Source organism: Cyclopterus lumpus, chromosome 24 (genome assembly GCF_009769545.1).
Source record: "Cyclopterus lumpus isolate fCycLum1 chromosome 24, fCycLum1.pri, whole genome shotgun sequence".
NCBI lineage: Eukaryota > Metazoa > Chordata > Actinopteri > Perciformes > Cyclopteridae > Cyclopterus > Cyclopterus lumpus.
Genome location: NC_046989.1, coordinates 5,042,689 through 5,186,520, shown reverse-complemented (window position 1 = coordinate 5,186,520; position 143,832 = coordinate 5,042,689). Strand labels below are relative to the sequence as shown.

Sequence of the window (143,832 nt, the reverse complement as noted above, 5' to 3'; positions counted from 1 at the left end):
TTTCCTTCTCAGCAAGTTGTCGCCAATTTGCAAATGTCAGGAATAGTCAATATTAACAGTCAGGAAAAGTTTGTTTTTCTTTAAATATGCCTCATCGCCTCTCATCGCAATGTTCCTGTCAGTTAATGTTGACGTGTTTCAACTGTGTCCTCATTCTGCTGAACTCCAACTCATATAGTAATGTTGGCACGAGAGTCGAAACAGTTCATTTCAGGTGCTCTTCAAGGTCAGGTGAGTAAAAAAAAAAAAAAAAGAAGAAAAAAAAAAAGGGGAGTAACAATAATAAAGCAATAGATGAAAGAAAAAAAGATGGGGCATGGCAGCAATTACAAAAACAATCTAACAACAATTACAGGCACCCGTAAAAAAAACCCAGTAAAAACATCCTGGAAACATCAGATCACATTTTAATCTGTTCCCATGAAGTTGCACGAGTGACTCAGATGTGAGACTTAAATTACACTCTTAACGTCAGACAGCATTTAGGCCGACCCGATATTCAGATAGCGAAGGGAGGGAGCTGCTTCAGATGACTTTGAATTACCGGTTGATAAAAAGGTTGCGTAAAAAAGCACATGAACAAACACAGAATGTACTCGCGGAGAGGTTGTTGATAAGGATGGAAGTTCAGAAGGGGACAGCGAAGCAGCACAAGCACAAACATGCACTGAAACACGTGCGCACACACTAACCTCGAAAGGGAAATAATCAGGAAATCCAGTAAATCATATGGTCACAGGGGAAGAATCAAAACACTTGCGCAACAGCTGTTTTTGTTCGAAAAAAGCACACACACTTCATCTTTACTTTACACACACACACGCACGCACAAACCGATGCATTCCAGGTCACGTTGCGTGTCATGGCACACACAGGTTGGCGCCGTTTCAGAACGGAAATCCAGGGCACCGAGGGGCACGCTGCTTTTACTATTCCCCTGGTGATGAACAAGATTCACCTCAGATGAACTGGGTGTTTTTGTTGCGTCATCCTCTGAAATGCAAGCGTTCCGATTTCACGTCGTTAAGCTCCACTGCGTACGAACGTCGGAAGTGACTTGTGTCGCCGGACAGTGCTCGTTAAAGTGGGCGGTGGCGCTTTCTTCACCCCCACCCCACCCCCGCGTATGAATGGCACCATTGAGTTCAAGTCAGAAAACACCAGCACTGACTCATCTACCTCCTTTTCATGTTTATGAGCATTTTTGTTCCCTGAGATCTGCAAATGAATGACGGCGGACATATGATTGGCAAAGGTCCAAAAGGCAGGAGAAATGCCACACCCCGATCATAAACCCCCCCCCCTAATCATATATCATGTTGCTTTTATAGCTGGTGGAACGTTGCAAGAAAGCAATCGTTTTCTACCTCATATAGCGGGGACTCGGGTATCAAGCTTTTTAATGGTTGGTGTTCTTTTGTCGTTGTTTGACGCGTTTGAAATGTTTGTTATTTAATCATTGGCCACGCGTAGAAACAGAGAGTGCGTGTTCTTGATTCCCACAATAAATTAACTAAAAATGTTAAACATTTAAACGTACTTGATACACAATATATACATTACACCTTACAATTTGAAGAAAAAAATGTGTACAGTTTTTGTCACGGAGCAGGAACTGTTGAGGAGGACGCAGAGTAGATCAATTATTTTCAAAAGGGAAAAATCCTGGAAACAAATAACTCCTCCGAAGAGGGATGAACGAGAAAATGCTAAACAAAACAGGAAGCCTACAAAAATCCTCTCTCGGCGAGAGAAGGAGAAAATAATAATCTATAACTAGGTTCGGCCTAGACAAAACTGAGACCTGGACTTGACCATGACATAAGGCGTGTGTGCAGGAACCTGGAAGTCACAAAACAAACATGGAGACAGGACAAAAACCCAACTTGACATACAGGTGTGACAGTTTTATGACAATATAATGGAGGATTTTTTTTTTAGATATTCTTTTTTTAATTTCAATGTCAAAACCAAAATGGCAGCGCCCACAAACATGGAATTTTACCTTTTTTTAAAAAAAAATTAATTAATTTGCTGACGGCTGAGTTTCGGGCGAGACGTTGAGAATTGTTGTTGCTATTAACTTAATCATATATTTGTTTTGCTTTCTTATCAGCCATTATTTGATTCAATTTGATCCAAAGGAAAAGCAGTATAGCAATCTAGCTAACGTTACTTTCAAAATGTGAACACCCACACGGCGAAAGAAAGACCCACTCAAAAGAAACACCAAATGCTGTTGAGAGTTTCTTGAGAAATCTTCGGTGGAAACTGTTCGTTCTCATTAAAAAATATAGTTTAATTGTTTGAGCCTTTTGAATAACGACCGGATTGATAGTACGCTTCTGGGAGCAGCCGTGGGGAAAACACCGGGTTAAACTAGCTACCTTCCAGATGTCTTTGTGGACGGGCCTTGAATCGTCCCGTCACATCCGTCGCTCTATAGTTGTGAAGGACTGGCTGGCAATCACACTGGATTGTCAATATGAAGACTAGAGAGGCCCTCGACGGCCACTTCCACGTCTCTCTCCCGTCAGCTTTCTGTCTGGAGGACTTGAGAGAAGATGGAAAGTGTCAACCATTCCCCAGAAGAGACTGTCGCTCCGCCTCGAGGCCGCGACGAGATTCTTTCCATCCCGAACGGTGACCCCGTGAGGACAAGGAAGCACACCGAAATATCCTTGTCTTAAAATATTTACCCGGGCCAACTGGTGTCAGTGGGTCAAGCCCTTTCATTTAGCATTTGTTAATGGGAGGAAATGTAGCCGGTCAATTCAGAGAACGGTGGTTTCAAATGAGACCTCTTGATCACTGTCCTCCTGTATTCAAGGTGCTAATCCTGGCAGCATTACGTATTTATAGCGCTGTGCGGGCAGGATTGTCTACATCTATTTCTGCAGCCTTGACCCGGCTATTAAACTTGACAGTGTACTTACGTGTCCCGATGAATTTAAGTTACCCAAAGAAGCTTCAAGTCAGAAGTTCTTTACTGTGTTTTATACATTTGGCATTGTGCTCCGAGACTTAAAATCTGTGACAACCCCGCTCCCAATATCTATTTATATTGGCCTACTTTCAGATTGTACCGTATGTATTTAGCTGCACACTTAGAACCAATAGAGATGTTGTTCCCGGCTTCGCGGATCTTCGTATACGGGGCGGGCGGTCGTGTCCCAGCTGTGTGGTCTTCTCTGGGTTAGGGTTACATATTAACAGTTCGCCGTGTGACAAGAGGCGATGGTGTTCGTTAAGCGCTCGTAAAAAAAAAAAAAAGTAAAAAAACATCACACTGCTCATTATTCCCAAGAGTGTAAAGTTTAAAATGTAACAACTGGACTAGTTTCAGGCGAATGAATGACCCGAAAACACACGCAAATGTAAGAGTGAGACCTACCGTATAGTCGTTGCTTCACACCTTGAAGTTGAATATATTGGTGTTGTTTATAGAGCTTATTAAAAAACCGATGCAACAATCAACAACAAAAATCTTTTTCCGTCACGGTCCTCGATCTAAAAGATGGTTAAGATGCAGGGGGTCTACTTAATTGCCTGGGAACTGTCACACATTCAACCATCTGTTCAAAACACTAATAACGAAGAACGATGGAATAAGCCATAATTGCCCCTTCTTGTGACATTTGATGCTGTAAAACCCAGAAAAATAGATAAAGAAGTAGTTTTTGACCCACTTTCCTGAGGCTGACTGAAGTACTTAAACAGCATGTCGTATAAAACATCCCACAAAACCTTGGTCCTAGCTTTAGAGATGCTGTTTATCTACGACCCCGACTCTTTTATTTCCCTTGTATCATTCGGTTTACGCCGTCTTCAGTCATCCTCTCCCCGTTGCTGGAAGCTAATTTAACACCCGTGTTATGTAAGAAGCCCAAATGAGTGAATCTGTCCAGCAGTTTAATCAGTGCTCATAAATAACTACAAATCGAGCCTCGTCGTTGTGCGGCTTCAAGCTGCTTTGCATATGGAGTGTGTGTATGTGTGTGTGTGTGTGTGTGCAGTCCTCACGTTCTCAACGCACTCTACAGGCAGACGAAATACACCACTGCAGCCGGCGCTTTGGAAATTTCCCTCAGATAAGATCTTGAGGTTGAGAGCTACAACTGTCTGTCTGCCCCACGGCGGGCTAATACCTAATCCTCGTTTCATTGAGACAAACATGAACCCGATCATTTATTTCCCCGCAACACTGATGAGTAAATCCTTTCTTTGAAAACAGCTGCTCGGCCTTGTTTCTTGCCGATGACGCGTTGCCTTCAGCAGACACTCTCTGAAATGTGATAACGTGTGTCACACGACGTGTGGAAACACACGGGGCCCTCCGGCCCAACGCAGACCGCAGCAGTGAGGTTGCAGTCGGTAGCCAACGCGTCTTAATGAAAATACAGCAACATACAGATCTGGGTGAACCTCCAATATAATGCCATGAAAAAAGTAGTACACGTTCATGTTTCATGGTTATATAACTGCCTTAAAGGTACGTTGTGGAGTTTTTAACCACCTAATATACTCACTTGCCGCTGTAATTGAGTGCAATACTTTATTGAGAGGTTTAACAATAGACCTTTAAAGAGAGGTGACCTCATGATCATTAAATCAGTGGAGAGGAGGCAGATGGTGAAGCCGCTCGGTTGGATGCAGACCGCGTAGCTCTCCGGGTCCTTCTGGGTTTGAGTCGTGCTCTCGAGGCCTCCGTCCTCGTGCCTCCTTTTATTTCCCGTCCGCCGGGGCTTTCAAAGAAGAATATCAATATCCTGTTGGCTTCAAGAGATGTTGGTAGAATGCTCCGTTGGACACCGTACATAGGAAACCTTCTCAAACCCCTCCCGTGACATGTAATCCTTTCTTTCCTGTTGATCATCCGTTCAGTATGTCCCACACACAAGAATAAATAAATGTGCCGCTTGTGCGAGGCGCTTTCAAATCTACGGGGACGTGCGGTTGCACGGCCAAGGACACCATCCGTGTTGCAGAGAAACTTAAACACACACACACACACACATACAGTATAGATATATCTATAGATATAGATATATCTATATATATATACTGTATGGTGTTACTGTTGTTGAAAGCAAGTAATTAGAATTCAAAAACATGGCTACACCGTTGTGAGGTCCCCTCTCTCTCTCGCCTCTCACTCTCCCCCCTCCCTCTATCTCTCTCTCTCTCGCTACCTCTCCCTCTATCTCCCTCTATCTCCCTCACTCTCTCCCCCCTTCTCTCTCTTTTTCTCTCTCCCTCTCTCTCTCTCCCCCCCTCTCTATCTCTCTCTCCCTCGCTCTCTATCTCTCTCCCTCTCTCGCTCTCTCTCTCCCCATCTCCCTCCCTCTCTCCCTCTCTCTCTCCCCCCCTCACTATCTCTCTCTCCCTCCCCCCCTCGCTCTCTATCTCGATCCCTCTCTCTTTCCCTCCCCTCCCTCCCTCTCTCTCTGGGGGCTTTAGACTCGCTGCTCTTTCATCCTCAGAAATAAATGAATTTAAAAACTTTATTGCATAACAGAGAGCGGAGAGGTATACATCTCCATGGTAACCGCAGTATAAACACCCTCCGGCTGGATGTGGTAACCGAAGCTGTTCAGCATTCAGCCCTCCTCCTCACATTTCGTGCACATCTAAAGAGGGGGGGGGGGGGGTCCGGGGCACCCGATGACCACACGGAACGCGTTCAGTTCAGATTTTATGATGAAAACAATTGAAATCCATAAAGGGAGACACACAGTGTTCTATGTAAATTAGCACCTGAAGTGACTCTCTTTGCTTTTAGCACAATATGAACAAACCAGTACATCGTGTTCCTGAAAGCACAAGCGAGCCGATTGGAGAAAGCAAATAGTCAAATAGCCGACAACCGATTCCAACTCGGAAAAGAAATAAAGAAAGAAATAAAGAAACCCCCAGGACGTGTTTTTGAGATCAGGAAACAAGAGGTGAAAACTTAAGTAATGGAAAAGAACGGTCACACTATAACAAAGTATTTGATAAATCAGAACTTTGCAACAAACATAACATTAGTCCAAACATTTTAAGTGTTTCTTTTTTTAATTTTTTTTTATCAATAATTACCAATAAATTTGTTCAAATGGTCATTTTAGCATTTTTAGCAGCATTTTTATTATTTCTCAAAGAAAGCATCATTTTAACAGTATTACTGTGTTTTCCCATCATGTCGGTGATATAATATATAGTTAATAAATATTAACATTTAATATATATTTAATATATTATAATATAACAGCCATAAATTACCTTACACACCGGGCCAATGTACACAGCATTTCAATACTATTTTTTGTATAATTGTAATTTGATCCCTTAGGATTCCTTCTGTACTTATATTCCAATAGATAACACGTGATTGCACTCACACTATTATATATTTTTAGCGCGGCCTCGACAGCACGCCGCCCTGCATGTCCGTGCACATACCTTTGACACCTGGATGTACTCTATGGTAATATGTCCTCAGCCCAGAAATAGCCGGCGGCGATAAAAAACAAAAAGAGGCCCCTTATATTTATTTATGTGTCAGATATTTCTGTGCTCTTAAAACTAATTATAGACGGTGAAACGTAAATAAACCAAAAATCCTGGAACGGTTTTCATTCAAGTAAGACGTTGTGTAGGTCTGGCCGAGACGCCTCAAAACACGACGCGTTCAGACTAAACGAGCTTTAGAGAGAAATAAAACTACATTTAACCAATTAAATTAAAATGTAGCACCTTATCCCATGTGATCAGACACAGGAATCAGAATGTTTTTCCGCAATGACCTTGTCCCTTGTTCACGTGGGTCAGGGTCAGGTGGCGATGCCTCGTGCACAACGTGAAGCCAATCATTCAGTCGAGAACGTGTGCGTGCTTATTGGAACTATTAATCTCCCGTGTGCTCGTGTCACGTAGGTTGAGACGAAACGACTCCACGTGGCCGTTCTCGTTCCTCCGCGTTCGCCATGACCGCTAGATAACCATTTCTATGTTACTTCGTCGTCCATTACATTTGCAATAAAACTGGTGTGTGTCGTCCATATAATAAATATCACATTAACAATAAATAAATGTAAGTTGTAAGAAGCGATGGTGTCGGTGCTGCAGAAGGTCCTGAGAAGCAGCCTTGGTGCTTGTGGGGTTTGGAGCCGTTGGGACTGGTTCAAGGTTGTTATGGTCACATGATCAACACATCTATACGATGTAAAGTGGGGTGCGTGCTTGAAATATGAATATGTAAAATAAAAGGAAACAAATATAATATGCAGATATATATATAATAATAATATATAAATGTGCACAAATATATGCAGCAGAGAAAACATATACAACAAGATAATAGTACCCACTCTGAACATGTAAATTAAAAATGAATCAAGAATACAGCCGTGTATTTGATGCCCCACTAAGTATCTGTAGCATAATTATATATGTACGAATGCAGATGTACTGATACCAGCTGCAGAGGAGGAACCTTCATTCCCTCTCGCACACTCTGACCTTGAATGAAGTCAGCGGTGACCTTCACTCATACTTCCAGTTGTGATGTCACGCACGTGGGAGCAGCTTCGCATGTTCATCTCACAGCCTCTTAGTCCTGCATAACTATCGCTTTTAATAATTAAATTATGTCAAACTCAACATGGATTTTGTTTATTGGATGTTTTTATGATCATAATAAGACCGTATTATTTAGGGGGGGGAGGGGGGAGAGGCCCCAAGTGGTCTTGTTATAGCTGGCCTTAAAAAAGAGTGAAAGTTTAAATTTTTAAGTTTGAAATATTAAAAATAAAGTGCATCGTTACGTTTTATATAAAACGCAAAGGGGGTTGTGTGTGCGTGTTATCTGTATGTCGGGCGTGTTATTAATATGTGATATTTGGATTAAGATGCTGTGAGAAAGACAAACAACGTGCAATCGATTGGCTACATTACTACCGGGGCGTCTATGTGGAAATCAGCTCCACGCCTTGAAGAAAGTCGTATCAGCTTTTTAAAGTGCAAAGGTTTTTTTTTTTTTTTTTTTTTTAAACTGTACGTCGCTTGTTGTTTATTGACAGGTCAGGTGTTCCATTACATGTCGTTGGAAGTTGCCTCGTAGATAGCAGGTAGCCCCGCGTAGGTTGAGCTGATACTGGATGGGCTGGAAGAAAATAAATATTTTTTTACTCACTAATTTAGAGGAATATGCAGCCTCACATACGTGCAGTTACTACACACTCGAAGGCACACTACATGTGTTATATTTCAGTCTAACAAAGTTTTAACATACACAGGCTCACCATTCACTTCACAGACCGCACAGAAATATACTTCCCTTTTCTAAACAGCGTGTGTTATGATAAGTGAGGCTCCTAAAGCTGGCAAATCCCCAAATCCCCTAAAACGCCATATATGAATTATTATTGTGTCCCAGATGTAGTAAACTATTCGGGACAGACCTATAAATCAGCTCACCCAGAGACGGGGAAATGTAAAGAGAGTACATCTTTTTTTCCCGTATGTCCACTGAACATATTTACGTTTCGTGTAAATCGTATATGTAAATAACATTTTTTTTTTAAATCACACACACTATCCATATGTTGTCCACGCATTCCTGAAGGAGCAGTTGGGCATATGAGGAACTACGTGTTCTCGCCAAGAGTTACATTGGAACATTGATTGTACGATAAACACGAAGCTACAACCGGCCGGCTATCTAGAAAAGGGAGAAAACAAGCCCGGCTCTGTCCAAAGGTAACAAAATATGATGAAAATCCTTCCAGATTATCTGCTCAGTAATCTGTGCACAAAGCCAAATGTGAGCTTTTTTTTCCACAGGGGGGTTATGTGCAAAACTATTTCTCTAACCGAGATCGGTGACAACCTTCGTGGTTGGTTCTCTGTCGACCTTGTGACGACCGGATAAAACCACAATATGCAGACGATGCAACTAGTTCTATTTGTGACCCGTGGAGGTTCTGGTTAGACAGATTGCGTAACCTCTGGACAACAGCCAGGCTCGCTGCTTCCCTCTGTTTCCAGTCTTTAAGATAAGCTAATCTGCTAATGGCTGTGGCTTCATATTTTTACGTACAGACACCAGAGTGGTATGAATCTTCTCATCTAACTCTCGACCACAACAAGTTTATTTTTGCAAACTAACTTTCAGGGTGTCAAGTCGGGTTTCCAATTGTCGAGGGATAAAAGTCAAACTTTTGAGGTTGTCAAGGAATTTGTTTCAGTTGTTGGGTAAAGTTTGAGTCGTTCTTTCAGCAACTATTGGCGATGTTTTTCTGTCTGGAGACGAAGACATTCGCTCTTCGTGGGAACATCTGAGCATACACAAAGGGGAGAAACAGCTGATAAGTCACGTGGGTTAAATGTTCAGAATGTATTCCATACTTTTCAATAGCACGTCAACCTTTTGTGCAAAAAAAAGTCACCTCAAGCAACAAAGAAGAAAAAGAAATCGACTCTATCGTACAAGTTTTCTAACGGGATACAATGTGTGAATGGGAACACGACTTATGTGTCTAGTGTGGCGTAACACGTACAGCATGTGGGCTGAAAAACCAGGGCAAGGCCACTCACGCTGGAACCAATCTACACCCACATCACATTCATATACCTCCATAACGCACTAAAGACTGTCTCGGGGGAAGTCCAAATCAAAATCACATTAGTGGCCCTGACAGGAAATCTCTGTGCTGCGACATTTTTGAGAATAGTCTTTTCACGGCATCATCATATCAGACCTCAGCTGACACACGTTGTCCCCGCTCTGTCCACTAAAGCTTTCCGTGGTGTTTCTAGCCTGGAAAACGGACTGATGAACCTGCAGCGTGGGACGCGTTGTAATAAACGTATATACACCTGAGTTTCCGGCCCGCTGACTCTTTATCAATATGACAGATTACTCATTTTCCGGGGGTCTAAATGACCGCGTGATGCGATAAAGAAATGAAGCCGCCCCTCTCTATAAAGTCGTGCAGTTTGGTGTGTCAGCGCTGCTCTCGTGGGACAAAAGGACGCTGGTGAACCGAGGTGATGTGTCAGTGTGCGTCGAAGGCTCCACGCAGCCACAGCGGCCTGGATGGATTAGACCGAGAGGGACTACGTGACGGTTGCTTAGTAACTACAAACCTGCTCAAATGCTCGACTAACACAAGGGACGAGGGCTGCATTTCAACCATGAATATAGTCAAAAGTGCTTTTTGTTGCAACCTCACCTCACCTTGAACGACAAACGCCGCGATGTCAACGCAAACAGCACTAAAACTGTGTGTGTGTGCGTGTGTGTGTGTGTAATGTAAGTAACCATGTGTCTATGTGTGTTTACTTGTACTTTGTATATTTTTGATGACCAATATTTTGAGACTAATCAACGATACGAAAATGCAAACATTTTTCTTGACAGTTGCAACACTTTTCCAATAGAATATTTGAATGTATTTGTGCAGGCAGAGGAACAACCACCGGGGCTTTTATTGTGAAAGGTAAGAACGCAAGGAGCGTCGCGGTTGAAAGGAAGGGTCCAGTCTTGGATCGGACTACGGAGCTCCGTGTTGTTCTATAAATATAAACGGTGTACATGCTGTGTACTGTGTCCGCTCGCCACCACTTGATTGGTTGATAGCGCCCTCGTTTTCGTAGACAGTTTTGAGGGTCCTCGCTTCTTCAAAAGTCTTTTTGAGGGTGCCGACTTTGTTTTAGGCTTTGGGTTATAATTATGTTAGGGTTAGGGGTTAGTGGTTAGGGGGTCAGGCTTTGGTTGTGATGGTTTAGGCTTAGGGGCGAGGGAATGCATTATGCCCACGAGAGTCCTCACAAAGATACAATTACAGGGATGTGTGTGTACGTGTGCGTGTGCGTGTGTGTGTGTGTGTGTTTGTGTGTTTTCAATGCCTCTCCAGTGGCCAGGGTTTTAATAGTGGTTCGGCTGGATCCATGCCACGCCTGGTGCTTTGCTGCAGGGCTCTGTCCGGGGCTGTTTTTCCTATTCTGGGATGTCCTGGTTTGACCCAGCGCTCCCATGCCAAGACCCAGGCTGTGTCTAATGAAAGTGAGGTTCCAGCAGTTTGTTTCGGGGAAAAAAAAAACATTCTCTGAGAGAGAGAAATAAAAAATGAAACAGAATCAAGGCTCGGGCTGCCAGTGTTTCTTCATTAATTAAGACATGCTTGTCAAGCCGGCGGTCGAGGATGTGAAAAGTAGCAGTAGCTGTGGGATTGTGGTTGCAGACTAGGAGGTTGAAAGAGAAAGAGGTATTTACACCATGAAAAAAAAGGCTTTTATGAGGTTTTTTCTAGGAAAAACAGACTTATTTTCTCGAAAATAATGTGGTAACAGTGATCGGGAAGAAAAAAAAACACTAAAAAGGAAGACATGTTTATCTTGGTTTTTTGGTCTGGGTTTGTTTGTTCTATTTCTTAAGCTGATTAAACTGCCTGAGAGGTTCCTCAAAGCTTAAATTGACCTGGTATGAGAGGATGAAGCACTTTAAGGGCGCCAGCATAATCAAGGCTGTGAAGGTAAACCAGCGCCTGTGTGTGTGTGTGTGTGTGTGTGTGTGTGTGTGTGTGTGTGTGTGTGTCTTGAGTGTCTTGAGTTAATGAGCTTAAAGAAGCTCCGGCGACGTGTTTCCACGGTGACCTCTTGTCACGCGAAAGGTCCCTAATGATTCTGGGAAAAATTTTGAAACTCAACCCAAGTAACCGACACCGGCCAGGAGTCACACAAAGCTCTTTTTCTTCCTGCAGCCTCGGTGTAAACAACCAAAAGACGGCAGTGGTCTAATCCAGATCACAGCGGGCAGTTTTAACAGACTCAAATTCACGGGAGCCACTTGATTAAAGTTTCTCCCTCGCGGGCCCCCCGAGCATCGGGCCTGCTCTTTGTACTCGCCGGGTGGCGTTTCTTACTTCTTACACACCTTTCGGCCGGCGATTTCAACGACCTTCAATGGAAGGTCACACCAGTCGTATGATGTGACATCGGATAAGAAGACCGTTCCGAGTTAATCCGTCGGGCTCGCTTTTTCTTTTTTTTTAATTTTCTATTTTGCAATTCCGTGTGTTACGCCATTGCGTCGCCATCTCCGAGGAAACTCACCGTGTCCCGTGATGAATACCAAGGCCTGATTCGTTCTTAAACTCGCTGTTTAAACTGTTTCACGTTATCATCCCGGGATGAGAGGAACGATGACCGGGGGAGACAAAAAAACATCCGTTTTTTGTTTTTTTTGTCATCGCCATCAGTCCGATCGCGTCTTCGCCGCCGGAAGGGGAGCGCTTCATGATGGAGTCACATCCATTTCATTTAGAAAACGTTCTTGTTTTTTCCATTTCTTCCCGACCCCTGTTCATCGTGACCAAATGCAGTTTTCAATTCTCTTTTTTTATTTTCTATTTCTTCTATTTATTTATTTTTCTTGCAAGCTCAGGTACAAAGTTCTCATTTTCAGACGTCAGAGTTCTTTTTGTTCCGCCCTCGTCACAGGACAACCGTCAAACCAATCGGGCCGTGACTAATTAATGACATAATGAAGAAAATCTAATGCATTTCATTCAGGAGAGTGCCCTTTTTATTACCCACTTGCTTATTTTTTATTTTTTTTGGTTATGTTTAGAGGCGAATCCAATGGGCTGGTTGTAAAAACACATGGGACCGAATGGACCGACAAGTTCTCACGGCTAATGACAAGCCGGAGACTTTATAAAAGCTAAAGTAAAAAGCACGCTTTCGCCGTGTTCGCTTTGGAAATCCAACAACGGAAACAGCCCCGACATCACAGCGTATTATGTGTGAAACACATGGAGCTAACGTCGTGATTACACATCTCTCTTTAAAAAGTACGGCCGGTTAATGGCCGTTTCGAGGTGGATGGCGCCCCGGCATCCCCACTGCTTTATCTACAAAAACAAAAAAACAACTTTGCGCTCGCAGATGTGTGCGTAAAAAAAAAAGAAAGAAGCCGAGACACGTGTGCGTGTGTAGCTGTTGCACATCTGGCTTGTGACGGACTTCTCTCTCAGTCGGGTTTTTTCTTTTCGCAAAATAAAAAAAAAAAAGCATAATTCTTATCTTCTCGCAGGTTTTTGGCTCTCGGTTCTGGATCTGGTCCCGGTGACATCACTAAAGAGACGTCGGGACGGTGGGTGAGACAGGTTTTATTAAACCAACCCTCGGGGTGAGACCAGTCGTTGTGGAGGAGAAAGCAGCGTTTGTTGCTAAACTGTTTGCAGACCGACCTCCTGGTTCGACTCCGGGCCGCTGAATCATCGTCTGGTGGTTTTTCTTGCCCCGGATGACTTTGGTGGTCACGCCGTCTGCAGATCTCAACACTTTTAAGTTTCGGTGTTTTTATAACCACGTTGGAATCGTCATCTTTTTGTTTCATCTCTCCCGAGCGCGCTGACGACTCATCGTCATGAATCTCACTTTGTGTACGAAGGAGTAAGGAATCACGCAAGAGTGACCCTCTCATGTTATGTAAGCTACTTAGCGTAGCTTAGCACAATGACTAGGAACAAGGGGAAACTGCTAGCGTGGCTCCGTCCTAAGATAACAGAATCTGCATATAAAACAAACACATTTTATTATTTATTTTGTTTTTTATTCATATAAAACCGTAGTGTAAAGTGTGAATGAAGGGGTGGGGGTTGTGCCGGATCAAATTCCTCGACTCTCCGCTGGTTGCGGATATTGTCTCACTGAAATTCAAGCACAAATGAACACATTAACTAAAACAACACAAATAAGGACGAAATGAGCTAAAGAAAGAAAGAAAGAGACATTTACAAAAGATGCTTTTAAAGAGTGGACAAATATCTCGTTATTAGGACAGAGATCTAAGACTCTTTAATTTAATTTAGCCATGACACCTACCTGTAAATGGCCCCCGGCTCTTCCAACACCTTAATTTGAGTCACTTTGATTGGACACCTGCACAAGAAAAATCAAATACAACCTTCCATAAATGTTGAAATGATGCTCATTATTGTTTAGATTTTGAAAGAGGGGGTGCTGAGAAGATGAGATTGAGGATAACATAAAAGTTTAAGACGACGATAACAATAAGCGGCATATTCAACGCAGAGTGGATAATGAAATATAAACAGGTTGCTGGAAACGATAAAAGGGGCCTTTGAGTGCGCCGCAGAAAATAAGTCCATTTCTTTACAAAGAATGGTGATAAGAAAACTTAAATGTACTGAATATCTTTTGACTTTTTATTTTTATTTGACTGCCTTTCCGTTCCTCCCAAGGCGTCCAGGGGGCCCTCCGGCAGATCCGCGAATGAGTCATCGTCACCCGGCCTTCGCAGTGCGCATGAGTCCAGCGCCGCCTAGTGGTCACGGAGGCTCCTGCGCACATTACGGAGAGATCTTGAATCCACAGGATTTCTTTTTCTCTCTTCCTGACTTTTAACAACCGACCGGTGCGTTCAGCCACAGCCAATTAAAACTCACCCAAGTGTCTCCCAATCAACACCCACCCTGCTGTCATGTATCGATCACATGTCTCTCTCCCTCCGGTTCTTTGAACCCCAGAGGGAGGTAATCCCCACCATGTGAGTGGGCGGGGTGCGGGTACCAGAGGCGTGTTTTTTTTTGTTTTTTTTGTCTTCTTTTTTTTTTTGTCTTCTTTTTTCTTTTAAACCCCCCCATTATTCAAATGCTGCTGTACCTATAAAAAGAGTGCCCGCGTGCGTCAGATAGTTTTCTCCAATGGGTAAAGGGGACTAAGGACTTGTTGTCTCTCTCTCTCTCTCTCGCCGGCCCCCGCAGTCCGCATCCCATCGGCAGGGGAAGAGATGATGCCCGACTCCGCGAGTGCGCTGAAGCACGCAGCCCTGTGCCTGATGCTGCTGCCCCGCTTCCTCCTGGCCGCCGTCATGCTGTGGTTCCTGGATTTCTTGTGCATTAGGAAAAAAGTGCTGTTGAAAATGGGAGAGCGGCAGGACGGCCAGGACGACCCGCCGGTGTGCGTCTCGGACTCCAATAAGATGTTCACCTTGGAGTCCCTCAGGGCCGTGTGGTACGGACAGAAATTGGACTTTCTCAAATCGGCGCACCTCGGGCGCGCGGCTCCCAACACCGCGGTGATGCTGGTCCAGGAGCGGCGGCAGGTCCAGATCCTGGACTGCATGCAAGGGAAGAGACCGCTCATCCTTAACTTCGGCAGCTGCTCCTGACCGCCGTTCATGACGCGGCTCACGGCGTTCCAGCGCGTCGTGAGCCGGTACGCGGACATTGCGGACTTTGTGGTCGTGTACATCGAGGAGGCGCATCCGTCGGACGGCTGGGTGAGCTCGGACGCGCCGTATCAGATCCCCAAGCACCGCTGCTTGGAGGACCGGCTCACCGCCGCGCGGCTGATGCTCGCCGAGGTGCCCGGCAGCAACGTGGTGGTGGATAATATGGACAACTCGTCCAACGCCGCGTACGGAGCCTACTTTGAGAGACTTTACGTGGTGAGGGACGAGAGGGTGGTGTACCAGGGGGGCAGGGGTCCGGAGGGGTACCGGATATCCGAGCTTACCAACTGGCTGGAGCAATACAGGGACGAGCTGGCGCATTCCCAAACAGCGGTGCTCCATGTGTAGTGAAAGATGCTGAACCGCCTGCTGCTCGTGCCCGCTCCGCTTCTTCGGTGTCCAGCTCCCAGTGCAACACGTTCAGATGCTGCTATCAAAGCCTCCGCACGTGGCACGTTGTGTTGTTTGTTCTCGCGTAAAGATATTCAGGACTCTTTGACAAATAGCCTCTAAAGTCACGTGCAAGCCTAAATGTATAGGCCGGTGTGTTGTGCTTGTCTTGACTTTAATTGATTGATTGCTTTTTTTTTTTTTTTTTTTGTATGGGAAAAAGTCTTGAATCAGGTGAAACTGGATTCAATTAGCAATCACTCTATTTTTATACAATACTGGCGTGCGTGTGTGTGTGTGTGTGTGTGTGCGTGCGTGTGTGTGTGTGTGCGTGCGTGCGTGCGTGCGTTCCAGGCTGACGTCTCACTCTGGTGTTTCTGTGAAGTTCGGTTTTTAAAAGGCGACGCCAGAAAACCGACACTGATGTTTCCGACACCGGGAGCGGGTCCCACGTCAGCGGGGACGCCTTCCTCCACGAGCGACTGCCAAAACCATGTTATTGTCATGTTGAAAACGATGTATACTGAACAAAATTGTTTTTTTTAAAAAAATAAAACATCAGATCACTCTTGAATGGTTTGCACTGTTGACTTGTGGAGCAAAACGAGATCGTATTTATTTTATTGTTGTTGTTGATTGCTTGTTTAATAAGATGCACTTTGCAAACTATACGACACCTTCTGTTTCCACTGCCACTTGATTAGTCGCACCGTCTGATGACGTCACACCTGCTGGATGTTTACAGGCAGAATATGTCGTCGTATTATTGTTTATGGGGGGGGGTATTTTTTTCTATAATCAACCCTATTCGGGTGAAAGTGATCCCTTCTTAGCGCACCGTAGTAATATACAGCGGAGTGATTAATTAACCCACTTTGCCAAGAAACGTGTAATAATATAGAGCCTGAAGAAAAACGTTTCATGACGTGTAGTTAATCAGAACAATTATCTGGCAACCAAGAAAGCCAAAGGTCAGCAGAAGAAGGATTTCACCGTCAACAGAAGAAGAAAAAAACCTGGATCATGTCCGGAGGGTTTCACTCTCTCAAAGAGCAGATTAAAGTTTATTTTATTTATTTTTTTAAAGTCCTTTTTGAGCAAATATTTATTTTACGTTACCGTTATTTTACGCCGCGACAGAATATACGTGCATCAGAATCAAAGCGTTGAGCGAGAGGAGGCACCTCTCACCATCGCTGCAATCTGTGTCCTCCCCTCCTATACACAGATGTATACACACACACACACACACACACACACACAGGAATGCAGATATAGTTAGGATTAGAGAGCTTTGTGAGATTACTGGGGATCTCCCGTAGCCGTGAACGAGGGATGCTGAGTGGGCGTCGGCGCCCCCTACGGCCAGGTGTTGGAAGCACGCGCCGTTTATAACAAAAGAGCTTCACCTCCTTTTTTTTCTCTTTTCATTTTTGTTATTTTTGGATGAAGTGTTTTTGGCAAATGCCGCTTTAAAAACAACAACTTTGTATTAGCCCATCGCATTTCGTTCCGCGGCATGTTTCCTGGTGAGTGACAGGTGATATTTATCTAACGCTAGCTATAAAACGGCCGTACTGTTCCCGCTAACAGCCCTGACGAGTGGTCAGCTGACTCCAGATCACGCGGGCAACCTCCAGGTCCGAAAAGGGAAGCCAAAGTTCGGATGCCTTAAACTTGCATTCTCTTGACTGGCCATCAGGGGGCGACTCCTCCGGTTGCAAAAAGAAGTCTACGAGAGAATGGATCTACTTCTCTCTTGATTTATTACCTCGGTAAAACATTGTGGACATGAGTTAATGGCCTCAATCTATAGTTTCAAGTCTTCTTCAATACAAGATGATGAGAGTCAAATAGACCATAAAGCTGGGTATGCTTTAGGGCGGGGCTACCTTGTGATTGACAGCGTTATTTGTGAGTTGTCAGTGTTTTTCTCTTAGAACTTCAACTCTTTCAAAGTGTGTCTTCAGCTCATTAAAGTTACCTTTTTGTGGTCGCCCCCCTAAAAGCCGACTTGTCCGTGTTTGAAGATGCTCAAACCAGCTGACCTTCTTTACACCTCAGCACTCCTTACACCTGAGAAAGTTCCACTCCATAAAATAAGATAATTTATATCAAACCTGCATCCAACAAAACAACGCTGACTCCTCCGGGGAAGAGGAGAAGCTGCGTTTGTGTCTATTTGTGTCTCCTGCATCCTCACAGGGAACTTTGCCAGCTGAAAAAAAAAAAAAACTCTGTTCCTTCAAACTCTCCCCTGAGGAGATCATCTCATCGTTGTCCACAGAAACCTTTAAATGGAATCATTAAAAAAATGGCTCTATTTGAGATATACTGTCTGTGGAAGTTTGCCTGCCGTTTGGTGAACAGTGTTACTTTAATTGACTTAATTCATCATTTTGTTCAAACTGGCCCTGTCGCGTTGACTATTCCATAAAGGATGCACATCATGAATAGGTTACACGTGACGTAAGTATGTCCTTGGCCTCCAGACTGACAGAGAATCAAAGGTTCGTGACTTTTTTGGGGGTTATCAGTCAATCTCAGGTCACCGCTGTCATTTTAAATAAGCTCTCTGGTCACACGTCACTGATTGAACCCCCTTCCCCTTCTTATCGTCGTGTTTGTGCCTGAAGGGCAGGAGTGGTGCAGATAAACTCACAAAACCATACATAATGTGCTGATATATATATATATATATATATATATATATATATATATATATATATATTGTTACTGAGGCAAGTTTTCAGCTGACGAGGCCCTGAGAAGGTTCTCTCTGAGGATGCAGGTAGACGCAAACGCATGCAGAGTCAGCTCCCCCCCCCCTCCTCCTCACCGAAGAGTTGTTTGTAAGATGCACATTTGCGATATAAATTCTCTAATTTCGTGGACTTTCTTGCTTCAGAAGCGTCTCCCGGAAAAAAAAGAGGAAGACTCGTCCTTTGAAATCACCACGCGCCATCTGGTCGGACGCGCTCACTTCCAAAAAAAAAGATGTCTTCCGTCGCCGCTGAGCCGGTCTCGCTAATGAGGTTTTTTTTGCGATGCCAAAAGCGCGTCAGCCTTCAAACACACTTGTCGGTCCATCTCTCCCGGAGCACGAGACCGAGCAAGTGTTTTGCACAAGTGATGAATAAATAATTAACTGGGGGGGGGGGTCTTTCTCCAGCCACGGTTGGACCCCAGAAAGGCGTAGAACACAAATGAGAGGGATTAATATCTGCTGCCTTGCATGATAAACACCTAGCGACACCGCTCATGATTGACAGCTCATTATCTCCTTTCAGATTTTATCTGCACACAAAAAACAATGTTCAAATAGATTATATTTGGGGGGGGGGTTTGTCGCAGGAACTTTCACAGAAATGTGTTGTTGTGTCTTTCAAAAAGAAAAAAACACTTGATTTGAGAAAGATCTTTGGGGGGGGGCGGAAAGTAAGTCTTTTTAAGAGAAACACTTGTTTTAAAAGTGAATATTGTGTGTCTGGGGGAGACGAGGGTGTCCAATCGGGCTGCCGATCAATGAAGAAACACTTGCGTAAGTTGGACCAAAGGTTAAAAAAAACAAATAGCATGCTGCAGGCGGAAGACATAGTTTGGAGTTTGATCAGATAACGTCTCTGTTTGCGTTGGACCACGCGGCCCTCGGGGGAATCTTAAGTTGAGGAGACAGGACTCAAACCTTTGGTTGAAGTGCTCCTTCTCAAAATACACCGGGATTATTAAACGTGTGTTTTTACGTTCTCTTTTTCTTCTCGAAAATTAGTATTTCACTTTGGATAATTCCATTTACAGAGGAAAACAATCGCTTCACCAACACCTTGTTTAATAGCTTGAAATTCACATTTTAACTAATTTGGTCACTAGAAATCAGCTCTCACAAATAAAGCATACTTTTAATCACTTTTTATTGGGTTGATAGCCGTTGCATGAAACAAAATCAATGTAAATGGTATTGGAGGTAGCTTAAAGGGTCTAAAGGGGAAACTTTGACACTCAATGAAGCAGCAATCAATGTTTCAAACGATATTTCCTCCAGACAGACGGGCGCCAGGCAGAAGAAGCAGGGAAAAAAACTCTTTTTTTTGCCTGTTGTATCATAATAATGGGATTTGATTTTGTCTTGGCCGGCAGACAAAAAAACTCTTATCTCAGCGAGACTTTTCCCCCGGTTATAATTAAGTCATTAACTTTTAAACAACTCACTAAACAACAACTCGGAAAAACGCTTAAAAAATGCCGGAGATGAAATGCTCTGGCCACACAGCCATTAATCTTGTACGACCTAATAGTTTAGCATCTTCTATTACAAAAATCCCATTAAATCTTGTGTGGGGGGAGGGTGGAGGGTGGAGGGTGGGGGAGCACCCAAAGGCAGGTAAACAGATGAGGAGGCAGGAGGAGGAATTCATTGACATATTGCTGAGCGGCTGAGAGTCCAAAGGCAGGCAGGTAAAGACAGGTAAAGTAAATCATAAAAGACTGGACTTTATTTTATTCTGTGCAAGTCATTTAATTTAATTTAAATCGTGTGCATTGTCGGATTTATTAACATCGGTACTGCGATTGCAGTTCCACGAGCACACGTCTCGTGGTGGGCTTACACATACGCAACGTTTGCAGTACATGGCAACACAATTATTGATTTACTCTTTCACGGGAATATGGATCTTTCAGATTAGCACGTTAGCACAGATTAGCACGTTTTCCACATTTCATCACGAGTGTGGCGTGCAGCGTGGGCTGACCTCGGCCCGTCGAGGTCACGGTCTTATATAAAATGATCACGATGCAGGTTGAGACAACGTCCAGCTTAACAGGACATGTACAATATTTGTTATAATTATATATATCTTCATATAGCCAATCCCATGACTCCCCATGGAGCTGCAGACTGTTCATATGGTATAGATAGAAAATAAGGCCAGTGTATCCATTAAAATGCATTCAAATGATGAAGAGTGAAGACAGGATTTGGGCTGTTCGTCAGTGACAGGATAATCTTATATTAAATTAACAATAAATAGCATACAGGTGGAAAAAAGAAGAGAAAACAAATGTCATGCAGTGGCTTTACCACATGTATCGAACAAGCTTTAATATAATAAAGTATGAGCCTTGTGAATATTAGTTCCTCGGGGTGAAGTCTAGTGTATCAAAATGTACAGACAATATAACTCGTGAAAACATTGTGTACTAAATATAAATATAATGAACTAGACAATAACACTCAGTTTCATAAACTATGCCCACAGCATAAGCAATAACATTATTATTAAAAGTGAGGGCTCTTTGCCACGGGGGAGTTGACCAGAGATGAGAGTTTGCCGTTATTTGAGTTCAATATAAATTAATATAATCATAATAAATGTATACTCAAATGTACGTTTTTACTATTCCTTCCTTTCTATTATTCAAAAGAGTGCGAGTCAAACCTCAAGCACTGAATGGAAATACAGCATTTATTGTTATTTTATTCATTTGGGGAACGTGACTTTTTCCTTATCGCTCACCTCCAGGTCTTAGACTTGCATTCTCTCTACTGACCAGCAGGGGGCGACTCCTCTGGTTGCAAAAATAAGTCCGGTTGTATAGAAGCCTATGAGGAAATGACTCTAGTTCTCACTTGATTTATTACCTCAGTAAATATTGTAAACATGAGTTTATTTTCTCATTCGCTAGTTTCAGTCTTTTTCAATACAGCACGATGTTCATTTATTAAATTGTTGTCCCATAAAAGTGAGAGTAAAATAGATAATGGAGCTAACAGCTGGCCAGTGTTAAGGAGCTCGTCAACACTAATGGGACGCACCTGGACCTAATGAGCTGCCGTGCTCTCGTGTCACACACAAAGCTACCACTACTATACTTGTGAGGACATTGTACTGACTTACAGAGAGGCTAATGCTAACCTTAACCAGAACTATAACCGCGTCATATTTAATGCCATTCTAATCCAATGAATATCGATTGTACGGGAACACACATTTTTGTATGTGGGAGTTGAGCCTCCACGTGCAATGATTGGAGCAGATTCCAGCCACGACGTGGTGAACACAGAGGAGCAGTGGACAGATTTCCACATGCTGCTCGGGGGGGCGTGGGGGGGCATTGACTACACAGCAAAGCAAGTAGGTGGTATTCCACACGTCAGAGGTGCAGAGACATGCGTCACGCAGGGGGCTTCACTGTGGCTGAAGAAGGGGGGGGGGGGGGGGGGGGCTGCATGTGGAGCTGCACTCGACAGGCCTCCTCCTGACTGACATCTCGAGGTATTCATCCGAGATAACGAATACCTCACAATGTGTATTTGGCTCAGTGTTTTTGACAGGATGATCATTTAAGGATTCGTCATCCTTATTAAAAGTGCTTCCTGTCAGTGGGGGAGGGGGGGGGGGAGTCAGGTCAGAATGAGAAACGAGTGGGGGAGCGGTGACCGTCTGAAATTTGGCCCGAGGCTTAGTGACTGCGAGCAGCACCCAGTGACCTCTGCATCTGCCAGATCTCCAGATAAATCGCCGTGGCAACCGGGATACAGACGCCATGCTGAGCTGATAGGCAGAGCGACTGGCTGCTAGACGGACACTTTTTTTTTTTTTTTTTTTTTTTCAAAAAGGAAAAAAAGAAACATAACTGAATGATTCATATATGTTTCCATCCCTTCATTATGGTCTGCATCATCTGGCCTCCTGCCGTTTCCTGCCCGTTCTTTACTCATTACTTACCATTCCTCCAAAAGCAGCCGCGTCTCTCCGTCATCTTTATTTTAGTATTTAATTGAATTAATTTCGTATCGGCGTTCGTCATTAATTTAAATTTGCATAGTCTGCTTGATCTTTATATGTTTTATCGGGACCTGATAATTGTTGCACCAATGATGTCTCAGCTGTGCATACACTTCAAATACCCATATGTAGGTTGAAAGTACTAATTACAGATTAATGAGTGGGTGAAAGGCTTCGTGCCAGTCAGGAACACGACAGCGGAATCTATTTAAAACAGTTTATTCACAACTGTTGACCGATTCCTATTTTTAACCACACAACAGGGGTCCGCGGGCACACATAGCTGCACTATTCCTTTAAATCTCTGTCGCCTTCCAGCTGTGCCCAGTGCAGGTGACCGAGGGGGTTTTCATCTGATCAATGGATGCACCGCTTGCATATGAAGAAAGAAAACCAAATACGAATCGCCTATTCTACTTATTTTCTGGATTAGTTGTGCGCACCGATTCTTCTGCAAAGGAACTCGGATACACGCACACACACACACACACACACACACACACACGTGTAAATTGACCCCAAGCTTGTGGCCCATTGTATCCGCCGTCCACCCAGTAAAGTGCTGCTTCTATTGTCCTTGTGAAACAACGTCAAGATGAAAAAGGTCAATCTCAGTGCGTGCGATGGCGTCATCACGTGTTTTTAAGAGGAGCAACACCTCTGCGACGTGCACTCTCTAAGTTGAACCCGCTGGTCTGCCTCTGACCCACGTGCCTCTGACACGATCCATAAAAAAAACGATTCAGTTATCCTCCAGATACAGAAATCCACGCGTCAGTGGAAGGCTCTCAAGCGTGCGGACAGGTGAATTATCTTTTTGCGCAAGCAGCATCTGGGTCACAATCCATATCCTGTCTCCTGACACTTGAGGGTGAACAGCCGGCAGATAATCCTCCCTCCACCACCTACGACTAAATCAATAAAGTACTCTTTTCTTTTGTGTGTTTGTGCGAGGCGACCTATATCAGTGTGTGCACCAAATCAGCGTGAACCCACTTCCAGAGATCGAACGTCTCCATTAGATCCAGCAGAAGAGGCTCCCGTCAGCTCTCTGGTTTTCTGTTATCGAGGACAGAATCGTTTAAAGTGAAGAACCGACTGCAGTTTTCATGCTTTTTCTCAATTCTCTGTGTTTAAAGTGCTGTTGGCTTTTTGCAAGTTACTAACAGCACTCTCTCGGGGATCCAACAGTAGTATCACACCGGCAAGAACATGTCAAGACAGGTGCGAACCATTAGTCCCTGCAGTGGCTGGCCGAAAGATGCCGGGAGTTCCATTCATCAACGCCCTCTGTGCTGCCACGGTAGCATGGTTTTCTGTTAGGGTTTGCTCCCTTTGATTCTATCAAGAATCTGTACCGCAAGGCACTGGTTTTCAAACTATGCATGGCAGGGGCGTCAAACTCCCTGAGGTAACAATGTCATACCCGCATACCACACATTTTCTCATTTACGGTCACAAAAACATATACGTTTACATCCAGCAATGATAATATGGGAGCTCGTGCTGATAACAGGCCCTAGAAATGAGCTTGAAACGGGTCCCGTCTGCAGTGGACACGTGTGCAACTTATTGGGGTTAGATGAGGAGGAATCCCCCACATAAACACGCACAAAATATTCCTGGGAAAACAGTTTTTTTACCGTCGTCACCTGCACAGTAAGTGCAAAACACACGTGTTGTGTTCCCGAATACGAGCCGGTGCTCCGGGTTCGAGACCCGGTGTGCGCTCCGGGTTCGAGACCCGGTGTGCGCTCCGGGTTCGAGACCCCGGTGTGCCCGTGAAACGCCGCTCGGCTCCAGACGGTCAGGCGAGGCCGCCGCGGTATAATCGGACCTCTTCCTGCGTACCTTGTGTAGACTAAGCCTTATGTGTCTGCGTGGCTTCAGAACAATGGGGTTGTCCCCGGCTGCCCCGCATACTGGAAGATATAAAAGGTTTGTTTGTTTGTTTGTTTGTTTGTGTTGGCGGTGGAAGAGCGACTCGGACTGACGGGCCGGGGAGGATTACCGCTGAAGAAGAGGTTACCACAGTTTTATCTCCCAAGTGGACACATGCCTGCGGTGCACGTACACGAGCACAACGTCTTTGGAAAACAGGCCCGACAATGGCGGCTTTTGTTATTTCTGATCAGGCCGACCAGAAGTGGCTTTCAGGGTGAAAACTGCACACATGAGGCAATGATCACCGTCGTCTCCAGATGAGGCCTGAAGGAAGGTTTGCAGTAACATCAAAGGCCCACTTTATATAATATACATACACATATATATATATACACATATATATACACATATGTATATACACACATACATATGTATATATGTATATACATATATATGTATACATATATGTATATACACATATATATACACACATATGTATATACACATATATATATATATATATATATATATGTACACACATATATACAGATAAATACATATATATGTATGTGTATATACATATATATGTATGTATGTATACATATATATGTATATACACATAATTATATAGACATAGATAGATATAGATATATAACTAGATCTATATATATCTATATATCGATATGTAGCATATCGATATCTATATCTAGATATTATATATAAATATATATATTATATATATATAAATATATATATTATATATTATATATATATTTATATATAAATATATATATATAGATATATCTATATATATTATATATAAATATCTATATATATTATATATAAATATTATATAAATATAGATATAGATAATATATATATATATTTTTGAGAGAGATCTATATATATATAGATCTATATATATCTATATATCGATATAGATATATATATATCGATATGTAGCATATCGATATCTAGATATATTATATATAAATATATATATATTATATATATATATAAATATATATATTTATATATAAATAAATATATCTAGATATATATTATATATAAATATTTATATATAATATATCTATATATATTATATATAAATATTATATAAATATAGATATATTTTTGAGAGAGATCTATATATATAGATCTATATATATATATATAAGGATGAAGACAGCCTCCTTAAACCAGTGGTTTCCTTGGTTCAAGGACGTCGACAGCCTCCTTAAACCAGTGGTTTCCTTGGTTCAAGGATGAAGACAGCCTCCTTAAACCAGTGGTCTCCTTGGTTCAAGGACGTCGACAGCCTCCTTAAACCAGTGGTTTCCTTGGTTCAAGGATGAAGACAGCCTCCTTAAACCAGTGGTTTCCTTGGTTCAAGGTAGTCGACAGCCTCCTTAAACCAGTGGTTTCCTTGGTTCAAGGACGTCGATAGCCTCCTTAAACCAGTGGTCTCCTTGGTTCAAGGACGTCGACAGCCTCCTTAAACCAGTGGTCTCCTTGGTTCAAGGACGTCGACAGCCTCCTTAAACCAGTGGTCTCCTTGGTTCAAGGACGTCGACAGCCTCCTTAAACCAGTGGTTTCCTTGGTTCAAGGTAGTCGACAGCCTCCTTAAACCAGTGGTCTCCTTGGTTCAAGGACGTCGACAGCCTCCTTAAACCAGTGGTCTCCTTGGTTCAAGGACGTCGACAGCCTCCTTAAACCAGTGGTTTCCTTGGTTCAAGGTAGTCGACAGCCTCCTTAAACCAGTGGTTTCCTTGGTTCAAGGATGAAGACAGCCTCCTTAAACCAGTGGTCTCCTTGGTTCATCTTCACCATGTTTCGTGTAACTTCTGCAGCTCTTTGGGTAACACCTCTAAACAAAATAATGATGTTTAACAAGACGAGAGGTTTGAAGACGTCAACTTGGGACTATGGGAAACTGTAATTGACATTTAATAAGCCCTACGGATTGACAGACTTCATCACTAGCGTTCCCTGCAAAGAGCAGCGAGTGAGGAGCGAGCAGCCAGACTTACGGGAGGATAAAACAGGTGAGCAAAAAGGTGTTTTGAGAAGGTGCGATTCGCCGCAACCCTCCAGAGGTCCTCGAGCACGCAGCCACGACTGAATGCGAGATTAGCCGTGGACAGACGCGGAGCTGCACGCTCACTCAGTCACGGACGGAAGGATTCGGCCATGTTTATCGTCTCAAAACATATTTTATGAGTCTTTTACTAACTCCATGCTTTCACCAGACCTTTTGTAAGGTAGCCTTCGTCTCCATCGAGTCTTGTGGTGCGAGAACCCCCCGGGGTGGTGTGACGAGCCCCCCCCCACCACACACACACACACAACACTTCAGAGTAAAGTAATGCAGCGCTGAAAGCTTTTCCTGAAATCTGATTGGATGCAGTCACAATGGGGGTCGACGCTCCAGAACTTATGAGCTCTGTTTCCATGGCGATAGGTTCTGACATCTCCTCTCCTGTCGTGACAAGACGTTTTTTGGTTGCAAGGACCAAAGGGGGGGAAGGGGGGGGGGGGGGGGGGGGGGGGGTCAGTCGACGAAGGCCGTCAGAACATCCTGATCACAAAAAAAGAGGAAAGAAATGTCAAGATCGACAACATGGCTGCAGGAAGAAATGAACCCAAGTGACCTCATCACAGAGAGAGAGAGAGAGAGAGAGAGAGAGAGACACTAACCACGGACAGAAAACACTGACGTATTTGGATTTTCAATGAGGTATCATCCAGAAAAATATTTTCTCTTCCATAATTGGGCTCCCATCTGTTCATAATGAGGCAAACTGTTTATTCTTCCTTGTGGGAGACAATCTGAATCCTCGTTAGAGGCGTCATTTAGAGGCGAGGGCCATTAGGCCACAACAGTGGGAGGAGGGGGGGGGGAGGGGGGGGGGCATCAGATAAAATATGCAGCAATTACGCAACAAGTTCAGAGAGGATGCGAATCAGGGCTCCTGCGCTGTGTCGTCATCACTGTCTTTTAACGGCGTTTGTTTTCCTGCATACGAATATGACACCTAAACCGACCTTTTTTTTTTTTTTACTATTTAAACATCGTTATCTTTAAAATAACAAAATATTTCCATTACGTAAAATGTTTCTGCCAAATCACTTGGTCGAGGTCGAGCGGACAGACGGACTTGGTGGAGTTAGTTAGTGGCACGTGTGACTATGGACGGTTTTCAAAAGAAGACGTTAACGAGGTTATTCACCACATATGTATGAGGGAATAACTGGATTATAGTCAAAACAAGTAGAAAGACAACACATCTAAATGATCCACTCAGACATCACTCCTCTGTGTCTTTAGCAAATGGTTATTTACTGCTACATAAATGTTCAATTCAATTCAATTCAGTTTATTTTGTATAGCCCAATATCACACCGATGGACCCTCTGAGACGTGAAGTCACAGCGACTCCGGGGAGGAAGCAGAGTTAATAAGATTCAATGGAGAGATGTAAATTCATCCATAAGGAGAGAGAGAAGAGGAGATAGGTGCTCAGTGTATCCTAAAACATCCCCCAGCAGCCTATAGCAGCATATCAAGGGGCTCGAACAGGGCAAACCTGATTCAGCCCTAACTATAAGCACTATTAAACAGGAAAGTCTTATGTCTACTCTTAAATGAGGTAACTGTGTCTGCCTCCCGGACTGAAAGTGGAAGCTGGTTCCATAAAAGAGGAGCTTGATAATTGAAGGCTCTGGCTCACATCCTAATTATTTGAACTCTATGAACCACAAGTAGCCCCACATTTAGTGAGCGCAGCTCTCTAGTGGGGCAATATGGTACTACAAGCTCCTTAAGATATGATGGTGCATCACCAATCAAGGCCTTGTAGGTGAGGAGAAGAATTTTAAATGTGATTCTTGATTTTACAGGGAGCCAGAGCAGAGCAGCTCATACAGGAGTAACTCTTTTAATTATTATTATGTATAGTATTAAGTAAGGCATGAACTGTTGATCGATGAAGGGTCCCAATTCAACAAAATAAGTGATTTTAAACACAATTAGACATAACACAGCTTATCTATGTCAAATCAATCAGAGAAAAAGTAAGTCATGGGCAAGAAAATATGTTATTTAAAAAAAATAGTAGCAAATTAGCTTTGGAGAAAAAAAATGATTGTCATCATTTGTGTTTAAACTACCAAGTACGCTTCCTAAAACCTTAATGGTAAGGTTCCATTGTGAGGGAGAAATACATAAACACTGTGTTCACACCTTTGTAACATAATTACAGTGCAAGTGAACACCGCAGGCATCAGATATATGTATGATAAGCCTCAGCGATGACTCATCAGGCTGTTACCCATCTGGCCAGCAGGTGGCAGCAGAGGACCACATTTCAATTTTTAAAATTGAAATCCCATTAAACAGATTTCAAACACAATGTATTTTTTAGGATTAGGAGATTTGGTTTCTCGTTCTTATATTAAACTCATATCATTCATATGAATCCTTAAACTAAAAAGTGAATTTGAGTGGTTCCATCTATATTTACACGTTTCTAATAGTTATAAGTTTATAAGTTAAACAACTGAGGGAGCATTTCTCCACCTTTCCTCTGATGTAGAGGCTCATCACCTCAGCAGAAAGGAGCGCCTGGTTGTTTGGTTAGAACCTCTGAGGTGGGTGGTGTTCTCCAAAAGCGCTGTAAGGATGCAAGGAAGGAAGGAAGGAAGGAAGGAAGAACTGAAAAGTCAACCAAACCAGCTAGGATTTAAGTATTTGCTCTGTAATCCAAATCTACTAGTGACTAAACTATATTCTACTTTCTACCTTGAGGTAAAACAAACCTTTGTCCTTAATCAGTTTGGCACAGAATTTCACATTCTAGCAAACTGAGACTTCACTGGTGGAAAGGTATCTCCTGCCTGAGAGTCGACTCATACCAGTATCGATCGATAAGTTGGCAATTCCTTCAACGACCTGTGGGCGGGCTCGACACAGCTCTAACTAATTATCGCCAACTCAGGTGTATAACCAGGTTGGGGCTTGTAGCGTCAGGGAAGACTCCTCGTATGAAGACTCTGAGGATAAAGACATAGGAGTCTGTTGTGGGAGTCAAGACTCTGAGGATAAAGACATAGGAGTCTGTTGTGGGAGTCAAGACTCTGAGGATAAAGACATAGGAGTCTGTTGTGGGAGTCAAGACTCGGAGGATAAAGACAGGAGTCTGTCGTGGGAGTCAAGACTCTGAGGATAAAGACAGGAGTCTGTCGTGGGACTCGGAGGATAAAGACAGGAGTCTGTCGTGGGAGTCAAGACTCGGAGGATAAAGACAGGAGTCTGTCGTGGGAGTCAAGACTCGGAGGATAAAGACAGGAGTCTGTCGTGGGAGTCAAGACTCGGAGGATAAAGACCCAGGAGTCTTTCGTGGGAGTCAAGACTCGGAGGATAAAGACAGGAGTCTTTCGTGGGAGTCAAGACTCGGAGGATAAAGACATAGGAGTCTTTCGTGGGAGTCAAGACTCGGAGGATAAAGACATAGGAGTCTTTCGTGGGAGTCAAGACTCGGAGGATAAAGACATAGGAGTCTTTCGTGGGAGTCAAGACTCGGAGGATAAAGACATAGGAGTCTTTCGTGGGACTCGGAGGATTAAGACAGGAGTCTTTCGTGGGAGTCAAGACTCGGAGGATAAAGCAAGGCAGACTTCATCTCTGGCTTCGCTGTCAAGCAATCGCTGGACTTCCTGGCTCTCACTGAGACTTGGATGACACCAGACAACACATCAACCCCTGCTGCTCTCTCCTTCAGCCACACCCCCAGACCCTCTGGCACAGGTCTACTCATCTCACCCAAATGGAGTTTTGCTCTATACCCGCTTCCATTTACCCCACTGTCTTCTGAATTTCATGCAGCGACGGTTACTCATCCGGTTCAACTATTGTAACTATTGTCGCTTTGGATAAAAGCGTCAGCTAAATGACATGTAATGTAATGTAATGGAAGGAACAGAGACAACTTGAATTTAACCAATGATGACTCACAGATGATCTTTTCTTTCTTTTAGGATGAAAATATAAAACGCACATGTTCTCTTTATTTGCTGTATATAGATAGACGTACACCACTGGAGATTTGGATAAAAGCACACACACAAAAAGCTCAAGTAGAGTCTCAACATGTCTGAAGGTGGAAAAACAAAACAAAAAAAAAATGGAAAAGATGTCGGATTACAAATAGATTAAAAAAAACTATCCAAATTCTACACGGTTCCTAAATGTAAAGAGTCACGTGTTGAACGTCTGTGCCGCACACAAACCAATAACCTGTACATGGGGGGGGGGGTTGGTACAAAATATGAAAACCTACCATTTAATAATAGTTATGACATGAATTAAAAAAGGACATTATATGTACAATATTAGATGAAGCCGTTTAGTACGAGACATATACTAAAAAAAAATCATTCTGTTTAAAAAAAAAAAAATGGAGAGCTCCAAAGAAGCCGATATTAAAGCCATTTCAAGAAGGCCGCCGGCGGGGCTCTCTGCAGAGGACGCCGCTCGTCGAAGGGGTGGAACCCACGGAGACGCCCGTCGGCACCGTTGTTCTCCCGAGACGAACATCAACGGTACGGAGCGGCCGCAGGTATTTATTTACAAATTTGCACATTCAGTCCTGCAGGCAGAAAAGGAAGAATAAAACCAAGAAATCCCCCAGAAGCAGATCAAACAGATGTCCAAACAGGGTAGTAGGTATTTACTGAAGGGGGGGGGGGGGGTTACAGCCAGTGTGCAGGTCTGGGCAGAGGGGGTCAAACAATGGTACGAATCAATGAATGGGACAGTTGGGGGAGGGGGGGGCTTTCCTCTCCTGTGGAGGCCAGCTCTGAACAACCCACTCGGACAGACAGCATCACGGATTTAAAATTCTTTCCTAGTTTGTTTCAGTCGTTTCGGTTTTCTTTTCAAGTTTTATCAGGAAGTGCTTCGTCGCCGAAGTGGCTTTGGGGGGGTGGTGGGGGGGTTATGTCCTCTGTCCTCAGCTTCAACAAGGCATGTGTCGGGAGTCCGAGAGGTGAGCCGAGCACGGACTCCAACGCATCGGGTCTTTTTTCTTCTTCTTTTTGTTGTTGTGGAAACTAAATGGTGCGATTTCTTCTTTTTTTTTTAAAATTCATCCGTCGTTTTACTCGATTCTCGGTTGAGAGCAACTATCCCCTTGAGGCTATAAAAGGCACTGTGAAAAGAAAGGCTCATGTTTGACCCCGTTCAAACCAAAACGTCCCTCGCCTGCGGAGCGCGGTCTAGTCTCGGACAAGTGTTTTATAAACAAAAAGGGTCTTGCTTGAGAAGAGTAGAAAAAGTGATCCCTATCGGCACACGGCTTCGGCCCCCCGTTGGACTTCCCTCTCGTTGGCCTGACATGAACGACAGCGACGTGGACCGAATGCTAATGAACGTCAACGGGAAAACCAAAAATAAACCCCTCAATCCCCTCTCACGTAAAATCAGCCTCTGGGCTGGACTCGTCCCAGGGACCAATCAAAACGGATCTGCACATGTAATAAAACCATCTGACCATTGTTTGAGCCACCGACACACACACACACGCCTGTGTTCACTTATTGCCTACACTAGGAACTAAGATGAAGGAGCTGTGAAAACCTGACCCCGTGACCCCGTCTTGATTAACAGAGCGATCAATGAATCTTCACAGCTAAATGGAATAAACGGAGCAGTTGTACAGACGAGAAAGTGTGTTTTACTCCGAGAAGAGCTCCTAATATACTATGTAGGAAAAAATAAAATATAAACAGCCGTCTAGTTTAAACGTTATGAGAATAATAGTTAATATTAAATATATATAGAAACAACTGACTCATCGACTGATGCAGGTTTTTTTGTTTTTTTTTCCCTCTCAATTGAACAAGGCTCATGTTATTTGTACAAGCACCTGACATCTATAAAGAAGAGGCGAGAAGAGAAGACAGCTCACACACACACACACACACACAGAAAAGAACACCTGAGAGAAATGACCAGTAGGGGGCAGCACAGCACCCCGAAAACACAATGAGTCGAGAGGGACAGGAGAAGAGAAGAAACGAGGGAGGAAGAAGAGAAAAAAACGACACTACGGTCTCTCGGGGTGAAGTTCCATGTCGTGGTCATGGAGGACCGTCCAGCACCACTGACGTTTCTGCTGGGCGACAACCAGGTGGATAAAAGAGGTGTGTGTGTGTGTGTGTGTGTGTGTGGAGGGTTGGTGGGAGTCGAGCACCGTTCGTCCCAAAAAAAGCCGACAAAGGCTTAAACGTGCGGCTTTAGACATTTTTCTGCGTCGGGTGGATCTGGGACCGTTCAGTTCTGTGTTGTTCCGAGCTGGACTGAGATACCAGAGTTCTGTTGGCCTCTGGGGGGGGCGGGGTGGGGGGCTCTGCGGATGCTGCTGCTGGTTTATGATGGATCCAGGGGGGGAGGGGGGGCTTCTTAGTGGCCGTCATGCGTCGTCATTATTTCGTCGGCTCTCCGGTGCAGCTCCAAGGCGTTGACCGTGCAGATGTCCCTGGGGAGCTCCGATTTCCTCCTCATCAACGGGCGCTCTCGGCGCTGATCCTTTTGGACCTGGAGACACAGAGGGATCAGTGGCATTCAGTCAAGTCTGCAGAGGGGAACACAAGAAGTCGGATCTCTACGTCTGAAACATACAATAACTAAATGAATGTCTTTTGAGCAGTGAAGAGCAGATCATTGCGCGCCATGAGCAAGATGCAATATTAAAATATCTAACTTTTAAACTCTGTAATATCCACCGCTGCGCCACACACACCAGTCCTCACCTGTGTGGCTTCCTCCACGACGGCCTTCTTCAGCGCGTTGACGTCGTCTAGCAGCGGCCCGTCCGTCTCCATGTCCATCGGACAACCCGAGCATATCGAGTCGACGTAGACCAGGAACTGTACGGGGGGGGGGGCAGGACGAACGGCATTAAAACACTCATTTTCCCCACATTTATCCATTCTGCAGCAACTCGCCACCGAATATTCTGCTTCAATATTCATATTTCGTTAGCGCTCGGCCTTTTTAAAACGATATTTTCCCCGCGTGCGGTTTCGCTCTCATGCTCGAGAGGCAGGCACTGACGCGCCGTGCTCATTAAAAGAAAGGTCAACTCGTTTAATCCGATTAACCATTTATTGAAATAGTTTGTTCATTCCAAAAAAAAAAAAAAAAAATCTCAATAATAGCTTTAAATGTAAAAAAAAATAAAAAAAATAAAGACATTTGGTACTGACCCAATTACTAGATTAAAAACAGGTTAACGGGGGTTCTTTGCACACCTGTGGGTTTGATTTTGCAAGATTCTCAATCTTCAGCCACGCCTCTTCTCTCTCTTTCCATTTGGCTTTCTCTCTGAGACAAAAACAGAATCATTAGAAACTCAAAAAGAAAGAATTTACTCGATGACGGACCGAGGTCACAAATCCGTTACGTCCAAGTCGTTGTGGTTCACTTACCTGCTCCGTCATTCTTTCCATTTCTAATCATGTTTGTAGGATTTTTATTTTTGAGGGCGTAGAAGCAGCTGCAGCTCGTGACTTACTTGCTCTTCTCTGCCCTGAACTGCTGCGTGCAGTCATCAAACAGCTTCTGGTTCATCTCCATGAAGAGTTTCAGCGCATTGTAGATCAAGCCGTGGATCGTCCTGCAGAAAAAACAAAGAGCCTTTTTAAACGCTATACAAATAAAATGTATTATTATTATTACCACGGGTCTCTTTAGTACTAAAAAAGGGGCATCTTTTTTTAATTTGGACGTAAAAAATGTATATAAACTACTATATTTGAAATGCTTTCACACAGAATGCAAATATTCTGTGTGAAAGTAATTGTTTATGGGGAGCTAGATCGACTCATCTGAGCTTCTGCATCACTAATAAAAAAGAACCAACCAACGGAGTTGTGCGTACACTATATATTTATATGGAGGCTCGTTGGTCCGAACCAAGACGGAAAACTTTGATTGCTCCTTTCAACCTCGATAAAAGGGCAGCGCTGCTTGTGCGAATCTATTCGAACCTTTCATTTGACATAAATGCTGCAACTATCGCACAAATGCGTCGCTGCTAGCTTGAATAGTTTGGAGTATTTCTCGTTTTGGTGTCATTTATTTGTGTGTGAAGGCCTTTAGGATCACGGCAAACGACACTCCGGCAGTGGGACTCGGAGAGGAAAGCCTGCGTAGTGGACTCACTTGTTCCAGTGGGTCTTGGAGTTGCGGTAGAGGGATGGGAACATGATGGGCAGGATCTTGGCGGCGTTGTCACTGATTAGGCTCATGATGTACTCGTTGTTCCAGTAGTACAGCGCTCGCTCTGCCACCTGAGGACGCACAAACAGGTTCATAACAGGGTTAACCGTGTGTCCAGATCAGCTCTGCAATTACAAACTGAACTAAAATCACTTAATGGGCGTCCCGGGATGGATGTCAGACCTGGAAGTGCGGGCTGGACACACACTTGGCCAACTGCCTGAAGAGAGGCTCCATGACTTTGACAAACTCTGAAGGCTCAATGACGTCCAGGATCTCCTCCAGCTCATTGAGGAACATCACCTCTTTTGGACTGTGGGTCTTGGGCCAATACTTTAACAAAGCCATGACCGTCTGAAGACAAGGACAACAGGATTAGTGAAGAAGAAGAAGAACAAGAACAACAACAAGAAGAAGAACAAGAAGAAGAATGCAACTAAGCATAGTAAATATTGGAATATCAAAGACCAGAATTACTGAATGAACTCAAGGACTCCATTGCCAATCACCAATATTACTGACGTCACATTAATAAAAGGGCATCTTACCGGTTCTGTGAGGGTGCTATCCTTCTCTAAGAACTGGACCACACAGTAAGCCAGCTAATGGAGAGATAAAAACATTATTATTCTGAAAATAAGAAGGGGTTGCTTAAGGCAGAGATGAGCCTTAACAAAGTGGTTACCTGTGGGTGATATACACTAAGAGACTTGACTTTGTGCAAAGGCAGCAGAACCTTCAGCAGGAATATCTTATGCTCTTCTTTCAGCGGTAACGCGAACCCATTGATTATGCTGTGAAGAGAAAAGGTGATCATTAGAAAGATAAGAGGGAGGGTTGAACTGGAGACTCTTAAAATGGCGTCCAGACGACAACCCGTCAGCGTCGATATGAATTTAAAATCGTTTTACAACTGAAAACCGTGAATGGAAATGAACCAAAAACAAAAAACTACACCCTGAAGCGTAAACGTGAGAGAAGTTGTATGGATGCACCTCATTAAGGTTTCTTACCTGCCTAATATTTCCAGTAATTCTGCTATTCCATTATGATGTTCAGTCTCATAAATGAACCTTGGAAAAAAAGAAAAAAAAAACACCGCAACATGGTGACAAATCACATTTACACTCCGTTACTTACAAAACGCAGCACAACTCAAAACGACTCACTCACCTATAAAATATGTTATTAATGTGTTTCCTAATGTACGCTCGCAGGCCCAGGAACTTGCCATAGATGCGATGAAGAGTGGTCTTTAAAAAATCTCTTTCTCTGGGGTCTTCACTGTCAAACAGGTCTAAGAGCTGTGCACACAAAAAAAAATGGATTACTGAGAGACAATTACAGATCTTTGAAAAAGAGCGAAAAATACACCCGTGCGTCATGAAAATACACACAATATCAACACACACGCGTATAACGTGTCGCGTTATGCGCTCACCTGCATTACAAACTTCTGGTCAATATACTTTTTGGCTACGTTTGGTTGAAAGTCAGGTGACTCCAAGAACCGCAGGAAGAATTCATAGACGAGCTGCGGGAAGAAGAGACGCGGTTACGACACGCGAAAGATTCATTCACATCAGTCTAGTGAGTGTGTGTGTGTGTGTGTGTGTGTGTGTGTGTGTGTGTGTGTGTGTGTGTGTGTGTGTGTGTGTGTGTGTGTGTGTGTGTGTGTGTGTGTACCTGTAGATGAGGCCACGCAGCCTCGAGCGTGGGCTCATCTTCCTCCGGGTCAAACTCGGCGCCCGTGGGGTTGGATGATGGCGGCAACGTCCTGAACATATTCACAGAAAACTGTGGAGAGAGAGAGAGAAAAAGAAAATGGCAGGTCACTCCGTCAACACATTTATCACAACTAGACACGGATATCAGATTATTTGTACAATGTAACATGTAAACAAATACTAAAATAGATTCACGGGGCAACAGAAGTTAACGTGCAGACCTTTGACCTCCAAAATTCTAAAGCGGTTCATCCTCAAGTCCAAGTGAATAATTGGGCCAAATTTAATAATATTGTTCAGTTGTTTACCATCAGTAAGACATCCCACAATATGACAACAAATAATCAATAGGTCGTTGGGGTTCGTTGACTGCCAAGTGCTAAAGAGGACAACAAGTTTCTTTGTAACAACAATGAACTAAAACAGTGGTACCGCCATGTGATGGAGACGTTGTCAGGTCAACTTATTGCCCAAAAATGTTCCAAGAGAAAGAATTAAATAGAAACATTGCAGATTAAATGTATGTTACTTGAATCCGTCATCGTCGTCGTCATCTGCCTTTAAAACGACTGAAGGACGACGTGTATCGACGGTGGAATTAGGGATGCAAAGGGGCGGAAAGTTTCCACGGGAAAGAGCATATAACAGGGAACTTAAATGTAGTTGAGAACAAGACTATGCACGCCGAGCTCAGCTGGACCCTGAATGCAGCTGGTTGGGAACATTGTCTGCCAGAAACAAACATAACACGTTGTGTTGTTTTTGAACGTCTTTGTCATCAGTGTTGTCTGAACGTTTCAGCCCAATGCCTGGCAAGTGTGAGAGCGCCGAGTTGCGTAGAGGCCAAGAGCGGTATTGCAGACAGATAGAGATTTCAATCATAGCTCGTAACATATTGAAAAAAATAACTGAACTAGTTCATTTTTTTGGAGCTGTGAACTTAGTTCAAAATGTTGAATTATGAACTATGAACTGAACTAGTTCATTTTTTTGGAGCTGTGAACTTAGTTCAAAATGTTGAATTATGAACTGAACTAGTTCATTTTAAAATTTGTGAACTGAACTAGTTCATGTAGAAAGTGAACTTTCCCAACACTGTTTGTCATTACCTAGCATATTGATTACTTGGTAAACTGAAGCCATGTTCATTTTAATACCAAGTTTATTTGTATACAGTAGACTAACTTTTTACAGCAGTGAGGAGGACGTTGATGAGGTCCAGGAAGAAAACATTTAGACCTGAAAGGATTCAGGGAAAAAATAACCACAAAAACAATGTGGGTTGGGGGGGTGGTGATCATAGGGAATACACTTTTTATTCAACGTTCATGTTTTTGTTGTTCGATGAAATAATAAAGTTCTACTCACAAAATGTCAAAAATGTCATTTTTAAAAGTTGTATTATAAATGTTTGCATGCATGTCTGCTTAAAATATTCCCGGAATTTTGCAACCCTAGGTGGAACCCCCCCCCCCCCCGTTTCACTCAAGACAGCACACTTAGACCGTCCCTCCAGAGTGCAGTCGACCACAGGTCAAAACACACTCACAGACCATCGTGTTTATGTTCTCAGCAGAAACAATTTCTTAACCCCCCCCCCAGAGAATGGGACTAATGGAACATCCAAAGTCATGTTATCCAAAGGCCAAATTATTGTTCTAAAGCTTGAACACAGAGGCATCCAACATGTCCGGAAAGAACAAGGCTTTTGGAGGAAATACCGTGTACGGCCTTAACATACGATTCCCCCCCCCCCCCCCCCCCCCCCACCCAAAAAAAGGAGTTAGTCATGTCAATCTCCATACTTTGATGATGAAAGCCATCGTTGGACTTCAAAGAGCCCTTTCCTTTAAGAGGGCATCGGGAGAAAAAGGGGCCTGTCTGGAATAAGAATATATTTTCATGCAGATTTGGAAAGCTCTGATCAAATGAAGGAGGACGTGGGGGGTGGGGGTAGGGGGGGGTGGAGGGGTTCATTTGCACCTTGATCATCGGCAGCTTACCGTGTGGCATTGAGGCTGCGCTTTGAAAAAAATCAAAGGCTTTTGAATTTGGCTCAGCAAAGCAAACCTGGCAACGTGAACACATGCAGGCCACGACCTCAAGAGGAACACATAACACACACACACACACACACACACAAACACACACACACACACACGAGGAGCTCAACGACGGCCATGACCAAATCAACCGGTTCAGACCGGCGCCGGATTTAAAGGTTAGTGACCGCACACGGGTTAACTTTTCATGGCCTATCTTTAGGCACAAAGTGACCACCTTGAGGGGAAGCGACATAAATGGGTCACTTGGTGCCGTATCAACTGGGTTCAAGGAAAAAAAAAAAAGTTAAATTGGGTTTATGCGTCAAAAGATCCTTTTTGGTTCAAACGGAGGTCAGTGATGCTCCCGAGAGTGTAATGACGCTGCGGGGGAGCCAAAAGAAAATGGACTGAAATGAGTCTGAAAACCAGTAAGTGCTGCAGAAACCACAGTACTAACTGCCTCTTATTAAAGATTACTGAATCTTAAAAGATAAGACTTTCACTTATATGAAGATATTACTGAAAATAATTTAAACTCTATATGTTTGAATATAAAATGTAACCAGACAGGTAAAATAAAAATGATCTGACCTAAAGAATGAACTTAGATAAACTTTAACAAAAAAAAACAATAGTCTCATACGCGACTCACTAATCTGAAGCTCACGAGCCGTGCAACAGGAGCTTAAAAACAACGTCCCTCCTGCACAGAAGAGGCCACGTCACGAAAAGGAAATGAAAACACCACATTCTTTGTCGCTTGGCCTCGTTCACAGGAACTTTTAATCCGGAGTTGAATAACGTATTTACCGTTTTACTTCCAGACACTCACCATGTGAACCACCTCCGGGTAGATGGGTTCGGTGATGACGTTCCTGTTGTGGGTGATGTACTCCACCATCTCGCTTATGGCCGCCCGTTTCACTTCCTTCCATTTCAGGTCGCTCAGCGGGTCCGAGAGGAAATCGAAGAGGACGCAGCACTGACGCAGCTTCTGCATGAACAGCTTCTCCTGCTCCGCGGGGGGAACATCTGCGGGGGACAGAAATGGAAGGAAAGCGGTCAACAAGAGTTAACAGATCTGCCATTGTGTGTGTGTGTGTGTGAAGATTTCGGCTTTAAAGGGAACGACTCTTTCCAGATGTTAACACTGGATCTGAGAAGCGGTCCCTCACACCAACACAGACAAAAACATACAGCCCTCACAAAGTTTGCCCGACAACCACCATTCAACCCCTCATCGCCGTGGATAAAGTGTCAGATGCCTGACTAAAGTAATCCAAAACTAGATGAGGTGGGGGGGAAAGGTAAATAGACAGAAGTTGAATATTGAGGGAGAACCCCCATGCATAGCGCTGTAGCGCCTGACCGTCTCTTTTATGGACAATGCAAAAGTGGTCCACGTTAATTGCTTTCCCACATGTGGAGGTATCGACTTGTGTGCTTCGAAGCTTTTGTTCGTTTTGGGAACTCATTGTTCTGCTTCCTCCCCACGAATCCCCTCTCTCTCTCTCTCTCTCTCTCTCTCTCTCTCTGTCAGTGATAACGTGTACAAAAGCTTTAAAAAGGAATACTTCGCCCACAATAGGACCATGTGTATGCATGTCATTTTCAGTACTTTGTGAAGTACTGAGCATACGACTAGATAAATGAGACTGCACGAGTAGTGGGAGCTTGTAAGCTGATGTTTTCACAGTGTTGCCGTTAACCCTGACCTCCATTAACTTCAAAAACATCAAAGGGTTTACTGCGTTTTCTGATTCTCCGCTCACGTGGAGGCGAGTTCTCTCCTAGAAATCAAGGTTACACACACACACACACACACTGAGTTATTGAAGATTTCCTTTGTGAGCTATTCAGGTTCAGTCCAGCTTCATTTTGGTGACATGTACAGACCTCATAAATCAATAATTCTTCTTTTTATTAAAAAGACACCGTCATTCGCTACATCAATGATGCACAGGTTCCAAATCTGCCTCCAGGAATATTGAAATGTACGATCGTTAACTCGCTATTCAAAAACCATCGCACGTTTTTTTTCCGTAGCCGCTACACTCTGTGTCGAACGAGCCGATCTCCATTCCTGCTAGCGTACATTATGAATCAGCAGCAGCAGCTGCAGCAGCCACAGAGGTTCTCATAAATCACCCACATCACTTCTTCTCAACATAATGTGCAATCAAATAAACGTTATTATAGAAGAGAATAACTAATATAATAATTACACAAATGCTGGGTCAAAAAGGTATAATTTGAGCTCATGTTGAGAGGGCAAAATATCACCTTATAAAACCGACCCATGGGGCAGCATTAGTGTTTTCATCACAGCCTGGGATTTATGAGTCAGTCTCGTCTCCCCATTAACAAATCGGCATGTGTACCGTACGTCACCATGGTGACCACAGGCGGAGACAGGACTTTGGACCAGGGGGGTTACAGTTGCTAATCAAATGATGCATGCAGGCCGCAGCCGCTGCTACAGTAGAATCATACGCTGCCGATTTGTTGAGCCCATCAGCTGCGACCAAGCGACTCATAAAACACGGATAATAGCCGGAGGGGGGGGTCAACAGGATACCTGACACCCATCAGTCAACCCGTCTGCAACTCCGAATAAAAAAAAGGTCAAACGGCATTTTTGTGTCATGGAGGCAAAAAAAAAATGTAAACATGGTGGGAATTTGGGTTGGTGTGCAAAAGATGAAGCTAATATCCTTGTGACAAAGAAAAATCACAGAAGACAGTTGAAAGATGCATCCTCAAATCCCCGGCCCCCCAAAAAAAGTATAAAACGAAAAGGTAATTATGCCCTTATTATTCAGCCTCAGACAACAACATACACATATGACTGTAACCTCACATACAGAGTGGTTATGCTAACAGGAAGCATGCACCACCCAATCCTGAGTAACAGCTAACACCAGAACAGACACATGTTCACCGCACACAAACAACCTAATTCTAGGAAACAGGAAAGTGATGCATAACTGGCACATGCATAAATCATTGCTCTACTGAAGGTTTTTGTACATTTAATTACTTGACAGTGGTGAAATAAGTCAATGCTATGAGATCCAGTACTTTAGGTTGTGCACACTCCCACACAGGCTAGAACCGGATCCCGGGACTGGCGGACTCTCCCTAAAACCTCCACGCATCGGGAGTCCCAGAGGCAAAGGTGGTATTCAACGCACGGCTTCCTGTGTGCTGTACCTGTTTATATTTGCTGTACATGTAGAGAACACATTTACAACTACAGACATCGTGGATATTAAGTCACTTGACTTGTTTTTCCGGGCGCACATCAGTCTTCAGGGTTTGCTTGTGCAGAAAGGTACCTTGGAACAAAGTAGTCCGGTTACATCTGGTTACGACACATTTCGACGTCTGTATATCCAGACAGTGTAGAACAGTGACAAGTCTGGAAGCAGCTTTGCGGTAACATCATACTTCATTCCCTCGATCCAAACCGATGGCCACAAACGGGATCTAATCGACCGCATCGAGTGAAAAAAAGGTCAAACAGCTGGCACTCTGCTTCACTCCTGAGCTTTCGGCTACCACATTCCTGGAGAACCCAAGATCTGCTTTACGGTTAAACGCGGCGTTCCTGTGGAGGCACGAGCCAAGCGTATCCTTTTGTTCGGTTTCCAACAAGCTGCAACTTTAAACTGCGGAGCAGCTGCCAAAAATATAACTTTCGGTGTATTACTGTACTATTTTATTTCCCTGCTCCCTCTCTCGCAGATACAATACCTGCAAAAACGTTTAGTACTTTTTTTTTGACATCCATGTCGAAAGTCAAAGAATCAAAATACAAGAACAAATCACCAAAGCGAAGTGTTTTTAAAAAGTCCTTAAGTTTGTTGTTGATCATGTGTTCGTGTTCAAAGTTTAAAAAGGTGCTATTACGGTTTAATTCATCCGTACCGAGCGGTAGGTGCCCGTTACTAATGAGCTGGACCACGGGTCCACCCACGAGCACCTCGTCTCATCATCAACCCCCCCCCCCAGAGTGTGAAGAGGTCTACCAGCTCCTGTTACACAACAGCACTAGGGTTTCTGAACCGGCCTGAAATATTAAAAGACACGCTGTGCCGCTGCAGACTTCACACACGGGCCTCTCTGCATGGATGGGCCACTAACCTTTGCTCATCTGAAGGCTCCAGCGTGCTCACAGGAAACCAGGCTTGGCCACAAATTGCTTCCCGAGGACGCATCTCAAATCCCACAATGTCCTACTGGTGAATATTGAATGAATAACTGATTAATAAACAAATGCTGGACCCATTCTGTGTCAATGCAGACATAGGGCCGACAAATGGGGAAAGGCTTGTGGCTAGTATGGGGCTACGTGCTTTTAAAAGCATCGCGAGGTCATTGTAACACCCACGCAAGTCACAACGTGAAGCAAACATCTCGCCGTTAACGTGCATTAAATAGGCCGCGAGTTAAATGTGCACCGACACGTCGGTTTGTGGAGAAAAGTGGATTAAGAACAATTATATGGTGGACAAAATCTGCCTTGATTTTGTTCCACTAAAACACTCTTTCAGAGACACTGAGCATTGATCTAGTCAGCTCGTGTTTTCACTGGTTGTATGTTTAGACGGTAGCTCAGGAGCCTACATGCACGTGTCTCAGCCCACATCAGAGACTCATCTACACTACAAAAGAGACGCGCACACACACTGACAACAAGCTTTGACCTCACTTCCTATGACATCAGCAGTCCTGATGGGGGGATGGGGGGATGGGAGACTCAAAAGTAGCACTCCTTCTCACTCTCTCGCCTCCCCGACTGAAGCTATGCAATGCCTTGACAAAACCCTTCCTCGTTGACATACAGACCCCCCCCCCACCCACCACCGCTTCCTCTTCCAAAAACACACATGCAACCGACGCCGAGAGGGATAAATGCTCTTGCAGCAACTTTAAGTCATCCGACGCGAATACTTTCTCCTCCCAAATTATTTTTTTTTAAACCATCTCCCCTTGAAAACACAAAAAAAAAACAGCACAGGAAGAAAATCTCCTATCCTCACCTCTAAAATGCATGAGGGCCACGGGCTGGAAAGGCCCGTTGGTGGTCGCTGCATCCAGAACCATCCCACTGGCAGTTCTAGTGCATGCCAACATCGGTGAGCCGAGGCAGGACACCGGGGAGAAGAGGACAGCCCGGGCTAAGGCGAGGAGCCAGCCTCCATTTTAGCACGAACACTCGGAGCAGAAAATGAAGCTCCCCTGCTGCTGGAGGGAACCAGCTAGTTAGTGACGTCACCCCCCACTGCAGCCGCCCGGTTGGCTGGCTGCGATCACATGGGCCGAGCGTCAGTATAAATCAACATGGAGGCATGTGGATTGGCTGGTGGGTCGAGAGGGGAGGGGGAGGGGGGGGGAGGGGAGGGGAGGGGAGGGGAGGGGGGGGGGGAGGGGAGGGGGGGGGAGGGGGGGGGGGGGGGGTGGGAGACACCAGCTCAGCTCAATTTAGTTATCGAGACACGAGAAGGCGGCCAGGAAATACACATTCCTGTCAAACGTGTAGGCCGTTTGTACTCATTCACAGCCCGACAACAAAAAACCAACTGACAAATAGTTCAACAGCACTTTTTCAAAATAAAACCTCTACAAGATCTATCAGCTAGATGTGTGTGTGTGTGTGTGTGTGTGTGTGTGTGTGTGTGTGTGTGTGTGTGTGTGTGTGTGTGTGTGTGTGTGTGTGTGTGAGACAGATGGCTCTCCTGGAGCCTGAGCCCAGGTGTGTGTGAAACAGGAAGACAGGAAGTCTCGATGGAAGCGAGACAGGATGTACATGAGCAGAGAGAATCACTCGGTCTGTCTCAGTAGCTCTGGGGACAAAACCCCTGCGTTGCAACGCTGTGCAGGAAAAGGGCAAATCTACGCAGACAGTTAAAACGCACTTAAACCACACACAAACGACAGCTTTATAGAATCCTGTAACCGGGACTTGACCTTTCTATTAGGTAGAAAGGTCAAGTCATAGTGTGCATCCAACCACTGGACCATCATGACATACTATCACCAATTTGTACTGTGTGTGTGAGGATTGTGAGCACACACACACACACACACACAATATATATATGAACACCCTGCAAAACCCTCCAAAAATAAACATGTATTATTCCTTATAAAAAAAAGCTTGTAATTTACTAAAGTTTGCACATTTAAAAAAGGGGACAGAGAGAAACTACAAATGAAAATGTAATTTGCTGTAAATAGAAAGTCAAATTCAGTCTTTTAAAAAAAAAAAATAATAATAATAATAATAATAATAATTTGTTGGTAATGTATATTTTGTCCAGCAAACAAACGTAGTTGGGAAACTTTACAGAGTTACAGTATAAAGCAGTGTATTTTTAAGTCAAAGACACTACTGTGTCTGTGTCACTTTAAATAAAATGAGCGCACACAAATGCATTATTTGCTGGGTTTTCAGAGGGCACCACGGCGGTTGACCCTGTGGGTCTTTACGTCTGCAACTTGTGCAACTGGGATGTTCCAGAATTGAGTTCTCGACCCGCACATTAGCTGTGCAACAGAACATCAAGTCCCGGCCGATCCTACTGTGTAGTGCTGTATTCCAGACGCGGCAGCAGGCTCTAGTCGGAGTGTATAATGGGCTCTTTCTTGCCTCTCTGCTCCCTGGTCATGAGGCAGACCTCCCCATCAGAAGATCTGTTGTCCTGACCGAGACAACGCTAAACACACACACTTGTTACAGATCCTCTCCGAACGCTCCTTCTGGCACATGCACTCATGAGCTTGAGGTTGTTTTTTTTCGCTGCGTCTGTGCATTTGCGAGAACAGTGAACTTGTGAGGCATCATGAGTCGGGTCCCGGATAGGATGGACTGTACTTTGCTTGCGTTCCAAATTCATAATTTATAGCAGCAGGTCAACCGCAGTCGAGTGGTTTATTTACAGATCTCCTGATTCTTCAATGTCGTGGTTCTCTGTGATAAACGCTTAGGGCTCAAATGTATTTTGGAGATGCAGACATAACAACACAGCTGAGGCTCTTTTAATAAAAACAGGAGCTGAACTTAATGTTGCCCTAAAGCAGCTTCCGATGACGGAAAGTCCCGTCGACTCAAATTGGAAACATCGTGTTCATTGTAGCTACTCTGTGGTAACTTCACATCAAGGCTGAACATATGAAAACCTGCTCAGATTCTCAGCTAAAAATGTTTTGGTATTATTTTTAATCACAAATGGTAAACCAGCGAAATAGGAACACCTGTAGACTGAATATACGCAACAGAAATCACCATAAATGTTAACACTAAAACTAAATATTACTGGAGGTTTGGGTGCAACTTTAAGCCGACAGTGAACTAGTTGCTAAAGTGCTTTCCTCTGTTGGTAAAGCCCATAATGTGGTTGCATTTACACACATTTGATTACAAATTACTTCCACATTTGCATTTCTTTACGTGCTCACGGCTGTTCCTTAAAATATATCGTATGAGAGCAAAATCTCTGCAAACTATTGAGAGCTTCAACAGCTGATCAAATATAGTGAATTATGTTTATGCAGGTTTTTTTTCATGCAAAATGTTTTTTAAAAAAAAGAGGAAGTTGCCGTCATGGAGGTGTTTTTCCTTTACCACTTGCAGGAGTGGTTGAGCCAGGAAACCCTTCCCTGAAACCTGCCTTGCCCTTTGGCATCCTGCTTTAAATATCTGCCCACAATGTTAAAAAAAAAAAAAAAAAAAAAAAAAATTATATATATATATATATATATATATATATATATATATATATATATATATATATATATATAGTTTCTAAAATGTAACCTTGCCGTTTACATTTCATTACATTAAGCATTCTTGCCCAATAGGTTTGACACATAACCAAACACTCTACTCCACTCACGGTCTAAAGTATTGACGACACTACACATTTCAAGAGTAGTGATGTAACTTCTGCAGTAACTGATGTTGCGCAGGGATTGCTTCCTTTAGTTTTCCCTCAAATGAAAACTGTAGAAACTATAATATCGCTTGTTTTTTACGTTGGTTGAGGGCATACGTCAACAGCTGAAGACAGGTTTTGGTGAACCACGGGAAATGTGTCATAATCCTGTCACTTATGGTGCTATAACAACAAGACGGAGACTCGTCTTCTCACGTCCTAAAGGAACCCTGGGCCTTGAATAACCAGCAACCTTAGAACAATCGTAGGAAACTAATCCTTATCGCGTACACCTCGTGATTGTTTAATTTAAAAAGACATTCATATTTTCCTCCAGTAAAAATTTTTTTTAAAAAGGTGTACATTTGCAAGCTAGATGCACAATATTAAATATTCAGTAAATGGTTAAATAATTATTGTAGTTAAAAATAAAACATGTGTCGCACTAAAATATAATACTTTCCCTGTTGTATAATTTATGTTACTGTTAAACTTTAACATAGACAGTATGCCTCTGTCTGCAAAACCGCGACAGCTTAACGGATTAGAATCAGTGGTTTTGTTTGTGTTGCATGGTCAAGATATCAGGGGGGGTTGGGTCATATTACATCCTGACAACTGAAATGTTTGTTCCAGTTAATCAACATGATAGTAACGCAAATACTCGACTGACCAGGAGATGGCGACAAACCCTTGCAGACAGATGCTTCACGGAGAAAAGCACCTGCTTTAAAAACAGGGAACACATACAGAGGCGACAACTGTTGTTGTTGTGTGCTTTTGGCAAGTCTGTTTGGACGTGACGTCGAGAGAAATAAAACGGGCACATTTATCACCTGTTCACAAGCTGCAGGCGGAAAGATTTATCCCAAAAACTTGTTATACTTTGGTGGGGCCTAATAAAACATGCTCTCCATATCAGGTCTTTAAGAAGAAGCATTTGAACTGCTGTGCTACCGAATGTAAACGCGGGGACAGTTAAAAAGTACTCGAGGCTTCTTTCAGGTGAGGGTCGTCAGTCTGGCTTCAACCTCGTATTGCTGCAGGCTGTCGGACTGAAAACTGGGGAATGAAAACAGGCCAAGCAAGAAGCATGTTTGGACAGGACCGAGTGATAACATCTACCAGGCCGCTGTGAGATAATGTTTTGAAGAATGTTATCAAAGTTCCCATGGGGGTGTGGGAAAAGAGTTGCCTTTATCATGAATTAGGCTGCGTTTAGTGGTTTCTTGACACAGGACATGGGTAATGGCTAACCGAGATTAAGGAACAGGTATATTTGGTGGTAGAATCAACTCCATTGTGTATCCATTAATTATAATCTCACCAGACCGACTGGTGAACAAATGGCACACGACAAACACAACAGCTGCTCGTCACCGATGGTAACGCCACTGACCAGCAAAGTCCTCCGAAGAGAGAAATAACATTTGAAAAGCTGCCTTTGCTCGAGTGTGTTGTCGTGAGGCGCTCACTGCAGGTTAGTGACTAGAAAGGTAGAAAAACTAAACGGCACAAATTTTTTTTTAAAATCCAATTACACCACACTGCCCATGCATTGGTGGTTTTCCTCACCGTAATTTCTGAGGACATTTAACTATTTATTGCATCCCACAGAATAACCGACTCCTAGCGGTCAATCTTATTTCCACTCTCATCTGCAAATTCCCAATATTACAAAATGGACATATCTTTGAATTTATTTATTTATTTGCACACGTACTTAGTAACCTTTAATGCACGTACAGCGGTTTGTTTTTAGTACACCGCCAGGTTATATAATGATTGTGCTGGGAGAGGGCAGCGGACAACACTTACTGTGTACTGTGTGTATTCATGCATTCATGCATGCATGCACACACGCACATGCATAGGCAGTATTATGCCCACAGGCCGAACGGTAATGCCCACTCCGCTTTTCCATCTGGTGCTATGCCGGTATCGAGTTTAGATATAAAAAGTAAATGTCAATATACATCTGCAAAGATTTTTTTCAATTTCTCTTCGGCAAAGGGGGGAATATAGAAGGAATAGTATGTCGGCAGATATTGCTGGTCACTGGCAACATCCTAAAACACAAGGACCATGGAATTAAAGCTTTATCTCTGGATTACCACTAAATATAGACGCTTGGGTTAAATCCAGCACAAAGTCCATGCCATGTACGTCCTCTGTTTCCATGTATTGCGTAACCTCATGCTCAGCTTGGTATTACAATGACGGTGAAGCAGCAGGGGATGTTCATAGATGTTTCGGTGTGGAGAGAATATAACAATGTGCGATTGTAAGTTTGCCTGTGTGCACGGCCTGCACTCATCAGTGTCAAGATCACAGGGATTTCTCTCAACCTGCCGGAAGAAAAACTAATTCTGCTTTGTGTATGGCTTCTGGGAGATATCTGGAGTTTTGAATTCAGGTTTCAAAACATTGAAAAGTCATTATTTTTGCCCACAAAATAAAAATAAAAAAGGCAAATGGTCTACAAAATTCACAACCAAGTGACACACACACACACACACAGGAGAAAACCTTTCAGCCCGGAAGAGCAGCTCTACTAGATACACTTGTATGCATTTACATGCATGTGCAACATACGCGATTAGATGTGATTTTCACAGTAAATACCTTTGAAAGCAGGCAGTTTCTGCAGCTCCCTGTTGTTGCTCAAGCTGAAACGAGAGGAGCTCTGCCTCTTGTCCTTTTTGACAGGTGTCTGGGAACCTGGCTGCTTCCCCTTTAGCAGCTGAGTGGTGGGAGGAACATTATTGCTGGCCTTCCTGTTAGAGCTCTGCTGAAATAAGAGAAGAAACAAAACACATCAGTGACACTAACATGACAAGTATAGTACAAAGTGTGAAAGAGGGTGCAAGTACCTCTTTAGGAATCTGACAAAAATATGTGACCGGCTGCCATACACTAGATGGGACATTTTAATTATATACACTATGTCCTCAATTACTTAACAACAGTGTCTTTCATTGTGTAACTAAGACCAGGAACCTGTGACGCTTTACCCAACGCGTGTGCGCGCGCTTGTGTGTGTGTGTGTGTGTCCTCAAACCACCCGGCTGTGTCTCAGACCAATAAAAAGAAGAGGGTTAGTGGGGCTGGATATAATCCTGATGTGGGATCAACTGAATGTGGCAAGTTTCTCACAGCTGGTCTCACCTGCCTGTTGGGATATATTCAACATACACCTGATGGCACAGAGCATACTTCAACAGATGCAACTCCGTGGAGCTGTTTAAGTCTGAGTCACAGGGGAATTATTCAATTCGGTTAAGACCCAGCTAAAGTTGGTCACAGTCGGCAGCACTACAAAACAGAAGCTTAAGAGCTGGGCCAGGAGCAAGCTGTCTAGTAAAGGAGGTAATACAGCTGCGCTGGCCTCTACTAGAAACTAGATTATGTATTCATGTATTACAAAGATGGGAATTAACTCTTCTACTTGTAAGTTAATTAAGCCAAAGTAGAAACATCTATGATTGTGTTTAATTAAATACTTTCCTCACTGATGTGATTGGTACCAAGACAGACAATGAAGCATTGTTATCAATTGTAAAAAGTTCCCTTCAGGTCTCAAACACTTCTGGTTACCAAGCATGTGAGGCAAAAGGGAGGGGCGGTGGGTTATAACAGCAGCTTGCAGCCCAGCAATTAAAAAATTTGACACAACGTCGGGGCAGTGGTTGATCTGCCGCATGGCTGCAGAAACTCAACAGCAACCCTGCCTGCTGCTATTGGTTGGAATTTCCCAGCAAGAGACCGCTAAGAGGCTGAGAAATAAGAATTCAGAAGGTCGACAGTGGGGGAACATGCTTCTCTATCATGCATAACAAATTAGCAATAAGACAAAAGGATAGAAACATTGGACAGTTCAATAAAATATACACATTTGTGTCTGTTAAATGGGATTCAAAATAGGGAGCAGCTAACTGCTTTAAGCCTTATACAGTGCATTTTCATATTACACCAAACTGGACTGTGTATTACATCAGCCACTAAAATACGAACAGGTGGTCAACAGCCTGTACAATATAAATATTAAATGTCTATGAAATAGGAGGACACCACTTTGCTGCACAAACAGATGTCCACTGTCATAACAGCCCAAGTGCATCAAGGTTTCTGAAAAGGCATCCAGTTAATTGCACAACGAAGGAGGTTGAAATACTTCCATAACAGCTCAGTGATGTTTATATGGTGATTGCAGAGGTCGTGGAAGAAGTCTGACGGGTTTTTTTTATTTGTTAACAGATGCCTTTTAGAATAGTGTTTGAACCCCTACTGTGCTCCTCACCCTCATACTATTTGACAAATACAGTCCAGTGTGATGTAATGATTCACACCAGATGACTATGCTATGGCAAGACCAACACAATGTTTGTCATGTGGGCCGAAGCAACCCCTTAAGCTTTTCCAGATGTGACCCAATCCACAAAAGTCAAAGGCCAGTCAGGCCATGACCATTTTGTCATTGTTTATTGTTTTATTATACATGACATAATATTATAATATCTAGATCGGCGCATTAGTTTTTGATACGAGTTTATGACCCAAGGTCGATTCACTTCCGACACACAAATCCCGTACAGTGATTTCCTTTTCAGTTTTGCAGAATTAAAGATGACCTGTCTTTTTATTTTGCCCGTGCAATTTGATCACATTTGTGGTGGATTACAAACTAGTCTCCTTACCACTGATTTCTTTTTGAGAGCCAACAGACAATACACATATGACAATGACTTGCTAGTCTCCATGCAGGTAGTTTACTGATAGCCCCTTTATGCTGCACGTGTCAAGGACAATGGGATCCCACTAGGTGACACATACTGCTCACTGAAATTAATGATTTGCTCATCCTGCCAGCTGTACAGTTCTGATTGGCTTAGTAAGAAATCAGTTTATCCGTCTAATGGATTATGGGTGCTAATAAGTGTGTGGAAGGCATGCATTTACAACACTACAGTCAACGAGTTTACGGCATATTGCAAACAGCAGTAACATTTGGAAAGTATATTTATATTGAATGAAACTGTCATTTTTAAAGCATATTATGACAAGTAAACAGTCTGCAAAGTACAGTAATGGACACTGAAAATGCTGGGGGTTGAGCTTGATGACTAACTGTGTAATTGTCAAGCTATAATATCTGTGCCTTGTGCAAGACAAGGTCCTACTGTCTCCTAGGACATTTCCATAAAGAAGTATCACTGGCTCATCCCTGACGTTACCTCATGCTCTGAATTCTCTTGTCCTCCACTCTTGCCCACTTTACCAGACTTCTGGGACTCCTGGAGAGGAAACATAATAATATTATTTTTTTTGTAAAGGTTTAACGGGGTTAACACACACGTAACAGTTGACGTCGGGTGGACAACATGTGTAAGCAGTCCATCAGTGAAAGCCGCCATGCAACAAAAAAAAAGAGCTAAAAATAGCACGCATGCCCACCCAGTCTGCTTGAACACACTGGCAAGTCTCCTGCTAGCCGGCTAACGTTACTTCAGAGTCACTAGCAAGTCTCACGACCCCGGCTTTCAGCTAACGTTCACGCCATTTAATACTTAACACTTTAAAAACGCAACAAAAAAAAAAAGCATAAAGCATACGCATTCAAAGTACACAACCTTGCGTCTGCATACCGGCGTTTTCTACGCTATAGCAAGGCTAACGTGTCGGTGGAGCAGCGGCTAACTGCTGATGAGTGCCGGTTTGCCGGCCAACTACATTAAATGTCTCTTTTTTTTAAATATATATATGAACGCCGGTTTATCAATAAATAAAACTGCATTTTTAAACTGTCAGCCAGCACTCTCGCTCCTCAAAACTCACCTTGTCTTTCTTCGTTTTGTTCGGCATCGTGCAACCGTCGCCGCCGCCGCCCTTGCTTCCCCTCTCGGATACTCCACAACCAGAAACCTTGACAACTCTCAGGGTTCCGCGAGCCCAAGCGGGTGCAGCCCGTCCTCGCCCCGTGATTGGCTGCCCGTCAAGTCAGCTGACTACGACGTCTCCGCGGGTCAGCGGGAGCGCTCCCCCTGTCGGTGACGGGTAGCCATTACAACAGCACGAGACGGACAGGCTTTTAAATCCTGTCTCTCGATATTTATTTTATTTTGTGACTTTAATATTATTAAAGTCTCAGAAATGAGAGTTTTCTTTGTCATTTGCTGAAGAAAAAGCATGTTTGGCTCATCTATTTCACAAAGTTATATGAACAGCTTGGTCGAGCCTTCTTTTTGCTTGTCGCAGCCATTCTTTGTTGCATTGCTGCCATCTACTGGAAGTGCACGGTCTTTTACAATGTATATTTTGCCCTCTGAATTCATTCATCAATCCCCCCCTCCCTCTCTCCTTATTGTTTTGCCTCTGTCAATATGGTAATAGGCCCATTTCACTTAAGACATATTAACTTGTCAGAGTAGGGAAACGCAGCAAGTGTGATTAATCAGATAAATCCTCAGAAGTGTGCAAGATGCCTCCCGTGAACACTTAAATAGACAGCCATCGTTAGGGGTTATTAGTTACACCTGTGCTTTTCCTCCTATGACTGCCCGATTAGAATGATTTAGTGGGAGACTGTTGGGCAATGGCCTTGAAAGAATGCAGTTCTCCTCCTCTGGAGTTTATTTATTTTTTTATTCAGTTCATGTCGTTCGCAAGATCCATGTCACGTCTAGAAAAAAATTGTATTGTGGTATTTGTTTTATGAGCTACTGGTTCACGTCCTTGAAAACTCTCAACGCAATCGTGTCCGAGGGTTTCCATTAGTCATTTGTTTGAGTCAACCCTGAGATCGCTGCTCAATTCAGAGTGCAAATGCCCCATTTCACGAGCCCTCAGCCCTCTGTCATTTTACCCGAAAGCCTCGAGGACATACAATCATTTCCATTTTGAGTTTCTCGTCTTCCTTCCAGAGATGCGTTGATATGTTTGTTATGAACGTGGCTGTTTTTGTAAATCCCAGACACTCAATGGCAACACGAATCAGCCGCTGTAGTAAGACAGCTACGTCGCATGCCAGTTAGCTTCATGCACACAATGTCACTCAAATGTGCTTTACAAGATTTAACTGAATGTATACATATTTCCTAACTTCCTGTACGCATTGTTTTTCTCCAAAACGTACCAGAACCAGTGAGGTTGAACAAAACATGACTTGTTAACACGGTTAACCTTTATTTTCGGGTCCCACCCATTTGAAATAACAGTGTCAATTCTGATATATTTACAGTTACAGTAAGAACAAAAATAATGTCAATACATACAAAACAAATGCATTGATTAAACCCAAGTTACAAAAAGTGACAACTTAAAAAAGAAAGTTCTAAAGAATTTAAATCTGAACTGCATAACTAACTTTGGTCAAAAAGAGGTTGAGGGTAAGGGTTATCCCAGGCTCATTTACAACATTTAATTTTTAAGTTTTATATATAACGCTACTTCTGAACACCAGCAGGGCGTAGAAACAGGCCTAGTCCACCTCCTCCATCCTGGATGTGTCCTCATCATCTCCTTCAAGCGGGGGCATGTCCTCAATGGGAGCGCAGACGACTTCCTCTGGTGTCAAATCATCTTCATCAATACCTTAAAAAAATAAGGAAAGAAGCCATTATTTATCATTCGTAGCTCATACATGTGCGAGAAGTGTCGATTAAAGATGTCTTGGAAGCTTTACATTGCGTCAATGAACACAGACACTCACCGAGACCCAGCTTGATCATTCTGTAGATGCGATTGGAGTGGGTCTGGGGGTCATCCAGGGTAAACCCTGAAGAGAGCAGGGCGGTCTCGAAGAGCAGGATCACCAGATCCTTCACGGACTTGTCGTTCTTGTCAGCCTCCGCCTTCTGCCGCAGGGTCTCTACGATGGGGTGGTCAGGGTTGATCTCGAGGTGCTTTTTAGCAGCCATGTAGCCCATGGTGGAGTTGTCCCTCAGAGCCTGGGCCTTCATGATCCTCTCCATGTTGGCCGTCCAGCCATAAGTGCTGGTGACGATGCAGCAGGGGGAAGTGACCAGGCGGTTGGAGACTGTGACCTGTGGAGGTAAAATATTGTGAATCCTTTTCTGTCTTAATTGCACGACGGTGATTATACAACATTAAGTTATACAACGCCTCGTGGGTTGTTGTAAAGCCCTTTCACTTCTTGATCTTCTCACCTTCTCCACCTTCTTCTCCAAGATGTCCTTCATGATCTTGCACAGGTTCTCAAACTGAGTCTTCTTCTCCTCCGCCTTCTTCTTCTCTTCCTCGTCCTCGGGCAGCTCCAGGCCTTCCTTGGTCACCGAGACCAGGTTCTTGCCCTCAAATTCCTTCAGCTGCTGGACACAGTACTCGTCGATAGGCTCGACCATGTAAATTACCTCGAGGCCGACTTTGCGAAGGCGCTCCACGAAGGCAGAGTTGGCCACCTGGTCTTTGGTCTCACCTGAAATGCGGGGCAACGTTACCACACATATCTGCAATATCACGTTCATTAACTCAAGTTTGCCTGATTCTAAAAGCCTTCTAATTAAACATGAACAGTTCATAAATGAAGGGCATGCTCACCAGTGATGTAGTAGATGTGTTTCTGGTTGTCCTTCATGCGTGTAACATAGTCCTTCAAGGACACCACCTCATCCCCAGAAGCCGAGGTGTAGTATCGTAGCAGCTCAGACAGCCTCTTCTTGTTTTGAGTATCCTCGTGGATGCCAAGCTGAAAGACGAATGAAACTGCATGTCAGTAACATGCAGTTGAAGGAGAAGTTGCAGTAGATCGGTTTCATTCTGATAAAAATGACATTGCAACATTATAAGAGTAAAAAAAATACAAAGACTAATATTTGGTGCACTGGTATTGGTCTCCCAATGTGTAACCATTGTCTACCCCGAGCGCCTCCATTCAAACAGAACAGAAGATGCCAGTATGGAGCGCTAAGCGAGTCTCAAAGCAGCTTTTCATTAGGACAACATGGCCAAAGGTTCAGACAGATGGCCCGTGAATCAAAGGTCAGCGTATCAAACGGTAATCGTGAACCGCGTGAACACGAGACGAGGACACCTACCTTGATGTTCTTGGAGAACTGCTCGTAGTACTTCTTGTAGTTGTCGGCGTCCTCGGACAGTTCGGTGAAGAGTTCCAGGCACTTCTTGACCAGGTTCTTGCGGATGACTTTCAGGATCTTGCTCTGCTGCAGCATCTCTCTGGAGATGTTTAGAGGCAGATCCTCAGAGTCCACCACACCCTTGACGAAATCTGAATAGAGAAGATAACGACTGCTTAGCCTTCCAAAGATAGACAAACTTCATTTATTATACAACTAAATATCTTAGAAGGAATAGAATGTGAATGATTAGCAATGCGTCACTCGTGCTACTCACTGAGGTACTCGGGGATGAGCTCTTCGCAGTTGTCCATGATGAAGACCCTGCGCACGTACAGCTTGATGTTGTTCTTCTTCTTCTTGTTCTCAAAGAGGTCGAAGGGAGCACGACGAGGCACAAAGAGCAAGGCGCGAAATTCCAGCTGGCCCTCCACTGAGAAATGCTGCGAGAAAGAGGGTTGATCAGGTCAGTCGCGGGGTCAATTTTCATCTACGGACAAAGAAAAGATGAAGAGACCTACCTTGACAGCCAGGTGGTCCTCCCAGTCATTGGTCAGACTCTTGTAGAACTCTCCATACTCATCGTTGGTGATGTCGTCCGGGTTACGGGTCCACAGGGGTTTGGTCTTGTTCAGCTCTTCCTGGTCAATGTACTTCTCCTTGATCTTCTTCTTCTTCTTCTTTTTGTCCGAACATTTGTCGTGGTCGTGCTCCTCGTCCGACCCAACATCCTCAATCTCAGGCTTGTCCTCGTCCTTGTCCTCTTCTTCATCCTTATCCTTGCCCTTCCCCTCCTCCTCCTCCTCGTCGTCACTTACCTCCTTGTCGCGTTCTTTCTCCACCTGAATTTTAAAAAAGGACTCAGTCACTGGCTTTGGTCATTACTTTACTTACGCAGGTTAACTGTTGTGAATTAATTCATCAAACAACTTAAATGAGTACTTACAAACAGGGTGATAGGATAGCCAATGAACTGAGAGTGCTTTTTCACAATCTCCTTGATTCTTTTCTCCTCGATGTATTCTATCTGGTCTTCTTTCAAGTGCAGGACCACCTTGGTGCCACGCCCCATGGGCTCAGCTATGTGGGGGAAAGATGGGTCAGTTAGAGTTCGAGAAAACCCTCCTCCTTCCTCTCGGTATCGCTTTATCAATAAGAATGAATTTTCAAATAGAAACAAAACAACGGCCTTTACATTACTTACAGGTGTCCACTTTCACTGTGAATGAGCCTCCAGCAGAGGATTCCCAGGCGTACTGCTCGTCATCGTTGTGCTTGGTTATCACCGTCACCCTGTCGGCCACGAGGTAGGCCGAGTAGAAACCCACACCGAACTGACCGATCATGGAGATGTCGGCTCCGGCCTGCAGAGCCTCCATGAAGGCCTTGGTGCCAGACTTGGCGATGGTTCCCAGGTTGTTGATCAGGTCGGCCTTGGTCATGCCGATGCCCGTGTCAATCAAGGTTATGGTGCGTTCCTCTTTGTTGGGAATTACTTCGATCTTAAGCTCTTTGCCGTCATCCATCTTGCTGGGGTCAGTGAGACTCTCGTAGCGGATTTTGTCCAGGGCCTGAGAGGGGGAAGGGGGTGGGGGGGGATTTTAAACAATTCCCTCTTAAATTATTCAGGATTTTTGCAGTTCCTTGATCATCAAAATAGTACCATGTGTACAATAACCAGCTCAATAAACATCTCAGACCAACCATGAGATTAGGGAAACAGCTTTAGGCTAATACTATGGCAAACTTACATCCGAGGAGTTGGAGATAAGCTCCCTAAGGAAGACCTCTTTGTTTGAGTAGAAGGTGTTGATGATCAAGGACATCAGCTGAGCGATCTCAGCCTGGAAGGCGAAGGTCTCAGCCTCCTCCTCCATTGGTTGGTCGTGTGATTCCGGCATCTAAGGAGAGGGGACAAATTACTATTTTTAGATGATGCTTATTTCATGGATGACACACATACACACATCCTATAAACTGCCACCATTTGTCTCCCTAAAGCGCAGTGCACCAAAGGCCTGCACAACAATTTTATTTAGATTATAAAACTGGACGCATTGCTGCAAGAAATAATGTTGGACGCTTTCGTATGGCTTAAGCCCGACCCGGTAGTTTCACGTGTTCTCATGTATTCGTTTTGCACTTATGCCGGCATGTTGTGGACCTGTGTGGATCGGCTGCAGGCAGCACAGTGAGTCACTACGCTGTCACACCCACGACAACCACAGCGCTGCCAATCCCCCTCGGGCACCGTGCTGGTAAATAAAGTTAAACCTTCTTATATACGGTTTAACTATAATTACTGCTCCCAGTAGACTGCAAAGAATTCCTCATTTTGTATTCATGCATGTACAATATCAATAATCTGTGCAATAAATACAACCATTCACTCCGATTACTTTTTGTTTACTTATGTCTCTTGTTGTTTCGTTTGCACTGTCCACTATGCGACTGTAATCCTGCAGATTTACCCCGCTGTAGGACAAATAAAAGATTAGCGTATTTTATCTTAATAGAATCGAATCAACACAACCACAAAACTACCACACGCAGTTTAATCAATACCTCCGACACAATCTGAGGTTGCGTATGACACAGCGGTTATGTTAATGAGTACAATTATCCATTACCATTGTCTATCAAAACACTGAGTGGAGGTGTGCATCGGTATGATAGGTTAAGGATGCATAGATGGTGCGGGCAGGTGGTGTGACAGACTGTCCCGGCTCTGCTCAGTGCTCCACCTGACTTTAATCCATCTTTGGCAAATCAGACCTTCGGCGTCTTCTGCCTTTACTCAAATGACATAAACATTTTTATTTTCTGCAAATGCAAATACAAATATATATATGGAGGAGAGTTAAATATATTTAGCAGATTTTTTTAACCAATCTAAATAAGTCTCAAACTAATAGGTAACACAACCCATATCTCAATAGAAAGATAACACTAAATGTTTAGCGACCACCACAGTGCATTTATATCGATTGGTGTCTGGTTGATCAGAGAGACGCGCGTGGCTTGGATTACATATCAGTTAAAGAAATGTCGCCCCCTGTCGGTTCCACGGGTGAACTGCGAGTTTCTAGAAGGTACCAAAGAGGCGAGCAGGACTCTAGCAGTTTCCATGGGAATCGAACTCTCCTCCTCTTGAACCATCCGAGGAGCTCCTGTACTTCTCTGAACTTTGCACGGGGAAAATAATTAAATAAATACAAATCTACGAGTAGTCTCTCGGGTTGAGTACTAAATCTGATTTAGGTTCATGCATTTCTGCACAATACCTGCCCGACAAGGTGCATGTGACCGTTAACAAGACAGCTAAAGGTGATGTGGGCGGGGTAACGTGCAGCTATGTTGGAAGAAAAAAAAAAAAAGTTTTGACGTTAGCCAATAACGCCGACATGCCAGGGAGATTACTTCCGTCACACACCTTGATGCAAAATCCAATTATCTAGGATTATAGTATTGCAATAGGCCGATTGCATGAACTACATTTAATTGACGTTAGCTTACAGTTACACCGAGAATGTTTAAATGAGTGTCGTATTGTAAAATACAGCGGTGACACCGACGTCCAACGGGTAAGCTGCAACAAGATATAAAGACGGAGCTAATATTATGAATATCAAGTGTGTCATGTTGTTGTTTTTTTAAACAGTCGGCATCCCGAAGTACATTTTTGTATCATTATATAAAAAGATATACAATGCATTTACCTTGGTGTAAACCCCCCGGAGAGAGCTGCGTGTCGGTCGGGAGCTGTCGCAGACGAACCCGGCTGGTGGGGTGTTTATTGCTGACCCGTTAGCTGTGCGGCTTTTCTACTGTCGCCGAGCTTTCGAGAAATCCTCGTCCTGAGCCTTCCAGAACCATCTGGAACCCTCCGCGCGACGCAGCTCCGCGAGGCTCGCTGACAGGCCCCCGTGGGCTGTCAATCACGATGCGGCGCGCGCGCCGGGGAAGGCGGGACAACGGGGGAAAGGGGTGGATGAATTCGAATGAACCGAGGCAGTGTGTTTAGTTACTTCACTTGCAGTGTGTGTGTGTGTGTGTGTGTGTGTGTGTGTGTGTGTGTGTGTGTGTGTGTGTGTCCCTTTTCAACCAATATAGGAACCAAACAATTAGTTGGACAAGTAATGGACTTGGTAACTGAGATGGTCATATTTCAGAATATTTTTTTTTATTACAAATTTGAATGCATTTTTATAAAAGAAATGTAGTTATTACAAAAAGAGACATCAAGTCAAATTCAGTGACTTTATATTACTCTTAATGGTTGTCAGTAGTTGTAGATGAGCAGCTTGATAGACAAAGCCACACCGTGGCCGACATTTATACCATTAAATAAGCTGTATTGACTAAGGGTAGTTGTGTCAGAGTGACATGTCTATTTGAAGAAGTAACACAATTACAAAAACAAGAAAGCAGGAAAGAGTCATTCAGTATTTTTAGTCAACTTCCTCCATTCTTGATGTGTCCTCGTCTCCTTCCAAGACTGGCATATCTTCCTCGGCAGGGTGAGTGAGGTCCTCGACTGTAGAATCGTCATCGTCGACGCCTGTGAATGAGATAGCATTTCGTTAGCAAAACCAAAGCCACTTATTAATGGAGGCATATAATTAGCCGACCAATTCCCTGAAAAGTCACCGGTCATGGGGGGAAAAAAGAAAACTTACCAAGACCCAGCTTGATCATTCTGTAGATGCGGTTGGCATGCGTCTGTGGGTCCTCCAGAGTGAATCCTGAAGAGAGCAGGGCGGTCTCGAACAGAAGGATGACCAGGTCTTTCACGGCCTTGTCGTTCTTGTCGGCCTCCGCCTTCACCCTCAAGGTCTCAACGATCGGATGCAGAGGGTTGATCTCGAGGTGCTTCTTGGCCGTCATGTAACCCATGGTGGAGTTGTCCCTCAGGGCCTGAGACTTCATGATCCTCTCCATGTTGGCGGTCCAGCCGTAGGTGCTGGTGACGATGCAGCAGGGGGAAGAGACCAGGCGGTTGGAGACCGTGACCTGTCAATAATAAAATGTTGCATTATTGTCGTGATCAAACAAGAAAATCGGCCGTACTGCAACATTTAGATGGATGGTTTTATTTACCTTTTCAATCTTCTTGTCCAGGATGTCCTTCATGATCTTGCAAATGTTCTCAAATTTGTTTTTGAGCTCCTCCTGCTTCTTCAGGTTGTCCTCGTCCTCGGGCAGCTCCAGGCCTTCCTTGGTCACCGAGACCAGGTTCTTGCCATCATACTCCTTCAGCTGCTGGACACAGTACTCGTCGATGGGCTCGATCATGTAAATGACCTCGAGGCCGGCTTTGCGAAGGCGCTCCACGAAGGCAGAGTTGGCCACCTGGTCTTTGGTCTCACCTGTGGAAGTTAATGTGGAATTCATTGAATCAATACGCTAGTTATCAAATCTGTTTTGAGAAAACTTTGAAGAAAAATCAAAAAAAAAAAGGAGTTGAATTGCTAACCTGTGATGTAGTAGATGTGTTTCTGGTTGTCCTTCATGCGTGAAACATAGTCCTTCAGGGAAACCACCTCATCTCCAGAGGTCGAGGTGAAGTAGCGCAGCATCTCAGACAGCTTCTTCCTGTTCTGAGAGTCTTCATGGATGCCAAGCTGATACAGGAAAATTGTTGCAAATAGTCAACGTTAAACCTCAGATTTATTTTTATCTGAAGGCTAAAGACATCCATTTCAGATGCATCAACCTACCTTGATGTTCTTGGAGAACTGCTCGTAGCACTTCTTGTAGTTTTCCTTGTCCTCGGACAGTTCGGTGAAGAGTTCCAGGCACTTCTTGACCAGGTTCTTGCGGATGACTTTCAGGATCTTGCTCTGCTGCAGCATCTCCCTGGAGATGTTCAGGGGCAGATCCTCAGAGTCCACCACACCCTTGATGAAATCTGAAGAGAGAAGATAACGACTGCTTAGCCTTCCAAAGATAGACAAACCCAATTCATTAAAACAAAATAATCTTAACAATTAGCCTGCATAACATCAAAGCCAGAAATAGTGTGTAAATGTTCGCAATGTGTCACTCACTGAGGTACTCTGGGATGAGCTCATCGCAGTTGTCCATGATGAAGACCCTGCGCACGTACAGCTTGATGTTGTTCTTCTTTTTCTTGTTCTCAAAGAGGTCGAAGGACGCCCTTCTGGGTACGAAGAGCAAGGCACGGAACTCCAGCTGGCCCTCCACTGAGAAATGCTGCGAGAGACAAGAATGAAGGAGGAATTTATTAGCTTGAATCCATGATCAGGTTTGCGAAGAGGTAATTGGATGTTTATCGCCATTAGACTCGGCTTACCTTGACAGCAAGGTGGTCCTCCCAATCGTTGGTCAGACTCTTGTAGAACTCGCCATACTCTTCGTTGGTGATGTCATCAGGGTTACGGGTCCAGATGGGCTTTGTCTTGTTCAGCTCCTGGGCATCGATGTACTTCTCCTTGACCTTCTTCTTCCTCTTGTTCTTGCTCTCCTTTGTGTCCTCGTCTTCGTCGGAGCCCACGTCCTCAATCTTAGGTTTGTCCTTGTCCTCGGCGGCATCCTTCTCGACTTCCTCCTCCTTTTCTCCCTCTTCAAGGTCCACTTCCTTCTCCCTCGTTTTCGCCACCTTGAATATGTGGAAAAAGTGGCGGTTTAGGAATTGGTTTGTCTCAGTGTGTCAATATCATTGATTACCACTAGGTTTGTTCATGGCACTTACATAAAGTGTAATAGGGTAGCCAATGAACTGAGAGTGCTTCTTCACAACTTCCTTGACGCGCTTCTCCTCACAGTATTCCGTCTGATCTTCTTTGAGGTGAAGGATCACTTTGGTGCCTCTGCCGATGGGCTCTCCTAAAAGTAGCAATAAAAAACAACGATGAGCACAGAGCCCCAGCTGCGAGACAAATCATATTAATAATGAGAAATATTGAATATTGTATCACTGTGGGACCTCACCAGTGTCAACTTTGACTGTGAAGGAGCCTCCAGCCGCAGACTGCCAAATGTACTGCTCGTCATCGTTGTGCTTGGTTATCACCGTCACCTTGTCGGCCACGAGGTAGGCCGAGTAGAAACCCACACCGAACTGACCGATCATGGAGATGTCGGCTCCGGCCTGCAGAGCCTCCATGAAGGCCTTGGTGCCAGACTTGGCGATGGTTCCCAGGTTGTTGATCAGGTCGGCCTTGGTCATGCCGATGCCCGTGTCAACCATGGTCAGGGTGCGAGAGAGCTCGTCGGGCCTGATTTCGATCTTCAGGTCCTTGCAGGTCTCAAGTCTGCTGGGGTCTGTCAAGCTCTCATATCGGATTTTGTCCAAGGCCTGTGAGAAAGGGATGAGCTCGTTAACATTGCGATGTTTGCACCCGTGCGAGAGCTGCGTACATTTGCAAACGCAAAAAAGGAAGATGTATGATAAAGTGCTGGTTTGTATTTACATCTGAGGAGTTGGAGATGAGCTCCCTGAGGAAGATCTCTTTGTTTGAGTAGAAGGTGTTGATGATCAGGGACATCAGCTGAGCGATCTCAGCCTGGAAGGCGAAGGTCTCCACTTCGTCCTCCATGACAGTTCCAGCGGCAGGCATCTGAAAGAAAGGACATTATTCTTCATAATTATGCTCCTTGTGCTTAGATATACTAATTTGCTCAGAAATAAAATGTTGGATATCTCAAAACTAATCTCCTGCAGTTACATTTGAAATCCCTTTCGCCACAACGTTTACAAAAAGGCAGCCTCGTGGCATGAGGAGGTTAGCTATTGCAGATGGTAGACGAACACATGTTCCGTCTGTCAATCAGAGGCTTGCCATTTGCTAAATGGGCGGAGTTGGGATGCTTTGCCCAACCCCCTCCCAAAGCCTCCACCATGTGTCACTTAACACCTTTAAGTTTAGGAAGGAACAATTCAAAAATGGAAGACAATCTGGTTTTAACTGTAGAGCAGCAATGTCTTGAGTGAGGCCTTTGCATTCAAAACTAAATGCATCTGTCTCGAAGGACAACATTTCTTCTGTTCCTCATTTGTGTTCATGATTAAAATAGGACCATAACATTTTTTTTTTAAAAAGTTGCCATCTTTGTGATTTCATTGAATTTAAAAACATCAACCCCCTACTATTGCAATGTGTTTGATACTTCTCTGAACAAAAGAAGTAAAACTGCAGTATCCGTTCTTTGTGCCAACCGGTTTGCCTGCTCATCCGCCATTACTTTAACACCCAGGGTCACCCCGCTTGCCATGTGCTTGCACACATGTGTTTTTTCCATTACTATATTTGTGCATTTCTGTCAGTTAGTGGTTTAAAGTTCATGTATTCTAATTAACAGCAAGTATTTGTACCCTTCTGCCCGTACTCCTAGCATTAAAGCCACCAGTTTAATACGATATAATAAAAATGTCCTCTTCAGTCTTACCTTGAATATAATCTTTTCAGATCAGTTGCCTCTTGATGATAGTCTTCAAATGTATCACTGAGCTTGTCTTCTCTTCTTGAAGAGATCCAAGTGTGTGCTGAGCTGCTCCTCCTGTGAGCAGTAACTCTCTTTTGGTGTGTTCAAGTGAATCTATGCAGACCCCACTACACACCGGTGTCTTTTTATACATTGGGGGGAGGGGTTCTGGAACCTTCTGAATGGAAGCTTCCAGAAGATATGTTCACTACGTGAAGGGGGGTGTTGAGGAAAGGCCTGGAGGGTGGGGTGGGGTGGGGTGGTGAGACACCAGAGCCCTAAAGTTTATGTGCCCTTATAGGGCTGCAGAGTCACAAGGAGTGCCTGTCACTCAAATAGAGCACTTTCCTGATAGCTTGTCCAGCTCTTAGGCCCCATACCCCCCCTGTAAGTGTCACAGCTGTGAAGTGATTTTGCTATCAGCTGCTGTCGAGCAGCCACACACAGACATACCACAGGGCTTTCTGTGGACAGCAGGCCCATTTATTATTTTTGGCGTGCAAGATTGGGGTGAATCTCAAAGGTTTCACGGTAGTAAAAAAGGAACAACTTGTGGCCTTTGTCACCAGATTGACTTTGGAAACAGAATCTGCCACCTTAACATGAGTTTGTTGGCAGCAACTGCAATGTAAGCCCTGTCCTGGGCTTTCACATGCATGCATTGTTGCTAATTTTGAAATCTATTGTAAAATGTATTAGGGGGATAATTGAGGGTGAGTTTAAAGGAAATCTTCAAAACACAACTGGTAGGGCAGAGGAGTCAAAAATGTGTAACAAACTAAATCCAGAAAGGGCAAAAACAACAGGACCAGGTACTACAGAAGAACCATAAGGGATACCAACAGGGCACATACAAGAAGAAGACGCAGGAAAAACCACCTACACTGAGACGCACAGGGTTCAAATACACTGATGAGGTGCAGGTGATAGACACAGGAGGATCCAATTAGGGGCGCGACCGACAATCACAAAGGCAGGAAGTGAAGTGAACTGAGCACAAAAGAGGGAGAAAAATTCAAAATAAAGCAGAAAACAAACTAAATAAAACCCAAGACTGTGACAGTCAAAATTAACTTCTTGCACATGGCTTAGGAGGGAATCCAGGGGATGCTCCACAGGGAATAGTAATTCCACATAATTAGGATTAGCAAATTGACAAGACGAGAGACATCCGAGCCTCAAGAGAAAGGAAAAGGTGCAGGCTCACTACACCCCCCCCCCCCCCCCCCCCCCCAAAACATTTCCAATACACCATAAACAATTCAGAAACCAGGTTTTCAAACATGGGACTGTAAACATCATTGCGTAAGATTGAAGACTAGAATGATCTGGTCCAGTGTGGGTGTGAGTTCCCTCAGCTGACCAATGGATGGCAGTATGTTTCATTTGCTACAGATCTGTTGCGTAATCGAAATGTTTCCACACTAGAAGCAGCTCCTGTAACTGAGAAACATGGAGAACTGATGCTATCACATATCCAATATTGTCTGAAGGGGAGAACCAAATTCCCCATATAGGTTAAATAGTTTGCCAGAATAAGATGGTGAGTACACGCATGTGTGAAATGAGCATTGATACAGGAAGGGATGTTCCTGGAATTTAGAGCTGGATGGTGTCGGTGTGTATCCTGGAAATGCTCATAATCAGATATCCTTAATTTAATAATGTATTTACAGCAAAGTCAATCTCAAGTCTGGATCCCGGCTATGAGAACTTTGTGTCTTCTGTGTCTAAATGGATTTCTTTATTTTCAGCAATGGTATTCGAAATGAGTTTTTTCTTTTCTTTTATTCATTCAAATGATGGTTATTTAAAGCATCCTTTTCCCTTGGTAAATAGAAATATCCTACACAATTTCAGTGAATCTTAACATATGAAACAAAAATGTTACTTGCTTTATCTTTTTCAATCCAACTGCGACTTTATATTGGCTTTTGATTCAATCGTATCTGCGTTGGTAACACAATAATATATAATACAATAATTATAATGTATGTTTAACGTTACATGATTACACCTGCTTATATTGTCTGTTATTAGCAGGAAACTGCATTAAAAAGGTGCACGTTGTCAATGAGGTGTATTATTTATGTATAAATAGTCCATTTGGTGCGGGTTACTGGTCTTGAAGCCGTTTTCGACACTTATATGGTCTGTTTATTTTTCTAGGTTTACCTCACATGACTATATACTTCTATACGCATGGCTGCAGGGGCCAACGGCTCTACGCGTGCGCAGTGGGTAACATCCGGGGCTCGGACAAGGATGAACGCCAATTTCCAAGATGGCGGCGGAGGGAGGAGGGAAGGAGATGAACGAAATTAAAACTCAATTCACCACACGAGAAGGTGTCTACAAACTCCTCACGCACTCCGAATACAGCCGCCCGAACAGGGTGCCTTTCAACTCGCAGGGCTCCAACCCGGTCAAGGTCTCCTTCGTCAATGTAAACGACCAGTCCGGCAACGGCGACAGGATCTGTTTCAATGTGGGCCGGGAACTGTACTTTTATATCTACAAAGGCGTGAGAAAGGTAAACAATGTCGACCGCGCGGCGACGAAGCCCCCGCGCGGTCCACGAGCCGCCCGTTGGATTCGGCGTCTTCAGACGTGTCGCGCCCTGGCTGTCAACTCTCTTAGCTTCTGTCATTGAAGTGCGCAGGTTGTCAAGACAAGGCCATGTTGCAGACCTAGCTAAGTTAGGGGGCTAATTAGCATTCTTAGCTAACGTCGCCACAGTTGGATGTTTTTTTTTCTTCAGTTGCCTCGGTGAGACTCGCGTGCGATTCAAAGTCCGAACGTTTTATTTTTTTTCGTGAGCGCTTTATCGGCGTCAAAATTGTGACATATTTTCCAGTGTAGTGGACAACTAGCGGGGGTTGGGGGGTGAGGTTCTGAGGGGGCGGGGGTGAAGCCTCGTCTTGTCATGTCGTAAGAGGTGTTTTGTTTATTCTCGTTCTCCCGAAGCCATATACGGGGTGACAAGTTGTCAACAGTGCTCCACCAGCAGGGTCAACTTCGGCGTTCACGTTGTGTAGTTGCTGTGGGATACCGGCACTGGAGGGGAGGGAGGTGGGGGGGTCGTTTTGTTATTCCGTGATGTAATGATGTGTCCACTCCATTGTCAGGATTTGGGTGTGATGTAATACAATATGATCCTCTTGTTCGGTTGCTTGCACGAAGCCAGCCACGTTGGGGTCTCGTTGAGCAGAGATGGGTGATGTGGTTGTCCCTGAAGCGGCGACGGAATACCCAATCAGCAGCCTTCTCTGTGGGAACTCTGCTGCTATTGATCCAGCCCAGGTGCTCGCAGCACAGTTCGACCATGAGAGTTGTATTTGTTTTCACGTGGACTCAAACCAGCTAAAAGGCAGCGCAAAGAGGGTTTTATTTTGGAATATGCAATCGGCTAATTCACTTTTGCTTTTAAAAGCAGCACCAGTGATATTTTTGATATATTTGTAATAATCTCTAGGGCAACTGCATATAATGCAACAGTTTTTAACCACAATTGGCTACATTTTATTTATAGTACACTAAGACTTTGTATTGATAACATGGTTTGTCAACAACTAGACGTGACATTGAATAATGAGTTTGCAGGATATCTAACGTGTAAGGCATGGCTGCAGCTCTGATAGCATGCAGAAGACTATTATCTGTTGCTGATGAATCATGCTGCCTGATTTGTTAGTGTGGATTATTGAATAAGTTGTCAACATTAGTGGGGCCCACCCAGTTATTACATTAGCTGGGGAAACATTGCTTATCTGTTCTTTCAGCCTGTCTCTTCTTGTGTGTGTATATGTATGTATGTATGTATATATATATATGTGTATGTATGTATGTATGTATATATATATATATATATATATATATATATATATATATATGGATAATGTGTCTTGCCTCTAATTCTAATGTTAGACAGTTGCTTCCCCCAGTGAGTTGTCGTATGTACAGACATCCAGTAGTCTAGACGCAGCTCGTGTTTGATTTAATTGATAAAATATAGTACATTCTTTTAACAAAGTCTTGTATGTGTAAAATATTTTTAGCCAATAGGGGAAGCTTATCGTCACAAGTGTAGCACTTCAAGATCCTTATTTAATTTAAAGCAGCTTCACTTTGAAAAACTTGAAAGCTTTTTAAATGCATCCCCTCAGCTTTCCCTGTGCCTCCCTTTTTTTAATGCATTAAAGTCGACCTCAAGAGCGTTGCAGCAGTAAAACAAAGTCATTTTATATATCATATTTTCACTGGTTCAGTGCCAGATACACTCCTGCTGCCAGTTTAGCAGTTCTGTTCATTAGATCTATATATCATGTTCCTTTTAGACCTACTTCTGGTTTAGCTAATTGTCTCGTCTTCCTTTTTCTTTATTGAAACTAAATACTTTTGATGATTAGGTTCGGTTTTGTAATGATCAATGTCGTTCTGTTAAAGATAATGGGATTAAAACTTGTGTCACATGATATGGGAGAATAGCTAGCTTGTGTGTATACCGTTTTGTCATGTCACGTTTCATTTAAATTGAGTTGTGTTGTCAACAGTTAACCAACAGTATATGGTCTGGCTCGGCTGCTCGTCCTCTCTATTTTTGGATAATGACTCCCCATGTGTCACAATACATCATATACACGCATAACACTTGGCACTTTGTAGACAAAGACAAAGAGTAGGTGGTGGCCCACAATGCTCTGGAGATATTTGTATCCAGCAAATACTGAGAGAGTTGAATTATTATTATTTTTTTAAGTTGTGTCTTTTAAGTTTGATTGGCCCCATTTCTGGCATTCTAATCTGGGGTAAATTGTCCCCTGGTGGTTTGAGATAATCAAATAAAATTTCAATATTTAAATAGATAAGTCAATCTTCAATTTCAATAAATAAATACACTAGGTAATATCTGAAAAATAGTTTAGAAACCCAAGTAATTCGTAGCCAAGTGAGTGTCCTTCACAGCTGTTTGTCCTTTCTAAGCAGTTTCAAAACGGATGAGACTTAAAAACTGTTTCCACTCATTTGTGTGCATTTCTCATTGTTCTAGGCTGCTGATCTTAGTAAGCCCATCGACAAGAGGATATACAAAGGAACGCAGCCCACGTGTCATGACTTCAACCCCATCACGGCCACGGCAGAGAGCGTCTCCCTGCTGGTGGGCTTCTCGGCGGGCCAGGTGCAGCTCATCGACCCGATAAAGAAGGAAACCAGCAAACTCTTCAATGAAGAGGTGGGTTCCTTTCAGCGTCTGGTGTTCTGATGCTGAGGCCAACTAAAAGATATATAGACAACTTAAATCATTGTTATATTTAGTTTCAGTTGTCCACAGTTTGTAAATATTGGAATAACGAGCTGACCATTGTCCTTTTTTCTTTTTTTTTCTCTTCTTTCTCCCTCCAGAGACTTATAGACAAGTCGCGAGTAACGTGTGTACGATGGGTTCCTGGTTCAGAGAGCTTGTTTCTGGTGGCTCACTCCAGTGGCAGCATGTATTTGTACAACGTGGAAAACACCTGCGGCACCACGGCACCTCACTACCAGCTTCTCAAGCAGGGTGAAAACTATGCTGTGCATACCTGCAAGAGCAAGTCGGCTCGCAACCCGCTGCTGCGCTGGACCGTGGGCGAAGGGGCGCTCAATGAGTTCGCCTTCTCCCCGGATGGCAAGTTTCTGGCTTGCGCCAGCCAGGACGGCTTCCTGCGGGTGTTCGGCTTCGACGCGGCGGAGCTCCACGGCACGATGAAGAGCTACTTCGGCGGCTTGCTGTGCGTGTGCTGGAGCCCGGACGGACGGTACATTGTGGCGGGAGGGGAGGACGACCTGGTGACGGTGTGGTCGTTTTCAGACTGCAGAGTGATCGCGCGGGGGCACGGTCACAAGTCGTGGGTGAGCGTGGTGGCATTCGACCACTGTACCACCAGCGTGGAGGACGGTGACCCCCCTGCCGAGTTCAGCGGTAGTGACGAGGAATTCCTCGAGCAGATTCACTTTGGCGTGGGCAGAGACAGAGCGAACAGCGCGCACTCTCGTCTCTCTAAGAGAAACTCGACAGACAGTAGGCCCGTCAGTGTGACCTACAGATTTGGCTCAGTGGGCCAGGACACCCAAATGTGTCTGTGGGACCTAACGGAGGACATTCTTTTCCCTCACCTGCCTCTGTCCCGCACTAGGACTCACACTAATGTTATGAGTGCTACAAGCCCTCCAGCCACTGGACAAACAACAACAACTACTACTGCTACGACAACATCGACGACTACTACTGCTGCTACTGCTCCCGCTACCGCTACTGTACCCGCCACTAATCCCAGTGGCACCAATGGTAAAGACAATACGAGTAATAGCAGTACCAGTGGCAACCCACCTAACTCCCTTTCCAACACCCTGCCTCGGTCCAACAGCTTGCCACACTCTTCCAACCCAACAGGGGCCAGCACCCCCAACAGTCACACAGGCAGCAACAGCAGCAGCAGCACCACCACCACCACCACAGCCGCCTCCACAACCACCACCGCCACCACCACCACCACCACCACCACCACCACCACCACCAAGGCCAACAGCATCATTGACAGCGCTTTCATCGCCACTGGCGTCAGCAAGTTCGCCACCCTGTCGCTGCACGACTCGCGCAAGGAGCGCCACGAGAAGGACCACAAGCGGAACCACAGCATGGGTCACATCAGCAGCAAGAGCAGCGACAAGCTCAACCAGCTCAGCTCGACACGGACGGCAAAAGCGGAAGCCGCTAAGACTCTGGGCACCCTGCTGTGCCCGCGCATGCAGGACGTGCCGCTGCTCGAGCCGCTGGTGTGCAAGAAGATCGCTCACGAGAGACTCACTGTGTTAATCTTCCTTGAGGACTGTCTGGTAACAGCCTGTCAGGAGGGTTTCGTTTGCACATGGGCTAGGCCCGGGAAAGTGGTGAGTGACGGGCCTCTCGAGGACACTGTCATGTGACGCCTCTTGGCTTGCATTGTCTCGAGCGCGGGCGTTTTTTTTTTTTTCTCTCTTCTTCTTCCTCTGCATTCAGAAGCCGTTGTCGCCACTCTGTGCAGCCAAAAAGGTTTTGGTTATTTCACGCGAGATTTACACTTAGGCCCTCCACATTTTGATGGTTAACAGCACATTTTTCTCCATCAGTAAACCTCGTGGCCTCGCTATTCTGCCTCTCTTTTTAATACGTTCGAGTAACACTGTTTGTTATCAATGTGTGTTATCTGTCTCTCCGCAGGGTTTGCTATCATCTCAAAACAACCCAGCCAACTCCCCCAGTGGAACAGTAGTATAGCCCCAGTGCTGGTGCTGCTAATGACAGCTCCATGCAACAGAGACGGGGAAGACCAAGGCCAAGGTCCTGCGGCGCTTCTTCACATACTGTCTCACACGCACACCACACGACCTCCAGTGTTCACCTTCATTCTCATCAGTACCACCATCCCGATGTTACCGCTCATGCTCACACAAGCAACGTTGGCCAAGCCACAGGTTCGAAAAAACTTGACGCCCTGTTGTCTGGGCGTGGAAAAAAAGAAAAAAAAAAGGGTGCTATTGGAAGTAAGATGGCAAGCTTTAAATCGTCCAGGAGGTTTATGGGAGGGATGTTCTCGCTGGCTCGTTGTTCCATCTACGGTCATATCAAGTCGTGTCTAGTCTAAAAATAACAAACTCTAGTACCCAATCCTTTGTGCCTGTAGATCTTTTAAAGACTAGACATGCTGTAAGCATTGTTGTGATGCCTCAACCTGACCTTTTTCTGTGGGTTTAATTCGGAGATCTTTCCCCTATATTTTGTTTCTTCAAATGTATTCACGGAAAACAAAAAGGGAATTAGATGAGGGATTTTTTTTTAAAACATTTTTTGGAGCAGCAGCCACATCTTTCATTGTTTTCACTTCCTGGGCGATCTCTCGTGCAGCTCCAGAACCTGAACACCTGTTCAAGAGAAACTGGAGCCTTTCACTTCCTTTACAAATATTTTAAATCAGTAGTATCACACTTTAAAGTGTATTTGCACAGATCTTTTTTCTTTTTCTTTCACTCTTGTTGCTTTTGGTTCCCCCCACCCCCTCCATTTTGAATTTGTGACTGTGGAAAACAAGCAAAACATTTTGAAGACCGCTTTGGAAGCACTTGGGGGGGGAAAACGGCTTCTTATTGCCCTCTGTCTCAACGCTGGATGCTGCAATCATAGTTTTTTATATATGGAAAAAAAAAATTGTTTGCACTTAGTAGTTTGTTAGAGGAGAATGGCTTTACATTTTTTGGAGTGTGTAAGGACTCCTTGACAAGGTTGAAATATATAAATAGAATTTAAAAAGAAAACCTTTGTATCTATTGAACATTTATTTTAATATTGTTTCAGATTAAATGGGCTCTGTATTATATGTAAATATTGTACTTCAATGATTTATGGGTGAAATGATCATTATTACATTAGTGCAAAGATCCTTATTTCAGAAAATAGTGATATTTCTAATACAGAAGATCTATACCTAATATTAAATGACTCTTGAATATGCAGGTGAAAATGTTTCTTTTCTGTTGTACATAAAGAGAATTCAGGTGTATTTTTATTAATGAACCGTTTGGTATAGGACACGTCTATGAACTCCTCCTATCTAACAGGTAGTGCTGAATGCTAGCTGGCCTGTCGCTGCAGATTCCTTTTACAACACTGGCGCGCAGGCGCAGACGCGGCGGCCTAATTCAGCCATCACTCCCGAGCTCAGGTAAACCACAGGAAGAGTATCGCTGGCATAGAGCCCCCCCCTCCCCTCCCCTCCCCTCCCCTCCCCAGTCCCATCCATCAACATGTGTGTGAATTCACTTTAACTAACAAATAACAGACGACCATGTTCTGCACACGGTGCTGCGACCTGTGAGTTTCTGTGAGTACATTTGCTGAACAAAACATTTGCCACTGTGTTGAAAACCAACTTAACGCAAACGTGACACGCGCGATGGTGTGCTCGAGGTGTTTTTCTTTTTTGTTTTCCTCAACAACAACAACAAAAAAACGCCCACATAGCAAGACCGAGGATATTTAACAGTGGGAGCTTTTTTGTTCCCCCCCCCCCCCCCCCCCCCCCTTCCATGTGACGCCTATTAAAAACAGCTTTGACAGATTACATGTTCCATCTGTGTGACTTTATTCAGTGTGTGTGTGTTTGTGTGCGCGTGCTCACCGCATTGGATCAGTGGCTTTCATTAGTTGGGGAATACACCTCCATGCTTCCGCCCACGCGCTCATCTACCGGGTCTCCTGCTGGCACTCAGCCCGTGTCCGCTATGCAACTCATTATATCACACGAGACTGTATTTCTTCTTTATACTTGTTTTCTTCTTGGCCTTTTAAGTATGAATTCGGACCCTCTTGCTCGCGTGTCCGCTGTGCAAAGGATTGTGGGTCAGAATAGAGAAAACATGCCGGCGTGCGGGACATACTGATATTTTATTTTTTTTAATTATATTTGTGTGGAGCTGAATTACGTGAGGCCACATAAATCTGCATGTTGATAAAAACATATATATATATATATAACAACAAACAGCAGAGAGACAAAGTATTACAGTAGATGTCACAATAGGAGAATTAAGCAGAGGTGGAAAAAACGACTGAATTCCATTAAGTGGTTTTTAATCAATGGCTTTTTAACTGTCTTCTATTCCTCCACATACATCACAATTACCAGTTTGTGGTTGGCCACTAGGTGGCAGTGTCGCCCAGTCAAATGAGAGCTTTAGATTTCCCCACAGCTCATTGAGTGAACCTGCACTAATCTCTCTCTTTCTCTCCCCTAATACTTCGCCACACAACTTCATATATATTTTATATTCCAAGTGGGGGGATAAAGCTGCTCCTCCATAATTGATGAGTTACTTTTTAGAAGGAAACACGAGCACTCGCAGCCATTAAGCCGCCTGTGGCTTCGTGGTGAGGGCAGAAGGTCGGAGAAGGGGGTCAGCGACCTCCCTCGTCAGGGTGTCAGTCAGCGAGCGACAGGTCTCTGACGGAGGCCTGTCGCCCCCCCCCCCCCCATTTGAATGGCAATCAAAGGTCTGTTGAGCTTGGGAAACAACTACATTTATCTTGCATCCTTGGGGGAGAGAGGGGGTGGAGGATGGGTCCCACTTGATTAGAATTCAATGAAATGAGAGAATCTTATCTTCTGTGAGGTCCTGCTTTAATCATTTTCTCAGTGATGCAATTCCCTCGTCTGCATGCCTCTATTTATTGACCCGGGGTTTTGTTTACCTAGCAATGTGTGCAACGGCTATGAATGATTAATACTCTCTCTCTCTCTCCGAGCCACAGGCCTGAAGAATAAGCAGACAGTTGACGCGTTGCAATAAGCAGACAGTTTAAGATATTGGTCAAAGAAAAATTAATGTAAACTATTCTATCCAAATTATGGAAATGTCCAATTCACCTATTTAGTTTTTTGTTACACATTCCACAGGAATATACTTATTAGGCCCATTGTTGAGTTCACAAATGAAGGGATGAGTTATGTGTCAGGAAGTAGCCGGGATAATAAACAGGATGATAAATGAATTGAATACTGGAACCCGAGCCCCGTCTTTAAAATGGCTGCGTTGGCATTTGGCAACACGGGGAGCTCGGACTTGGTAATTGTACACAAAGCACCTTGTGCATTAACATAATTTGATAACTGCCTGTGTGTCAGGGAATTGGGGCTAGGACAAAAAAAAAGAAGAAGGGACAGGGAATAACAAAACATCATTACTCTGGTGACTAACTATGTGTCAGCTGTTTGCAGCCGGTTGCTATTAGTGGACCAAAACAATACAACAATAAGCTGAAAGACACTCAAGCACAGCAGGGGTGATTATTATCTACAGGTTCACCTTTACTAAAAAAAACGTATATACATGAAAATAATTAAATGATGTAATATTAAATTGATTGATTGGTTTTATTCCACATTCAGAGGGATGATTAGAGCCCCTCCTCACAGAATATCTCAATTGATTACGTTTAAATGATAACTGACTTCTTAACCTGCCTATATTTAAAGAATTTTGTGTAAGATATTCATCAATTTTGCTTGTTTTTTTAAAATAAAAACACATGCTGCATCACTAATTGTTGATATAAAAAGGACAGCACATATAATTGGGCCATCAAAGGATTAAAAGAGTGTTCTCGTTTCTCTTCCGGCCCTCACGTGCTCATCGCAGTAGCTCCAGCATCAGTTAACCGCTAGTCGCCACGAATCAAGAGCACGGTGCCACTGTCCTCCCCCAGTCCCGATTCTATTCTCGGCCATCCATTTCCCTCGAGGTGCGGGCCCAATTATGTTGGCCCCTCCGCCGTGGGAGCAGCTGCACCGCGTGTCACGTGACCGCTCGGCACAGCAGTTACCGCGTCACGCCATGTGTTCATGGTATGCATCCAAAAAGTCAGCGATACCGTTGCAGTATTATTTCATTGTTAAGCATTTTTCCGGGGGGGGGGGGTGGGGGGGGCTTCAGAGAAGACACCAAGCCCGGGGAGGGGGGGGGGGGGCCCTCGCGGAAACCATCGATACCGAGCTGAGGTCTGAGCACTTAAAATGTAAATGCGCCTCCGACGGCGACAACAAAGTTGTATTGTTTTTTTTCTGTGGAGCTCCTCCAGATGCAAACGCGTGTGCATTCGCGTGTGAAATCAAAAAAATCAAATCAAATAAAAAAAAATCTCTGCACAAAAGATACGGGCGTGTTGTGCCCGGGGCTGGACGGTGATGCACCGCAACAGAATACAACACACGGCCTGCACTGACAGTCCTGTCAAAACACGCTGTTTTTTTTTTTTCCTCCACGCGGCCACGTGTCTTGAACGCATCACTTTGCGTGCTTCAAGTCACGCCCCTTTCTGCAGTCTGCAGGAGTAATGAGACTCTAGAAAACCTGTTGAAAATAAGACAAGTGTGTGGGGGGGATTATGTAAATAGAACAAGGTGTCTCTAAGGATCTACTTTGATCTCAGCACATTTATGTGGTATAAATATCTTCCAATTAATTATGCATGCATGGTGGGATTGCTAAATCCAGAGATTTACCCTGATGGGCACTTGCCTGCTCACTATTTCTGAGTTTGTCATCATTTTTGGGAACATGAAGAGCAACCGATCTGAAAGCGTTGGGAGAGAAAACACGACAATAAATTGTTTGGTATGTTTTTGTTGTTAATTACAACTTACAAAACAAAGATGGAATTACGTAAATAATTAGCTGCGAAGACATATTTGTGTTAAAGAAGCCAGAAATCCAACATTCGTCTTTATTTATTTTTTTAACAGTCCGGTAAAACAGGCAATAGGAAGAATAGTCCATAAAGATTTACTTTTAAAAGGCTTTTTTCTTTTCTTTATAGGGAGGATGCAAAAGAGACAGTAATATATAATGGTAGCAATTAAGGTCACTGTAATCGAACATAACTCTTGCAGAGTTCATGGTCCCTGATATCTCCCCAGCCCCCGTTCTTCACATGCGGGGCCACGCCTCCCGCCCCGTTGGCCGGCAGTCTCTTTGTGATCAGCAGGTTCTTTGGGAACAACTGGTTCCCGCTGGCCTGCAGGATGTTTTCGATCTTGGTCTTCTGGCTGATGGGCATGCAGGAAGTCTTCTTGTGGTGCATGCCGCAGTCTCCGGCGTGGAAAACCCGGGGCGCCTCGCTCACCATGACCTTCCAGTAGGCGGGCAGGCAGGACACGGTCAGGTGCTGCAGGGACCAGTCCCAGTTGTAGTCGTCATAGGTGCAGAATGTGTCGGTGCACTGGATGAGCTTCTGGTACGTCTCTCTGCTCAGAGCCATGCCCATGTTGTGCTCAGTGGACTTCCAGGCCTTCACCTCCACCTTGTTGGCTTTGCTGGAGTAGCCGATGTGGCTGTAGCTCCCCAACGAGAGGATGTCGCAGTCGGCGCAATGCTCCCTTTTGAGAGCTGCCATCAGCTTCAACAGGTGGATAAAGTCCGGGGCCACGTAGTGGTCCTCCTCGATCAGCAGCATCGCACCCTTGTGCTCCTTCAGGACGCGGACTCTGTCCCATGCGAAGTGCAGCTTCCACCACCAGTGGTGCTTGGTCTGCGAGAACTTTGCCTCGCGGTAGTGGCCGAACGAGTCGGGGTACTCCGCGTTGATGCAGCCCAGCTTTAAGGCGTCATTTTTGGGAATGTCTCTGGGGCAATCGTTGGGGTCGTGTCCGGGGAACTCCTGGGGGTACAGCTGAACGCTGAAGGGGAAGAAAATCTGAAGTACCTGACAAAAGTCAACAGTGGCCACCACTTTATTTATCTCAGGGGACCAGTAATCATGGCTGAATATCAGCAGTATGCTCTCCACGCCTCGGGATTTCCGCAAGCTGTCCACTAATAGCTTCAGGTAGTCGGGTCGGTTGTGGACCTGAACCACCACAACCAAATCGTCCTTCCGTCGCGCCGCCTTGAACTTCTCCTCATTTCTTATCGTCTGGTCGAAGTTGAGCTGGAAGACGATGCCGCGGTAGACTAGAGTGGCGTTGTCGGCCTCTGGTTTGGGTATCTTCTCTTTGTCCTTTGCCTTTTCCGTGTGCGTGTCATTCACTTGTATCACAGGCAGCGGAGCAGGCGCCCTGCTCACGACTGCAGGTGTAGCCGGCACCAGGATATGATTGTTGACGCTACTAATGCTGCTGCTAACGCTGCTGCTAACGCTGTTGCTTCTCTTCGCCGCCTCGGCTTCCTTGGGGACCGACCCGCCGTCGCTCTTCTTCTGCCTTCCGCTGCTCCAGAAAGCCAGGCCACAGATGACAACCACCACCGTCAGTATCACCACCTTCCTCTTGTAGATTCGGAATCTCATGATAGGGGCCAGCCTCTTTGCGAAGGGAGAAAAGTTGATCGCGGCCGATAACAACAAGCACAGGGTTTTTTTTGTTGCAATTTATGATTGTGTGCTTTGCAAAGGGAGCGAGCCGAATTCAAAAGAAGCCAATATGAGGCTATTTGTTAGCAAAATGAACGGTCGTTGTAAACATGGGTCCCGCTGCAATGTCATTGGTGGTGGGTGAATATTCCATAAGGCATGACAGTTGCCGGGAGGCAGCAAGGTAGCAGTGTGCATGTACCACCTAAATGGAAAAATAAAAATCAATCAATAGGAGGCAGGTGCATCGTGGGAGTCGGGGCTGAGCAATACGACTGTAATCACTATAACAATCTTAATTACTATAGGTTTTCACAATATGGCACACGCATGCAGAAAAGCCAATGACATTTAAAAATAATGTTTTATTCATGAGCAAATGCTTGAGCAAACCAATTATACAAGTAACTGATTATCCAAATTGTTATTGATTACTTTTCTGTCGACCAACTAATTGTTTCAGCTCTGCAAAGCGAGCCAACTCCATTTGCTAATGAATACCTGGATATGCGGCAGACGAATGAGCTTGTGGAGCCCCCCAAAAAAATAAATAATTAAATTTGGACAGAAATCTGGACCTGTATAACGTGGCTATTATAAGCTCTAAAAAAGCAACATCAACAACAGTCATTTCCTTTCACATAACGGTACACCGGTCACGATGAAAAAAGTACCACCGAAACGACTTCCTCCTCTTTCCGTTAACTACAACATCAATGTTCATTATTGCCCCATGTTTTCTATATTTTTTCCCTTTGCATAAATCTCTGTCCTCAACCGCATTATCAATATTGATCATCAGCCAGCCAGCCACCCCTCTCTCTCTGCTCAGATCTGCTGAGCAAACCTCCATCTTTGTCTTCTTTATTAAATGGTCTCCACTTTTATTTATCTGTGTCCTCCCTGCTTGGCATTTGATATCTACTGTGTGTGACAATATCAATTAATATATTCCTGGTAACTACTATAACATGATAATAAACATGCACTTTAACATAGTAATAGTATCTAAATATATGCTGTTAAAAAGTAATATATCTAGCTATATATATATATACTTTGAAGACAGTAGTTTGGGGCCGTGTACATGTCCCTGCAGCTAAAAGTACTGCAGTTCTTTTACCCCCCACATGTGTTTTATTACACCGTCATTCGCTTTAATCCAACAACGTCAGCGTGGTGCGTTTGGTTTCTGTCTTCTTCTCGCGTAAATATGCAATGCGTTGTAGTGACAGCCGTTGGTGGCTGTCGGTCACACCGAGCCAGCTAACGGCGTCGCTCGGTTCCTCTAAACATGCCATAAACGTTCCCGTTTGTTTTAACTCCGTGACACGAAACGCTCCCGTGGAAAACAATAATAATAATAATATTAATAATAGTACAAAAACAACAGTTGGCGTCGCAGCTTCTCTCCATCCGCGAGAATGCTAACGGCGAGCTAGCAACGGCGTAGCCTAGCAACTTACTGGCCGCCCCGAACGTTGCCAAAACCCCCCGTCAACAACCGCGTCCGGTGGCGTGAAAAACACCCGCACAAAAACAACCGCGTTTCACGCCGCTTACCGACAACTGGAGGAGCCGTGCGGGTCCGTTCACCGAGACACATCAGTACGGCGGCGTCCCATTTTCCTCCATACCGTTCATGCAGGCTGCATGGAGACGTAACTTCCAGCTAGCGTCGGCTGTAAAAAAAAAAAAAAAAAAAAAAAAAAAAAGAAAGATTCCCCAAATACGGAACCACTGCGTGCCGATGTCCCACAATGCACTGGGCCAGAGGGGGGCAGCCGAGAGACCCGATATGATGTATCCCTGCTGCCGTCTCATCCTAGAGTGGGATTGGTTTACTATCCCTATAAATATGTAGGGGTATATATATATATACCAATAACAAATACCAAGGCGTAATAATATTATACATATACATGTTCTCTACATTGTACTTCTCCCTATTCTTGATTGAATAAAGTTTCTTTCTTTAGAACAGTATTATTCTAACCTGCATGATTACACACAACCCTGTGCAATTTCAAATATAATTTGCATCAGCATTTCCAATGTGGCACCAAAAACAAATAAGGAATATGAACAAGAGGTGTGTGTGTGCTCACAAACACACGGCACCGTCTGACGACACTGTATTTCAAGTTGTACTCCTCTCTTTAAGGTAGGTTAATCATCTAACACATGTTGTTAATACACCCGGAACATGATGAGTTCCACCACGTCCTGTTATTTTTTAATGATCTATATCAAATTTTAATTTAATTTAATTTTCTAAACATTTGATTACTCAAATGTGTCAAATTAGGATCACAACTGCCGTGCAGTTTGTGTAGATAATAAGGAAATAACTATTCGTTATTTTGGGCTAAATTACCAAATATATTAGCTCATCAACAAATATAGCATATATTCTTATGTATAATCTTCCATTTTTTTTATAGGAACAGCTTTCTTAAGCCTAATGTCATCATTCCTGTGCATTTAAATGCCTCTTTTCATCGCTCATAAATTAACCTCTTATGTCTTTGGCTGTAGCGCCACCTCAAGGCTGTCCCGATGCACGCGGCTGTTTTTCGCCGACCACCAGGTGGCGCCACTCAAATCCCCCGTGGCCGGAAACGCGGCTTCGGAGAGTTTCATTTGCGCACGCGCAACCCTCTTTCTTCCTTTCCGACACTCGAGCGAAAGAGACAAGATGGGCCACCAGCAACTCTACTGGAGTCACCCCAGAAAATTCGGTCAGGGATCCCGATCCTGGTCAGTCAAGCCCTTAAATCTGTAAATTATCGATGCGCGCGCAGGAACGAGTCGTTTTTTAGGTTTTTGTGAACCCCGATACGTGAGAATTTATCACAAATAGTCCACCCGCGTGGGAGCTGCGCCGTAGCCAATATGGCGGCGACGGCGGAGGAGGATGAGCCGCGCGAGCGTACCAGCGTCAGTTAGCCGCTTCGCTGTATTCTGAAACGGAAACTACTCCTTGAATCTCAATGAAGCTTAAAAAAAAAACATGTCGAAACCAGAGTCGTGGAGTTGGTTATCGTGTATTTAGTTTCGTGACAGCTAGCTTCACGTCGTGAGCTACCGTGGCTGTGTTTCACAGAGCGCCGCGGACTATAAAGGATCACTAACTTTGCGGCGTGAGCGTGAAACTTCCGCTCTTAGTAACGTTAGTTTGTGCGGATAGATGCGAACTACAGGCACATTTTTTCCCCATGTACAAGATAAACATATTAACCCAATCTCTCTTTTTTTCTCCAGCCGGGTTTGCTCGAACAGACACGGTCTGATCCGTAAATATGGGCTCAACATGTGCCGCCAGTGCTTCAGGCAGTACGCTAAAGACATCGGTTTCGTCAAGGTAAGTAGTGTTGCACACTGTTATCCTAGTTACAACAATACTGCACCACACAGTGTTGGCTTACGATCACATACCGGCAGGTTGTCAACGACGCATCCAAGCACACACTTTATTTAAATGCTAACGGTTAAGTGGGGAATTGGTAGTTTCGTAGGGCATCTTTGCTTTAATTCAACATTCTTCCCAAGTGAGTAATTTACTCGTACATACAGCAAGTGTGTAACAATGCTGAATGTCTCCGTAACTAATGCCTCCATTGTCCTCTTTTCACACAGCTGGACTAAATGTCACTTCCTCGGATGGCTCCAGTGATCTTTTGGATGGCTGGCCACGATGGGATAATTTAGCACTGCAAATAAATGTGTTTTTTTGTCCAAACTAAATGCATTGTTGTGGTTTCTTATTATGTATGTTTGTAGGGAAGATGTGAGGACTAACGTGCGACTATCGCAACAGACACGCTTAGCATCACTTAAAGTGTGACTATGAAATGAGCATCCTGCGCTGTACGTGAGGAATATCTGAACAGATATCGGATCTCTGGAGACATAATCCTAGTTGCCTCTAAATCAATCCGATCCTCTGGAAGGTACATGCTTGTCAACACTGCTTAACATTACATTATCAAAAGGATAATCACTACGCAAAGCCATTTCTTTACCATTTTATTGCTTCAACCAGTGTTTGCGGTGGCATTGCTGTTATACCGTTTTCCATTTAAAACAACATTGCCTATACAGTCTGAACGTCTTGTAGTGGTACAAAGTGCAGCGTCCACAAACGCGTTATTGTACATAATATATTTATAGCCGGCCTGTTGTCGAGCTTTACATTTGAAATTATTTTCACTCTTTAGGTAATGTATGTATTTATCTGTATTTGGGGTGTAACGCCTGGGTGCACAGATTCGACAACATTGATGGGAGGGAAACTAAAGAATATAATTGCTGTTCTAATTTCACTGCTCTGATGCCAAATATAAGCTACCACGTTTAAACAAAAATCAATAAAACTGGATTAGGTAATGATCCACAAAAGGCCATTTGCAGAGCTCTTTCACCAGAAAGGAGGTAGAACAATTGATGCCTGCAGCTGTACATAATTAGAAATGGCACCGCGGTAAAGAGCAAACTAATTCCTTAGTCAGCATGTATTCACATGAAACGATGCCCCCCCCCCCCCCCCCCCCCCCCCCCCCCCCCCCACACACATCCAGGAATTGCTCCCGTGCTGTGATGTCGTTCTTGTTCGAGATGAATGAAACCTGATAGGTCCCCTGTAGCGCGGCTAATTGCTTTGGTGCCGAGTGTCTTCGGCTTCCAAACATTAAATATTGTCACGCTTACCTCAGAAATAGTGGTATTCTCTCTCAATTAAATTTTTTTGTAATCAATTCTCTTCCGTAAGGCACCTTGGCAAGTGGGATCCCATATGCAGATCCATGTAGAAGTCATTCGTCATGTTTCTTTTGTCCTCTTGAGGCAGAAGGTCAAGTGTGAAGCACTAGGTGGCAGCAGCACTTCACGACTCAATGCTGGGGATCGATGAAAATAACAACAGCATTGAGAAAAATGCCATTTATACATCATATACGCCGCGAGCGGTTATAGAGCTGCATTTAAGTTATTTTCAGTCGCTGTGTGGTTCATTTGAGGTTCCAGGCAGGTTGAAAGAACACTGACAATAGATATTCAGATGTGCTGTTACTTTGATTTATATATTATATGTATATTTTGTTTGAAAACATGCATCTTTTTTGCGTATTTAGCTCACGCCGTTTTGCTTTAAAGGATTTATCAGTCAGGTTTTGGGCCCCGTCTCGTCCGTAAATAATGCTCGGCAACGTCCCGTTTATCATAAATAACAGATCTCTTTGTGCTCTCTGGGATTACGTGGAAACGTAATGATCCCATTTGGGGGGGAAATTGGAATTGTGGCAAAGAATAAATAAGATCACAGCAAAAGTGAAGGTCGCACAAACGCACAAACCCCTACATACGATACGAGCGCTCGGGAAACAAACTGCTCGAACACGATAATGAAAGAGAATTGGGGTCGCAGCACCTTTTTATTACCCGGCAGCGGAAAACATGCAGTGAATGTGCAAAGTGAACGACTGTCAGTGTGGACGAGATGCACATAATACATTGTGCAAGGCATCCACTGTGTGCACTTTAAATCAAACACGTTGACAAATACATCATGAGGGGGAATTGATTGTAGTCCATGTACATGCAAAGATGTGTGTGAATTATATAAGCGCTAACTCATATGCATAAAGGGAGAGTTTGCGAGGACTGTGTGTGTGTCTGCGTATATGTGTGTGTGTGTGTGTGTGTGCAGGCCCGGGGCTGTTTGGACCGAGAGGAGCTGAGCACACAAGTGCTCCGCGTTGCGTCAGGAGGCCGAGAGGTGTTGTGTGTTTCATGTTTCCGTTCAGGATGCTCGTGTGTCGCAGCAACAAAGGAGGGGGGAAAAGAAAATCCATGTCAAGCTGAAAAGAGTCAAGCCGCTACACGCTCCCTTTATTAATATATTAGTGTGCAATCTCTGTGATCACCAGCACATCCTCACACCTGGAAGGTGAACCCGACTGAAAACACGAGTCGGAGCCAATCAGAAGGGGGGCGGGCTCGGGAACCTCCACGTCTCAAGACGTCTGACATGCCAGGCACATCACACGGGCCTTCAAACCCCGTCGCCTAGATTATAGGGGAAATAAGTGTGAATTGAAGATGTCACGGCGCACGGTTGGCATGGTAACATTCCTCCGGCCTTTACCTGCTTTCGATTGTTCGACCAAGAGGTACTTCCTTCAAAAGAAGCTGCGATTTGGCCCGACTGATGGATGGCAAATGAAAGAAAATAGAAAAAGAGTGCAGCCGCCGGGGGAAGGGGGGAGAAAACAGATATTTCAAAAATTAATTGGAGAAAAGAAAAAAGGAGGTAACGGTAAAGGCGGGAGCAGTTTATTCTCACTTGTGACATTATGCAGAGGTTCGAAGTATTGATAATTACCAGATGTTTTTTGTTCTCGATAACCTCATTTTTCAGTTACCGGAGAGGTTAAGAAAAATCCTCAATAATCCATTTGTTCCTTCTTTTTTTTTTACTAGAAAAAAGCTACAAACACCAATAACTACAGTTACTACACTCACCCCGGTGTCTGTGTATTTTCTCGAGAAGCGAGCCGTGCATCGCGCTCAGCTTTATTACGGTCTGATATGGAGCACCGGCGGACTCAATTATTCCAGGCAAGCAGGGCCTAACTCTCTAACGACTGTAGAATAAGCCTCCTCCCTGCTCCAAAGCCTCAATTTAGGCTCAGGTAGACTTTAGCAGACGTTCATTTCTCGGTAGATTTCAGGACGGATCGTGGAAAACGGAGAAATTGCTTTCGGTAATCACACCACGGAGAGATGTGCAGTCTTGTGGTGTTCATTGAGTGTGTGGGGGGGGGGGGGGGGGTCACACAGAGTGAGAGAAGGTCATCAGACTCATGGTCAAAGTGAAAAAAATTACACCAATGATGGCACAAAAAGGCGGTCGTCTAACAACAATATGAACCCGAATACGAATCATAATTAATGGCCAGGACTAAACCCAACAGGTAAGGAAGGAATATGAAATGTCAACCTTTTGAAAAGTGGGGCAGATTGAAAAGAACACACTTCCACCTCTTAGTCACTGTGTAATTTCACATTTTGAAGTTATAAGTGGACAGCCAGAAATGAGTGGCCTGCCAGAAATTTAAAAAGTATGCAGCTGAAAGCCTTTTGGTATTCAACGTGTCCTGTATTGGTTGGCACAATGCTAGATATGTTCTGTCAAAGACATGCACATATAGCATCAATGTCTGATACATGAATTACTTACTTTTTCAATAAAAAGCTCTTAGCTCCACTTGACCCTCATGGATTGCAACAGAGTTTTACATACATGCCACAGATCATAATTCAAGTTTTCTGTATTTTATGAATACAAATGGGATTTAACATTTCCACTTAGATACTTCCGGTGTCCGTTCACTCCGTTAGGAAGCTTCCTGAGCGAAAGAGGCTTCTCGACAGCAGTCAAGGTCTGCTGAAAAGGAGGATGCAGCGCCCGCACTCACCTGTGGGGGCAGTGTTGCGCCACCGCTGAAACTGGGGAGGCAGGCGTGGAGCGTTTGTGGAGGTGAGGTTGACTTGGAGGTGTTGCGCTGCTCTCTCTGGGGAGGAGCTCTCCAGTCGCAGTGGGGAGAAAGACAAGAGAAACAAGAGAGATGCAAAATGGAGAAGAGAAAAAAGAAAAAAGCTCACGCCAGCTCGGGGCACATCTAATTGAATACGCCATGCCGTTCATTTGAAGTTGAGAGTACAGCTGGAGCGGAAGAAGAGAAGCCGGCGCAGGGCGGGCGTCGTGAGAAGGCAGCCTTCGGCAAACAAAAAGACGAATCACAGCCGATGTTCAAACAGATAGCCCTGATCTCTGCTCCGCGTTCCACGTCTCACGCTGTCTTTACGCATGTAACGGAAGAGGGGGGGGGGGGGGGGCACGAGGCGCCGCCACCACCAAAAAGAGTGAGGCCGAAGGGAAGGTATTAGTCTCAACAACCCTCAAAACTGCGCTCCGTGGATCCACAAGGGATGGATGGGGGGGGGGGGGGGGGGGGGTGCATAATGTAGCTTCGCACTGCACAGTGCTTTGGGGCAGTCGTGGGAGAAAATATTACCCGTGAATGGAAAAGATAAAATAGTGGCATTTAGGTAAAACCGCAGAGAAATGGTGTCACGCGGGACCCTCTTCCTTCATCTCTCCTTCGGGGCTACGAGGACGACGTTCCGTCAGCATTGTAATTTATTTCTCACACAGGTCACGGCTGGGCAATCGCACCATGTAGAGCCCACTTTGCTTTGGTCTCTTGCTATAATCTCCCATTACAGTCATGCACATATATATATAGAGCGTGCATCCGCCGGGCTAAAGGCATGAATGTGGGTATCGGCCTGTTTGCCTTCCGAGAGACGAGCCATAACCCTAACTCCTTTATGCAAATACGGAAAAATATCAGCCCGTAACCAGGTCTGTCAATCTCCCATTGTACACCGGTTTGGATGTTAACCTTTTGATTTCACAATGCCTGGCCTGAATATGACCCGTGCTAACATTTTTCATTACCCACATTCATGAATCTCCGAGACAGCCTGAGAGGAAGCCAATATTTAACTGGATTTGCATGAACATCATATTGCAGTGCATATTAAGGAAGCAGGATGTCTTCGGTATGCTTGACACCTGTCGCCGGGGGGGGGGGGGGGTGGGGGGGAGGACGACAGGAGGAGAAGAAGCAGAAGTGACGGATCGATATGCCGTTTTCCGTTTCCACACGTGAACAATCGCCACTGCAGAATTGCTCCCCCCCCCCCCCCGACATTATTGATACGATAAGCAGATGTTCAAAATGGCGACTGAACAGCTGCCATGTTGTTAGTGGTCGCTAATTCTCTCGTCGGGATGAACGTCTTCGCCGCGCCGGGGTTGCCTCGCTCGGCCTCTCCGGCTGACACGTCGGCGCCCAAATCCAGGGGGAGAATAAAAATCACACGAGTTAGGGCGTTGAAAGCGGCCCCGTGGTTTCCGTGACAACGCCTCTACCGGGTTGGGTTTGGAGCAATGGGCAGGGCTTTTTATTTTTGTTTTATACAACACCAAATCCCGCCTCACCCCCCCCCCCCCCCCCCCCCCCCCCCCCTTCCATTTGGAATATATTTGAAGGAGGTAATTCAGACGGAGGATGATTCACCGGGCGACAATGTGACAGATGCAGCTCTATTCTCCGGGATGAATGTGCGAACGATGCAGCCGGAGAGGATCAGAGCGAGAGAGTGATGCAAAAACCCAGCGGCTCAGATGGGGAGCCGGCTCTCCTTGCTCACTCCGGTTCCAGCCCCTTCTCACTTATTTGTGTATTAACCCCACTCCTACCGCAACCATTACGCCTCTGGATATTACGCACGCACGTCATCTCAGGCCCTGCCAACATATGACACGCAGTCCTTACGCCATCATCGCAGAGAGGGCCATTTTCCTCTTGAGTGAAATGGAGGACGGTGCGGCGCTTGTTTGGTCTAATTTTCCAAGCCCCCTTTCCCCGCCCCCATCCCTCTGCTTCCAGATATATATACGCACGACAAACCCACCGCCTCTCAGCATCCTCTGACGCCTCCGTTCCGCGGTTGAGCGGCTTCTGCACTGACGCAGTCCGTCGCCACTCAAAAGCCGCATTTTACGATGCAAAATCAGCGAGCGTTCGCCGTGCGTCTCCGCTGCCTACGCTTTGACCTTTCAGCACTCACTGCCGATTAAGTTGCCGTGAAGCGAACGCCCCCCCCCCCCTTTTGTGGATAGACCACCCGTGCTAAGAGTAGTCTTTCCACGTTAGCTCAACAGCTGTGATGTTTGCGGTAACGACACGATCTCACGGAGTGCTTCAGATAAGATGAGGGGTTATGTACATCAGTTATGTATCGTTCACCCACCGTTATTTACTGCACGGTCCGTGCCGTTCTAGTCCCTGAGAGCACTCCATGATCCTTTGACTATAACTTACAATGTTTCCCCCTGGAGACGTTAAACCACTCGGTTCCAGCGAGTGCAGGATTGAGAAGTCACGCAGCAAAGGATAGTTTTGGCACATTGTTGTTTGGCGCCGAGATATTTCCGTCCCCGCGGACTCCTTCTCTGCTCTGCCTGCAGCGGTCGAGGCCCGCCTACTCACGGCCGCCGGCCGCCTGCCGCACCGAGGATCCGCTCTCCGCGTCTATCGATCCCAGCCTGTCCGCCCACCAGAGGATCCGATACCAGTTAACATGTTGCAGAGTCCACATATTTAGATATCGCAGGGTATCAGCAGACCAAACTCTGATTGTGCGTAATTGAGAGTGATAGGGATCAGTTGGAGCCAGGTAACGATTGATCAGGCATGTGTGTGTGTGTGTGTGTGTATAAACTGTGAGATCAATGGAGACCGGTCAATAGAAACTATAAGCATTTTAACAGTGCGACACCTAGAACAGCTGGTATGGATTGATGACATGGCCTTATTTCAGCTTATGGAAGCTGTTAGTGAACAAGTAAAAATAACTTAATATTTAGATTACATGCGTTTGCGTCAACACTTGTGAAAGAAGTGGAAAATGGGCTTGTGGTCCAAGGCTGGAGCAAGTCTTGATGGCGTGTATGGCCAGAGGGTGTCTGAACCCGCTCAAGCATAACAACATGATTAATAAACCACCTTTGGTATTGCAGACCCCAATACACCTGAGTGCAGGTCTAGTAGAAACTAGACATGTTTCCTTTGACTTTAATTTAGGACTTTTATATCTACTTCCTGAAAATGTCCTTCAGTTTTACGACTCTCATCACTATTCCCACCGTGGCCGCATTCACAGTTATTATGACTAATACTGCTATCACTACGTATTTTCATGAATGACTGGGTGCACTTTTACTTCCTCGACTACCTCGCCTCGCAAAGGCACGTTTTACAGTAACCAGCCTGCGTGTCTGACTTTGATTTTCTTTTCTCAGCCTACACATCATTTTACACAGAGATATCTTTATTAGCCAATTTACATAGAACTGGTGTAACTTTGGCATCTCATCATTCATTTTCTCTTTTCAAGATAGCCCCGCTCTCCATCATTACACTCGGATCTGGAGTGGTGCTCAATCAAGCCTCAGGATGTTAATAAAATATGCTGGTTACCAAGATGAGATGAATAATCGCGGGAGTCAAGTATAATTTCCAGCCTCCTCCGGGTGGAGGGAGCGGCGCGCAGCCTACGCCACGCCCTGGGAGGCGGTCCGCTCCGTGACGCCTGCCTATCGGGGTGGTCGCAGGGGTGGCCGCCACGGCGGGGGCGATGCAAGTGAAGGAAGCTTGGCACAGTGCGCCGCGCGATAAGGTTTCTGCACCACCGTTGGACGGCACCGGGGGATTGTGGGGGAGCGCTTATCAGTCTGTGTCAGGGTCTATCAGCATCAGTCCTGTTTACTCCTCAGGTGTGCTGGCTGCTGGCTGACTGCTCTGCCAAGGATCCTTCATATCAGCCAGCTGAGAGCTAACCGGGAGCGCAAACAAAAACCCACCCACTGCTGCCGCAGACCAAACCCTTCATATTACTTCCTCTATCTATATATAGAGCTCTTTTTTTTTAACAAAGTTTATAGCTACATTCCCCGGTTCTCGCATCTTTTTTTACCGAGTAACCTCCCCACCACTCTCTATTCACCTTTCTTGGAGTGGATGTAGGGAATCATCCTTATCGCTATAAAAGGCCTAGCTTCAGCCTAGCACACCTTTTTTTTTGCAGTCAAGTGGCGGAGCTTTAGCCCCATTAGGGTGTATTTCCTCTAGTTGCAGTTCGCAAAATTGCTCCTCTGCTCTCACATGAGCTGAAAATCTGGTTTCCCTGAAAGGGACCAAAGTCCACTGAGGGGAAAGAGAGAGAGAGAGAGAGCGAGATGTGGAAAAAGGACGCCGCGAACGAAGCGGAATATAATTTCTGCTGTTGCGATTAATCGTTGCATACATGGATGTGTGTGCGTGTGTGTGTCAAGAGGAAGAGACACACAGAGAGAAAGAGAGAGAGGCGAGAGAGAGAAAAGTTTGAGCAAGAGAGAAACGTGAGATCTGAGAGAGACTGCCAAAATGTCGCAGGTGGAAATGTCACCGGTGAGGTGAAGAGGAGTCAAACTGAGCGAGAGCAGGAGGTCGAAAACCATAATTAGCGTCTGTGAGTCACCGCGAGCGAGAGAGCCCTGCGTGATGTCACCGGCTCCCTGTCCTCTGTATCCACCGCCGAGGACACGCGGCGGGGACTAGCTATTCCCGACCTCTGACCTTTTCTGGAGAACACGCTGTACTCGCCGCTGTTTCACTCCTGCAAAAAGCCTCCAGTCTCCAGGCACCAGCTCCGGCTGTATCGGTTGTAGTGACCTCATCCCTATTTGTGGGGTCACACTCTTGCCTGCTGTGACTGTCGATGTGTGTGTGTGTGTGTGTGTGTCTGTGCATCTCTTTTATCTCCAGCAGAGCACGCGCAGCTGCTGCATGACTGACAGTAAAACCGGACCGCTGTAGCAAACACCGTGTGCCCGACCATCTTGCCAGGAAATCAATGTAACACCGGAGCAAACCAGAGCAACATATGAGGCAGATGACCGTGGTGCGTGTCATGCTCTTTTTCCTCCTCGCTGTGGTATCGCGGGGAGACAGGCAGCCAACCACTGTGAAGGAGTGTGCTTGGGAATGACAAACACCCACTTGATCTCATGAACCCGCATAACAAATGGTTCTCAGAGACCACGGACATGGCCAGCGCCATGAGAGATAGAAAAGGTTGAGGGATGAGGAATTCAGACAGCTCACACAAGCAAAACAGAGTGGGAGTCACAGAATTCACTGGATTAGTCCAGGTCTGGTGTAACAGGTTTATTTTTGATAGAACCTCTCAAACAAGGCCATTTCTTGACCATGAACAAATTAATATGAATTTGTATAAAGTCGAGATAGTCAATAAATTGAAGGAATAAAAGTTAGACCCGTGGTATATTCTGGAATAATATACCCCAGTGGAAACGCGAGGCCGCGAGGTCACAAGGGTTTACACCGCTAACTAGCTAACGGGAATAACTGCCTGAAGTGACATTCGCTTGCTCACACACGAGGTGTTTACTGAGGAATAAAGCAGCGGGATGCCATCGACACGTCTTACCTGGCAGATAAAAATAACTAGCGACGTAAAATGGAAATTACATTTGAAAAAAAAACAACACAGTACCTCAATTCCAAAGTTTCACAGCGCTAACGTTAGCCGTAATGACCCAAAAAAAAACGTTGATTAGCTTCGCGTAATTGGGACATTTTCCCTCTCATTTCAATAAAAAAATTAAAACAATAAATCAAAGTCACATCTACATTTACAGAGGATTGGCAGCCAGGTTTATTAGAGTGCTTCTTTTTTTTTGGGAGGATAAGTAGCTTGTAATGCTGCAGTGACCCTATTTTGACACTGACTACTTAAAATTGGATGGCGCTGCAGATCTTTCACATTACCAGTCTTGAGCAAAGACATTTTTAATTGTGCCACTACCATTTTTGCAAATCACCACTGCAACCCGCCAGTTGTTACTATGATCTTTAAGGGGATAACTCAGAACATAAACGTGTTATTGGATTCAAGTGGTGAAACCCAATCCAAAAACAGCCTGCTGGGGGTGTCACGCAGAAGCTCTAAAACGTCCCAAATTAACCATTTGACACGCGAGTGAAATTAAAGAAAAATGGGGTTTAAATACACAGTTTTCCGTGGCAGTTGTTTCCACAAGTATCTGGCACACGGCGTGCCAGTAAACCCGCTGATTGCGTTAGTAATGCGCCACGTTTTAACAGATGGGACAAAAATGGAGGGAATAGCACGGCGTTTTCTGCGTCTGACCTAGAGATTTATTTTTCGACAGAAAAAAAAAAAAGCCGTCGGGCGGAAAATACCATCCAACCGGTGCGGAAAAAATAAGCAGGGGAGTCTTGTCGTCTGCCTGGTGTAATTCTCACAGTGTTCAGCCTCTCGTGAAATTATTAACTCTGAAATCCTCCTGATCAGTCTAGCAAAACATGATGTATGTAGATGGTCTCCCAGCTCATCTGTCATTTAAAGAAGACCCTGTCTGATTCCACCTGGCTGGGAAATGCACACTTTTTATGCATTCATCTAGTCTCAACCCCCCCTTCCCAGTGCACCCACCAACAGACACAAATGGACAAAGCTCACTTTGTGCTTTGAATGAACGTTGCACCGGGGCATGGCTGTCATAGCAAATCACAGTTACACCCAGCATGCTTCTATCCACCCTGCTCAAGGAACAGCGAGAGCTCCCTCCATGTATCCACAAAGTCCCTCTCAAGCTCCACGGTGCGCGAAACCAAATAGGTAATTTTGACTGAATACACAGTGTGTATCTTCATTATGTATCTGGTGCACGCCATTTAGTGGCCTCATTTAGAGCAGCTGATGTTATATTACTGTGTGTGTGTGTGTGTGTGTGTGTGTGTGTGCAGTGTATGGCAATGAGAAAGAGCAAACCAAGGGGAAAAAAATCTGTGTTCCCCATTGTAGACTTTACATGCTTTCACCTGTGTGTATTTAAAAGGACTGTGTGCTACACAAAGAGGGCAGTCAGTGTACACAAATACTATCTGGGCTACAAATAGATATGCTGACATTTTGCTGTCTTTTTATTAATTCATAAATGTCAGAGAGGATCACCGTGGGGCAATGACAAAAAGGTCCAGGGGATCTCAAAGTCTTACTTATTAAAGTAATTTAAAAGGGAAGCATCCCATGTAGCTTCTCCACTCGACATTCCTTTGATCCTCCGAGGCAGTCCTCACCTCTTCCTCTACTTCAGCGTTTCCATATCCATTACTGCTTCATATACACTTCATCCAAGCTGCTTTTTTGGGGGGCAAAATAGCGACGCATATGCTGATAGACCCTGACACAAGAGTGCATTTGGTTCCATGTGTGAGTTAATTCTTCTAGGTCAATCCCTTAAAATGTCTGAGAGAATAAAAGGGCAGTCGATTGTTCCTTCACGTATAATATGCACTCTCTAGGCATTCATTCATTTATCATGTTCTTATTCCAGGAAGGCTGTTTAAGGTTTATTACCAGCATGAAGTGCATCTTCTTATTAGCAGACATAGTAGTTGCACTTTGACTGTAAGATGCCATGCATGCAAAGGCTATGCAGACTAACGTGACGACAAATTTGTTTATTGTTTACTTTGTGTGTATTTACAGTCACATTGTTCAAAATTATGAAAAATCCTGCAGCATCCTTATTGTTTTTTTTTTCATTGCAAACAGAATTTAACATTCATCTGTGGTATATTATTTCTATTTTTTATGCGTTACTGACATGTCACTGAAAACTTTTTTTTTCATCGATCCATACTTTGATGTGCTCAAACTGGAGAGTTTTTCATGGCAACACTGAAAACCACATGGACTCACATCTTTTACGTTAAACCTTGTATCAGTAGGCAAAGGGAAAGATATCAAAAGAGGAAAAAAGTGTTTATTGGTCAAATCCTTGCAATCTGAGCAAAATCAAAGTATTTGCTTGATATTGTAGATTATTAGTTCCATGTAAATAACCATTCTGTGTACACAACTTATTGAAAGTAACGGTACTGGCAGCTATTAATGTAGCGCCCTGAAACACATTTCATATGTCTTGCTGATTTAATACCACGCTGTCTATTTCTAATAATTTACGTTTAAATTAATTCACATTTTATTATTCCAATGATTGTTTACCTGTATATGTCGTAACTGTGAAGGGAATAAAGTTATTGTATTGACCCCTTATAAGAGAGCGCTGTCGCTTTAAGAGAGTTAACGCTGTATGCAGGCTGAAGGCAAACATGTGCCTGTGTGGGATTAGTTTGATAAAAGATGGGCGGAGTTAGTCTCCGTGACGTCACCCATTGGTTTGTGAACTACGGTTTTGAAGCCTTTAGTTTGACATTTTTTTCCGGGGGCCATCTTGCATTTTGCAACCAGAAGAGAGACATCACGGGTGGAGCTAAGTACAAGCAAACACTGATTAAGACCTTTTTAAGGTGATCAAAAGGTGACAATTAACTTTCAACAACTGAAAACACACACTTTCAAAGGGGTTACAGTTCTAAGACGAAAATCAAGTGAGAAATAGGGTAATTTTCTCTTCGCCTTAAATTTACAATCGGGAGTCGTCCCTTGACGACCGTTAGAAAGAATGGAGGTTTAAGGCATTTTCGCGACCTGAGGGTCGCCGCCTGAGGAGAACAGAACTGCATTACGCAGAAGAATATAGTTAATAAGGACGGAAACGATGGCTATTTTCTGAATAGCTGTATGTCTCCTCATCTACATCACTGACAATCAAGCTTCATAGCAATGACTTTCAGGACGATGAGGTATCCCCAAGTGTAAGTGGCACATTAACAATAACCACAATTTGTTGTGTGTAAAAAAATCTGCACGTTGGGTTTTCTTTTTGCCTCAAATACTTCTGTTTGCTTCTACTCATGACTGTCATCCCGAAAATGCGGTTTGCTAAATCTTTCATACGGGGTAATTGTGCACATTATACATTTAAGAGAACATAGGATACCTTTAAATACCTCTATTAGCAAAACATGAATAATTCAGCAGCTCTGAACCCAGAGGCTGTTATTTATAATCAAGATTAGGGGTCGACAACATAGAGTTTATGATTTATGAGTGCCGGGGTCAGGGGTACGCCGTCATTGCGTCGCGCCTCACCTCAGTTGTTACCTCTTAATTATGCTTACGACACGTGGCTCACATGAGCTTGGGCCCGACCGGCCAGCTCACCTTAGAGGAGGTCGCAACTTCATTACGCCGTCTTGAGATCAGTTGTTGGGGGAGCCCGCTCAAACAAGCTGAGACCAATTATTTTGATTAATTCCATACACCCTTCCCAACCTGATTCCGCACGGAGCATCTGCTCAGGCTCGAGGAAATGATGATATACGAGGCGTAATTTAGAGAGGGGGGGGGGGGGGAAGCGAAATCACTGCGGCTGATTGTGACAAAATGGAATTCAGATGAACCGAGCCTATTAAGGAGGTAACGGGGAATGGCAATGTACAGGTGAGAGGTTTATCAGTGTTAAACTCCTCTGTAAACTCTATCAGAGGGGACTTTGCTCACATGAAGGCACAGAAATCCCTCTGCGCCTTGAAAAATGATGGAGATATTACATCTGCTCGTTTCTGGGAGTGAGTGCTGCTTTTATGAACGTATTTCTCAGCGGTTGATAGGGAACATAACGGACGGGTGTCCTCCGAAAGGCGCCGGTGTTTATGCAGAATTAACAGCGACTGCTTCTGAATAGGATCCGATGAGGCATTCCTGTCGACTTTGCCTAGTGAAAGGAAATCGAGAAGAGGCACAAAGCCCCAGTGACAATGGGTCCAAATGCCATTATTACTTATGAATTACACCAGAGCGCATTTTTAGCATGCAACGCAATCACAAATGGGGTTATGAGAACATCATCACCACTGTGTATCACTGAGCTTTATAAAGTAATGGATTTAAATGGAAACTCACTGCTATCCTTAATGAAGCATGAAAAACATTCCCAGTTTACACAGAGAGGGAGGAGGGGGGGGGGGGGGTAAAATGGTGAAACAGGAAGGGTGCCGGTTGTCGTACGTTTGTGAAATGGAGGGCCATTAAGGGCGAACGTCTGATTTTATCCTCATTTTATTTGACTGAGCAGGATCATTATGGTTTGGGTTGGCTTTAGGTAAGAGGGACTGAGAGATCGAGAGTGAAGGCTTCACATCGAGTTGTACTTTTTATTATTCGTCATCATGTTTATTAACTGGTAGACTCAGGGGGGGGGGGGGGGGCGGGGGGGGCAACATGTTTGAAAGAAATGCAGCAAAAGTTCAAACATGATGAAGTTCCCTCTGGGTTGCCCTTCCAGTGGAGAAAACATGATAACGTTCCCTTTGGGTTGCCCTTCCAGTGGAAAAAACATGATGAAGTTCCCTCTGGGTTGCCCTTCCAGTGGAGAAAACATGATAACGTTCCCTTTGGGTTGCCCTTCCAGTGGAGAAAACATGATGAAGTTCCCTCTGGGTTGCCCTTCCAGTGGAGAAAACATGATGAAGTTCCCTCTGGGTTGCCCTTCCAGTGGAGAAAACATGATAACGTTCCCTTTGGGTTGCCCTTCCAGTGGAGAAAACATGATGAAGTTCCCTCTGGGTTGCCCTTCCAGTGGAGAAAACATGATAACGTTCCCTTTGGGTTGCCCTTCCAGTGGAGAAAACATGATGAAGTTCCCTCTGGGTTGCCCTTCCAGTGGAGAAAACATGATGAAGTTCCCTCTGGGTTGCCCTTCCAGTGGAGAAAACATGATGAAGTTCCCTCTGGGTTGCCCTTACAGTGGAGAAAACATGATGAAGTTCCCTCTGGGTTGCCCTTCCAGTGGAGAAAACATGATGAAGTTCCCTCTGGGTTGCCCTTCCAGTGGAGAAAACATGATGAAGTTCCCTCTGGGTTGCCCTTACAGTGGAGAAAACATGATGAAGTTCCCTCTGGGTTGCCCGTCCAGTGGAGAAAACATGATGAAGTTCCCTCTGGGTTGCCCTTACAGTGGAGAAAACATGATGACGTTCCCTCTGGGTTGCCCTTCCAGTGGAGAAAACATGATGAAGTTCCCTCTGGGTTGCCCTTCCAGTGGAGAAAACATGATGACGTTCCCTCTGGGTTGCCCTTCCAGTGGAGAAAACATGATGAAGTTCCCTCTGGGTTGCCCTTCCAGTGGAGAAAACATGATAACGTTCCCTCTGGGTTGCCCTTCCAGTGGAGAAAACATGATGAAGTTCCTTCTGGGTTGCCCTTACAGTGGAGAAAACATGATGAAGTTCCCTCTGGGTTGCCCTTACAGTGGAGAAAACATGATGACGTTCCCTTTGGGTTGCCCTTCCAGTGGAGAAAACATGATGAAGTTCCCTCTGGGTTGCCCTTCCAGTGGAGAAAACATGATAACGTTCCCTCTGGGTTGCCCTTCCAGTGGAGAAAACATGATGAAGTTCCTTCTGGGTTGCCCTTACAGTGGAGAAAACATGATGAAGTTCCCTCTGGGTTGCCCTTACAGTGGAGAAAACATGATGACGTTCCCTCTGGGTTGCCCTTCCAGTGGAGAAAACATGATGAAGTTCCCTCTGGGTTGCCCTTCCAGTGGAGAAAACATGATGAAGTTCCTTCTACGTGCCCTTTTACAAGAGAAAACATGATTCAAATTTAACTGGATTAATTATAAATAATAGATACTCTAATTATAAATATATTATCTGCTCTTCTTTAAAGTAAAACAAAGGCTGGATTTAATAAAGAAAGCTATTTTTTTCTAAAATCAAGCCATTTATTTTAAATCACATTTTGCAACTGAATTTAAAGCTGCAGGACGCAAGAAATGTGTGTGCAGAGACTTTATCTGGTTATTAAACCGCACAGCTCATTTCTCCTCTCTGTTCACATCATTGTTGGGCAGTTAATTCATATGTCAGGATTCGGATCATATTGGGATCTTAGGTTTATTTTTCTGTGCCTTTTATTTCGGATGCGAGTCGGTAACTTTATAACTCTGCTCATTAAGCTTGCTCATTAAAGAAATGCATTCAGTGCAATACATCATTGTACCGCCATGTTGTTTGGTGGAAAAGTAACAGAAATAACTGTTTACAATGAACGCACCTGAGAGGATAACGTGCCAAGAGGCGTGGACACGCCTGCGCACCAACTTTGAGCCAAACCACGGACACGACTCTGTCCATGCACCAATGTATTGCCTGTATTCTAAACCAATGGGGTGACATCACTGCTTCTCGCTAGTATATCTACCTGTCTGCGAGCTCGGCTCGAGGCTTGGGTGAATGTGTGAGACAGTTAACTGCCCAGCAGTCTGTGGATCGCGAAGCCTACGGGACCTTATTCAATACTTAATTAAATACGTTTTATTATAACCATCTATCCAATATGTCCTTCTTGCCACTATTTTTTAACACAACAGTACGTTTGCGCAAAAGATCTGAGCTTTGTCTTGTAGTGGCACTTCACATCGCTGCTTTTAACATCGCTGAACGTATGAGACATACTGCTTTGGAACTGGTTGTGGGAATAATAAACATTTAATAGTCTCTCCATTCGTGGTTAACGGCTCTGGTTAAGCTATCGACATTTCTCTTTTTGGAGCGCCAAGTGAAACAACTTCTCTGACTCACGTACTTTTTCCATCTATCGGGTCTCTCCTGTCGCTCACGTGTGTGTGTGTGAATATGGCACCCGAGTCGAGGGGCGGAGCTTAACGCTATACACACATGTGATTGGCCGAGTAGGATCACGTGAGAGGATTTACAACGCGTGCAATTGGTCGGTGTGTTTCCCGGACCGCCGAACGAGAGTCGTAAAGGCTAGAAAAAGCTGCGCCGGTTAAATAGAAGCGATCCGTGAAAATGTAATAATTCTAAATTATCTATCGGTTTTTCGGTCCAGAGGCAACGCCGTCTGGGTCCGGACCCGGACCGCGGTCCACCTGTTAGTGACCCCTGCTATACGGCATGAGAATGATTCATCTTTCTTGCGAAAAGTTTTACAAGTAGGACCGGGAGAAATCTTTCCAATCGTAAAAGAATTCAAAGAATATAAATACATCTCGAGTTAAGTTACATTTCGGTAGGTAGCCTTTATGTATTTAAATCCTGTGTTCGTGGCTATGTTTCTGTATCTATGTGCACGCTGGAGTGCACTCCAAAGCTATAGATTAAGGCTGTTGTGGGCGCCAGGATGCATCCATTTGTTATGCTTGCTAATGAAGCCGAGGGATGAGAAGAAAGAAACCTTGTTTACCCAATGGAGATAACAACAGCTCAATCAACTACCTGACCTGAATCCCTAATTGGTATCATTATTAAACTGGGGACAACTATAAGCAGATAGGGGTCCTATTTGCATAACAGCACAGAGATGATAACTGACGCTGCATGTCCCTTTAAGACAACGGGCGTCAATCACGGTATAGGCTAGATTTATAGTTATCTTACCTTCTGAGCAGAAAGCATTTAATCTGATTAGTTTTCTGTATCGAGTAGGGAAACACATACATACACATATCTCATATTTAATGTGACATGGGGTGTCCACCATATGTCAAACCAAACCTATAACTGCCATCCGGAACACTTTCCCGAGGATCCATAAACCCCATCAACACTCTGTGAATCTGCTGTAGTGCACACCGGCTAATCTGAACTAATCCATTTATCAGAACAGAGTTGAATCTGTAATATTGCTTTCTGTCGAGTGCTGTGACAGGTGCCATCTCATGTGCGTGCATGCATTAGCCGGCCACACGGCGGCGAGCTTAAGTGAAATGTCACTTTTTACAGTGTGCCTGATTGCATATGCCTCTCCGAATGACACAGACCCAGACAGAACTCACTGGAGGCTTCTCTGGTAAGATATTCATTTCACTCAAGATGTGCTCTGTGGGCCTCAGTGCATGAGCGGACGAATGCACTGTCACACATATGCAACCGCAAAAAAAAAAGATTTCATTATCGCTATGACTTTATTGCCATTACTGCTCCATCGGCAGCCCATTCGGGAATGAAATGTCATTTTCCTTTGTTGTTTGCATGCTGATTATAACACGTGTGTGTGTGCAGGATTCTGTGGCTATACATTATGTCCACACACTCTTCTCCCCAAAACACACTCGCACTTGCACACAACTTACGGACACGACTGCTCTTCATGGGTAAAGTCAGGTGGGAGTTATGAATGTGTGAAATGTGACAGGCGGCTAGTTTTTTACACCCCGCTCTGTGATCAAACAAATCATTTTTATGGTCACTATGTCTCCATGTAGAACTGACACTTTTCTGGCTGTAACAGTAAATGTGATTCACGAGGCAAACTGTTATCAACGTTGCGTCCGACCTTAATGGAGAGTACTCTGTGGGGGAAAGGTCGCTCCAAAAGAAAACAAATCTCTTATACTTATTTGCGTTATGCTGACTGTTACATAACAAGGCTGTAGAGTAGCGTAATGACGCGTTGCAGTCTCATTTAGCCACTTGTTCCATTTTGCAATTAAGATGTCTCCAGTTTCCAGTGGGATCTCTCCAAAAGATACAATGATAGTAGTCTTTATTCTCAAATCCTGTGCACATATATATTGTATTTCTTCATTCACATAGAGGCATTTAAAGCACCACCCTCAGCAGTATTGGTTGGAACCAGAGGAAGCCGTATTATAGCCATAAATTGGCCCAGATGGGAGTATCTTTGAAGACTTCAATTCATCAGGAGGTAGGACAGGAGGGCTGAGGGGGCAGATCTTAGGTTTCTTATTGATATGCTCATTACTGTCAGTCCTACTAGCCATACACGGTTCCAGCCGAAGAAGCTCACTCCAGCCAACTCCAAATTGGCGTGTATGAAACAAGAAAATAGATTTTATCTATTACCCTGCCTCTGCGGTGTGTATTTTGCATGTCATTACCCAGCTCCTATGCATCGGAAGCCATTACAACAGAGAGTGGGAGGATAACCATACCCTCAAACTCGTATCTTTTCTATAAAGTCATTTGTAGCAATGGTGTTTCAGTCAGGCCTCTGACTATGGCCTTGAATATTGAAGAGTTTGTGTCTTTCTCAAGTGTCAAGTGTTTGCATGTGTGTGTGTGTGTACCTGTGTGTACTTGTACCACCTGAATACAAATGGTCTATTGTGGATATAGAGAGCACTGAACGACAGCACTTGCTGTTCCCGCAGCTCAACCAAGAGAGGAACATTTACTGCCACACTTACTGAACGTGAGCACAAGGCCTTTTTTTCCAAAGTTGTCTCCAAAGTATGCACTGTGGGTTCAGCCTAGAAAGGACAAGAATTGATTGATCATCTCATCCGGAGCTCCTCTGCTTTGCGTAATGAGTAATTGGTTGGCAAACCATTTGAACGCAAACATTGGCAGTTGCTATTGAGTCTGTTCACCGAGGTGGGTAATTATTCAACAGCATCAACTTAAATACACTGCCGTTGTCTGCTTAATAAAAAAGGGAGCGCTTCAATCACGCCACAATGACCCTTATTAGCGTTGAGTCTCAATTTGTCGGCCAAGAAAGTTGCAGCGAAGAGGGGGACGGCTAAATAAACTGTCTTACATAATGAATTCAGTATGTGTATTAATCCACATCAAGTTGGGAAATGTAGATGGCCTTCGAGGGAAACCGTACAGTCCGTCAGAAACCCAGCCCTGCTCGCTGTGAAGGTGGCAGTAAGCTTGAAGAGGACCAGTTTGTAACACGTGCTGTCATCGAGATAATACGATTCCCTTTTAAATACGGGGAGAAACATTTTGTTCTACAATTGTATTCTTCCTACTGCACATTGATATTCCTTTGAGAATAAGCACCAGTGTATCTCTTCATTTTCAACAACATCCCTTTGTCTCAAAAGGAATTTAAAGGGGCTCAATATGGAATCCAACGCATATCTATTGCCTCCATACGCCTCTCAACACGGAGACGAAAAAGCAAAGAAGAACCTCAGATTGCAACGCTCACAGAGGAAGAGAGCGACGTCATTCTCTGCACAGGTAGCCCCACTAGATACAGAAATTAAACAATTAGAATGCAGCGACATAAAAAGGCAATACAATAACAGCAAATTAGCAGAATCCTAAAAAAAAAGGCAACCATAACCAAGTCCATACCGTGAATCGGTTTCTATATTAATGCGATCTGAAAAAAAAGTCACAAACTGGACCGCACTAGGGGTCTGCCTTATGAGTACAGTGAGAATTAATGTGTTTAATTTGGGAGTTTTTGAGGGGTTTCCACTGGAGTTTAATTGCAACAGGATTTGGTGCCAGAGATGAGCAACTGGGGGGCGAAAAAGCTCTGCTGCCTGCAGATTTTTTTTCTCGATTCAGCAAGCTAACTGCATCCTGCAACTGGGGCACATGACAGAGTAGATGAAGGATGCAGAGGCAGAAATATGGAGAAAATGAGCCCATGTAATGATTAACAGCACAGCACATGTCAACAGGAAAACACTTTAAAATCCAATCTCCCTTGAATTGGAGACTGACTGTGAAATTTGGTCAACATATCTAATAAATCTCTGATTTCTATATTATGTTCAGGCATACGTGTTGGATGATAGAAATTATAGAATGGATTATAGAAGTTGGTGTATTAGCAAGAAAACATTTTACACAAATCCACTAATGATAATTACTTTTCGTTTTATAGCATTTCTCGAAAACAGGTTTATGAAAGTGCTCAACAATTACAGTGAAAGGGGTCACATGGTATAAATACAATGATATGGGTGGTAAAGCTGCAACAGTTCAGTGAGAAGAATTCAAAAAATACATTTTAAAACAAATTGCCAGTGTGTTAATGCTAAAATGGTAAGTAATGTGTGTGAACCATTTAGTAATTTTGACGACGAGCGCACAAAGAGATGATAAATAACATAATTCTGTCGACATTTTACTTTAAATGTCGTGAAAACAACCGATTGATCTGTTGAGAACGTTACGATGAAAATAAACGTGTTTCATCTGCATAAAAAAATGGAAAGAGGTATCGGGATGGCTGATAATGTGACCCAAGCGGACGTATAATTAGAAAACAATGGTGGCCCGAGGATGGACCCTTGAGGTACGCCACGAGACAATGAGCAGGACAGAAGAGGAATGATTACCAATCATGACCGAAAACCCTCCTACCGGAACGGATCGAGAGAAAAAACCCATTTATCGTGCAACGAAACGGCTGACATCTCAATGCCCGCGTCGACGTGTGTATTGTTGATGGCGTAACAACGGAAACCCAACGTACCGTTAGTTTGAGGGAATGAGACCGACAAAAGATTTTCACGGGAGTTTGTTCGTTTCAAGAGTTGAGTGAGTCCGCGTCCCACTTGCTCGGGAGTCATCAATCCACAAGAGCTGTGTCTTGGACCCTCGGTTAATCTCTCCACTATCCCGCTCTGTCAGGATAAGTAACAATACTAAGTCTTCATTTGCCTCCTCTTGCCGCTCGACTCCCTCATAAATAAACTAATTAACTTGAGCTGCACTGGGTGTGTGAAGGAGACATAAGCTGGCCCACACACATCAATATTCACAGGGAAAGCACACACCTGGACGTGCACGTGTACTTGGGAGATATTTATCCCGAACACACACACACACACACACACACACACTCTTGCATATTCTTGCCTGCTCACTCTTCCTTTCCTTCCATACTGTCAGGCTGTGAGGAGGTCCAGATGAATACAAATTAAGTCCTCTCCTGTCTGTCTGGGTTTAGGGGATTGCAGCTCGGTAAATAACCAGAAACAATGTGCGAAACAAATGGGAGTAGAGATATCACAGAGGAGCAGCAGATACGGGGATGGACGGTTTTGGGCAGCGCTCCCCTGTGACGGCATTAGTCATCAGTGGGAGGAAGATGTGCGGCAAATCCCACATCAGCCAAAGGGACAGGGGGCTTTATTTCAGGGGATGATGATTCTTATCAAACATTTGTGCTTCTTACTGTAAGAACTCACACGAATTCCCAAACTGCTAATCAGCCGGAGGCTTTATAGTTCGGCGTTGTTAAGATAATTAAGAAAAGACGATTTAAACGGAAGAGAGAAATACGCGAGTAAGGGCGTCCAACAAATGCAGTTTGGTTGCCGACGCCGGTGTCGCTGCTGATGGGATGGCGATGCCAGTCTTTTCAGTCCCAACCCTTTGGTCCAGATTGTCCTGGAATATAGTACGGACGTTCATTGATCCCCAGAGAATAAATCATAAGGACTTTGGATCCCATTGGTTTTTCTGTAGCTCCACCAGCGAGCAAAAGTTTCCATTTTTTCAATGAAATATATCAATTATATTTAACTTTCTGAACTTACCAGCCAGTTATTTGCCTTTAACCACCAAGTCACCATGTACACATTACTGATTATTTACCACACATCACCCCAGTCCTACAGTGACATATCTTGACATCTTCTATATGGATTGGTGCAACATTCTGTACCCACATTCATAATTCATCGTTCCCCTGTCCTCAAGGGGGGTGGGGGAGGGGGAGGTTTCCACGAGCGCCAACATGAGGTTGACATTTTTTGATTCAGAGTGAAATGTCTCCCGCAACCAATGGGTTGGACTGCCATGACATTTGGCATATACCGTACATGAATGTGTCTGCGAGGATGCATTGCAATAACTTTGGTGGTTCAAAGGTAAAAGGTCAGTATGGTAATGTGGCGGGGGGAATGCTCCTCCCATAGTGCAAGTGAAGACAGCATCAATTTTGTATTCAGGCCATTTAAGCTAAATTGTAATAAGAACTATTTTGCAGCCGTCAAGGCGTTTTCATTTCATCAACATTATTTCCTCCCAGCAGCTCCAGCCCCCTGCCTATTTAATTAAAAAGAAATTATATTTCAGTAAAACCAGTTTATCAGTAACAAGTCTGTAAACTGTATCAAATAAATCAAAAAGTTAAGGTTCATGTTGTTGTTTTTTTGTCCCATTCTCTCCCTTTTGCTTAATTAAGATGTTGAACGTGGGACACAATACACCCACCAAACATCAGCATGCTGGCTTTGTTATTGTGAGTATGTTAGCATGCTACAATCATAATGGTGCATAGACCAGCAATAAGAATAGCTATTTTAATTCATCAGGGAGATTATGCTAATGTCCTTTGACTGCCTGGAAAAGAGCTGCAAGGAATCTGACAAAAACCCTTTTATTTATACAATTTGTTGATGCAAAAAAATATTTCTTCTGCAGGTCAGAGGTCAGCTTGCCAGAGCAAAGAGACAAGGAATGTGTCAACCTGGAAGGAAGATAGCCGAAGGGATTTTTGGCAACTTGTTCTTAAATGCTGATAAAGTATTAGTATATACGAGTATATCAAAGATCCTTAATTTCACTGTTTTTCGAATGTTTAGATCACTGAAAAATATCTGACCTTAATTGTACTGTTTTTTCATCTGTGCAAAGATCGTGACTAGAGGTGCTTTCACATCCCTCAAAAGCTCATCTCTCTCCGAAATACAAACGACAACAATTAATAATAATATATTATATATTAATAATATATTATTATTATATATATATAATAATAAACGGTCTTCAACACAAGACCGGCAAAGAAACCCGAACCCTCTGGTGCAGAGGGAGCAACGGTTCTGAGCTTTCTTCCACTTCTCTAGCAAAAGGTCCCACTTTATAAATATTATTGTATGTTTCACAACCACTGAGTCGGCCAATGACGGGTACAAGAAAACGAGGCTGTGGGCCGAGGCCAGATCAAGGATTTCTCAATAAGGGAGAAAGAGGTAAATGTGCTTCTAGCACCTTTTTTTAAGAGTTTGGTTTTAATGCATATATATATATGAGTAAAGCACGTTTAAACTAAAATATGAATCGGAGCAGAAATTGTTGCTTTAAAGCTTGTCTGGAGGGGAAACTTTTGAACGACTAACCATTAGTTCCAAAGGTATTAATCCTTTATAAAGACGGATTCAGTAGAAAGTGATACCAGTCATCGCGCGAGCTCGAGGCAACGCTTCTTAAACTTTAAAATCCTCAGTTTGCTCGTCAGCGTCACGGCGAATCGCACTCTACCTGGTAGACGTTATTATCTCATATCAGCATGATGCAGCAGTAAAAGGTCACTAATTGCGTCTCCTATACGAGGAGAGGGTAATGACTGCAATACAGTGTATTCCCCTCATGATACTGTTTTTTACCTCCTCAGCAAAGTGCTTCCTCTACATCTACCAAATGGTTCAAAAATAACCTCCTCCTCCTCTGGGAAACAGATATACAAAAAAAAAAAGAAAAAAAAAGCCAATCTATTGCAAAAAGCCCTGACAGAAATCTTATACATTATTTTTGGGGAGTGCAGAGAGAGAGAGAGAGAGAGAGAGGGGTAATTCATTTTAACAGAGCTGTCTCTGTATTATTGGCAACTTTCCCTTCGTGCACCTCTTCTGAGCCTCTCCTGTGACACTACATGCAGCAAGAGTGTGTGTGTCAGCACAATACCGTAAATAATAAAAGAGCCACAGTAGCGATAGGAAAAGTGTACGTCTTGAAATAGCTTTGAGGGGAGAGAATATTTATTCACTTTAATGATCAAGCCCTTTATTGACTTTTTGGAAAAATCCAATATTCAGCCCCCTGCAAGCGAGCGAGGATCTTTCTCACCGCGCTGCAATTTCACGGCGGACTCCGGGACTATAAGCATTTATAACCTTTGAGAAAGACGTCGGCCATTTCCACAGACCTATATGGAAACAATGGTGTACTGTGTGTGTGTACATACGTGCCACATACAGCGCCCTTCAAGTGAATCATTGCATCATTACAAATGTCCGTCGTGAGTTGGTCTGTGTCGCTGATTGGTTTCTGTTGTCATATTTTCATTGGGGGAACACACACACACACACACACACACACACACACACAATTGGCGGTGCACAAACGCACATATGGAAACGTCAACCCTCCTGTCACCTTTGTCTCCGGTCACACCTGGCGTTCTGTCTCTCGGCCCCAGTGTCGGATGCTGATGGCCCCTCATCGCGCCGCGGTAGCCAGGGAAGAGACAAAAAAAAACATGATTTTTTTTTGCCTGGCAGCCGGTTTCTGGCACGGCATTGAAACGCCGTAATCCAGCTGTCAGCGGGGGAAAGCTGGAGAGGGAAGAGCCACAATGGGGAAGAGGAGAGGAACACAAAGAGAGAAACAAAGACAGCGGGATGGAGAAAGTGAAAAGAAACGACGGGCAACACAAATACAATGCACTGTACACGGTTGGCAGTTTTGTAAAATTACAGCATTTGCAGAAGTAAACGTCAACATGCAGAACAACCCGCTGGCACCTGAACATTATTTGTATTCTATTTTATTGCTATTTCACTTATCTTTTTTTGGGGGTTGTATTTAAGTTAAGTTATAACTTTCATTCTATTTTATTAATATAGTTTTAATACTATTAGTGTTATTATAGCTATTTAGTCTATTTCATTACATTTGTATAATTTTAATGTGAAAGAGCAGTTTCCAGCTAAACTCGTAATTAATTATGAATTAATTGCGGTGCGTTTGTGGTCGAGACAGCAAAGTCGGACGCGGAAGAGCCCACTTCCGCGCTGGTAATCGTGTTGCTCGTAGACGCCACAGGACATGATCACTGAAACCCGAGACTTGATTATCAGCTGCTGAGCAGGAAAGACCAATTCATCAGCAGCACCCCGACCCGTCAGGAGGCTCGAACGATCGGCAGCAATGGCATCTGCGAACGGATCAATTTGAGACATTTTCATTAATGTCAAGTCGGAATATGTTCGGCCCCTGTGTTCACCAACACCCCCCCGGTTATAATACCCAATCACACAGCGGTGCATAAAGGCATTAAGTCACCCGGCTCTGGTGGTGTAAGGAGATATATCAGGAGACATATCAGGAGACAGGCTGTCTGCGCCCATGAAAATATCTCCAGTCTCCGTATTGACGACGTATTGATTTTGCAGTTAGATGCACGACGTTGATTTGATGGCAAATGTCCAGTGGAAAAAAAGCTTTTCAATTAGGACTCTTGTGCAAATGATATTTCCATTCAATCACTTCATCCGTAACTCACGTCTTAACCACAAAAGGCTATCGAGCCTTTTCGAAGAAAAAAAACCAACCCAAAACAATGTGTAGAATTGTTCGAAGCAACGCACTAAATTGTGTGCAATGAGCTTAATGGGATTTTTTAACACACCTTGTGTACATCGATGATCCCTAGAGGAGGCTGTGCACTCACATTGCACACTGCTTGAAGTGTTTCTCTGCCCTGTTGCAACCAATTATTATATTGGCATTCGGTCCATAAATGTAGGCCTGTATATCATTGTTAAAGCCTGTCCACTGTGGCCCCTTTGATCCCGACCTCTTACTTCAATTCTCAATTCATGACTTCATCTAGGATTCCGTGTTCCACCCACATCTAGTTTTCCCAATTTGTTAACATAATCTTTGTGACGTATGCATTTTTCATATAAAACAAATGGGCTAACAGTTGTTGTATTTAGTTTAGGTAGGTTATGAAGGATTATGCTGGAGGCGGGACGATCCAGGCAGTGAGTGACACATTTGTCTCGGAATGAATATTCTGATCAGTTTTCTTTTTGTTGGGTGATTCGTTCAGTTTGTTGTGTTAAACTTTAAAAAAAGGAAAGTAAAAAGTAAAACCCCGAAGCCAATTTCTGTCAATGTATTTCAGACCGTACAACGTTTACACGGCTGCACAGATTTGAAGGTTTTTCCATTCACTCGGGTCTTTCTCTCAATTTCGGCGCGCACGAGGCACACTTATCTGTATTCAACTCCCCGTGGATGCATATCGAGCAGCACCCAAAACAACGGTTGTGTAAATCCTGAGGTGTCAGAGCGGAAACATTGGCGGCATCGGCCCGTATGCTCGGCTCACATCGCGACGACAGCTAATATTGATGAATATTGTGTCTGCACTACAGACGGATGAACTCCACGTCCAGAATTAGTGTGGCAGCATCCAGCAGCAGCGTTGTGGAGCCCTGAGGAGGGCACTGTGGAGACATGGACAGAAACAAGTCTGGATTGAAAGAGTGCAGTCCATCAGACAGAAGCTTCCATCCTAATAGGGGCCACGGGATTGATGTATCATGCATCTTGGTAACTTCCTCTTGCTTAAGGGAAAGCGAAATGAACATTGTACATGGTCAATAAATACACACAAAGGACTGGTATTATTTTTAAAGATTTGTGAACATTACTTGGGTTACGAATTTCTAACGTGTATTAGAAGGTATGACGTGTGTGATTAGAAGGTATTACGTGTGTGATTAGAAGGTATGACGTGTGTGATTAGAAGGTATTACGTGTGTGATTAGAAGGTATGACGTGTGTGATTAGAAGGTATTACGTGTGTAATTAGAAGGTATGACGTGTGTGATTAGAAGGTATGACGTGTGTGATTAGAAGGTATTACGTGTGTGATTAGAAGGTATGACGTGTGTGATTAGAAGGTATGACGTGTGTGATTAGAAGGTATGACGTGTGTGATTAGAAGGTATTACGTGTGTGATTAGAAGGTATGACGTGTGTGATTAGAAGGTATGACGTGTGTGATTAGAAGGTATGACGTGTGTGATTAGAAGGTATGACGTGTGTGATTAGAAGGTATGACGTGTGTGATTAGAAGGTATTACGTGTGTGATTAGAAGGTATGACGTGTGTGATTAGAAGGTATTACGTGTGTAATTAGAAGGTATTATGTGTGTGGGACACCTCGTTTAGAGCTGCTTAAAAACAATTAATCCTTATTTACTTTTCTTTCAACGGAAATTACAATTATGGCATTGTCTACTGATAAAGGAGGAAAGATGTGTGTGTGTGTATTAGAAAACAATGTGTACACCATATTTGTGTGTGTGTGTCTGTGTGTGTGAGTGAGTGAGAATAAGATATAAAAGCAGATTGGATCAATTTATGGAGTGCAGGGCAGATGAAGATGAGTCATTTCTGAAGGCTGCACATATAATGCTAATATACAGTATTCATGTTTTTATCAGTCACTACATCATGGAATACAATGTCGAAGCTGTCCAATAAATCACGAATGCTAATACAATGCAGAGACTGCGCAACAACAAAAAAGCTTCTTAAGATACGTTATAGAAAAAGTTCTGTCAGGACATGTAACCCTGACTCGTAAAATGTGTTTTTTCTTTAAAAGCTAAGTTCAAAACTGTCCTGGATATTTTGTTCTTATTGTATTTGAGATGTTGGGCCGAAGGGACGCTGTGTGTGTGTGTGTGTGTGTGTTAACAGCATAAAGACAAACAAATCGTGTGTGTGTGTGTGTGTGCGTGAGGAGAGACAGATGCTGAAAGGTTAATTTCTAATCAATAAATGGAGTGCAAAGCAGATACTCAAGTAAACAGCCCCAACGCTGACTGTGACCAATCGAGTGTGTGATTGATTATTAAGCATATTCAGAGGAGAATCTCATCAACGTTGACAAAAGAGTCTACTTCGCTGCTTTCATATTATATTTTGTAAGGTGCTATAATCAATATATAAATATTTACATGGATCAAATGACTATTTGTATTTGAGGGGGCTTACTTGACGGGACAAATCTCAGAAAATCACGTCACTTTACTCTTTAAATTAATTATCACCATGTTTCTGGGTGCAGCAGGCAGCTATTTTCAGTTAATACGCTCAGAAAACCTCCAGCATGCTACCTGCCCATCACCAAGGGGAGAACCTCAGTCACAGACGAGCTGGAGAACCTCAGTCACAGACGAGCTGGAGAACCTCAGTCACAGACGAGCTGGAGAACGTCAGTCAAAGACGAGCTGGAGAACGTCAGTCACAGACAAGCTGGAGAACGTCACAGTCACAGACGAGCTGGAGAACGTCACAGACGAGATGGAGAATGTCACAGTCACAGAAGAGCTGGAGAACGTCAGTCAAAGACGAGCTGGAGAACGTCAGTCACAGACGAGCTGGAGAACGTCACAGTCACAGACGAGCTGGAGAACGTCAGTCAAAGACAAGCTGGAGAACGTCACAGACGAGATGGAGAACGTCACAGTCACAGACGAGCTGGAGGACGTCAGTCACAGACGAGCTGGAGAACGTCACAGAAGAGCTGGAGAACGTCACAGAAGAGCTGGAGAATGTCACAGTCACAGACGAGCTGGAGAACGCCCGTCACATACGAGCTGGAGAACGTCAAAGTCACAGACGAGCTGGAGAACGCCAGTCACAGACGAGCTGGAGAACGTCAAAGTCACAGACGAGCTGGAGAACGCCAACGTCACAGACGAGCTGGAGAATGCAAGTCACAGACGAGCTGGAGAACGTCACAGTCACAGACGAGCTGGAGAACGTCAAAGTCACAGACGAGCTGGAGAATGTCACAGTCACAGACGAGCTGGAGAACGTCAGTCAAAGACGAGCTGGAGAACGTCAAAGTCACAGACGAGCTGGAGAACGTCACAGTCACAGACGAGCTGGAGAACGTGACAGTCACAGACGAGCTGGAGAACGTCACAGTCACAGACGAGCTGGAGAACGTCAGTCAAAGATGAGCTGGAGAACGTCAAAGTCACAGATAAGCTGGAGAACGTCACAGTCACAGACGAGCTGGAGAACGTGACAGTCACAGACGAGCTGGAGAACGTCACAGTCACAGACGAGCTGGAGAACGTCAGTCAAAGACGAGCTGGAGAACGTCAAAGTCACAGACGAGCTGGAGAACGCCAACATCACAGACGAGCTGGAGAATGCAAGTCACAGACGAGCTGGAGAACGTCACAGTCACAGACGAGCTGGAGAACGTCAAAGTCACAGACGAGCTGGAGAATGTCACAGTCACAGACGAGCTGGAGAACGTCAGTCAAAGACGAGCTGGAGAACGTCAAAGTCACAGACGAGCTGGAGAACGTCACAGTCACAGACGAGCTGGAGAACGTGACAGTCACAGACGAGCTGGAGAACGTCACAGTCACAGACGAGCTGGAGAACGTCAGTCAAAGACGAGCTGGAGAACGTCAAAGTCACAGATAAGCTGGAGAACGTCACAGTCACAGACGAGCTGGAGAACGTGACAGTCACAGACGAGCTGGAGAACGTCACAGTCACAGACGAGCTGGAGAACGTCAGTCAAAGACGAGCTGGAGAACGTCACAGACGAGATGGAGAACGTCACAGTCACAGACGAGCTGGAGGACGTCAGTCACAGACGAGCTGGAGAACGTCACAGAAGAGCTGGAGAACGTCACAGAAGAGCTGGAGAATGTCACAGTCACAGACGAGCTGGAGAACGCCCGTCACATACGAGCTGGAGAACGTCAAAGTCACAGACGAGCTGGAGAACGCCAGTCACAGACGAGCTGGAGAACGTCAAAGTCACAGACGAGCTGGAGAACGCCAACGTCACAGACGAGCTGGAGAATGCAAGTCACAGACGAGCTGGAGAACGTCACAGTCACAGACGAGCTGGAGAACGTCAAAGTCACAGACGAGCTGGAGAATGTCACAGTCACAGACGAGCTGGAGAACGTCAGTCAAAGACGAGCTGGAGAACGTCAAAGTCACAGACGAGCTGGAGAACGTCACAGTCACAGACGAGCTGGAGAACGTCAGTCAAAGACGAGCTGGAGAACGTCAAAGTCACAGATAAGCTGGAGAACCTCACAGTCACAGACGAGCTGTAGCTCCAAGTGGACAACAAATAAATAAATGATCACATTATCTCAAATGTCACTTGATCCCCGATATTTAAAGCTGTGCTACATTAGATGTGATATTTCATTCAGCTGCTCCTGAAAGAAACTAATCGTTACACGGAAAAGTGTTAAACACCGATTCTTGAGTTGTGGATTGTTTTACATCAATGTTTTTTGGAGCTAATTATGTATCTCAGATAACTATGCGAGCAGTGATATGAGTGGAAATGAGTATTTTAGTCAGAAGTTAACAAAATTAGACGCGTCTTTATTTCTTTCTGCTGTCGGCGGTTCAGTTCTTCTACCTTACGGCCACCCGCTATCTCGGATTGTCATTCTTGCATACACTGCAGAGTACTTCGGTACATCGCACGCTGCCAGCAGAGAATATTCCTGAGGCCTGAATCTAATACAGTCAGACGAGAACCCCACAGATCATAGAACAGACATAGTTATAAAGCCAAAAAGCCCAATATGTATTCCTTGAGATTGTAGTGAAAGAGAAATGTGGAGTTCGCTCCGTCTACGCAAGACTTCAAAGTATGTAACGGGATCTTATGAACCTTCGACAAATGACGTCGAATTATTGATCACCAACGAAGGAACATAGGATGGAAAAAAAAAAGTATATGATTACACTGTATAAAGGGATGTCAGAAGAGTTGAGTCTTACCAACCAACAGCCGCCATCCAGCCTTGATTATTGCGCCATTTAGCGAAGTGAATGACGCCTCTTTAAAGTACAGAGAAGAAAAAGGTGAATTGGGAGACCTCAGCAAATCAATGCGCACAACTTTATCAGCAGATATGCTTTTTTCACACTGAAAGAGGAGTTCAAAGTGGAGTTTAACTTGACCGCGAGGACATTCAAATAGTCGGGTGTCGGTGTACACCTCCCCCGTGTTATCTCCAAAGGCCTTTTGAAGGTCTCGGTGGAACCTGAGGACATGAAAGCAACTCATTAAAGGAACAGATCTTTCAATGGATTCACGGTATATCAGGAGTCTCTTTCAGGTTGAGCATCTAATTAGATTTCTTTCTCGGGGAAGTACTGCAGGAAAAGTACCGCAACGGAGACTTGAAATACAGCAGGACCTGGGAAAGGAAGAAACAGAGACTGTTGTTGTTGTTGTTGTTGGACAGATTGTCTTGGCCGGCCTCAGTTTTTTAAATTTTTTTTATCCTTTTGAGCATTTGATCTGCAGAATCCTCAAAGGGAATCTGTCGTTTTCCATCCAGATATGAATCCTGCATGATAACTAGAATATATATACGGTGACACAAAAAGATGTGAGAACAGATAATGCTCACACAGGTACGCACAGGTACACATCCGTGCTCCAACGCACCGCCAGGTGTTTTAGGGCAAACGTCTTTTTGTTTCCTTTCAAAAGAAATGCACGGCGCACCACAAAGGACGCGTACCGACCGGTTCGGTTTCACACGACCGGGGTCCTTTTTGTGCCGGTCCTGCTCAGCCCGCCTCCTCCACGCTGGATGCTTGCGTCTGACCCCCCCCCCATTCGCGGCACCCGTGAAATACATTTTCACCTTTTTCGCTTTTTTTCTTCACGTGCACCTCGAAGTAAAAAGTAGGGGTCAAGGCGATGAAAACGGGGGGCTAAAGCGACAAAACCCTTTTTCCCCCCCGTGGGGAGTTTGAACCCACGATGTTGTTCTTGAAACACTCGTGCGAAAGGTTTCGTGAGCAAACCCGCGCACGTGGGCGTGACATTTTGATTCACATCCCCTAGCAAGCTGCGTGGGGATGTTGGTTTCCAAACGGATGTAAATTCGATGCTTTATTTACTTCATCTGTTGTTTGCTTTCAATAATAATAATTCTTTAAAAAAAAAGGGCTTTCTATCGCCTTTTCTCAACCCCACTGCTTTTTAAAAAAAAAAAAAAAAAATACTCACCAGATGAAAGTACACTGTGAATGGATGCCCGACCAATTTAAGAAGGGGAATGGAACCAAAGTAAAACAAAGAAAACAAAGAAAAATGTCGCCTGGCTGAAGTCGAAACGTTTTCGGTGGAAAAGGCATAAAATGATAATACGGCACAGTGTCTGAGTTGCAGTCGGGCACATTTTCATTACAGCAGGGAAAAATTGCCACTGCCAAAGGCCCTTTCATTTAAAAGATAGAAACCATCAGGGATCTAACGGATGTCAAAGTTTTGACAGGAAACTCAGAGCTTCTGCCGAACATCCCCCCCCCCCACCAATCAGCAACACAGGAGAAAAAAGTACAGATTTGGCACAGTCCCACGGAGCATTTGCAGTTTTTTTGCATTCAGCCAGCCACATTTCCATGTTAGACGTTGTGATCATCAAGTCCGACTATCAACTTCTTCCTATTGTGAGTTCACATACGCGGCTTTCACTATCGAGACGCCCTTACCATGCACATTTATATATATATATATATATATAAATATATATATATATATGTCATGTTCTGATGGGGGTTCAATTTACATATTCCTTGCACATTGTCACTCCTCGTCTTCCTGCAAACCTTCACGATTGCACATTTTTTTTGCATCCAACCATACTGCAAGTGAGGTGAAAAACCTTCTCTCTAATTGACCAGACATATTTAGCTACATAAAACCTATTATAGGTCGATCACATTTAAAAAAATGTTTGTTCTTCTAGCCAAACGCCGTGCGTGCCATTTAATCCTGCCTGTGTCTTTGGCCACATTCAGCCATCCGGGTCAGCAGGGTCTCCAATTTCTCCAAAACCACAGAAAATGAACGCTGTTATATCGGGTTATAAATCAACCAACTTTATGACGGGGCATTCACTGATCGGATCGACATAAAAACATCCAGATTTACCACATGCTGGACATGGTGTCAAATAAAAGCTTGAGACAGTTCAGATTTGATTTTTTTTCTTTAAATGCTCATTGAGCCAAATTTACAATAAACTGAAAAACGGGAACATTTAGGATTATGGTGGCGGCATTTGTGACATATATATATATAACCATAATCCTGGTGTTATCATCAATGAAAGTCAAACTCTTCCCAATGAAAATGATGCAATGAATATCAACAGCTACTGAAATGGGAAAGGTCCTTCATTTCAGCAGATTTGATGAATTATTGTGCTTTTTGTCCCCCCCCCCACCACCCTATTCTCACTTCCTGCCCCGCACGGTGCTGTTCATGTTCTGCTTGTGCAATGGTGGCCCCGAGCTGCGGTAACGACATCCCTGTCAACTGACTGGCTCAAGGCGCGTGTGTGTATGTGTGTGTGTGTGTGTGTGTGTGTGTGTGTGTGTGTGTGGCCGTGCAGGGCGCGACAGGAAGCAGGGGATGCGGTGACATTTCAAAGACCACTCACTTTGTCGGGTGTTCGCCGAGGGCCTCGCGGGGTCGTCTTTGACGCCAGAGAGCTGCCGTTGTTTTTCCCTTTTTGTTCCTCTCGTCCCGCAGACGGCAGCCTCCCCCCCCCCCCCCCCCCCCCACCCCGGTTGTGCTTTTCTGCACAGCTGCAGTGGAAGTCCATTTTCTCCCTCGCACAGTTAATCTCAACAGTTCCCCGCTGCTGTTGAACAGTAAGAGCCCTCCAGCGGTGCAGTATAGAGTTTAGCTCGGCGCAGGTATCCAGCCCAAGGGAAATATATAGTCTTTGTCTTCTTATCTATTATTTCTTTCTTTTGTTATGTAGGTTAACGCCTCTTGTGTTCCAGTGCGGCCCGATAATATATTCCATAGCTATTGCACATCTTCAATCACACACAGTTCTCTTCCTCAACATGTCGGTATGTGTTTCACGACCTTCATTTAATATATTATTAATATCCAGTTCTCTTTGATGCGTACGGATGTACAAAGGGGTTCGTGTTGTTTCACTGCGTCAGAAACAAATCAAAGCACGGAACGGTGAAAACATACGGAACACGGGTAGTTTCTTTTCTCCGTGAAATGAAAAAGAAACATCGACCAATTTAGTAAAAAAAAATGTTCCGCTGCCCGTTATGAACCGTCGACTCGGGAGGAGGCGTGTCGGCGTCTTGAATGGACCTGACTTAAAATAAATATTTGTGCGCATGCTATATGCAACTGTTTTTGTGAGATTTAATTCCAGGCTTTTCATGCACCCATCTGTCACCGACTACTTTTCAATATTATAATTACTAATTAGGCAAAATTGTTCACGGTGCACTGTTGGCATTAAAATGGTTGTCAAAACAATAAAATCTACCTAACGCAGCTGCTGGGCTAGTATTTACCTATTTGTAGAAATTGCTGGATATTTAGGGGATATTTCTGAAAGAGGAAACTAAAAACTAACGAGAGTGCTCGTTGGCTTCATGGCCGTGTTTGTGATATAAGGGAAATGCCATTTGGTTTGCAGTGACCTGTAAATAAGCTTTACTCATTGTATTGTATGAATAAAACTCTACTTACTGGTTGATTTTCTCCCCCAGTTTTGCATTTATCTCTCAGGAAACAAGCGTGAGCCTCACTTTTTCTTAAAGCTAGCTATAGTTTACTATCACTGCAGTTCATTCTCACTTATTTATTTACAGTCTGTTGCTATTTTCTCCCCAAATTCAGTTATTTAAAAAGTGGTAAAAACCACTGATCCATCCATCCATCCATCGACTCCCGTTGCCATGGCAGCAACAAGTGCAGAGGTGGGCATGGCTCGAACCTCCGTGAATTGAAAAGAGAGAGGATTTATAAACTTATTAAAAGTCTGTGCTCGCTGGAGGTTTAACTGTTAAAAAAATCTTTCCCGTGGATGTTTTGGAGGAACAAAGCAACATTTGTGTAAATCACCCAATTATGTACTTTAGTACTACAAACGGTGTAATTTGTGAATGTTTGTCCTTTTTTTTTCAAGCTTCAATATCCTATGTTGGTCTTGTGGACTATTTTTGTTGTATGCTTAGCATATTAATAAAAGGAGTGTAAGTCGTGTATTTGATACATGCATTGGACTTTTAACTGTCCTCGACCAAAGAATTACTTCAAATATTTTGCTTATATATATTTTATTATTTCGCCAGAGGTGGGGCTTGTACATTTCTGCAAAAATAAGTCACTAAAAAAGCATTAAAAAGACACAAGAACTCATACCAACATGTACGCGGTGCATCGGGGTGTGTAAGCGTTGTGTGTCTGTCTGTGTGTATAAGTCACAGTTTTCTTTTTAATTAAATATGTCAGTCTCATTGTTATCCAGCGGTTAACTAATTGAATGCTCTGCAACGTGCTGTAAGAACACCACGACGGGGCCGCGCTCACTTCGCCGTTAACCGGCCCGGCGCCCCTGAAACAAAGTGTGTTTTAAACAGGAATACACAACTTCATGTTCCCTTGACTGATGTCTGGAGCTAACGAGTCATGAAGAGCTGCAATGGGAGGTCATCCCGTGTTGTTGTTGTTGTTGTTGTTGTTGTTGTTGTGTCTGTTGTTTCTGACAAGATCCATCATTTTTTTGACACCTGCCTCTCTGACATTCATTGACCTTTTTTAATGTTAAATTAATGCAGCGTGACCTTCGTGACATACATATATTTATGAACGGAACGTCATTTATTAAAGTTTTCAACTGACCAAAATGACAATTTTTTAAATGAATTTATTTTTTATATATAATAATAATAATAATAATAATGCATTTAATTTATATAGCGCTTTTCATAATACTCAAAGACACTTGACATAATTAAAACATCCTAAAAGCTAAAAATAAATAAATAAGAATAGCTAAAATACAGGTAAAACAAATAAAACAAATAAATACTTATATATATATATATATACTTTAATGATGATAATGCACAATAAGACATACAGAGATCAAAGAACAACTGTTTTCATTTGTTGTGTATTGCGTTAGTCAACAAAAGTAAAGAAAGAAAATAAAAGATAAGAAAGAAAATAAAATAAAAATGACACTTTTTAACCTGAACGGAAGTGTATTGTTTCACTTTGTAGAGGATATAAAAAAATAAAAAAAACTCGAAAGCCTCTTGACGACGAACCGTAACCAAAAAGACGTCTTTTCTCTGTCGGTTTCTCCCAAACGGTGTCAGAGGACGTGCTATCTGTGTTTAATTCCTTCTGAAGCAACTTCCTCAAATTGTCTCCTTCCAGTGTAACGCGAGCTAATCCTCGCACGCTTGTCAAGTCCCCCGCATTGTAACACCGTGTCTTTTTTTTTTTTTGCTTGGAAAGCTGCCGCATTAATTCAGTTCTCACCTTACTCCGGGAATGAGAGGAGGGCATTAAAAAGTCCCCCAAGTCCCCCCTCATCCTTTTCTTCCACTCTCCGAAGTATGAATAGAAATGTTATTTCAGTCATTTTCAAAAAGAGACTCTTGTAAAACACCCGTGGCTCTTGAAAAGAAATCCTAAAGAACAAAATGATTACATATTCTCAAGTGCGCACTGGCTGTTCCTTCTCGACTGATTAGATAGTTTAGGCAACAGCGGACATCATTTCACGAGGCACAAAAAGCGTCATTTATATTTGGTTATTGCTTCCGAGGGGTCATAAATGTCACTTGGGCACGGTTACGTGTTTTTTTTTAACCGATTGTGGTTATTTTCCATGTGGTGTAAATCCCCCCCCCAAAAAAATAAAGTTACCAAAATGGACATGAACCTTTTTAAAAAAAATTAAACTCAAGATTTAGCTGACGACTCGTATTGTTTCACGTCGTCTCTTCTATAGGCTACAAAATATTTACGGAAAGCTGAGTCCAGGGCATTTTTTCCTGCCGCCAACGGGGGTGGGGGGTGGGGGGGGGGGGATGCAGTGCGTTAATGGGCTTTAATTGCTAAAAACTTCCTATGGTCCCCCCCCCCCCCTCAATCCTGCATAAGAAATGTTATTAATTTCCAGCTAATTCTCCCCTTATTGAACCGAGTCGCCATGTGAGGGAAGGGAGGTTTTTGTTTCTGTCAACACGGCAACAGTCTTATTACAGAGTGAGATCCTGTCCGGCACATACCCAATCTGGTCGGGGGGGGGGGGGGGGGTACTCAAGGCTGAGCACTAAAGAGGAGAGGCAGTCGGTAATTTTGGTCGGGGCTAATGGGCTTTTTCCTCACCTTTGCAGAGCATAACTCTGCCATCTGCTGCAGGGAGTCTCTGTCAGCCCTCTCTCTGGAACGGGGGGGAATGGACAAACAGCAACCTGAGAGCCGCACTCAGCAGCTGAGTACATGACTGGACTCTCTTTTGCTATTCTCCCTCGCCTCATCCTGCTCCCCCCACCCCCCTCGAGGGACTTTACAATCTGTACAGCAGTGCTTCGGATAAGGAACAAGTTATTTTCAGGGCAAAAAAAACAAAAAAAACATGAAAGAAACAGAAGGGATTCCTCCTCTAGGACGGTCGGTTCATGCGACGGACGCCTTTTTTCTCTCGCTAACTTTTCCAAGTTTGTCAGAAACGTGTCGTCTCGGGGAGGATAAGCCCCCTCGAGACGTATAGCATCTTGTTTTCAAGGGAGGGGGCGGGGAGGGAGGGGGGGTGGGGGGTCCCAAATGAGTGGTCCTTGAAAAAACACTCAGTTTCATGCACGCTGAAGCGTACGTACCGCCGCTTCTTGCCAAAACTTACAAGCTTGACTTTGTGAGAAATGAAATAATTACAGATCTGGAAGCTACATGTGGTTCCCGAGATCTGTAATTACAGTCGACAACCGTTTTTTGTCCCCCCGACAAAAGCATGCGCCCACGTAGAAACGACACAAAGAAAAACAGTTTGCAGTCACTTTTTTTTATTTTTTATTTTTTTGACAGTGCGTCGCAGAGTCTTTTGTTACCCAGTCACGTTGGAGCGGTTATGAAACTGGGCAAACGGAACTTTCTTGACATGCTTCTCACACTCCGGTGATGTTTTTTGCCCCCTCCCCCCCCCCCCCCCCCCCCCCCCCCACCTACCGCCTGCGCCGAAATACGCCAAAAGGCGGAGCGGGGCGTCTGTTGAGTCTTCTGCCGCGAGCGCAGATAAGCAAACCTGGGAGAGATGCTATCGGACCGCTGGGTTAAAGAAAAACTGGCGACTCCATCGCCCCTAGTCAGATCAGACGGGGAGCTGGAGAGCGATGCATATAGAGCGGTTTGAGGTGAACGTATGGCCGTCATGCTTCTCGGCGTGATGCTTTACAGGAGATAGAACTGCAGACGAGGGCGCTGGCAGCTGTATGCAGCTTTTGAATGTATGTAAGGGGGGGGGAGGGGAGGCGTTCATAGCTAACGGTCCTAATGTGCTGCAATCCGTCTCCCCGTTCTACAGATGTTTCGCTAACACCTTTACAGAATGATTACGGATCATCTGAATAAATATAGAGGCATGCCTTTCCTGCCCAGATGGACGTATTCGGCAACGGCTCTCAGTGCCTCTCTGACCTTGAAGACAGTGGCGAGGTCAAAGGTCACGCGGGGGCCAGTCCACAGGAAGGAAATTACAACAATTTAGCAGAGTGACACGCCCCGGTTCTGGAGGCACGGAGCCTTATCGCTCGTGTTCCCTCGCGTATATGAACGCCGGGGGCACACTGCCCACAACGACCGCATATTGTTTGTCCGCGCGTGCGCGTTATCCTCGCGGCCGTATGCGCGCGCGCCGCAGTCGGGACGATTGGGCGTTGTTGTTGTCGCGTCATACGGCGGCGTTCTGCCTGCAGGCTGCAAGGCTGGAGGCAGAAACACAGGGCTATCTGTATTCATATCCTCTGAGTAGTCTGAACATGTACTTGGTATTCCTGATAGGACGGAGCGCCCGGCTAACGGAGCTTTTTTTCCCCGGCATTCTGGCAGATCTGAGGTTCTGTGGTGGTACAAAACAAAAAAGTGGTACAAAAAAGATGGAACAGCAGCTCTGCATCGGCTGTGAGTCAACCCCAAATGTGCTGTGTGTTCATGACAGGGGGAGAATAATTGGTCCAATTTATGCCGTGTGGATTTATGGCAAGCTGTCGCATATTTGGTACACGTCTTTTTTCTCTTCTCCTTCCTCAATTTGTCATTGATGTGTGATGCTGTGAATGTTGCCGGAAGACAAATAGAAAGATCTGTGTCTGTGTGTGCAAACAAACAAATTAAAGCAATCACAATATTCTTTTAACATTTTTTTATCTTTAGCCATTAAACCCAGTTAAACGCCCCCAAGATGGAAGAAAAAAGGTTTCCGGCAGCTGCAACAGAAATCAGGAAATGTCATCAGCATCTTGGCGCACGTCTTTTCAATGTAACCCGAGCCAGGTTCAACTTACTCATAAGTGTTGTTTCTTAGGTCTGTTCTAGAGATCAATGACGTGTGTTGTAGTGACACATGTTCTCATTACTGTCAGACATGAAGCATAATCTATTCTATGTCGATCCGTATCAGTGCATCCCGTCGGTTCATTTCCAGGCACTGAGAGCCGTTTGCCAGATCTTACACCTTGATCTCCGAATTACCTGGATTTTGGAAAATAACTTTTTTTTATTTTGCACCCATGTCTCCATTGCTGGACCATAATTGCTGCTTAACTTTATTGCTTCTCATGTGGGCTTCAGTTCTGCTGCAGTGTCCTTAAGCAAGGCACGTGGATATCAAGCTCCAGAGACACTTGACAATTATGTCTCTGTTGCGAAATACATGAACCAACATCTTCATAAAGCTATTAAAGTACAATCTACCTGGTTGGTGTGTGTCTCTTTAAGTAACAATTTGGGCTTGAAGAGTCTTTTAAAAGACCTTCATTTCTGCAACAGGACCGACAAACTGTGCATCACTCTCACAACGTGACAGTTTAATTTCCCACCGACATAAACTTCTGGATTCCCCATAAGTTTGAAATATATTTTTCTTTTTAACGCACACAGAAGAAGAAAAATATGTTTTCTTATCGGCGCTTCCAGCGCGCGGAAAATCGTGAATACTTTCTGAAACGCCGTATATATTTTGGTGCTTTATTACCCACTTTTATATTTTTCAAATATCATTATTAAGACTGAACTCTCCCGACAGCGAATTCATTTCACGCTAAAGCAAATGACAATGACAATTTAAAGAAATGACTCAACGCGTGCTCATGGACCCGGAACCGACCGACACCTCGCCGCCCCGCGAGCTTTTCATCGCTGCTCAACTGGAAACGTGGAACGTTCCCTCGGTTCTCTGCAGCCCGAACAGGACAACATTGTAGGATTCGTACCCAGAGAGTCTCACCTTTTTTTGGGGGGGGGGGGGGGGGGGGGGGGGGGGGAGGGCCGCTGCTTCCTCGCATCGATATCTGTGTGCAAACCCATAGAAGATTAATAAGAGGCACAGCGGAGGGTTTGCTGGAAACGATCACATGAAAGGAAACGCGGTTCAGAGAGAAGGTCGTCTGTAGACCTTCGGACACCTCCTTCTTTTTTCTCCTTCTTTCTTCTTCTTCTTAAAGAGCATGTGATCGTTTAGTCTCCCTCTTCAAACACACGGAAACACAGTTTCTTTCTGCTCTCGCTGGGAAGCATGTTCCCTCGCTCCAAAAGGGTACAACGTACGCACACCTCCCATTTCTCACGTCTTGGGTCGGTGACCTTTCCTTCTCTGGGAGCACGATGGTGAATGCTTTCGAGGATTTTCAGGAACCTTTTTGTTTTAAAGCATTATTTTTTTTTTGGTTGGTTGTTCATGAATGTCGAGATTTAAAGGCTGCGAGGTTGTTAAGAGGGGAGGAACAGATGGATAAGGACTATCTATTGAGTGTCTCCAGGAAATTAAAACGCTCTTTAATACCTCTCATACTCTACCACACACACACACACACACACAAACACACACACACAACATCCCACTATTACCACTACAATACAGCCAAGCGTGGAATCTTCCAAAGCCCAGACATGGAGAGAGAGAGAGAGAGAGAGGAAATGTCAGGATTATATGAAAGCGTGAGCCGTAATGAGATGATAATGGCTTCTCCCATGCTGACGAGTTGACAGAAGGATGAACAGGCTTCTGGGATGTTGCCGTCAATAACCCGCTGAAGCAGATAAAGTGACATTACAGTCAATTAGCTCTCGAGTTTGCACGGATGCGTCCTGCAGCGCCGCATTTTGGGTAACGCGACACTTGAACCTGCATCTGTTTTTTGCTGTCACGAACGCGGACAAACATTAATAAATTGATGGTATGTGTGTAAAATCCGTTGGCTATTTTTTTCTACATTTGGGTAAAAACTAGTTTAGAGATGATTGTTTTGATGGTGGGTAAAATGGAAGCTTAACTGCTGCTGTGTTTGCAGTGTAGAGCTTGTATTATTTTATACATGTCGTTCAAAAAAATCCTAATGAGCAGCGGACTACAACATAACATCGACGTGCGGGGGGACATATTTGATTGTAACACCTCAGTGAATGTGTAATATTTCGCCCTTTACTTGTCCTGAAAAGCAAAAAAAAAGCTTGTAGGGTCTAATTTAATTTTCTTTTCTTTTTTTAAATGCCTCCCGTTTCACTTTTACGAAGCTTTTCAGACTTCACGATGCAGTTGCAACAGATATTTAATGCACACAGACACCTTGGCGAAAAAAAAGAAGAAGAATAAGTCGCGTATTTTGACCCCCAAGTGTAGAGAGTCTGTTTCATCTTGGTAAACTCACCTCCACTCCCCTTTTCCCTTTCAGTTCGCCTCTCTCGCTCCCTCCAATGCGTTCCCACTCGCCATCTGGGAAAGCCTGATAAGCTCAGAGGCAGACGCACACCGGCGTTTTGGGGCGTTTGAGTTGAAGCGCTGCCGGTACGGTTAACCCGACCGAAGCACGGCCTTTCCACGTCGGGAGTTTAGACGTCGGCACGCAGTTCATTCTGTTTGTTTGTTTACGTCTTGTCTCTTTGTCTTTTTGTCCCCATCTTTAAAGCTCCTTTATTTCCAAACATGTGCGGACTGCACCCGATTTAAAAAGGGAAGTGAAGAGATTTAGGTCGGCCATATTTGTGAAAGGGGGACTCAAGAGTATGCGTCATCCCGCAGGTGTGGGATTATCCCCCCTTTCTGACAGTTTACGTCCTCCCAATCTAAGTTACTCTACCGAAAGGCCATAATTAAACAAAGCTCATGTTTATTCATTTGATCCTCGAACCGGGGGAAATAATTAACAGCGCAGCTCGGTTGTCACGAGCTGGAGTACACGTGTCCAAACTATTAGTCACAAGGCTCTTTTGTTAAAGAATCCTTCATGGAATGGGTTTGGGCGCAGCTCGCCGTCGGTCTCCTGAAAAGCTGTTTCTGACGTGTGTGTGAATAGAAACTAGAAAGTAGAAAGTGGAGCTCAGTTGAGTGCAGAGCTTCCCCAGGTGGGTCTGCAACTTTTACCGCTGTGATGTTTGATTGGATGAATGGAAAACATTCCCCCCATAATCTCCCCCCCCCCCCCCCCCCCGTCTAGTATCAGACGGCTCAGGCAACAGATACGCTCTCATTTTAATCCGTGCAGCTGTCTGCACCGGCTGAGCCAATCACAGCTCAGCTAACGAGCTCGCCGACCGTGGACATGAGGCGACGAGCTGTGTTCTAGTCAGCACACACACACACACACACACACATAGATACATACACACACACACACATAGATACATACACACACACATAGATACATACACACACACATAGATACATACACACACACACCTAGATACATACACATAGATACATACACACACACAGATACATACACACACACATAGATACATACACACACACATAGATACATACACACACACAGATACATACACACACACATAGATAAATACATACATACACACACATACATACATACACACACATACATACATGCATATACACACATACATGTATACACACATATATACATACATACACACACATACATACATACACACACATACATACATGCATATACACACATACATACACACACACAGATACATACACACACACAGATACACACACACACATAGATAAATACATGCATACACACATAGATACATACATACACACACATACATACATGCATATACACACATACATGTATACACACATATATACATACATACACACACACATACATACATGCATCCATACACACACGCATACATACACATACACACACAGATACATACAAACACACACACACACACATCCATCCATCCATCCATGCACACATAGATACATACATGCACACACATACTGTACATGCATCCATACATACATACACATACACACACACATACATACACACACACATAGTGAGGAGTCAGCAGTCATTGAGAATAAAACAATAACATATTAAGTTAGAATTGCTCCAACCATGAGAGTCTTGAGCACGCAGATAAAATGAGCACAAAACAATAAATATATTCAAGCGTGGCTGGACTTCCTCTGTGGCGCTGTCCGTGGTCCTGATGGCAGAATATTACCATTAAACCCCATTAACTCAATGTGCTCTTTTTCCTGCTCTTGTCCTTTGGATCTCCGTCTCTCACGTGCACGCACACGTGCGTGTGCACACACAAAGAACACACTCCGACAAATTAAAGAAATTTGAGTTGCATCTAAATACAATCTGAAGGCTACCCTCTGAATGTGTCAGCTGGGGTGGGGAGTGAGGGGCCCTGAGGGGTCCACGGGTCACCTTAAAGGACCCTCGTGTGTTCTCCTCTAACTCCGTGCTCCTCCTCGGCCTCATGCTGGACTCGATGATGAATACTCAAAAGCGACAAATAGTATTATTGTTTTAACCTCGCTCCTAACTTTTCTGCATGAAAACCAAAAAACAACGACATTCATGGTGAAATTAAGAAAATGGTTGCCGGAAATTGAATTTCCGAGACAAGAAACGATTGCTGCTCCATTATGTTTTCGTCAATGTTATCGGCTAAATATTCACATGTTAAGCAACCTCCTCGATTCAGCCCGTGACCTTCACATTGAACAACAGGAATGTTTTGAGGGGTCCTGCACAGAAGGGTCTTTGTTGTCGGGCCTTTCATGGATCTCTTTAAAAAACGCCTACCTTTTTGTGGCGCTAGCAGCATCAACATATATGTCGAAGGCATTCACCCCCAAGGACTTGTTTTCCATTTCTTTTCCCTTCATTTTTCTGTTTATTGACACGCTGAACGTCGCAGCTTGGCGGTCCCTCGGCAGCGACAAACACATCAGAAGACATTTTGTTTTTTAAACATTTATAAAATCTACGTCCTTTGCTTCAACCCACAAATTCAAGCTCCTGCTCCCCCTTTTTTTAAATATTTTTTTATTTTTTTATCTCCTGTTCCTGTGTTTCCGTGTCTCGGGCGCGTGTGTGTCTTGAACCGTAGAAGAAGAAAAAAAAACTGATTAAAAATGTAGTCGAATCTGCGTGAACGTCTTCACACGAATCCGCTTGCAATGAGAAGCCTTTGCTAGCATCCCTAAATGGACTGTTCCACAAGGCAGGAACAGGCATCCCAGAGGAAATCTAAAGAGATCTAGACAACCCCTTCCTGGACACTCACTTATTCATGTGGGGTTGTGGGAGGAAGGAGGTAAGGGAGGATACACGCGGGCCCAGTAAGCCCAAGGCTATAGGGTTTAATGCAATGCGGGACGAGTGTGCTGAAAGTCTTGCAGGACATATATCAGATAAGGTCAGAGGGGAAAAGAGATTCGCCCTCCATTCCTGGGGATTTGATAAGTAGACCATAGCCAACATGTCCCCCTGTAACAGTGACACCTCAGGATGAGGAAATCAAAGATCCGATGGGTTTGTTGGGTGATGATACGGCACACCGAGGACTTCACTGATGGCTCATTGGAAAGACTTTTCGAATACTAAAGAAAAGTTGTTTTAGATAATGTCGTCCCTCACATTATTACACGGGGGGGTCGTGGGAGGACCACGGCCGTGATGATGCTGCATATGGTTAAAGTAAAGAGGCAAAAAAGAGTGTGGATATTAAAAATGAAAATCAGAATACCACGATCAAAAGGTCTAATGTCCCAGCTTTATAAAACCAAGTTTCATTTGGAGTCTTTCCATCAACTTAACAGCTGCTCTGGCAGCTGTTTCTGAAGTCCCATAACCTCTCATAATAATTATATAGAGAGGGGGGATTTATTCAAATTAGTCATGTCATTATCCCCAAGATCACTCCACTGAATATTACTTACATGTCTACTCGGTGACAAAACGTCCGACTCAGCATCGCCTGACCGTGTCACTGCAAAAAAAAAAACCCGGGGGGAAAGTTAAGCTGGCCGCGTTATGTAAGCGGGGGGGAGGGAGATGCATCAAAAATATTGGCAAGCGACACAAAAATCTACTCGATGTTTCTTTGGGAGAAAATAAATTGCCACACAAGAGGGGGGGGGGGGGGGGGGGGAGCGAAGGAAAGCCATCGCCCATCCCGGCGTCAAAGAAGAGCCCGAGGAGTCCCGTCTCACATCGAGTTCAATGGTCGGACACGTTTACGCGGTGTCCTCGTGCATCCGACTGGCACACAGTGGGGTTACAGTGCGGATATAGAATAATGAACATAGACAAAAGAAAGATGGATCACATTAATCTGAGCAGATCCCCCCCCCCCCTCACACACACACACACACACACACACACACACACACACACACAACCAGCTCTTCTTCTTCTTTCTTTTCCCCAACTGTGGATGCTGCAGTTGTGTAGCTGACACCGAAGCCTTGCTTCTTACTATTTGATGAGCAATTAGCATCCCCTCGCCTGAGTTTGCATCGTGATGATCCATTCATTTCCGTGGTGTAATTATGTGTATGAGGCTGCTCATTTGGAAAACATTGAACTCATCAATCTTTTTGCACCCATTTTTCTAATTCGGCCCATTGAGAGAATCCTGGGGGGGGGGCGACGACACACACACCAAAACCGCACTTAATTGTCCTCGTTCCAGACAGCTCCTAATTACACCCAGTGCTTTAGATCTCGTTAGAAAAAGTTCAAGAACCTCCTTGCCTTTTTTTTCTTCTTCTTCTTCTTCTTCTTCCCTCGCTTAACCGATCTCCAAATGTGTAAAGAGAGGGAGAAATTCCCTCGTCGCTCGCCCTCTTGGCAGCTGCGGCCCGGATAAACAAACAAGCGTGTCGCTGCACATCAGTCAGCCGGGGTTCGGTGGATGCACAGGGGGGCTTGATTAAAAACGCTCCCCTGCGCCGCATCTCCGTGGCACCCTGTGCTCCTGCGAGCACCCCGATAAACACGTTAATGAATAGCTCTCGTCGAAAACTAATGGAGGGGCCGAGCGCTCGTCTTCGGCAAGCCCCGCCGCCGTACTGTATTCTTTTGCGTTTACCTGATTGAGTGGCGAGCAGGAGCATATTGAGCCGCGCCGTAAATCACCGGAGTCCGCGATTAAAGCACTTTAAGGAGAGGATTACTGGTCGAGGGCCCGTTCTTTTTTTCCTTTACCTATCCTCCTCCTCCGCTGCTCTCCGTGTCCAGATTCAGAAAAAGAGTGTTGAACCTGAAACCCCCCCCCAAAAAAACCACATCGATACCGGAGTGAACTTCAGTCGCTCGTTAAGCATAAATCTAAAATGTATCACGGAACGTTTTGCGTTGCATGGAGGACACGGTAGAATGGAGTCGCCGCACGTGATCAAGCTGACGCCGGTCGGGCTACAAAGCCCTGTTTTTGCTGTGAGGCACAAATATAACCATTGTGTGTTCTAGCATAGAAATGCAAGTGACATTTGATATGTAATTGTGTTTTTTTATGCTGATACTGTTGTTAGGACTCCGGTGACCTTCTGGACATGTGTCCCACACCTCCATGTGGATCCTGACCGTGAATGCTGAAGACACTGTGGCCTCTCCTCACTCGCTGCACCTGGAGTACAGCTACTGCCATCGTTTAGGACGGAACAGTAGTGATGGGTTACCATGACAATCTTCCACATGCCATGTGCCTCTTCGGACTTATTACAATATGGATTGTGGAAGTCCGTTCATACATTCTGTCATATTCATTGAATGTGTTGTAACTCTTTAACGCTGTTTATCTGTACACATGACATATATTGCTTCTGTCCATCTGTGCATGCTATGTGACATGCCGGGTTTTCTGTAGTGGATTTTTGCTAATGCCAACACTGTGTTTATCATAGTCTGTTCCAAAACTGAATCTGGCAACACGTCAAGCATTTTAAGCACGTTGTTTGATCTTAAGAAAATGTGAGGACAAAAACTCAAAAATACATTTGTTTTTCTTATAAATAAACGTTGTCTTCCATTATAACTGTTCTCTATCTTTGTTTCAACAGGTTTTATTAGTTGTAGTTCAGCTTACTTGAGAATAATAGTTCAGCTTACTTGAGAATAATAGTTCAGCTTACTTGAGAATTTTAAGGCAATCGGTTTCCTGATTATTTCCTAGTAATGTGGACGCTTGGACTAGTAAAGATAACTCTTTCTTATTGCTTACTTTATATAACTTGGATCTTTAAGTTATCTGAACTGACTATTTATTGTCAACCTAATTAAAGATTTTAAGTTAACTTTACTCATATCTTTAAGTTGTCTGAATTTACATTTTAAAGTTAAACTAATTAATAATTTTGAGTTAACTATACTAAAGTTTACTGCAATTACATGAGTTGCCTAAACTCAGTTTTTTTCAGTTTTAAGAACTTAAAATGATTGAGCTACTTTACTTAGAAATGTTGAGGCAATCGGTGTGGTCCCTCTAAATCACGTTTCAGAAAGCACACAACAACAACAACAACAACAACAACAACAACAACAAGCAAAAATTAATGAATCAATTCAACGAAATGACATTTTGGATGAGTTCCATTTGCTGGTGCCGGCGTTAACATGAGCGCACTACATCTGACACTGAGCTGAAGAGCTCAGAGCCGCTGCTATGGCAACCGTGCAGAGCTGATAGGCGGCGGTGAGCCCCTCGGATTTTAAGGTGGAATCGGACTAAATGGAGATTCATCCATGGCATCGACAAGCCGTTGCCTAATTTTACTCTCCAACTGGCTTAGTGTTCCTAATATATATATATATATATATATATATATATATATATATATATAGAGAGAGAGAGAGAGAGAGAGAGAGAGAGAGAGTACACGTGTGTGAGTGTGCAATTTCATAAACAGTACTTCCTGCTCATTGCTTGGTCGTGCACATCAGACTTTGGACATTCATAACTGTACGTCAGATATGTTCAGTCTTGCTCTCTCATGTGGAGAACCACCCACAGACATGTAAACCACGTAAACACACACACACACACACACACACACACCCGGGCCTGCCGAACATCAAGGTCAGACCCGATCCCCGTGTACCTGAGCCCGATCACACAGCTGGACCACTGTGAATTAGCGACCTTGTGCACATTCACATGCTTACATACTGTACGGGAGTGTGTGTGTGTGTGTGTACGCTCACACAAACGCACACACCCAATCCATTATTCAGAGAGCGACGCACATGTTAACATCTCTCATTTTTGACTTGTTGTTTCTGACTTCGCAGCCGGAGGCCTCTTGTTTGTGTAACACAAAGGTCACGATTCACTCTTCTTAAACTTCACACATTAAAAATTAGAAAAACTGCATTTTGTAGGACAAATGCACGTCTGCTTGTGCTTTGTTTTGTACTATATGCAAAGAGTAAACAACAAGAGCTCAAACCAGCTGTGGGCCTCATAAAACACTGACTTTTTAGAGGTAGCGTGCAGTGGTGGGAGAAATAAAAATAAAATAAAAAAGTGTGAAATATGCTGCGACAGCCCCGACTAGCAACATGACAGAATATGGTCCGTCGCCTCGGTATCCATCCTCCATCAGTTTATTTAGAATGTATTTAACGTGGAAGCGAGACACAGAACGTGTTTTTCAGATGGTGACCGGCTGCTGAGCGGACCTGCTCGCTGGGACAAAGGAAAGTGTCCCTGGAGCAGGCTTGTGCCTGGGGGACGGGGCCGCTTCATCACCGTATTGATCCCTACCGGTGCTTAACCGACTACATTGTAGCGTGGAGTTTTTGGTGATTGATTATTGATATCAGAGCATCAACCCCGCAGCGTTAATGAAGCCGCGGCGTGTCCCCCCCCCCCCCCTCCTCCGGCGGTGACTCACATTTGAATTTGGAAAACGAGGCGTTGAGAGCGAGGGGCTGTCGGCGCAGAGAGAAGCACCTGCATCCTAATCACATTTTGTTGTTGCAACGGAGCGCACACAAGCAGATTTCATAGAATATTTAACGACAAAACAACCGGCTGGAGAGAATAACTTTTCTGCAGAGAGAGGGATGGGGGGGGGGTTAACTCTGCAACACATCCTCTTATCTCTCCTCCTCTGTGATCTTTGAACAAGTGAACGAATAACACAGGGAGGGCAATGTTTCCCCATCCTCGACTTAATAACCCTCCTCGAATCCGGGGCTGTCAATTTGCCTTTTCCTGTTGTGAAGCCGTTCATAGGAAGAAAGCCTGTGTGTGTTTAGGTGGGTGTTAGTGTGCACTCGTGTGTGTGTGTGTGTTTGTGTGTGTGTGTGTGCGCAAAGAGATTAGTTAGTCATCTCACACTTTGTGATTCTCAAACCTCAACATCATTTTCTTAATTAACGTGATTATCGAGGAACATGCTCACCTGTGAGTTTCACAATGTAACACCACAAAATAATCTGTTTTTCGACGAGACGGATAGAGAATCTGTTGAACTGAAATTGCTTTTAAAAAATGTTTTAACCCCAAATAGATCAAATTAAAGTGTATTATTTGTACATTACAGTGACAAACAAAAAAAGTATCTCTAAAACCAGCTCCTCTCTAGTGCTAACCTCGGTTATTTTAACAATCACTAAGGTTACCTTTTTATATGCGGTTGATTCAGACCAAGATGTGTACATTATTATGGGCCTTAATGTCTGCCACCTGTCCTGTAAAATGCATTCGGCAGCAGTTTGTGATTTATATTGCATTGGCTTTATTATTTATGATATCATCTAAACGGGCCAGGGCGGTTTATTTGTGCCGAATCGGTGTCCATGGAGCACCATCTACTAATAAGTCTAATTTCTATTTATTTTTTCTTCCACCAAAAAGGTTTAAACAATAATAACCCAAATCCCCTTTTTACTCTGTGTTCTTCACTATTTTATCTTATACAGCTCAAATGGCCATATAAATAACACCAAAATTACATTTTAAAGCAACGACAAACCACAGCAGGTTTATAATGACTGGAAGCCCGCTATTCTTTCTGTCCTCTTAAGTAGTAAATTATATTTAAATGTTGTTGTTGGCAGAATAAACCAGCAGCAGGTTGCTTCCTTGAGTGGAGCAGAGCGATAATAATAAGAGTCGTAATTTTTAACTATTAGCTGCAGCTCATAATGTGTGATGAATACATATTTTTTTAGAAAAGGCCTACGTTAGCATACATGATTGATGAAATACAATGTCTAAAATACCATTTGTTTTTTCCCTTATGTAATAAGCTCTATAGGATCAATCAAAAGATCATTTTAATTCATTAACTGGGTTTATATCTGCCGGCTAACGTGGAGCCAAGAATCCTGGCTGCACTGTAGTGCACGGTGCTAAAAGCATGAGTGGCTTTCCAAAATATTATACAGTAAATGCGTCGGTTAGTAATGCAGTTATTAATAATGCAGTTATTAACTCACACTCAAATGATTCAAAGTCATTAATCTGTCGCTGTATCTTTGAGAGACCTTTCTATGTTCTGGATTTTGCTCAAATATGACATTGGATTCAATTTAATTCTAAAACCCGTGAAATACTAAAGAAAATTATAATACATTCTGATCTGATAATAGTGGTAACATCACATCCTCCTCCTCAGTGTTTTTGTGTCTTCCTCGCTAACACGTTGTTGTTAACGTCTACACGAGGATGTTTCCCAAGTGAGTCTCTCTCTTTTAAATAAAAATCTCTCAGCAAAACAGTTCTGATCTTTTTTATTTTTTTTTAAAGTTGGCCTTAAAGCCGGGATTAGAATTCAGAGCAGTAAACAACTATTTGCTGTGTAGAGATCTAGCGGAGCGGCGTCTACCTGAGCAGGTATGCGAAGGGGAGACGTTGTAATCAGAGCTTTTCCCCCCCTCGGGTCACCTCCGTTAGCTGTGTTAACTCCGTTAGCCGGGTAAGCGCTGTTGACGCCTTTAGCTATGAGCCCTGTTGAGAGCCGTCGAGAGTCAATCCAAACTCTCACAATCTTGTGCAACGCACCTTTTAGACTAATATTCCCGTCATGGAGCTGTAACTCACCGCTTGTCCTCGTGGAGTTTGTTCGGTGTTGAGCAATGCTAATTTTCCAATGACTTAATTAGCATGTCGCTGTAACACAGTTGTTGTTGTTGCCTGAACATCAGGGGTTTGACATAAGCCATTTGGTACGTTTTGTTTAGTTTTTTTGTCGAGAGGTTTATTAGAAAATGTGTGGAATATAATTTGATCCTTTGGGGGGGGGATCAAGCCACTCACAATTTCTCGATGTTTTCACCACTTTTAGGTCGAGCGTCACCGATTCAAATTAGCAGAGCGGTAAACGTTTCTATGATGAATCCAGCGTATGGCCTTTAGTAGTTGCTGCCCGTCTCTATTCTTGTTAAATAATATCAACGTCATGCAATCGATTGCCTCAAAGGACGGCACGGCCTCACACAAAGCCACAGCAATAGCTTCTTTCTTTCACCCGGCATACATTAATATGCCGTTGTCGTAAGAATTTGATTATTTGACTTTTCTTTTTTTCTTCATTTAATACACAGTCACCGTAGTAATGTAACAGTGATTAAATAAAAAAAAATCCGTATCCCTGTGCTGACAGTTTCCCTATTAATAAAATGTCAAAATCAGGTTATCTAATGCATATTAAAAAGTCGGGAGGCGGCATCCTGGCTCACTGGCTCAAAGCTCATCTCAGGTGGTGATTTGCGGCCTATTTTTTTCGATATATAAAAGAGACGGATTCCAGTTAAAGGAAACCAGGAGTTTTCTAGCTTTCTGGAATAGTAATTCATTCCCTTTTATATCTCGACTCGTTCTCATTTTTTACTCTTGGCTTGGTTCCTGTCCAGTCTCTGGTTCAGCGTTGACCTCACAGCATCCACAACAAACACTCACTCTCACTTATTCTCATGTAGTCACTTCCCGAGGGACAGGAAGCGCCCGCCAGAAGACAGCGTTGTGTGTTTACGTGTGCGCTTTGTTGGCCGTGCGGTTGTACACATACAACTTCGGGGATTGATACAGGCGGGCATTCAGAACACAGCGCACCTCAATAAAACACACACACACACACACACACACACACAAAGTTTGCAGTTGTAGAAACGAAAAAGAAAAGTGTGGAGTCAGATATACTTGTGGGTCTGCGCTTCATGACTCAAAGGTGATGATGATGGGCAAAAATTACAGTGGCAGAACATTTTATAGGATTACAATATTAGATACACGAAGCATTAAATTAATGCTAGTGGACTGAAGGGAGAGAAGGAGTGCAGGGGGGAGGATTTGCATGTCTCATATTTCTATTCAATGTCCATTACCAGACCACAAGAAATAATAAGAATGTGGAATTATATTATCAGAAAAAAATAAGAAATTGCTGCTAGCTTGCAATTGTTTTTCTGCTTGAGAGACTCGGGTTACTCTGTGGACTGGAGAATACGAACGTGTCTTTTTTCCCATTACACGCACACATCCCCCGCTGTAGAAAGGAAAACCCAAAAAAAATATGAATAAACATCTCTGCTTTATGTCTTCAAGCTCGCAAATGACATTCACGGTAGCGGTCGGACAGTAAATTGTCCAGGTGCACCGTAAGCAGGCTCGAGTCCCCCGGCGTCATCTGTTCTAATCCACCTCGTGACCGTTACATCTTATCCCATCTGCCTTTTGCTGCCTCTCTCTCTCTCTCTCGCGCCGCTAAACAGCCCGTAATGAAAGCAAAAGCAGCAATGGGTGAAAAGAAAAGGTTAAAAAAAGAGATGCATTCTGGAGTCGTGCTGTGAGTTGAAAGAGACTTGAAGCCCACGTGTCACATTTGTATTATTGTGTGCAACACACGGTCCGATAAACAAATGATGAAGACCTGTAAAAGGTTTGCCGAAGCAACAAAATAAATGTATTAATTTGTCGTGTTTTCATGTGCAGTGCATTTTTCTTTCTTTTTTTTTTCTCTCCCGGACAATCCAAATAATAACATGCTTATTATCATATTAAAACTTAAAATTGCCATTACCCTTCGGCTACTGCCGGTAATATTATTATGTATTGGCTGATTTTCACCCTGCGCTTGCGTCATGAAAAATTAAATGTATGAGGCTTTAGATTTTTGACCATCAGGCAACCTCCAGTGCTCAAAAATGAAGTGCCACAAACTGCAGTTCCACAAATGGCCACTTGAGGCTGACTTCAAAAGTGAGCCAATGTCCATAGAACTATAGCCCAAAAATATATGTTTTGTTCTCTGTTGGCAATGTTCATGACAACTGTATTATGGGTGCGGGGGGGGGGGGGGGGGGGGGGGGGGGGGGGGGGGGGGGTTGTTATAATTAATAATTATTTTAAGGCTTAAAGGTATAGGCAATATTGAGGGTGTGGCCTCTTTGAGTGACAGGTGGGTGTCGTCTCAGATCACCTCTTTACCCATGTGTGTGGCGGATGTCTCGGAGACTACGTCCATATTTTAGGTCGACGAGCTTTTGACACAGGTGCTGAGACGTTGTCTTGAAAACCGGGCCCTCTGGATTCGGCATTCCAGATAGAAAAGCTTTGACGAATTAGAAAAGAAATTGGGCTCTAATTGTTTTTTTTAATCATCCGTCATAAGAGTTTATACTCTGATTATCAACCTCGTTAACGATTGATGAGCAATGTCTTATTAACAAAAGCTGTGCGCAAGATTCTCTCTCGTCACAGTGGACCTCTTATTCATCATTCGTACTGATCGGTAAACCCACCATCATTGTGAATTATGACTCTGAGCATAATATTCATAATTAGCAATTAAGACCACTTTTGCGTCTTACGTTTCTCTCAGAGGGGCATATCAAGGTGAAGTTAAGCCATGTTTAGCAACTCTTGGGACTCTCAAAATAAGAAGGAATCCGGTTTGAATAACACTAATAAGGCTTCTTTTATTTAATTTCATCAGCTGGATGCTTAAGGGACTAAACTAATTGAACAGAAGCTTGTGTAACACTGCTGCTCCAGCCTTCAGACTGTGAAGGAGACACTTGTGGGCGAAGTCGTGGCTAATTTGGCGGCCATGCAAACAAAAGCACGGCTCCATCCGCCTGGTTCTCCAGGAGCTGTAGCCTTCACAAGTCTCTGTTACCGCTCGCTGCTCTCTCACATGACAGACAGGCCATCTTTTTATTGTTTATGCACCTGCGCGCCCCCCCCCCCCCCCCCCACAGCTTCATTTCACCCAATTTGAGTTGTTTTGTGTATCTGAGTCAGCCTGAAACATGCATATAATTACATCGCTTAAGACAGAGAGGCAGAACAATGCTGACTCGACTTATGAAATGAACCCCCTGAGTGGATGTGTTCTGAAGCCCGAAGGATTTCATTGGTTAGAAAATCATAATCACCACAAAATATACGAAGCTTGTGTACCACTGCTGCTCCAGCCTTCAGACTGTGAAGGGGACACTTGTGGGCGAAGTCGTGGCTAACTTGGCGGCCATGCAAACAAAAGCACGGCTCCATCCGCCTGGTTCTCCAGGAGCTGTAGCCTTCACAAGTCTCTGTTACCGCTCGCTGCTCTCCGTCTACGCCTCCCCGGACATTTTCCTATCTCCCTCCAGCTCACACAAGCACACACACACACGCACACACACACACATCCGACGACCGCTCCACTATTTTCTGACAGTATTTCCATTTACTTTTGTTCTGTCTGTGTTGTGTTCCCACATGACAGACAGGCCATCTTTTTATTGTTTATGCACCCGCGCCCCCCCCCCCCCCCCCCCACACAGCTTCATTTCACCCAATTTGAGTTGTTTTGTGTATCTGAGTCAGCCTGAAACATGCATATAATTACATTGATTAAGACAGAGAGGCAGAACAATGCTGACTCGACTTATGAAATGAACCCCCTGAGTGGATGTGTTCTGAAGCCCGAAGGATTTCATTGGTTAGAAAATCATAATCACCACAAAATATACGAATATTCTCTCATGCAGTGTCAACTTTCTCAGACGTGTGGTTTCGCAGGCTAATAGGAGACTAAATAGCTTACAGTAGACAACGGTTTGTCTCAGAGAGCCTGCCAGACGCTGCTCTGGGTCACGGGGAACACATGTAGTCCTCTGCTCGCACGAATCTATGGGAACCTTTTCTTGAATATTCGCAGACGAGTTTTCCGCATTTTCATGCTGTTTATTCGAAGGCCTTTTTTTATGCTGTTGAATTTTTATTTTTTGGGGGATTTTTACTGCTCAGGTCGAGGTGACATAACAAAAAAAAACACACAGCGAGAGTCTTCAATTCAGCCCGACTGTCGACAATTTACATCAATCACAAAACCAGACCAGAATAGTAATATGTTTATTCAAAATTACTATTATTGTTATTATTATTATCATCATGCTTATTATGATGCATGACCAAATGCTTCTTACTTCACTTTATCATTACAAGTGAGCAATGATTTGCACAAGATAATCAGCAGTAAATTAAACCGGCGTGTGATGGATGATGTGTTGTTTTTAACTACATTAATAATGATCTGATTAAGTCATCAGTCAACCATTTTAACAATTTTCCTGAAATGAAAACGGCATTATATTGTGTGTTAAACAAGCACTTTACTAACGTAATAACTCTTGATGCAATTGAAGCACATTTTTCACAGGAATGTTAGCAATTATTACACGGCTCCCCCTTTTATTATTGAACATAATGCCGAGTTCAGTCAACAGTCTATACAAATGTGCCTGGAAACACACGTGAACCTCTCTATAATTCAGAGCAGCGAGCTTTTAGAAATGCAGAATATAAAAAAATAAATAAAAATCACACAGCCTCAGGGTGCTTTCTCATTTTGATTTCTCATTTATTGTGGCAGGGAGATTTCAATGGTGTTTTATGTGTGTAAGAGTAGCTACAAGGGCAAAGTGAAACAAAAGAAACGGAAAACAATGCATCCTAAAAAGTGAGGAATCCATTTTGATTTCCTTTCAAGGTATTTCCTTGAAAGGAAATCAAAAGCACCTTGAGTGGTCCGAATGGCTGTACTTAAAGTTCAGTGTATAGAAACAGTTCAGCACAATCAAACGTTGGTCAAATGAAAGACGAAGCCCGTAAACCAGGCGGTTTAGTGGAGAACGCCAGTCAGGTTCGGCATTTATACATCGTATAATAAACTCAGACACTTTCAATGAGAACTCTCTGCGCTTAAGAGAAAATAGGAAGTGACTGGCCCGGCTAAGGCCGGTCCGCGGAGCAAGCTATTGATATTCATGTGAGGGTCGAGCCAACTAATGCCTCTCATTTGTACCTAAGGCACATCATAAGTGGCAGTCTTTACCCTGACGATCTGGCTCTTTGACTTCAAAGGGTGGCGTGAAGAAAGATCCTATTATTCTGCAGCAGAAATCATTAGACACCAAATCTCTGATGTGGCTGTTGAGGAAAGAAAGTGGTAAATTAATACTTAGCTACTGTGCTATATATATATATATATATACATACACATATATATATATATATATATATATATATATATATATATATATATGTGTATATATACCACCAATGCTGCTTTTAAATTTACATCATCAAGGCACTTAATAATTAATAATTGTGCATCTTGCACCAACAAATGTGCCCCAACCATCATTATAAATTTGGGGTTCAATGTCTTGCCTGAAGACACGTAACGCCGTGTATTAGCAAGCACCTCATGATACGATACATGTGTCACAATGCAATATATCGCGAAATATTACGATACGATACATATCGCAATATATTGTAAAAATAGAGCTGAAAATACAACTTGCTGTACACTACACGGATACACTAATACATACATCACATATTGATAACTCTGCATCAAAACTACTTCAAAAAGGTATTTGCATTGCACAGCCTCAGTCAGCAGTGAACACACTGAACTGAAATGCACTCGCCATAAAAGCTTATATGAAAATCAAGTGCATATTGTATTCTTCTGTCAATTAAGACTTTTTACTGAGCTACACACACACACAAGGCAATATGCAGCTACATAGCGTTCCAGGAGCAAAGGTGGAGGGATTCCACACAATTTAAAGGACTTTTTAAATCTGTTTAAAAACAGGTTTTCTTCATAGTGCAGTAGTCACTGACATATCCAGAAATGATCGCAATAGTAAGCTATATTGATACTTATGCACGGCCCTCGTGGCTAGTGGACAACCTGCTTCTCTTTACCTGCTGAGCTACAGCCGCCAAAGCAACGAAATGTAAATACAGAGTTATGGAGTCTCCAACAGAGTTGGGCCGTCAAGCATTTCTGAGGGTTTTCCATCCAAATGCAGCGCAAATATTAATAGAATAAAAAAAAGGGCCTTCAAACGAGGAGGAATACTTGCCGTGATTACCGGGGGAATTCACTGTCATCCTGCAAAGAGACAAACTCCTGATTGATCTGTAAATACAATACTCAGCCTCGACGTTGTGCGCTTGCGCGATAGTCACATAGTGGGATGTGCAATGTGCACAAAAAACACGCCTACAACTTTTTTTTGCTGCGTGATACAGAAGTAAAGCTCCCACGGTTCTTATTTGCCATCGCTAATCCGACCTGTCAATCACATAGTAGCCCCGCCTTAAAGCATACCCTGCTTTATGGCCTATTTGACTCTAAATGAGACCATCATTTACTAAATGAACATCATGCTGTATTGAAGAAGACTTGAAACTAGCGATTGAGACCATAAACTCATGTTTACAATGTTTACTGAGGGAATAAATTAAAAAAGAGAGTCATTTCCTCATCTGACTTCTTATTGCAGCCAGAGGAGTCGCCCCCTGCTGGCCAGTAGAGAGAATGTATATTTAAGGCACTTCTGCCAGAGGTTGCCGCCTGGGGAGGATCCTCTCCTCCACACCGGCGCCCTCGCCGGACGCCTTCCCTTCACGTACATAATTGTGCATATGAGTCAACAGTGTGTCAGATGTCTTTGCTTGTTAATGTCAAGTAATGTGACATTTCCTTTTTACAACATAGAAAAAGCAGTGAAATGTCAAGCGCTGTGTAGGTACATGTACTTTAGGGAGGATGGAATATAATATATATGATTAGCGAAAGCTAAACATGTATTTATTCTTTGAATGTATATCTTGTGGATAGTTATAGTAGACATTTGCTTTTAATGCTAAGTGACATCTTGTTTTGCTTCGGGCATGAATAGGAAATGACCATCAGTATGTATATTTAACACACTCACACTGACGCTAAGGCGAATAGCAAAGATGGACAGAACATCTGGTTGGAGGCAATGGCCTCCTTAAAAAAAATGGAGTAAGAAAAATGTATGTGCAGTCTGTTTCCACTCATGTATTTTTAATGTGATCGCTGCAGTTACACACTAGCGGTGTAGCCAATACCATTAGGAGCCAGTACCAATACTTCCCTTGAAGGGATAACGATACCAATAGAGTACTTCATTCAAGACCCATCATATAAATGGAAGCTGTGTGTGTCCACGTCGCTAGCTTAATCCCTTCAGCAACTGCACAGTGCTCATACTTATAATGCAGTCCGTCAACCCCCATGGTGCTTTTAGGTAGCGGGCCAATTTAACGTTGCTTTAAATCAAAAGAACGCTTGTGGTGATTGCTGCGAGCAAAAGTCAGACAAATAGTTGTTTTTTTGCCTTTAAAATTAAAAAATAAAAGAATCTGGGCTCAAAAAGAGCCAATTGTTTTGATTCTTTAATTAGTTTTTCTTCAATGTGCTACTGGGTTTCGGTCCATAGCTTAAAGGTATTGAGTACTGAAGCGATGCCCAGCCCAAATAATGTGTAGTTTTGCAGATATTACGTAAAACAATGGTATTCTCATGTTATAATGTTTCTTTACATTATTAAAAGAGGAGGTTGGTACTATTCTTCACCAACAACAAGTCCCATAAAAACACCAACACCAACAATGAATGAAGCCTTCATACAGTTTATTCATCCGAGCCTCCCGTTGTTGTCCAACATCTTTTTTAAACGATGATGAATATAAGATGAAGAGCTGCAGGTGCTTAATGCAACTTTGAGCGAATGCCCTGAACTTGCAATAGAAATTTCGGGCAGAATCAGATTTTCTGTTGCAGAGGAAGAGCAAATTAAAAGCCACACAATACTCACCTTTAGCCCAGAATATATAATATAATCCATGTTGTGTGTGAACAGCCAGGACTTTGGGTTGAATCTAATTGTGTTGATTAACATTGGGAGAACCAGCCACCCCGCTGATTAAAACAGGCATTAGGGAACAAACTGGAGCGCTTAGGTCAAATGAATTTAGCTTTTCCTTCTTTTAAAATCGACAACAAGTCATTCACTAACACCAGAGAGCTGCTAAAAAGCTGCAGGAGTGGCCTTGGTGAAGACCGGAGAGGATGCAGTTCAGTGCCATTAAATGTGTCCAACAAACGGCGTGCCGCATGACAATATGCTCGTCATCGAGGGTTGACGACAAGCAGTCTTTCAACGTCTCGTTCGTAATTCTAAAACATCTAATTTCACTGCCAAACTTTTCCGAGGTAACGTAAAAAAACCCAACTTACTTTGAAGTAATTACGTGAGACGCAAATCGAGGGACGCGACGGCGATACGTAAACTGGGACGAGCGCAGATGAATAGCACGTTTGACACCTTTTAATAGACTGTGCAGGAGGTGTTGACAGTATATGAGTATACATCAGTTTAAAAGCATCAGAAGGTTCAGGATGCAGCGCTGCTCAAGTTTGCCGGTCTGAACCAGATGGAAAGCTTCTTCAGGTCGTTAATATTCAGCGGTCGGAACGCTTGAACCGCAACTATCATTTTAGAAGATAAGGTATTTACACTAATCGAATCGTGGACACCATGTTTTTTTGGGTGTAAATACCCAAATACTAGCATTAAGTGTGACACTGTAAGAGATAGTCTCCGCTCCTTTCCTTCGAGTTTGCGAAGCCGCCGTTGATATTCTTTCCAGGCAACAGCGAAACCACCGAGCACCTCCGAAGCCTTGTTGAAAAATGTACGCCTGAAACATCATTCACTTTCGATCCTCAATTCCGAGCCTACACTACATAGCTCCTTTCTGGTAAGTGCACACATACATCATAAGACTGCATAAAACAGCCAAAGACCCATAAATCATGCAGTAGGAAACATTGTCAGTGCTGCAGTCTTATCGGCTTTTGTCCCCCCGTACCTTTCAAGCCACCTTTTTCGTGAGCGCCACTCTTAATATGTTGTGCTCAAGTAATATCCATAATATAGGAATATACATCGTTTCTACAGTTGGGGTTTCGTGTATTCATCAGGCAGGAATGGTCTACGGATCAATATTTGGACCCGCGGCTGAGTGAATATGACTTGTGAGTTTTATGGTGTAATAGAGTGAGCCTGCATGTCTGATTGAAGCTTAGGTGTGTTTCAGTTTCAGTTTCAACAGATGCTGGTCGTTGAAAAAGATTATTCTAATTTTTTTTTAATTCATCAATCAGCCTTCCCTCTCTCTTTTTATCGTTGTGCGAGATTCATTAGGGGAACGAAGACGGAGCAACAGCAACGCTGCAGTCCAGAAGCAAATTCCCGAGTATAAATATTGGATGCCAGGCGTCGTGAGAGAGAGATTGTTGGTAAATTGTTTTGCAGATGAAATGGGCAAGTGGCGGGAGAAGAAAAAGAGCGTTATCGCCGGCGTCCATCTCCCTCTCGGAGCACCTTGGCATCGGCCTTCTATCTGATTCGGGAGCGCTCTCTCCTCTTCCACTTCGCTGACTGTCCCCACAAGAGGCTCCCAACTCCAACCACTTTCCCATTATGCAAATGAGTTCAACCACAGAAAAAGCCCCACGCCTGGTGCCCATCAATTCAATTCAGCAATGCCTCCAGTTTCAATACAAGTTTTTTTTTCTTTCTCTCCTCTACTACCCCCCCCCCCAGTTCCTCCCTTCAGACTTATGAATAGAAGTTCTATTTCTGATGCATAGCACTGGCGTTCGTATCGCTGTGGCGGGGGTAAATAATAAAAAGCTCTTACCCAATCAATTTATACATCCGCCTTTGAAGAGTATGCTTTTTCTTATACGGCGAGTAGTGAAATTATACAAATGTATGGGGGAATACCAGCCGTAAAAAAAAGTAAGCCGAACTCAAACAGCCACGGGTTGTTTAGAGTGACGGCATTGCATACATCTCACCAGGACGTATAAATAAACTTCCCCCCAACACATTTGATTAACTTCTTAGAGGCCCTGGAGGTATGTGGCCTTAAAACCTCACCATAGTTTAATCCCCTCTTCTGCAGAAGAAAATTCCTGGAGGAAGACCATCAAAAAATATCTTAATTCTCTGCACCGCCACTGGCACTGAGTCCATCTGCAAACTTCATACATGGTGAGCGGTATTGAGGTTATTTTTCTATTTCCACCCACGCTAGTCTAAATATGCATGTTTTGTTTCAGCCGATAGATGATAAAACGATATTGCATCATATATAAATAAAAGTTGACCTACTATGAGGTAGAAGTGCAATGACATTCTTAAGCCCTTGGTATCTTTTTTTCTTCTGT

General features: G+C 44.0%; 7 protein-coding genes and 1 long non-coding RNA gene across 14 annotated transcripts; 3 read left to right on the top strand and 5 right to left on the bottom strand.

Moving 5' to 3' along the window:
- Positions 1-13,600: 13,600 nt before the first annotated feature.
- LOC117727006 lies at positions 13,601-14,596 on the bottom strand. The gene is made up of 3 exons (XR_004609006.1): positions 14,460-14,596; positions 13,876-14,354; positions 13,601-13,700 (listed from the first exon to the last, which is right to left on the bottom strand). It is a non-coding gene; the product is annotated as an uncharacterized LOC117727006 (long non-coding RNA).
- A 92-nt stretch (positions 14,597-14,688) lies between these two features.
- LOC117727005 (thyroxine 5-deiodinase-like) lies at positions 14,689-16,069 on the top strand. Its single transcript, XM_034526939.1, has one exon. It carries the CDS (start codon positions 14,804-14,806, stop codon positions 15,593-15,595), a length of 792 nt encoding a protein of 263 aa, XP_034382830.1. The 5' UTR covers positions 14,689-14,803; the 3' UTR covers positions 15,596-16,069.
- A 16,097-nt stretch (positions 16,070-32,166) lies between these two features.
- On the bottom strand, positions 32,167-52,303 carry ppp2r5cb (protein phosphatase 2, regulatory subunit B', gamma b). 4 transcript variants are annotated; one of them, XM_034526964.1, is made up of 16 exons: positions 52,140-52,301; positions 51,539-51,598; positions 48,930-49,095; positions 39,197-39,396; positions 36,279-36,389; positions 36,034-36,126; positions 35,766-35,896; positions 35,606-35,665; positions 35,278-35,386; positions 35,141-35,194; positions 34,776-34,946; positions 34,536-34,663; positions 33,886-33,987; positions 33,623-33,695; positions 33,122-33,238; positions 32,167-32,906 (listed from the first exon to the last, which is right to left on the bottom strand). In XM_034526964.1, exons 1-16 carry the CDS (start codon positions 52,164-52,166, stop codon positions 32,772-32,774), a joined length of 1,737 nt encoding a protein of 578 aa, XP_034382855.1. In that variant the 5' UTR covers positions 52,167-52,301; the 3' UTR covers positions 32,167-32,771. The 4 variants fall into 4 exon arrangements, with proteins under 4 accessions (XP_034382855.1, XP_034382856.1, XP_034382860.1 ...); XM_034526965.1 differs by having other exon boundaries at positions 48,930-49,092; positions 52,140-52,226; XM_034526966.1 differs by lacking the exon at positions 32,167-32,906 and adding an exon at positions 32,909-32,943 and having other exon boundaries at positions 33,073-33,238; positions 52,140-52,303.
- A 1,159-nt stretch (positions 52,304-53,462) lies between these two features.
- Positions 53,463-59,324, bottom strand: hsp90aa1.2 (heat shock protein 90, alpha (cytosolic), class A member 1, tandem duplicate 2). Its single transcript, XM_034526962.1, has 11 exons — positions 59,116-59,324; positions 57,148-57,297; positions 56,601-56,967; positions 56,343-56,476; positions 55,918-56,238; positions 55,674-55,839; positions 55,358-55,548; positions 54,861-55,008; positions 54,470-54,738; positions 54,013-54,346; positions 53,463-53,894 (listed from the first exon to the last, which is right to left on the bottom strand). Exons 2-11 carry the CDS (start codon positions 57,295-57,297, stop codon positions 53,782-53,784), a joined length of 2,193 nt encoding a protein of 730 aa, XP_034382853.1. The 5' UTR covers positions 59,116-59,324; the 3' UTR covers positions 53,463-53,781.
- A 288-nt stretch (positions 59,325-59,612) lies between these two features.
- Positions 59,613-63,975, bottom strand: hsp90aa1.1 (heat shock protein 90, alpha (cytosolic), class A member 1, tandem duplicate 1). Its single transcript, XM_034526963.1, has 11 exons — positions 63,809-63,975; positions 62,833-62,979; positions 62,351-62,717; positions 62,112-62,245; positions 61,713-62,018; positions 61,447-61,612; positions 61,117-61,307; positions 60,873-61,020; positions 60,497-60,765; positions 60,076-60,409; positions 59,613-59,957 (listed from the first exon to the last, which is right to left on the bottom strand). Exons 2-11 carry the CDS (start codon positions 62,977-62,979, stop codon positions 59,848-59,850), a joined length of 2,172 nt encoding a protein of 723 aa, XP_034382854.1. The 5' UTR covers positions 63,809-63,975; the 3' UTR covers positions 59,613-59,847.
- Positions 63,976-65,251: 1,276 nt separating this feature from the next.
- Positions 65,252-72,364, top strand: wdr20b (WD repeat domain 20b). Of its 4 annotated transcripts, none has more exons than XM_034527470.1 (5): positions 65,252-65,387; positions 66,014-66,377; positions 68,895-69,077; positions 69,248-70,771; positions 71,082-72,364. In XM_034527470.1, exons 2-5 carry the CDS (start codon positions 66,129-66,131, stop codon positions 71,136-71,138), a joined length of 2,013 nt encoding a protein of 670 aa, XP_034383361.1. In that variant the 5' UTR covers positions 65,252-65,387; positions 66,014-66,128; the 3' UTR covers positions 71,139-72,364. The 4 variants fall into 4 exon arrangements, with proteins under 4 accessions (XP_034383361.1, XP_034383363.1, XP_034383360.1 ...); XM_034527472.1 differs by having other exon boundaries at positions 65,375-65,462; positions 66,014-66,192; XM_034527469.1 differs by having other exon boundaries at positions 65,375-65,462.
- Positions 72,365-76,124: 3,760 nt separating this feature from the next.
- mgat2 (alpha-1,6-mannosyl-glycoprotein 2-beta-N-acetylglucosaminyltransferase) lies at positions 76,125-79,450 on the bottom strand. The gene is made up of 2 exons (XM_034528376.1): positions 79,323-79,450; positions 76,125-77,964 (listed from the first exon to the last, which is right to left on the bottom strand). Exon 2 carries the CDS (start codon positions 77,694-77,696, stop codon positions 76,275-76,277), a length of 1,422 nt encoding a protein of 473 aa, XP_034384267.1. The 5' UTR covers positions 77,697-77,964; positions 79,323-79,450; the 3' UTR covers positions 76,125-76,274.
- A 951-nt stretch (positions 79,451-80,401) lies between these two features.
- rps29 (ribosomal protein S29) lies at positions 80,402-81,506 on the top strand. The gene is made up of 3 exons (XM_034527639.1): positions 80,402-80,519; positions 81,024-81,123; positions 81,399-81,506. The coding sequence occupies exons 1-3, from the start codon at positions 80,458-80,460 to the stop codon at positions 81,405-81,407; spliced, it is 171 nt and encodes a 56-aa protein (XP_034383530.1). The 5' UTR covers positions 80,402-80,457; the 3' UTR covers positions 81,408-81,506.
- The last annotated feature ends 62,326 nt before the right edge of the window (positions 81,507-143,832 follow it).

Bases quoted from the DNA above. Each gene is read 5' to 3' on its own strand.
- ppp2r5cb (XM_034526964.1), bottom strand. From the start codon at position 52,166: ATGCCGAACAAAACGAAGAAAGACAAG. The intron at 49,096-51,538 runs GTAACGTCAGGG...CTCTTATTTCAG, and splicing joins AAGAGAATTCAGAGCATGAG to CAGAGCTCTAACAGGAAGGC. The intron at 32,907-33,121 runs GTGAGGACTGGT...CTGTGTCTCCAG, and splicing joins TCGTGGAGGAAGCCACACAG to GTCCAAAAGGATCAGCGCCG.
- wdr20b (XM_034527470.1), top strand. From the start codon at position 66,129: ATGGCGGCGGAGGGAGGAGGGAAGGAGATGAACGAAATTAAAACTCAA. The intron at 69,078-69,247 runs GTGGGTTCCTTT...TTCTCCCTCCAG, and splicing joins GCAAACTCTTCAATGAAGAG to AGACTTATAGACAAGTCGCG. The intron at 70,772-71,081 runs GTGAGTGACGGG...GTCTCTCCGCAG, and splicing joins GGGCTAGGCCCGGGAAAGTG to GGTTTGCTATCATCTCAAAA.
- mgat2 (XM_034528376.1), bottom strand. From the start codon at position 77,696: ATGAGATTCCGAATCTACAAGAGGAAGGTGGTGATACTGACGGTGGTG.
- rps29 (XM_034527639.1), top strand. From the start codon at position 80,458: ATGGGCCACCAGCAACTCTACTGGAGTCACCCCAGAAAATTCGGTCAG. The intron at 80,520-81,023 runs GTCAGTCAAGCC...TTTTTTCTCCAG, and splicing joins GGTCAGGGATCCCGATCCTG to CCGGGTTTGCTCGAACAGAC.
- hsp90aa1.1 (XM_034526963.1), bottom strand. From the start codon at position 62,979: ATGCCTGCCGCTGGAACTGTCATGGAGGACGAAGTGGAGACCTTCGCC. The intron at 61,613-61,712 runs GTAAGCCGAGTC...TGTCTCTCGCAG, and splicing joins AGGACCACCTTGCTGTCAAG to CATTTCTCAGTGGAGGGCCA. The intron at 60,766-60,872 runs GTTAGCAATTCA...TAACTTCCACAG, and splicing joins ACACATCTACTACATCACAG to GTGAGACCAAAGACCAGGTG.
- hsp90aa1.2 (XM_034526962.1), bottom strand. From the start codon at position 57,297: ATGCCGGAATCACACGACCAACCAATGGAGGAGGAGGCTGAGACCTTC. The intron at 56,239-56,342 runs GTAAGTACTCAT...TTTAAAATTCAG, and splicing joins GCTATCCTATCACCCTGTTT to GTGGAGAAAGAACGCGACAA. The intron at 54,347-54,469 runs GTGAGAAGATCA...TTACCTCCACAG, and splicing joins TGGAGAAGAAGGTGGAGAAG to GTCACAGTCTCCAACCGCCT.